The sequence below is a fragment of the Toxorhynchites rutilus genome, chromosome 3, assembly GCF_029784135.1.
Source record: "Toxorhynchites rutilus septentrionalis strain SRP chromosome 3, ASM2978413v1, whole genome shotgun sequence".
NCBI lineage: Eukaryota > Metazoa > Arthropoda > Insecta > Diptera > Culicidae > Toxorhynchites > Toxorhynchites rutilus.
In genome coordinates this window covers 10085881-10230059 of record NC_073746.1, presented here as the reverse complement: position 1 = coordinate 10230059, position 144179 = coordinate 10085881, and the positions used below count along the sequence as shown (strand labels likewise).

General features: G+C 39.8%; 5 protein-coding genes and 1 pseudogene across 5 annotated transcripts; 2 read left to right on the top strand and 4 right to left on the bottom strand.

Moving 5' to 3' along the window:
• The first annotated feature begins 12015 nt into the window (after positions 1–12015).
• LOC129772866 (uncharacterized) lies at positions 12016–13302 on the top strand. Its single transcript, XM_055776384.1, has one exon. It carries the CDS (start codon positions 12016–12018, stop codon positions 13300–13302), a length of 1287 nt encoding a protein of 428 aa, XP_055632359.1.
• Positions 13303–50197: 36895 nt separating this feature from the next.
• Positions 50198–50716, bottom strand: LOC129777027 (uncharacterized). Its single transcript, XM_055783074.1, has 2 exons — positions 50670–50716; positions 50198–50613 (listed from the first exon to the last, which is right to left on the bottom strand). Exons 1-2 carry the CDS (start codon positions 50699–50701, stop codon positions 50301–50303), a joined length of 345 nt encoding a protein of 114 aa, XP_055639049.1. The 5' UTR covers positions 50702–50716; the 3' UTR covers positions 50198–50300.
• Positions 50717–50781: 65 nt separating this feature from the next.
• LOC129772865 (uncharacterized) lies at positions 50782–52535 on the top strand. The gene is made up of 4 exons (XM_055776383.1): positions 50782–50839; positions 50946–51219; positions 51273–51807; positions 52126–52535. Exons 1-4 carry the CDS (start codon positions 50817–50819, stop codon positions 52533–52535), a joined length of 1242 nt encoding a protein of 413 aa, XP_055632358.1. The 5' UTR covers positions 50782–50816.
• On the bottom strand, positions 50790–54271 carry LOC129777026 (uncharacterized). Its single transcript, XM_055783073.1, has 2 exons — positions 53904–54271; positions 50790–53846 (listed from the first exon to the last, which is right to left on the bottom strand). The coding sequence occupies exon 2, from the start codon at positions 53818–53820 to the stop codon at positions 52651–52653; it is 1170 nt and encodes a 389-aa protein (XP_055639048.1). The 5' UTR covers positions 53821–53846; positions 53904–54271; the 3' UTR covers positions 50790–52650.
• An 18118-nt stretch (positions 54272–72389) lies between these two features.
• LOC129776012 (leucine-rich repeats and immunoglobulin-like domains protein 3) lies at positions 72390–125963 on the bottom strand. Its single transcript, XM_055781378.1, has 6 exons — positions 124666–125963; positions 93863–93937; positions 93483–93764; positions 92767–93418; positions 92541–92709; positions 72390–85963 (listed from the first exon to the last, which is right to left on the bottom strand). The coding sequence occupies exons 1-6, from the start codon at positions 124896–124898 to the stop codon at positions 83955–83957; spliced, it is 3420 nt and encodes a 1139-aa protein (XP_055637353.1). The 5' UTR covers positions 124899–125963; the 3' UTR covers positions 72390–83954.
• LOC129780747 (U4 spliceosomal RNA) lies at positions 83014–83172 on the bottom strand (annotated as a pseudogene).
• Positions 125964–144179: the final 18216 nt, after the last annotated feature.

Genomic DNA, 144179 nt, shown 5'->3' with positions numbered 1-144179 from the left:
TTGCTAAATAACTGAACATAGAATTTTAGGATACTACTATATATAATCTCGCTGTGCCCTGATTCTAGTCCTATCGCTAAATACTGCATTATGGCAAATAATGGAAATGTTTGTTTATTTGGATCTTGGGTCGTGAGATTGTTTATGATGTGATGTGGCTGAGTGGTCCGATGTCTGGAGTTTGTTGATAATGAATTATCGCTTCGCGGGTGGTCCGTTGCTGGCCAGATGGTTGGTGACTTAACTTATGTTATTCAAACTAAATTGTAACAATCACGCAGGAACTGTTCAAACACAAAGAAATGTTCGAATTGTTTCACAGGAACATTTTCAGTTGATTTCAATATTCCGGACATATTCTTCAGGTTTGATTTAGCGTTCGAAGAAGTAATTTCGACACAATCATCTGAACCTTCCTGAATATTCAGCGTTTTTCTCAGCTTTTTCAACACTTTCCAGTATATAGGTATTCGGCATCTGATCACAGCAAATCAAGTTTTGGTCCTTTTTGTACTAATCATTAAAAGACGTTGAGCAATCGAACGGCATTGTACTGTCGAGCAAGCTCACGACGCATGAATTATGCCAGCGGAATATCACCATCATCATTGAAGGAAAATTCGGCTTCCTGAAACAATTTTAATTAGTCTCAGATTTAACCTTATTGATTTTAGAGAATGAAAGTATTTCAATCGCATCCAATATCGGTATATCTGAAGTTTCCTAGAGTGCATTAAAATACAGTAAGAATACTGAATAACATGAAAGTTAAAACTGACAAATATCCTCCATTTCTTGCAATTTTCGTTTAACTAATCGAACTAATTAATCGAAGATGGCGAAAGTACTGATTCAGGTCCTTGATTATGTTGAAGTCTAGCTGCTGAGCTACCGAAGTAAAGATTTGTGGAAAAATTGTAAACTTATCGATTTGTGCTTTGGTCGAAGAGATTTATAGTTATCAACGAACATGACCACCTTTGAGAAGAAACAGATATAAGTATGATACATTATCATAACACATAATTCCGAAAATAACACCTTTCTATTTTCATTCAAAAATTTTCCGTCAAATTGCATGATCCATTCCTCAAACAGCATTAAGGCTATCCAAACTTTGGAGTATGGCTTTCCATTGATCAGCAACGGTAGTTTATCGCTCCCGTCCATGTTGGTTATGCTTTAAAGTTGGGAATTCCCAGTTTCTGGACAAATTCGCCAGTCATATCCCGAAGAAGAGAGTGGTTCCTATGGCGTAGCGGTAAGCGTTGCGCTTGCCAAGATGGGGGCTTCGGGTTCGATTCCCGTACGGGTCAGAAATTCTATCGCCATATATCGTTTTTCTGGCCTGCACTGGTAAAGGGGAACTCTCTAGGGTGTGGTGGGATGAGCATTGGGCATTGCCAGTCCCCAAGAGAAGCCACAAAAAACTCCTCTAAGCGAATTGACGCCGCTATAAGCGTATTTGCCCAGTCCTGGTGGTACTCGGGACGTAAAGCAGCAGTATCACTATGGTCCTCCTGCGAGATAGTGGGGTTGGTCGAAGACCTTGCAAGCCACACCACTAAAACACCAAGCAACGAACGATACACAAGAAGATTTGAAAATTGTGAATCAGGCCATGTTGTAAAGACATTAAGCCAAAATAAATAAATAAATAAATAAAAATCCCGAAGAATAGAACCTGAGAGAGGTAAATTATTCTTTCTGGCTTGATAAGATAAAAATCCATTGACCGCTCCAGCTTTTCGATTCCGACCCACCTTATATGCTTTTGGTCTAGATTCAATTTTCCATTCCGATTACATTCTTACTTTAGTAGAATAGTGAATTACGGCATTAGTTTTTGATAAAATAGTTCAAAAATTGAGAGAAGTTTCTAAACATCCAAGGTGGGCTTTTTAGTAGTACCACTACATAACGTATTGCCGATAAAACCCGATTTGTCAAGAGGATCCAGGCTGAGCATCGGTTTGCTGGAAATATTTCAGTTTCGTGCAAATATTTTTCCATTCCCGGCGTACAATTCTACGTTCATTCGTGTTCGTGCTGTTAGAAAAGTACATGTGTAGCGGTGTAAGGGCAGAAAAAAATTCGGCCCGTCTTGGGCATATACATCAAGCCGTTTCAGTGTTTTAATTGAGCAGTGATATTATCACTTTGATTGTGGACACCGCAACTCGGATAACAACAGGACGATTAAGCAAAGTTATTGCATGCAAAATTCATTTTCTATCTTTCTTTTCTCTCCCTCCCTCTACTCCTCTCCCGAAGTGTGTAGTGTAGTGTGCAGTTTGACTCGCCATATTACTCTGCCACAGCGGTTGGTTCCATGACATGGTGGTGGTTGCATGGCTGTGTAAATGTGTGCGAATCGTGCGTGGCTATGTGTGTATGGCATGGGGTACATTACAGTTTTTCCCTCGTGGAGGCTTCGAATAGTGAACACGAAATTTTCAATGTTATCAGATGTTCTAAATTTCAATTTTTATGTGCTTCGTGAAGACATTTTTATGATACGTACTCTGTATCAAATGTCCTATTTCGCTGTTACGTATACGATCTTTCGGTGCATTGTATACAGGAATTCCAGAGGGTTCGTTTATTTGTGTATGTGGATTTCGAGAAATACTCAAATCGCTGTGTACGAAAGGCATCAAAATGGTTTAATCGTTTGTTTGTTGCTATAGTTTTTGTTCGCGATGTATTTCAAATACAGGTCGGGCTCGATTATATATAGGCTCGATTATTTATGATTCGATTATATCCAATTCTGGACTCAATTATATACAGTTCGAATTTTGACGTAGGACTACGTCTTTCATTTCTATACCGGGGTGTAAAATCAATGTTTCGAAAACGAAAGCGTTACACCGGAGACCGAGATTTTGAGCGTTAATAGCTCCTAAACAACTGAACGAAATGGTATGATAAACACTTCATTCGAAAGATAAAATGTCTACGCGTTATATACTTGTTACTTTTTCATCCAAAAACTTGTTTCAATAGCCTTAAAATTGCTTCCAAAACAGGCTATTGAAATCACCAATCGGTATATAAACGAGCGCCGCTCGTAAACCCACTCAGCCAACTTAAAGATGTAGAACCCTAGGTTGATCACTTGATATGTAGTACTTTATTATAATGTAAACCAAATTAAGAAATAAAAAGAATTTAAGTAAAAAAAAAAAGTAAACCCACTCAGTTATAATTAAACAGCGATTGGTGCATGCTGTCGCTGTTGTGGTGAAGCTAACTTCGATTATCTTGAAAACGCTGATGAACGGTGTCACCAAGAGTCTGCTCGTGCACCTTATGCCAGAAGAGAATCCATCAGGAGGAGAGTGATGCCACGGTTCCGCTTGAAACATCGGAGCAGCCGCCACACACACATACACGCGCGGAACCCTCGTTGCTGAAAAATAATCTACCAGTTCCCCTGGGAATTAAAAAATACATTCATGCGAAAGAGTTTATTTTGATGTTTTCTATCCATACAACACTGCAACCAAATACATTTGGTTTTGTGATGTTTCAATCAATCGCAATTGACAGGAAAGCTTCTGAACATTATTTTTCCCCATCAGTAGATAATTTTCGTATCCAATATTGGATGCATAACATGAAAAACGGAAATTTTTTTACATCGCGAAAATCATGTAATTTTCGAGTGATTATTTGCTTCCTACTCATATAATGCTGCGACCAAATACATTTCGTTTTGGATTTTTCAATCAAGTGCGATCAACCTAAGACCACTGAATCTTAAGGAATTCCCGCTCTACGCGCACTGGCAAACGATGTTTACTAAACAATTTCTCAAACGAGAAATGGGTGTTGTGAGAAAGGATTAGCCAACACAATAACGACAAACGGGAGAAAGATACGTTTGGAGGTTGAAGGAAATTGGTAGAAAACATCTTCATTTTATCTTTCAAATAATGTGATTCATACCACTTCGTTTTGTCAGAAAGAGATTCTTAATGCTCAAAGAAGGAATCCGAGGAAATTACCCAGCGCAAATTAGAATCGACTATCGATTGCGGCATTCGTACACAAATAATTTTATAATGCAGTTTCATCAAAGTGATTCCTTCGATATGGGGAAATATTCACTACACCATGTAATGTATTTCATATTCTTCACTATCAAATCCATATCCATATAGCCCTTATCGGTATCGAATTATCATTTTTCGCTAAATGCTCATTTCAGTTCGGCCTGCAAAAAACTTTTCTGAACTCTAATCCATCAAATGAGAAGCCCTGAAAAGGGCCATTGGTTATATGCTAAGCTAATATAGCACGCTCTCCTTGGATTCGACGGGCCAGCTGAATGTCCTTGGGCATGATGTGACGCGTTTTGCGTGGATAGCACACAAATTGGTATCTTCGAATAGGCCTCCTGCAGCGTCATAACCGCGGAACTTTGGATGCGCAAGTCGGGGTTAACATTTTATACTTTTATGGTTTATAATATCACGCTTCCTTTGCTTTCGTTCATTTCTTACTCTACTCTCGCACCGTGAGGACTTGTTTGTTGAGGGACCAAGCAAACAACTCGTTAGTCTTTCGGTGGTAAGGGACCACGAAAGCAGCTCGGATAAGCGCACCAGTCGCAGGAAGTGTGTTAAAAAGCCACATCGCTATCGACCGGGAACTTTGCGTGAAATTCGTCGCTATCAGAAGTCGTCCGAATTGCTGATCCGCAAGCTACCTTTGCAGCATTTGGTTCGTGGAATTGCTCAGGACTTCAAAACCGACTTGCGCATCCAAAGTTCCGCGGTTATGACGCTGCAGGAGGCCTATTCGAAGATACCAATTTGTGTGCTATCCACGCAAAACGCGTCACATCATGCCCAAGGACATTCAGCTGGCCCGTCGAATCCAAGGAGAGCGTGCTATATTAGCTTAGTATATAATCAACGGCCCTTTTCAGGGCTCCAAATTTGATGGATTAGAGTTCAGAAAAGTTTTTTACAGGCCACACTGAAAGGAGTATATTCGTTTGGATGCCATTCAGCATCGAGAAAATTCCGGTAAGATCTAATCGTTGCTGAAAAATAATCCTCCAGTTCCCTGGGAATTGAAAAATACATTCATGCGAAAGAGTTTATTTTGATGTTTTCTAACCATATAACACGGTGACCAAATATTTTTCAATCAAGTGCTATTAACAGGTGGTTATCGAGTTAGCATTAACCACTGGTGGGCTTCGAGTATAGAGGAAAATCGGGAAAGAACTAATCGTTGCTGAAAAATAATCTGTCAGTTTCCTGGGAATTGAAAAATACATTGATGCGAAAGATTTTTTTCTAATGTTTTCTATCCATATAACACTGCAACCAAATACTTTTGGTTTTGTGATTTTTCAATCAATCTGAATTAACAGGAAAGCTTCTGAAAATTATTCTTCCCCATCAGTAGAAAATTTTCATATCCAATATTGTATGCGCGCGCAACGGAAAATGTTTCGTATCGCGAAAATTATATAATTTTCAATCGATTTCTCAGTCGCTGAAAGTTTCAAACTCAGAGAGTTCATTCCCCTCTAGTTTGCCTTCCAAATTTCCATCGTAAACCACACCTTCTCTCGATTCAATCACGTACAAAAAGCATACTTAAGCGATATTCTGGTGATGAAACGCATTCATTTTTCGTGAGGACATCGACAAGACAACATCGTTACTGAACGAGCTGAACGGCGAGGGATCGAGTGATTCATTACCTGGCCTGACTTGACCTGAAACGCATTAATTGAAAATTACATTCAAGCGAAAAAGTTTATTATGTTTTCTATCCATATAATACTGCGACCAAATACATTTGGTTTTGTGATCTATCAATCAAGTGCGATCAACGTAAGACCACGACGCGCACTGGCAAACGATGTTTGCTCTACAATTTCTCAAACGAGAAATGGGTGTTGTGAGCGAACGCAAAAAATATGTAGACTGATTTGATGCAACAGTTATTTTGTCTATTGGAAATGGAATACAAGTTATATCACAATACAAGCAATGTATTATGTATTATACAACTTTCGTGTGATTGCTTTTTTTTGCTGAATATTGTGCCTTCAACGTAACGCTCTCGTTTTCAAAGTCCCCCAGATATTCATTTATTCATTCATCCAGAATTGATTCAGAAGCAACTAAAAGCAAATGATCACTAAATCAAAGATAGTCCTACGTCACTCCGGTTATGTCCCCGACATTACCCACCCGTCTTTTTTTTTAATTTTTAATTGGCTATTATGAGTACAGTGGAGTAAAAAACGGGATTTTTGAAGATTTTGATTTAATTTTCACCAGTAATTATTTATAACGATATTGCAGCGAAATTTAGAAAAGATAGAAGTTGGGTGTTAAAGATCAAATTGCGCATTTTTAATTTGGAGCCAGTTTGAGGTAAATAAAGTCCGAAATATACAAAAAGTTCTATAACTCTGTCATAGTTGAAATTTGACCATATGAGTAGAAGTATTTTCCTCATAAAATATGGTCGCCTAGCACCTCCTGAAAGAATCTGGATAAATTTATTTATTTCATGTCTGAAGGGTGTTTTCCGGTTTCGAGGAATGAATCATGATGAATCAAAAATAAAATTCTTCTTTTGTATACTAGAAACGAAAATATATGTGTGTGAAAAACAAATAATAATTGTTTTTTGACTCGATTATATACAAAGAAAATAAATCAGAGACTGTATATTATCGAATCCGACCTGTACTCTGAATATAGTAACAGTATCTATATGTGTGTTTGCAATTATAATCGCTCTGATGGTAAGATAAGCATTTTTTTTAGCATTCATTTCATGCATGAAAATATTTCAATAAATAGATAAATACTTTTTGATTGAATATATGATACACGCATATAGTTTTGATTGGTTAGTATTGTGTTCTGTTTTCGTTTGTTTTTATAAATATATATTTATATGAATACATTTGTGGTTTTGTTATTAAGTTTTTTTTTAGTTATGTATGTTTTAAGTGCACCAAAAAGCAAATTTCATGTATAATATTTCCGAATTTTAGACTTTTAAATAAGGTGTTATTGAGTGAGTTGTGAATGAGAGATATCATACAGCGTGGAACGATTTCAAACTAGTGGCAGAGGTTCGATGAAATGATCGTTCGCGTCGGTTTTCCTACCGTTTGGTGGAGTTTGTTTGTGTATTTTTGCATCACCCGTAAGTATTGTTGTTGTTTGTAGACATTGCCAAGCGTAGATTGGATTGATTACTGTAGAGTGGTGTTGAAATATTCCAAGAGTTCAGAAAGTCGGGTGTTAGAATATTCCAAAAGCTACAAAGCATGCGATGTGATAGTCCACGAAATATATAATTCCAAGTGATCTTAGGTTTCTCATGCATAACCTCCGTCGTTGGATGTCAAAATATGTGGAAAATAGAAAGTTCTCGAACTAATAAGGCACGATATGTATTGTAGATATTTCTTATTGTAAAGGAGTTTCTTGGTGACCTTCTCAGGTTTCTCATAGATAACCTCTGTTTGCATATAAGATGCAAATAGACCACAATGCCACTCATCGGTCAAAACAACTCGTCATCGACGTCTCGACGTCTATGAATGTGACATCCCACACACATAAGAAGGCCTGCGCTCATCCCGAATGCGAGTGGTCAACGGCTGCGCTGGTATACCGACTCGATCGAGAGAGGGAGATAAATTTCACGAACGTGAGGCTACGAGCATGATCGAGGTCGATCGTACTGGATGCTGGACTGGACATCGCTCGGACTTTGATCCACCGACAGTACATTCTCTACACGTCGCCGGGATCGGTCCGTCGTCGAGACGGTTTCATTTATTAAGCTCTTTATTAACAATTAATTCCGTTATAAATTAAACAATTATTTGCTATAATTAAATAGTGTTTTAAAATAACAGTTTTATTTTGCAATAAACATCTGGTCCTTCGAACCGGATGGTCGTCGACCCAATTCCGACCACCCGGTGAAGCCGCTGCAAATGGCACCGACGCCATTCCTGCATACTTGTGAATAGGATATCGTGAATTCAACGTGATATCGCCATTGCAATTTTGTCACCGACGCCATCCAACATTGGTCATTATTCGAACAAAGCTGATTAAACTTATTTGGCATTGCTAAATGCAATAGAAGGTGAGTGGCATTCCAATCGCCCTATGTTTTTATCGCTCGTCTACCGGATCCTTTATCGCTTGCATGTTTTCGTTGGCTCATCGGCAACTCTGTATTGCCCATCCTGATCCTGCCTCGTGGTCTCGGTTCGCACACCCGGAGCGCTACGATTGATCAATCAATCAATGCACAGCGAGTAGCCATTCTACTGAACATTGAAGGGAGAAAGTGCATAGAATATTTGAGAATTTTGAGAGCCTTGCCGTTCTGGTAATCTGCAAGGACGCACACGAGGACTATTTTCAACGGTCGATTTCTCCACGGTTGATTTTGATCGATAGGCATCTCTAATTCTTCCAAGCACGTAGCATAGTTCAACAGAAGGAGTATTTTGATATTCAAGGCAAAGAATTGCCTCAAGGAGGTAATTACCGCTCCAATCCACTATCTTCTCCTTTTCCGGGCTACCTGGTCTTATTTCACAGATCACATTCGCCATTCATCATCATGTCTGGAGCTGAACGGAAGCTGCGCCACCTGAAAACGAGACGTCGTGGTTCACTCTCATCAATAACTTCGTCTCTTCGTACCAGGAGGAAAGAGACAGAGCAGAAGTTCCCGTGCGCCTGGAAGCGGTCGTGTCGCAATGGACGGAGTTCAACAAGATACAAGTGGAATTAGAAACTTGTGATGAAGCTCCTGAAGCGATAGACCAGTATTTTAAAGAAAAAGCCGAGTTTGAGACGCAGTATTATAAAGTGAAGGGTTTTCTTCTGCAACACTGCCAAATCCCTGCTACGAATGCGCCTTCTTCCGCCCCCCACACGCGAAGTCATAATTCGAGCAACGTTAAACTGCCTGACGTTAAGCTACCGGTGTTTGCCGGCAACTATGAGAGTTGGCTCAACTTTCACGACTTGTTCGTATCGCTTGTTCACTCGTCGTCGGAGCTTTCAAGTATCCAAACATTTTATTATCTCCGGTCGTCTTTAGCTGGGGAAGCACTGAAGCTAATCCAGACGATACCGATTAGTGGCATTAATTATCCAGTGGCTTGGAATTTGTTGGTCGAGCACTTCCAAGACCAGAAGGTTCTTAAGCGCAATTATGTTCAGGCATTGTTTGACTTTCCGGTCCTTCGTCGAGAGTCTTCTACTGAACTGCATTCGTTGGTTGAAAAGTTCGAAGCAAATGTTAGGGTGCTCAAGCAACTTGGAGAAAGCACCGAACATTGGGACATATTGCTGATCCATTTCCTCACGAGTCATCTCGATCCTGTAACTCGCCGTGATTGGGAGGAATTTTCTGCTACTCTTGACAACGCTGTTTTCAATGACCTCATCGATTTCATCCAGCGGAGAGTCAACGTATTGCAGCACGTGTCTTCCAAGCAAAGCGATATTCAACAACTTTCGCAATTTCGCAAAACGACGAATAATCGTGTTAGTAGCCACGGAGCATTTCAGGAGAATCGTCGAAAGTGTCTCGTCTGTCCGGAAGAACATCCCATTTACCAGTGTAGCATCTTTAGTCGTATGCCTGTAGAGGAGAAGGCGAAGCTCGTCAAGCGCACCAGCTGTGCCTGAACTGTCTTCGAAAAGGCCACATGGCACGTGATTGTCCGTCAGAGAACTGCTGCTGGAAGTGCAGATCTCGCCATCACACTCAACTGTGCACAAATACATCGAATGCTAGAAGACCATCAAACGCTGTAGCAGGTTCAAAAAATAACAACCGAAATTCGAACCATTCCACCACCAGTACAACCCTTCAAGATCAACAACCCCCATCCTCATCGATGCAAGCGCCAGCACCTGTTTTGAATGCTGCACACTCCGGTTTGAGTAGCTGTAACTCACAACTGTCCGCGAGATCCAAGGTTCTTCTAGCCACTGCTGTGGTAATTGTAGTAGACGACGCTGGAAGAGAACATATCGCCCGAGCACTTTTGGATTCGGGGAGCGAATGCTGTTTCGCCACCACACAGTTGTCTCAGACGATGGCTGTTACTCGAACGAGAATCGATCTGCCGATAGCCGGAATCGGAAAATCTTCGACCAATGTGAAGCACCAATTTCGTGCCGTCATCAAATCCCGAACTCGCAACTATTCCTCTTGTGTCGATTTGCTTATTCTGCCGAAGCTCACTATCGATTTGCCATCGATCATTGGAACATTCCCACCAACATTGATCTAGCCGATCCAGCGTTCTTCAAATCGAGCAGTATCGACATTATATTGGGCGCAGAGATATTTTTTGACCTGTTCTCCATCCCAGGTCGCATTTCCCTTGGAGATTTTCTTCCTTCACTCACCAATTCCGTCTTAGGATGGGTAATGTCAGGCCGAACTGCCCAAAGTCAACGCCAATCTTCTGTTCGCTGCAACGTTGCAACCATAGCCGATCTTCACAATGATATGGACGAAACTGCCTGCGAAGAGTTCTTTCAGCGCACTGTCGCACGCGATTCATCGGGTCGATACATGGTTCGACTACCATTCAAGGAATCTCTAATGCAGCGATTGGGAGACAACAAGAAATCGGCTCTGCATCGCTTTCGCCTGCTGGAAAATCGACTGTCACGTGATTCTACGATCGCTCAGAAGTATCGAGACTTCATGGCCGAGTATCTACGGCTGGGTCATATGACGCCACTCAGCGACTTCGGAGATGGGATTCATCCGAAGTATTACCTTCCACATCACCCGGTTATACGAGAGAGCAGCAGAACAACTAAGCTGCGCGTAGTTTTCGATGCGTCCAGCAAAACGAGTTCGGGAATCTCACTGAACGATGCCCTGCTCGTCGGTCCGACTGTGCAGGACGATCTGCGCTCTATCATCATGCGTTCCCGCACACATGAAATCGTTCTCATAGCGGATGCCGAAAAAATGTATCGCCAAGTTCTACACTTCCCCGAAGACTATGCGTACCTGTGCATATTCTGGCGATTTTCTCGGGACGAACCACTTCAAACATACGTTCTCCGAACCGTCACGTATGGGACAGCATCGGCTCCTTATCTGGCTACTCGGGTCTTGAAGCAGTTAGCAAGCGACGAAGCGAGAAATTTCCCAGTAGCAGCGAAGGTAGTTGAAAGGGATTTTTACGTGGAAGATTTATTTTCGGGAGCTGCTACCGTGACAGAGACAATCAAGCTACGGGAACAAATCGAAGGCATGCTTTCCAGTGGAGACTTCCAGCTGAGAAAGTGGGCATCTAATTTTGAGGCCGTTCTTGAGGGTATTCCGCCTGAGAACCGCGCTCTTCAACACTCAATCGATCTCGATCGTGACCAAATAATCAAAACGCTCGGTTTGCACTGGGAACCAGCATTCGATCGTTTTAAGTATAAAATTGAGCTTCTTCTGTCATCAAACGTCGTGCTCACGAAGCGTCTAGACTAGACTAGTAAAGCGTCACACCTGTGTGGCGCTCTACTCTCTGCTGAGTTGTACCAGCGAATCGCCGCTTCTCTTCAGATTACGTTTTCTACTGTTTTCTGGACTGACTCCACGACAGTCATCAATTGGCTCAAAGCAACCCCGTCTACTTGGACAACGTTTGTCGCAAACAGGGTGTCTAAGATTCAGCACGCGACGCAGCACTGTTCTTGGAACCATATAGCCGGACTGGAGAACCCAGCTGACGTCATCTCTCGTGGTTGCATGGCTTCAGATCTCATCTTCAACAAACTCTGGTGGAAGGCTCCAGGATGGCTGCAGCAGGAAAAAGAGCACTGGCCTGTTAACGGACAACACTGCGGACCTACCGATCAAAGCAATGCGGAACGACGGAAGACTGCTGCAATCTCCACTACTGCCACTACCACACTCTCGTTCATCGACGAATATACAGCAAAATTCTCTAGCTACTCAAAGATGATACGAATCACTGCCTATTGGCGTCGCTTTTTTTCGTTTCTGCGAATACCAACGAAAATTCGCAAATTTACCTTCCTTACGACCGATGAACTCAAGACTGCCGAACATGCGCTCATCCGATTACTACAGCAACAATGCTTCTCCGACGAATGGAAACGGTTGGAAAATGGACAGCCAGTTCTGAAAAGCTCTCGACTAAAATGGTTTCACCCAATGCTCTCACCCAACGACAGAATCATCCGGATCGGCGGTCGCTTGGGACAGTCGACACGACATGAAGACTTCAAGCACCCAATCCTGCTGCCAGGCTCTCATTATCTGTCAACACTGCTACTATTGTCATATCACCAGAAACTTCTGCATGCTGCCGCGCAGCTGATGATCAACACAATTCGTATTCGTTACTGGCTCTTGGGCGGAAGAGGGGCGGCTAAGCAGATCGTACACAAATGCGTCATCTGCGTACGCGCTCGACCGAAGCTCATCGAGCAGTTTATGTCCGAGCTCCCGGCTGCTCGTGTAACTGCGTCTCGACCTTTCTCAAAGGTTGGCATAGACTTTTGGGGACCAATCTACATTCAACCACGGCATAGACGCGATGCACCCATCAAAACATACGTTGCCGTATTCGTCTGTTTTACGACGAAGGCGGTACACCTCGAAATCGTTGCAAACTTGACTACCGCAAAATTTCTACAAGCCTTCCGACGATTTGTATCCCGGCGTGGTCTATGCTCTGACGTCTACACAGACAACGGGAAGAATTTTGTGGGCGCAGCCGGCGAGCTAAAAAACCTTTTGCAAAGCGCAGAGCACAAAGGTCAGGTAGCTCGAGAGTGCACGGAAAACGGCATCCGTTGGCACTTTAATCCTCCCAAAGGTTCTCATTTTGGCGGACTGTGGGAGGCGGCAATAAAATCGGCGCAGAAGCATTTCACTCGGGTACTAGGCCCTCGAGTACTGGCGTACGACGACATGGAGACTCTCCTAGCGCAGATCGAATGCTGCTTAAACTCTCGTCCGCTTACACCTCTAAGCGACGACCCATCCGATCTTGCTCCACTTAACCCGGGGCATTTCCTTGTGGGTTCGGAATTAAAGGCAGTTCCAGATGTCAATCTCGACTCAGTTCAGTACAATCGGTTGGCTCAATGGCAGCAGACACAGAAAATGTTCCAGGAAATATGGTGTGGTGGATACGGCCCTTCCGAAAGAAGCAATAAGCATCATATTTATGCAAACATAATGATCAGCAATAACGCGATCACGCCACCCAGGCGATGAACGCGTGTGTGCTGAGTAAGCGTAAAGGGTCACGTAGCCACCACACGAGTTAGCCGTACGAAGAGAGAAGCGAAACAATATAGGGGAGAATAACTCCAACTGCGGAGACGTGCAGTCGAGTCTTTTAAATACAAAATATCACGTCCGTTACTCGGGACACCACATGGCGATCCTGCCAATTTTGTGATAAGTTAAAGTGATAGAAAAATGGGTTTTTTTAGTGCCGATGAGGTTGTAGCGGCAACCTCGTCGAGTAGTAGCGAGGCCCACCAAACAGCACAAACGGTGGCGCTATGTGTGTTGGCTCTATTCTTCGCCGGATATATTGTGCTAAGAGCAGTGATTAAAATGAATCGGCAACACACGGAAAGAGTAGCTGAACGAGCCGCTCGCCAACTATCAGCGCAGATATGAAAGTAGTGGGTGCCGGAAAAACGCGGAAAATTGTGGACTAAACGATGATATGAATTTAGAGCCAATAGTAAATCAGAAGATTTATGGACTAAGTGAAGTTATGGACAAAGCATGGATACAGAAATTGTGATTATGCAGTTATGGACAAAGCAAGGATACAGAAATTGTGATTTCCGTTTAGAAATTGTGCATGCAGTGAGCGATTGATTGGAGATAGAAATAGTACGATTAAACGAGGGTAATTCAACAATAGTCAACAGACTCGTCACTTCAAGGAATTCCAAAAGATACTTCAACTGGAAGGAGAGGATGCAGCTATGAAAGTTTTTCACATCGGACTGGCATCGGAGGCTGGAATTGAAAATTTATGGAACATAAATTTTTGATACGTAGAGAGGTTGGTGAGTGGAATAGAACAATTTTTTATACTGTATGAAGAAGTTGTCAGATTGCACAGCAACTTGAAGAAATTCAACAAACACAAAAAAGAGACTAAAATTTTAAAGAGAAATCGACTAATTAAAATACGTGAAGATATTAATAAATTGATTTATAAGAACAAAGATCTAAGCAAAGACAAATTATTTATAAAGAAAATAAGATTTTTGGGTCATATTATAAAAGAGAGTTTTCAGTTATTAAAATTAGATAAAGACATTGACAACCAGATAGATGTAAATATTTCCGTTTTATTTGAAGATAATAATAAGATGGCGAATAAACTTGATTTAGTGCTAGCCCTTAAAGTAGTTAAACCTTTCGATGAATCGGCAAACACTTTAGCAAGCTACATAGAGAGTGTTCAACTCTTAAAAGACTATTCCTCCGAAGTACCAGAGGCAGATATAATAAAATTCATGAAAATTACTTTATCTGGTGCTGCTCACGGTACCATAGACAATACAAAAACGGTAGATGAAGCTTTTTTAACATTGAAAAATAAATTTGCAGTAAAAATTACACCAAGAGCCGTGGAAAGTGAAATGCTTTCAAAAAAGCAACAGAATAAAAATATTACGGATTTCGGGACAGAGATAGAGAATTTGGCAACGAAATTAGCTTCGGCACATGTGTCGCAAGGCACATTTGTATCAGAAGCGGCTGCTACGAATATTGTTCAACCGATAGCAGTCAGAGCTTTTGTGGAAGGACTTAACGATCCGACTACGCAATTTCTGCTGAGGGCTAGAAACCCCACTAACCTAAACAAAGCTATCTCTGACGCCTTAGAGTGCAACCCAGGTACATCGAAACCAAGAAATGAAATGGCTTTATGGTGCAATTTTCAGCAATACACTAGAGGAGAACATAACAATAATTGGAGAGGAAACTACAATAATTGGAGAGGTCGCGCGTCTGGATTCAGGCGAGGCCGCGGATTTTTCAGGGGACGTGGAAATTTCCGCAGAGGAAATTTTCAGAATTATAATAACAATGGGAACAGAGGCAACAATTACAACAACAATAACAATAATAGTAACACTAACAACCGCAACAGACAAAATAATGCTCACGTGAATGTAGCAGAACAGAACAATACTAGGCAACAGCGGAATGAAGAAGAAGAAGTCAATGTGGTTGGCGAACTTTTTCGTGACTAACTCATGTAATGGATTACTACGAATACCGTTGAACTTACTAGATGATCCAATTAATTTTATTATTGATACTGGAGCAAGTTGTTCAATAATATCAAAAAGACTTGTGCCAGATAATATACCAATTTGTAAGGATAATTCATTGAAAGTTAATGGCATAAATGGTACATCTTGTTCCATTGGAACAATTGATGTGAATTTAGGACACAAGAAATTTAAATTTCCTATTACGTTACATGTTATAGAGAAACTACCAGAAAGCGTTCCAGCTTTACTCGGTACAGATTTTCTACGACAAAATGACGCAATCATCAATTTCAACTCTTTAACTTTAGAATTGAGAAACAATCCCACAACAATAGTAATTCCCTTCATATCTAATAATCGTGCTTTTGTAACTATACCTCCTCGTTCAGAAATAATCACATATGTAATGACTAAATATAAAGAAGACTGTTTGGTTTTAAATAAACAGATCACAACTTCAGTTTTTATAGCTAACTCACTAGCTACACCTAAACATGGTAAGATACCAGTAAGGTTAGTGAATATAGCGGACAAACCAACATGTATCAAATCATTAGACATTGAGGTCAAACCTTTGAAGAATTATAATCAAATCGAAAATATAAATTTTCCTAAGTATGACACAAATAGGGCAAGCGAATTGCTCAAGGAACTTAATATGACACATCTGCAAACTAAGGAGAAGCAGATGATAAGAAAAATTTGTATGAAGTACGCGGACATCTTTTGTTTAAAGGATGATAAGCTAACAAAAACAGATATATTTACGCCAACAATGGAATCGATGGCACCTGGAATATTTGGCTACGTTGCAGCCCAGAGCCAAGTGGTGCAACCCACCGGTACACATCGAAAAGAACCGACTTGTCATCATAAAAGAGGAGAATATTTCACCGATGCGATGGCCAACCGGCCGAATTCATGAATTGCACCCCGGCAAGGACGGCGTTGTCCGGGTTGTGACGCTACAAACAGCTCGCGGGTTCATCATTCGTCCAATTGCGAAGCTGTGTCTTCTTCTCATTCAACGAAGAAAACGTCAACGACGGCGAAACTGTCAACAACGATAAGCTGACAAAGTTACCACAGAAATTGAAATTACAAGGCCCAATATCTTTGGGTCCAAGGTAAGGACCTGTCCAATGCGTTACCAGTTTCCTCCGGATCTACCGGGTCTTAATTTTTTTACATGTACTCTTCAATCATCTAACCGAGGCGGACATCGACGGCGGAATCTACGAGCATCCCATGGGCAACAGCGACAGAACCAAGCCCTGTAAAGCAGCGTCGTACTTCAGCAGCAACGTCCAGAAATGGCTATTTCTGGGGGAGGCAGGATGTTTGCATATAAAACGCAAATAGACCACAATGCCACTCATCGGTCGAAACAACTCGTCATCGACGTCGCGACGTCTATGAATGTGACATCCCACACACATAAGAAGGTCTGCGTTCATCCCGAATGCGAGTGGTCAACGGCTGCGCTGGTATACCGACTTGATCGAGAGAGGGAGATAAAATTCACGAACGTGAGGCTACGAGCATGATCGAGGTCGATCGTACTGGATGCTGGACTGGACATCGCTTGGACTTTGATCCACCGACAGTACATTCTCTACACGTCGCCGGGATCGGTCCGTTGTCGAGACGGTTTGTTTTATTAAGCTCTTTATTAACAATTAATTCCGTTATAAATTAAACAATTATTTGCTATAATTAAATAGTGTTTTAAAATAACAGTTTTTATTTTGCACTAAACAACCTCTGTTGTTGGGTGTCGAAATCATATATAATCATATATATAATCGCATCATATTCTTTGTTATAATATTCTAGAAAATATAGAATCGTACGTCCGGCATTACCTTAAATACCTTCGATTTTTGAGATGTCGTTTCGTCGAGCAGTTTAGAGTCAGCGTTTACAGAATCACATCACTTACCACGGTGAATCCTGAGTTTTAACCTATCCCACTAACAAATATTCCTTCCATGATAAACGCTAGGGAACCACGCTATAGAGGCGACCCTTCTGGCTTTCGGGCGGCGAATATCATACTAACATTCCTTCCCTTTCCCCGGTGACTGTAAGGACGTGGCCGGCGTCGTTATTGACCATTTAAAGCTCGAATCACCGAAAATTGCACAACGAGAATGATTTGCTAGTCCCGAGCGTCATTCTGTGTGTGAACTTTGTGCAATTTGGTTGGTTCAGGTCAATCACGGAGAGCAACTACGAATTGTACAGTCTACCCAAGCTCAAGTACCACTACATAACGTATTGCCGTGTTGAACAGTGGAGTAATGGATATTTCTGTCACCTGTCAATTTCATTTGGATTGTTAATCACTTTGAAAATAAATTGAGTTCAAGTTGGACTTGGGTAAATTTCAGATATCAGTTTATTCAGCGTCAGAAAGAAGCGTTATTTGCAAAATAGGATTTAATCTCGCTGCTGCTAATATTATGGCCTCGGAGAAATTAAATCCGATTCCGTCAGTATTTAGCTTTACGCGCAATTAATATTCCACACAAACGCGTGGTTAAAATTAGAGCCCTGCGAGAAGCCCTTTATGCACGGTCTGGAACAATAAAACCGTAAATCTTGCTCGCAGTTACCGCTCGGCCGGTGTTGGTTTAGAATTTCATTGGGCTCGTACCGCCCCGACCAACGGCAATATATCCGTGCGTACTTGTAAGCGCTCGCTGAATGCATAATGGAGCTGAAAACATTTTTACCAGCCGTAGTAATTGATTTATGGTTGCCCATTTGAATTATTCATGGCTAACATACAGCTGAGGCACATTCCCAACCATGGTAGTGCCATAAGAGATTGGTCAAGAAGATGCACTCGAGGCGAGAGTCAATTCCAATTCATCTGTTTTCTACTAAACACCAGCCGTCTCCACTCCGGCGGAACAATCAGCATCAGCGTGGTGATTTATTGTGTGGACATTCGAATCAAACCTTCATTATTACAAACGATTAGTTTTGAAGGATGGCATTTCGGTGCGACGGGAAGAATGCCTCTGATTGATGATAATCACATTATCAGCACAAACCAATTATCAGCAATCAGATAAGGAGAGAGAGAGAGAGAGAGAGAGAGAGAGAGCGTGAGTGCCTTCCAGTCCGACAGTTTGCTGTTCCGTGATTAATAATGATGTTTAATTATGCGTTAGCACTGTCGTAAATTTGCTGGGTGCTTGATTCAAGTATTCAACAAATTTCGAATGTTTAATAAATTCAAATTTACGCAATACAATCATCTGGTGATCAATCGAACAAAACGGAGAAACATCATTTCACTGCCATTTACATTACACGCAACGAAAATCGAGTCTGTTCCTCATAACATATGTAAACACCATTCCGCTATTACTCATACCATTACAATAATAGCTTCAAATCAAATCCAAATCCTGCCTCCACAACAAAAAAAAGTTCTACTTTACTGCCAGGACATATTTTGTTCATCACATGCTTATCCCGCCGCTCTCCCCAAAACAAAACGAGACGCTCATCCGCACGCATCATCATATCCCCGCCGCGGCCATAAAATTTAGCGACCGTTGATATAAAATAGCACGCGGATGAGAAATACGTCCTGCCCCTCCCCCAATTCCCTAGAACAGCTACCAATATCCCGTTCCATTACCCCAAATGGTCGTGTATGAATATGGGCTCATGTATCATTCCCATTTCGGTTAGGCTTCCTTCGTGTCTCTATCTGCGGAGGCATTGAAGGCAAGCGTTATTTCAAATTTGCAAAACTCACGCGCATTAGGTGTTGAGAACGTCGTAAAATGGGAAACTCGTTGCTACTTTTGATCCATTCCGCTGATGGTCCGCAGCGCGTGGGGTTGCGTTGATGATTGGGTTTTTGGAATTGTTTGAATTGCTACTTTGACGGCGACGCCACAAACGGTTGGGGTGGGCGATGGAGACGCGAAGGAGGCGCCCATTCGTATGTTCGCGACGTCGCGGAGGGTGCTTATTTACAGCGCGCAAATCCTTCCGATAATGGATTGAGCCATAAAGGGGAACTAATGATGCTGCTGGTGATTTAGATGGCTCGGACTGGTGGCAGTTTTGTTCGGACAACAAATCCCCAAGAACTGTTGCACGTTTGCACACAAACGTTACTCGAAAAGATGTCGGATTAATATTTATTCGACGGGTCTGGATTCCGAAGTTGACACATTACTGCAATGCGGAGTGAAGGTAGCAATTTATTGTTCGAAAGAATACCAGATATTTATTGTTCTGCATTCCGATGAAGCTGTGTTATGGTGTGTTTTTTGAAAATACGAAAATCGATACGATCTTAATGTAACCTGTTCTAGTGGAAACTTACAGGATTGCAGGATTTACCCGAATAAATCCGCTTTAGCTCAAACCTTGCCCTTCTTAAATCCGTATTTCTTTCGTTCCGACTTTAAAATGCATAAGCTTGAATTTGGGTGATTTTAAAAATCGGCCTCAGCGAACATGTGTTTCACCAATTGGGTTGTCGAAGTTAATATTAACACATATTTTTATTCTAGCACATATTATTTCAGCCACATAAGGTTACATAAAGTTACATAAAAAACATCAATTAAACGTACAAAAACTATATGGACATGCTGATGGATTCAGTCCGACTGACTATTTTTTTATTGTTAGTACTGGCCTTTTACAGCTAAACAGCTGTTCGTTGCTTCAGGTTAACCTTCTAAGAAAAATACTAAGCTGAAGGCTTATACTTTTTCACATAATACATCAAAGATTTAATTTGGTATCTTCATCTTCTTCTTAAAAGGGCTCTAACATTCCTAGAGTACCTTGTAAAAGGTGTATGAACATGACAACGGACATCACATGTTTATTGTTATTTTATGCAATTCCAAATGAAATCGTCCAAAAAATGCAGATTTTAAAAACATGTATTTTTGATTCAAATGAAAGTTTGTATTCCGTTTGGGTTGGAGGAAATATGTGTTTTTCACAGCAATTGGGAATTTTTTGACTCAAGCGTAACTTTTGAAAAGGGCGTATCGATTTTAGTTGGAGAAATCTTTGATAATTTATATCTCAAAAACTATGAGTCGTAGTCTTAGAAAGAGTTATAGAATATTGATGGTTGAATATGAAAAAATGTACACTGAGAAAAAAAATTAGTACTCTTTTTTTATTTACAAAATAAAAATTCAATTTGCAATATCCAAAATACATATTTTTTAATTTTTTTTATTTTTTTCATACAAAATAGAAGTCATGCAGAAAATTTAAAAAGTGGGCCCAAGATGGTAAAACTATTTTTGACGAACTTTGTGGAACATCGAATTTTTAGGAATTTTCGAAACTTCGAAATTTTGTATGTTAACATTAATTTTTAGCCACAAATTATGAATCCTGATGTGATTTAAAACAAAAAAGGTTATTATCAATCTCCTTCTAAATGTAGCCATTCTTGAAATATTTAAAAAAATATTTCCAAGTTATTGTCTTTTTTATAGTAAATAATCCATTTTAATATGTTTGTCGTGCTTTACCGTCATGTTCATGAAATTTTATGAATTTGCTTATAATTTCCAACAACTTTTCCAAATACATCATAATGGTTCATTTTTTGACTCAAGCGTAACTTTTGAAAAGGGCGTATCGATTTGAGTAAGAGAAATCTTTGATAATTTATATCTCAAAAAATATGAATCGTACCGAAATAGTGTGTTAGAACGAGTTATAGAGTATTGTTGGCTTAATTTGAAAAAAATATACACTGAGAAGAAAAATTAGTACTCTTTTTTTATTTACAAAATAAAATTTTTATTTACGAAAAATATGTATTTTTTTATATTTTTTCCAATTTTTTCATATAAAATAGAAGTCATGTAGAAAATTTAAAAATGGGCCCAAGATGGTAAAACTATTTTTGACGAACATCGAATTTTTAGGAATTTTTGAAACTTCGAATTTTTGTATGTTAGCAATCATTTTTAGCCACAAATTATGAATTCTGATGTGATTTAAAACAAAAAAAGTTATTATCAATCTCCTTCTGAATGCAACCATTCTCGAGATATTTAAAAAGATATTTCTAATTTATAATCTTTTTTATAGCAAATAATCTCTTTTAATATGTTTGTCGTGTTATACCGTCATGTTCATGAAATTATATGAATTTTCTTATAATTTCCAACAGTTTTTCTGATTGATTGAAGTTTGTATTAAGATAAAAAAGATTTTTCAGTTTCGCTACGTTTTGTATTAACCCACATGTCTTCGAATGTTTCGTGACGTAACTACTAAACATATTTCTTTACCATAACGATGTATTTGGAAAAGTTGTTGGCAAACATATTAAAAGGGCATATTTACTATTAAAAAGACAATAAATTACAATAAATTTTACAAATATATTTCGAGAATGGCTACATTTAGAAGGAGATTAATAATAACCTTTTTTGTTTTGAATAACATCATAATTTGTGATTAAAAATGACTGCTAACATACAAAAATTCGAAGTTTCGAAAATTCCTAAAAATTCGATGTTCCACAAAGTTCGTCAAAAATAGTTTTACCATCTTCGGCCAATTTTTAAAATTTTCTGCATGACTTCTATTTTGGATGAAAAAATAAAAAAAAAATTAAAAATATGTATTTTGGACATTGCAAATTGAATTTTTATTTTGTAAATAAAAAAAGAGTACTATTTTTTTTCTCAGTGTAAATTTTTTTCATATTCAACCATCAATACTCTATAACTCTTTCTAAAACACTATTTCGGTACGACTCATAGTTTTGGAGATATTAATTATCAAAGATTTCGCCCTTTTCAAAAGTTACACTTGAGTCAAAAAATTCCCAATTGCTGTGAAAAACTCATATTTCCTCCAACCCAAACGGAATACACACTTTCATTGGAATCAAAAATACAAGTTTTTAAAATCTGCATTTTTAGGACGATTTCATTTGGAATTGCTGTATGGGAGTACCTGGTGATTCTAATTGTAGCGAAACGATTCAAATTAATCGTTTGAAAGCTGAAGAAATTCTTTAATTGATGGAGCCCACCGATCCACAGTGGGGCCGTTCTGAAGAAAGACGGTCAAAAATCTTTTCTCGTCTTACCTTACATTTTAGAGCTTGGGTCTCTTCAGAAAAGTTGTTGAGAATGTTGATTCGAATAATTTGACGGTTTCATTGAAACTCTTACTAAGTTACAGTAAAAATTAAAAAAGCTAACTTTTTATACTTACGAGATAGTTGAGTTATGTCTTCAGCAAACTTTTTAGAACTATAAATTTTATGAAACTTTGCTGAAGATACATAATATCTATCTATCAGTCCTTCAGAGGTATAACTATTTTTGTGGGGAGACTATCTCAAAACTAGTTTTTCAACTTAAGTTATGCCTAAATCACATTATATCAACTCAACATGTTCCACAAAGTTTTAGATAACATGAAAATACATAACTTCGCTGAAGACACTATTAGTGTTAAATGATACCATTGCGATGTTCATTAATTTTTTCAAAAATGTGCACGTTTGTGCATCAATACTCAACGTCATTTTGTTCGTCATGGTTTTAAGTATTCGGCAAACTTCGAGCTCGGGAACTCTCGGGAACATTACTTTCTATACCAATTTTTACAGCGCGTTTTACTCAATTTTACTATGTTTCCTTCATACTTTATCTACTATTGATGTTTATTTGCATTATATTAATATATAAATTAATTTCTGATTCTGTCTCATTGTCAGACCTCAAATTTGAGTTATTTTGCGGTAGTTTTATTGCAGTTTATTTTATTTATTTTTTTATTGTCCAGTAGTATAAAGAATACCTTTTTAAATCACTACTTCCGATGGCAATACTGTGATGAAACATGAACAAGACTTATACAATACTTTAACTCGGATGGTAACATATTCCAGTTGATGAACAAAGAGTTAGCATAAACAGATGTATTGTTTGCAGGGATAACCATGTTTTGCACACGACGACCTCGGAACGGAATCAGTCTCTGATGCAGAGTAATTGGCGTACAGTTTGTCAAAATCTTCCTGATGAACATGCAAGAGCGATATGCATACAATCGTTCAAACGGGCAACCCACAAGGTTTTGTTGCAAATGACTCACTCTAGAGTAACGGTTTAAACCATAAACGAATCGTACACAACAGTTTAGTGCAACGCGCAGCCTATCCAATGATCCTACACTCGGGTTTACATGAAACACATCACCAAACAAAAAATGCGGAAGAATCAGGCTCTTAAAAAGTTTCAGGCGCGTTGTGATGGGAGCACATGATGCACTGCTGTACAACGTTCGCAAACTACTATAAATTTTACCGCATTGCTGGCGTATGAGTCCATCCCATTCTGGAATACGAAGCCGAGGTTGCTTGCTTTATCGGTCCACTGAATCACTTGTCCATCCATAATTATATTCGGCAACAAACTGAGCTGTGATATGCTTCGTGATCTTGTCCTGATCAACAGAACCTTACATTTAGCATGGTTGACATATAATCCATTACGCTGGGTCCACTGCGATATTCTACCAAGGACTTCATTTATCATTCTAATCATCTCACGGGTACTCGGGCCTAAGCGGCTAATGTAAAGCTGAACATCATCTGCGTATAGTTGTATGGAACAGTGTTGGAGAACGTTCGGGAGGTCGTTGATGTAGCAACAAAATAACAGTGGTCCTAGCACGGAACCTTCAGGTACACCTGAAGTAACATCAGCACTACTAGAGCGTCGGTCACCGCAGAAAACAGTTTGCTTCCTCTCAGCAAGGTACGAGCAAATAAGTCTTGCTGCGCCAGAAGAGAAGTTGAACTGCGTTTCCAGCTTACTGCACAATCTGTGGTGTGGAATTGTATCAAACGCTTTTGAGAAATCAAGAAGCAGCAAAATAGATCCACCTTTTCTATCAAATGCTACCGCCAGGTCGTCATATACACGTATGACTGCTGTTTTAATACTATGGCCCTTCCGGAAACCAGCTTGATACTCCGATAGCAAGTTGTTTTCTGTTATGTAGTTTGACATTTGCTTCTCGATGAGTTTTTCGAAAACTTTTGATAATGAACAGAGAACACTAATCGGCCTCAGGTTGGTAAGCGCATTCAGATGTGGCTGTTTTCGAATTGGCAGTATTTTTGCATGTTTCCAGCATCGAGGAAAAACACTGTTCCTTATCAAGAAAAAACTTAAAAAAAGAAAAAACATATATGTGATTTCATCAGCAACTAATGGTAAAACTGTTTGAATAAATTTGATCGTCAAACCATCCAATTCAACTCCATTAGATTATTACATCGTGAATGGCATTTACAACTTCCCAATACTCTAAAGGTCGGAATGAGAAACAGATCGATGAATACAACTGCGTGTGTCCAGTTCTCCAGACATTATCCATTTGAGCAAAGTTTGACACAAACATTCGATTCACTTCATCAGGATCAAAACCACAACCAGCAGACGTCTTCTCTTTACCAACGCCTAAATGTTTGATACGTTTCCATAGGACTTTGGGAGGAATACGACTGTCCAGAAAACGACTCATATACTCCTCTTTAGCACTCGATATCAACGTGTTAGTTCGATTTCTTAGCCTCTTGTACTGTTGCCATGTCTGATTCTTGCGTTCTGAAGGAGCTCTATGCCAGTCTCGATAGGCCATGTCCCTTTCTATTATAGACCTGCGTACGTCGAAATTAAACCATGCGTTCGATGCTCTTCTCCTCTCCACCGTACGAAGTGGGTAATATTCGTTGTGGATATTTGTCATATGACTATTGAAAAACTCCGCAAGCTCATTGGGATGACCAAAAGTGTAAAACTGATGCCAAGGAATAGAGTTGATTGCACTAGCAACAGCTTGTGCGTTGAAGTTAACGTAGTCCCGATATGTGTGAAGTATCTCCTCAGATGTAACGTCGAAATCCAATGTGCCAAAAATCAAATCATGCTGAGAAAGTCCAGGGAAACTGACTTGGTTGAAGCATAACACTTTTTCACGGTCGCTAGTAACAAGTAAGTCCAGCTGAGAGCAACCATCCCGATAGAAAAATGTAGGTTCCACTCCAATAGACGTGAGTGACAAGCCATCAAGCATAGTTTGAAACTGGGATCGTTTTCTGCTCGGTCGAGATAAGTCGGTGTTGAAGTCTCCTATGAGAAATATGCTTTCGTATCGAAAAGCGAAATTTGCAAGCTTCTCGTACAAAAAGTTTGAGCAATCATTTTCTGGAGGATTGTAAACACACATGAACAAGACTCGTTCACTACCTAATCGAAGTTCAACAGCCAGGCACTCAGTTAGATCATCGGACGCTGATGACAGTTCGGTACTAAACACCTTTGAGCAGTGCAAACCTTCCTTGATATATGTGACTATTCCTCCTCCACGTCTATAGACTCGATCATTGCGAAACGCGGTGTACCCGGGAATAGCAAAAGCTCGACTACTAGTTTTAGATGTCAACCACGATTCAGTCAAACACGCCAGACTAACTTTAGAATCTTTCAAGACCACCTTTACTTCATCCAACTTGCTGAACCTCCTTGCACAGACACTTTGAGCATTTCCGTGACAAACATTCAACTTCCCTGAAATCAACGCTGCGTTCAAAACTGCACCTGGGATGTTCATCGAGGTGTTACTGGCCAAGGAAGCCATCAAATAAAAAAAGGAAAGCAATTTTTGGAGAGCTGTTTCGACAGAGAGAGATGACAACTATTGATCCTTATCATTATATTATAATTTCAATCACGGCGTGTACTATTTTTATAAAAATTACAATCACAATCAAACATAGGACAAACAATCTTCAAAAAATGGAGTTTTACAAATATTAATATTTACGGAACTATGTGAGATCATTCAGTAGATGTTCGGTGTGGACTGCAACGATCGGCCCTCCAGTTGTTGTTTTCACGTAGACAGTTCCTAGTTTGGTAAATACCGATGACAACCTGCCCTCTTTCTTCTTACGCAGCGCTGCTGCTTTAGCTTTGCGCGCTGAAGACGTCAAATTTTCGTTAACATAAACTCTGCGCGTTGAATTTATTCCGATGTGGTTCAATATTAGATTCCGATCACGTAGGTAGGCACTGTAGAACCGATCTCGGACATTCTTCAAGCCAAACTGCATCACGACCAAACTTTCATCGCCATCCTTTAGTGTTCCAGATTTCATACGCCTTATGTCGACCAGTGGAGTTTCGGAATCGCCGAAGCCTAATTGGCTGCAAATCGCCCTGAAGTACGCGCCCAAATCTTCACCATTCATAAACGGAATTCCGCTGATTATCAACTCATTACGGTTCTCAAGATTGTCGACAGCCGAAGAGATCCTGTCAACCCGCTCATTCAGCACGTTCAGAGCCACATCGTTGTCATTGAATTTCGAAGCATACTCCGTCCTGAGCGTATGAATTTCCTGTGATACAGCATCCAGCCTACCGTTCATCTCGCACTTCACGGAATCAATTTTGTTATGCAAGTCATTACGCAGCACATCAAACATGACTTTGATTTCGGTGAACTGATTCATAAGAAGTTGCACAGCAGAATCCAACGACAGAGCACTTCCACTCACTTCATCATCCACTCGTGATCGTTTGGATACGGTTGTTTGGGTTGTTTTGATAGGCCCAGACCTAGGGGGGGTTCTCGCTAAACTTGACATTACGATAAGAAACAACAGAGTGCAAGTTATCCGTGTATAGGTGTTGAGAGCGAAAACAATCGTTTTATAGCGTTGAAACGTGTTACAATAAACCGACGATATAATGGATGGTCCAGACTAAAACTTTCGATCTCAAAATCTACCGATCAACGACAAGATCACTTCGGATAACACGTACAGCGTAGCGGTGGATGGTCAAATTCACGATATCGATAGTTCCATCGATGAAGATGAGGGATAAACTCCAATTACGAAGCTTGTGTTTACGCTCCACAAACGACGCACTCCAGTCTCATCATCACTTTATATCTTGGTGATAGCAATTGTTCCTTTTTCGATTTTCGTTTTCGCAAGCTGCTTATCAAAGGGTCGGATGTCATAAGCAATTATACAAAAACATCCTGATTACTAATCTCTCTGCAAGTTGAATTTTGAAGGTTTAGAATGTGTTTATATGCCTTTTCTTGATATGTGTGATTTTATTTTCAGTGTTTCAGCAGTGTTCGCGGTACAAAAATCTATATATTTATAAAATTTTGATATTTTTTTAGAATTCTGAGACTTTTCGCAACGGCCCCAGACACACAGACACAGAACTGGTGATGAAAGCGATTTTGATTCGCTTCGCGAAAAGATACTTGTAGAGGTTTTCAAGCTACTTGAACCTTTCAGTTCTTCGTTCGATCGAAATGGTCCGCCCATTTCGATACCCAGCCCTGCTGTTTTGACCTCTCGTCGGAGACTCGAGTACCACAAGGCAATTCTTAAGGAGAAGAAGAGGGAGGCAGAGGAAAAACAACGGAAGGCTGAGGAAAAGCAAAAGAAGGCTGAGGCAATACAGGTGAAGAAGAAGAAGGAAGCAGAGAAAAAGCAAAGGAAGGCTGAGGAAAAGCAAAAGATGGCTGAGGAGAAGCAAAATAAGGCTGAGGAAAGGAAGATGAAACAAACGAGCAAACAAGCACACAAATTGAAGAATAAAAGAACCGATAAACCCAAACAGGAGAGAGGAAAGAAGAAGAAGGAAGGTTGCTATAGGTAACTAAAGATTAACGAAATAAGACACTGGAGTTAAATCACAAAAAAAATACGGTTTCATATGATTGATTTAATGAATTCAAATTTTTATATTCTTACGATTGATTTCATGAATTAAAAAGCGATTGTTTTTTGGTTATGATTGATTTTTTTCTATTAAAAAGATAATTTTAGAGCGTTTGGCGATATATATTTTGATATTAAATGTAGTTTATTTTCAAATAATTGATATAATATCACACTAAGCAAAAATTTCGGCAGACTAGCATTTATTCATTTTTCCCTACATTTACCTACATTTATTCCTTACACGGCAATCGTTAATAATTTTGCTCTGCCTAGAATTTGCCTAAATCATTACTAAATCATCACAGGAAAAATTGGGTAAAATTTGGGCAAAATCGAAAAAAGTGGACTCAGGCCCATTTGCCAGAGTCCACTTTTTCTCTATGTTGCCTACATTTTGCCTGGGCTTCCAGGCATAATCTAATGATTAAATTCAGTAACGATTGCCGTATAAGATTACCGGTGGTCTAAAATATGTTTGATGCCTGGTCCAAAATATATTCCCACACGCAGCTCAAAATAAAAAGGTGGGCCAAAATATAATCGATGTGGTCCAAAATATGTTTTATTAGTGTTTAGAAGATGTGATATTTCTGGGTGATTTTCCATTGAAATGGGTTTTGAAACGAAGCATTTGAACAAATACATTCAGCTCTTCGCAATGGTATGTTTAGTCTTTTATCATTTTTATCATACTTTTTCCAATAAATTGTAAAATCACGCCTAAAGTAGTCCAAAATACCTCCGTTACCCTAATATGGCGTTCAAATTATCCAAATTTTTATGTTTTCCAACTGCAAAGCGAAATAATGATCATGGTTTGTCCACCTATGATGATGGTTTGTCCGAAAAATGATCATAGTTTGTCCGGTTTTAGAAATCACTTTTTTGAATGAAGAAGTTCGAATTTTCAAGTAGATGTTGCATTTCTCATTGGTTGAATTCACTGTCATCATTTTGATTCATTCATAATTTAGGCTTTCTTCGGAATATTGCCTTTTCATGGGCATTTTAAAGGTGAACATCACTAAACACAGAGGAGCTTTATCTCTGCTTCGCGCGAAGGACAACAAAACAAACTAGAGCGCGCTGAGCGTTTGCCATGGTAATCAGCAATTCGGTTTTAGTGGATCGAAAGCTTAGCTGAATTTAGTATTACATAATAATTGAACTTCAAAAAGAGAAACTTTTTGATATTTTCAATACAAAAAAAAATTTACAGTTGTCCAAATTATGATCGTAATATCTTTTGTTACCTTTATCTTAAGAAGATTAAAAAAAAATAGTGACAAATTTTAGGTTCACGTGATTTTGTCACTCGGACGACTTCAGAAGCCAATATAGAAAACAAAGATGTAGAAGTGTGTGGAGTGATGCTAGTTTGTATTGCGAAAGATTTTCGGGGTCATAATACTCTTCATATTGCGAAATGTTAATAATTCCACAAATGTTGTGTACCTCATTGGTCCTTGCTAACCGTTGCACGTGAATTCACATTAACTCGAGTCCCACCGCAAGTCAGGTGTGTTCATTCTGTTCAAACATCGGAATACTTTGCATAAATTTCAAAGCCTTATTGTTTCTTTAAAAACACATACACCTATAGTCTCCTGCACGCTTGGTGGCTTATGTGCTCACAGTCAGGACCACCAGGGGGACCACCTTACATACCCAAATCCGTCGAAAGAACAGAATCAACTTTTACGACACAATTAAAATGCTAAACTAAGCACCGTCACGCCCAGGCCAGGAGCGTATTTCACCCAATGGATGTAGGGAATTAAACCCAAATAATTGCGGCTATCAAGATTCACTTGTGGCCATTCATTAAAATTTAATCGTATTTAAGCTTTGATCGTCTTCGGTAGCGTCCACAAAATTGGTGCAGAATTGAAATCCAAATCCGGCCGATTTCTGCTAATGTTGTGCAAAGAGCTGCCTCCCGACTGCAATTTCGCTTCTCGGGCGGAAAGGAAACTTTTATTGGCTACCCATCGGACTGACCTTTTTCCCCGCACTCACACTCACGAATGGGTCCGCAGAATCCGTGTGGTCAGGTGGAGGAAGTAGGAAGAAATCTGGTTTTACAGTTTGTCGTTTTGATCCTTCCACTGCTTGTCGTTTACGATTATTGGAGTTTTATGGTGGTTGGGGTCACAAAACTAATGCTCCAAGTGGAGATTATGAATTGTTTGTTTCAAACGAAAGTTTGCGCACAGCCAACAATTATGCCCAGCTCCGTTGGAAACGGCAGTGTTCTCCAATTTGCAGGGAATTGGTTTCGCAGCGTAGCACCATTATTACTAGGGGTAGTGGGGGAAAATTGGTCATGGGGGGCAAAGTGGTCACCTGCTTGTTTGGTAGTATAACTATTGACTATAGATTCCGTATTGATAGTCACCTTATGTTTGAAGAATTTAATGACTTTTGAGTCACTCTGTACTTCAGTAGAGCTGTTGCATGTCAAAATATAAATGAAAACAGAAATTGCTCTCTCGATAGCCATTCGGTCGTAGTTCTGTGCGCATGGTATCTAAGGAATTCCTCGTGAAATTTAGTTTATTCATTATGATAATTGGACAAATCATTCGTTTGGACGACTGTTCACATATGCTAGGGGAGGTGAACAGATATTTTGTTTAATCTCAGCGAAATTATTTTGATGTTTGGGGGCAATGTGGTCATAGGTGAATAACAATTTACAATGTTCTGTTTACTAAAGCTGATATACCTCATCACATTCTGCTCTTGAAGAAGATCTTTTTGTGGCTTTAACCCTGGATAGATATGCTACTCCAGCTGAACCAAGCCTCACTATGCAGAACGTTATATGTTTCTTACTACGTTTTTGTATGCAAGAGAAAATGTAAAATTGAGACTCTAGGTGAACAGGCCAAGCTTATTTCATACATGTACCTACTATATAAAATATGATTTGAACAAATTTGGACGAAAAAACGCATAAATCTATCCCATTTAGCTTGATATGTGCGGGTGACCACTTTACCTCCAAGCAAAAAAAAAGTTCGTTTTTTCACTTTTTTTTTCTAATGATGAAAGTGTACTATTTTCAATTTTTATAGTAAAAGCCGTTTGCTATCTCGAAGAACAATGAGTTGAACTATATATAATATTATTCGAGAAACGGGAATTGAATCGGTATGTGGACGCAGAAAATGGGCATATTCCTTAGGGTGACCACTATACCCCCACTTCCCCTACATTTTTGGTAATGAACGAAAAAGGTTCGGCATCATAAAAACTAAAAACGATGCAGAGGCAATAGTGATGAATGGCCAACCATTCCATTTTATTGGCGTTGAAACAGTTAACTTTATCGGGAACAATGGTGTAAACGAGAGATATGCGAATTGGTAAGTGGAAAACGAATAAATATGATCCTTCTAGTTGAATATGCATGCGTTTGGAAACTGTGTAAGTTGAGGATAGGGAGTGGAATAATTTACAAGCAGCGATGCTTAATCCTGTATGCACTGTATGCAGGTACCAGAGGGCGTCTCATCATTAATTTCGTTTTTTTTTCATTTGTGTTCCACATATTGCCTGTTGAACCTGGAAACGGTGAAAATTCTCGCCAATGCAATACCAGTAGCCAGAGCTTTGTAAATTGGATACTAATCTAAAATGTAAATTTCTCTTGCTTGTTGTTCGGTGAAGTTTTAATTACTTCGCTGAAGCCATGGATTGCAAATTATTGTTCGGGGAACATTGAGGTACAACAAATAGGAAACGATACAACAAGTAGTTTGAATATACTTTCATTGAAATAATTTGCCAAAAGTCTGAAGGATACAATATCCAAATGCTTCTGTACCTATCAGTAGCCTACGCATCTATTACCAGAACGTCCGTGGATTACGTACCAAAATCGATGCTTTTTTCCTGGCTATCAGCGATGCTGATTACGACATGGTTGTGCTCACTGAGACCTGGTTAGATGATTGCATCTATTCGTCGCAACTCTTCGGGAACGGCTACTCTGTTTACAGAACGGATCGCAATGCTCAAAACAGCCGCAAATCAACGGGTGGTGGAGTATTGATTGCTGTTTCGTCTAGATACAGCTCCTATATAGATCCAACACCGGTCGACGTTACGCTTGAACAGCTCTGGATCAGGATTGAATCCATGGATAGAATCGTTAGTATTGGAGTTCTCTATTTTCCACCAAGTAGAAAGAATGACATCTCTGCTATTTTTTTTTTTTTATTAAATAAAATATAACGTTTATTTCAAAAATATAAAAGAGTATTTACATCAAAAAAATTAATTTTCGCATCTTAAGTAGAATGCAAGTGCGCCAACATCAATTCTTCCATTAATTTCATTAACATAATTGATGAACAGAATTAAAATTTTCAATATTTGACTTCGTTTGGTAGTTGCTATGTTCAGTAGTGCTGGTCGCATTAGTTCTTCGAAAGAAAGACGTTGCCATCCCTCGAGTATTCCTGTTATTCTCTGTTGTACGTAAGCCCAAGCAGGTGCTACCCGGAAACAGTCACTAAATTTGTGTTGCAACGTTTCAATCGCAGTATTACAGTGCAGACAGTGTTCATCATTCGCTCTTTGAATCCTTTTCATTAATTGCCTATGTTCTGTCTTCTCATTTACGAACAGATACAAACTGCTTCGCTGGCTCGACGATAGTTGTTTCGTTAGAATATTCTTCCAAACTCTTTTCCAATTTGTTCCCGGATTTCTCCGTTCAACACGAGGTGTTTCTGTTCGCTCCAGAAAGATTCGGTGGATTTGTTCACTAGATGGATTCGCTCTAACAAGTGGGGGGAGAAGGGGGATTTGTTGGGAAATTATCTTGAAGCAGGGAAGGTCTGCGGGGGGAGGAATAGCCTGGTTCAGAAGGGATTGGTAATAGGGGAGGGAGCCACTTGCCTGTATGTGACGATTCAAGAGCAACGCTTTGCATTTGAAGACTGGTAGCTGCAGTTTCAGTCCACCATATTCGGTATCACGCGCTAGTTGCTCCATCGGAACTCGCGCCGGAAGTCCACGCCACAGGAATGACCCCATAAGCGACGTTATTTTCGCCGTGTGAACGCAATACGGCGCAAGAATTGAGGCCACGTACCAAATCTTCGCCGTGATGAATGTGTTTAGTACTATTATTTTCTGATAGAGGTTGAGATTTCTCAAAGAGTGCAGCCACAACTGCTGCGCAAATTTTGTTATGAGAGCGTCCCAGTTAATTTTGCTCATTTCTCGGATCGAGTTGGTGAAAAACACCCCCAAAATCTTCACTTTATCTGTTGTATGTAGCCACGGCACGCTTATTGGATTCCCATCAATGAGCCCGACGTCGATTGAAATCGTTTTGGATCTGTTTTGTTTTGCTCCAGCGGCACGTTCAAAATCATTGAAAAGCTCATTGATGCGCTCTATAGTATCAGTGTTGGTAACTATCGCAGATATGTCATCTGCGTATGCCACCACGAGGTCGGAACCGAGTTGTCGCTCCAGCTTTGTCAGAAAAGGGTGGAGGTAGATGACGAAGAGCAGCATCGACATCGGATCTCCCTGCCGTACGGAGCGTTCGATCGGGAAGCGCTGCGAAAGGTGCCCGTTTATTAGCAAACGAGAGAAGGATTGTTCTGCGATTCGTGCTAGTAAGTCAACGAAGCTCGGATTTATTCCCAGCTGTCTCATTGTTTGATGAAGGAAGGAAAGAGATACCCGATCGAAAGCATGATCTAGATCGTAGCTTATCAGCTTCCCTTTTATCTTACTCGCCTTCAGCTGAGCAATTCTGTCTTTCAGAGACAGAGTGGCTTCGAAAATTGAGTGCCCTTCGTTGGAACACTTTTGCGCATCACTCAGTACCCGATGGTTACGTATGATCCGTTCAAGACGAAACTTCATAATTCTACTGAGAATTTTAAAATCCGAATTTAGAAGACTGATTGGACGATATCCTCGTGCAGTATTTTCTGTTCCCCTTTTTCGCACTAGCACGATTACACCATTGGCGAACTCAGGAGGTATCTCGGATACAAGTGCTTCGTTTAAAACGAGATTCAGCTCACGATGAATGACGTCGAAAGTGTGTTCATAAAATTCGATGGGTAACCCATCGCTCCCAGCAGCCTTCTTTTTTGCTGATGACCGAATTGATGCTAATATTTCTGCTGTTGTTATTTCAGCCATGCAGGCTTCGTTCAACTCATCATTTACAGGTATCACTCTCTCGCATTCGAAAGGATACCGCGCTGGCTCATCCACTTCTGACGCTGTGTATAACTCGGCAAAGTACCGAAGAAGATGATTTTCAATCGCTTCGGAAGTATTTAGATTTTCGTCGTTTACGCCACGCAGCTCTGTGATTATATTTTTTTTACGTCTTCTCTCACCCAGCTGGAAGGTACTAATGTTTTCCCCCGCAATGTAAGTGTCGTTGATGCGCATAAAATGTTGGGAGAATGTGCGTTGATGTGCAAGCATTTGTGCTTTCACACGATTTATTGTGACTAGCATCGCTGGGTTTTGAAAATATCCATCATACGCTTGCCTCAGCTGGTTGTACAGCCGTTGATGCTCCGCATAGAATACGCTGTACGCCTCACGCGATTTCCGTCGAAAGAAAGGCTGGATTCTTGGCTTTGCGTATGTTAACCACCACGTGAGCCAGTTTGGATAATATCGTCGTTGTCGAGTCACATATTGCCATGAAATCTGGAATTCATTATCTGGAATTATCTGTTGTCAGAATATGGGGACGTAAAGACCAGTAAGCGCGACCGGGTTCGCGACCCAGGTTAGGGAGGCATATTCGAGCAGTTAGTGCTTTGTGGTTCGTGAATGAACAGACATGTGTGGCCGCGTTTCGCAGATGCGTACTGAGTCCATGGCTGACATAAATTCGATCGAGCCTGGAGACAGAATTATGCGTTATGTATGTGGGTGCGGAAGTGGTGGGGTATAACTTCACCCAAATGTCGCTCAGTTGCAGTTGCCGAACGGTGGCTTGTAGAGCTGGGCTGTTGTTGTGTCCCGTCGAGTCACATGGTCGCAGCACACAGTTGAAGTCGCCAGCAAGAATCAAATTTTCTGTATTGTGCCGCAAATAAAAAGCGATGGTGTCAGTGAAAAAATTTTCTCGTTCGGCGCGCATTGCGGTGCCTGACGGTGCGTATATATTCGCTATGGTCGTGTTTTCGACCCGTAGGGCAATAAGTCTTCCGTTTAAACTTTTTTTCAGTATGAGAGAAGCGTATATACTCCTTCAGCGCTATTGCCGTCCCTCTCCTCGACTGATCAACGTTTGTGACGACGTTGTAGCCAGGGATGAGGAGCTGCTCGTTCTGGACTTCTTGCAGAAAAACGATGTCCAGGTCCATCGTTCTGCAGAAAGTTCGGAGGGCATTCATCTTCGTTTCATTGGTGATCGTGTTGATGTTTATAGTGGCAACGTTGTAACTGGTCAGATGACTCATTGCTTGTTGTTTTGCTCCCTTTCGTCGTCGCTGTCCTCTCGTCGCCTCCTGCATTGGCGCCGTGCTCTTAAGCGTGTAGATGACATCGCCGATTCGTCTGTCTCGTTGCCATCGGATTTTCCACTAGCAGGTCTGTCGATCACTTCGCCACTAGCAGGAGGTTGTTGACCAGATGTACTGGGCAACGACCTGCTATCCGATGGTCGATTCGAACCCGATATAGGTATGATAGGGATACTGAGCGGTGGGAATTGTGTTTCCGATTGTGTATCGATCGGTTCTATTGTAGGTACGGGAATCGGCAGCTGTTTTTGCTGCTGCTTCTGCTTCTTCGGCGGCGGATGCCGCAATACAGACGTTGGATGACTCGGTGTCGTTGTTTGTTGGACATGCGGTTTCGCAGTTGGTTTAGCATTCAAAGCTGCTGGCTGCTTCGTAGCATCAGCGTATGATTTTTGTACGAGCAGCTTCTTGTTCGGAACGCAGGACGCTCCGACGTGGATGAATTCACGACAATGTCGGCATGTTTGACGCTGACCAAAATAGGATAGCAGCGTCAATTCGCCTTCGATGACAACCCATGATTCTATGTTGTGTTTTACGATCATTTTCACAACTCGGACACCAGTGCAGATACCCGGAAAAAAGTACTGCTGATCATTTCCGCATATCTGCTCTCGCACTAAGATGACGTCACCGTATGCGGAGAGGAATTTAGTGATGGCATCATCCGACACGTCTTCAGACAAATCGAATAATTTGAATTCCACTGCACCATCCTCCATCGTTATTCGTAGGGGAATCTTCACCCCTCCTTCCACTGTCACCTCGTGTTTTCCGTCGTGTTCTTCGCACACTTTTTGTGCCAGCGCCAGATCGACTACCTTCACGAAGGCACATCCGAGGCTTCGGCTACATTGGATTCTCGTCACTTCACCTGGTTTCAAGCCCAGAATAGTTCCTATGAAATTCTGCACTTTCGTGTAGTCCGGCTTGCGCGGCAACATCGCATAATCTATGCGGAATGTATTTTCGCGCCGTACCATCACTGAGCCGTAGTATGCGGAAACACACAACTGCTCGGCGATGAAAATAACGCGGCGAAACAATTTAGCTTGTATAAACTTCCTGGTTTAGCTTAAGAGAAAACACGTCTGCTTGGCTCGGAAGATGAGCGCTAACTAATCAACGGGTGGTGGAGTATTGATTGCTGTTTCGTCTAGGTACAGCTCCTATATAGATCCAACACCGGTCGTCGTTACGCTTGAACAGCTCTGGATCAGGATTGAATCCATGGATAGAATCGTTAGTATTGGAGTTCTTTATTTTCCACCAAGTAGAAAGAATGACATCTCTGCTATTCGTAAACACATCGATTCAATTGGCGCAATCCATTCGAATCTCTCTCCTAACGACATTGCACTACAGTTTGGTGATTATAATCTCTGTGATGTGCACTGGGCTGTGAACGAGGATGGCTACGCGTCAGTTGATCTGGATCGCTCTCGACCGTGTGCTGCCAGCTGCTCATTTCTGGATGGTTCTGCTTCCACGGCTTGTCCCAAGTTAACAGCTTGGAGAATGCAGAGAACAGGACTCTTGATCTTGTCCTCGTAAACGACATCGTGCTACCTGGTTACCAGATTAGCGAATCCGTTGAATCGCTCTCTAGGATTGATCCTCGTCATCCTCCACTCGAGCTAATCGTTGCATATCCAACGGCTGTAACATACGAAACAGAACGTAACGATCCTGGTTTCGATTTCAAACGGGCCAATTTTGAGCATTTATGTGCAGCATTACTCGTGGTCGACTGGAATACTCTGGACACGATTCAAGATACCGATAGAGCAGTTGGATTCTTCTCCAACGCTGTACTTCAGGCGATTACAGCACACGTTCCTTTGAAGTCTCCTCCGTGTAAACCGCCATGGTCAAACAACCGTTTACGCTTGCCGAAACGTCGTCGATCTGCTGCTCTACGTTCCTACTGCAGTCAACGTTCTCAACACTCGAAGCTGCAGTTCAATCGGACCAGTAATGAGTACAGGAGATACAATGGATTTTTGTATGCCAGATACAAGATTCGTATTGAGGAGAGCCTACGTGTGAATCCAAAACGGTTCTGGTCGTTCGTCAACTCAAAGCGAAATGAAAACGGTCTCCCGACATCAATGTATCTTGACGAACTTTCTGCTGACTCGATCAGGGGAAAATGCGAACTATTTGCACGACAGTTCAAACGCGCCTTCAACAGTTATACAGCTCAACCTGAACAGGTAAGGTTATCTGTCCAGGATGCTCCCCGGGATGTATATAGCGTTGAAATGTTCGAAATATCTGAACATCTGAAAGGCTTAAATTCTCGTATGCTCCAGGCCCGGATGGAATTTCACCTGCAGTGTTGTAAAAATGCAGTTCTGCACTGGCCTCTCCGCTGACGAAACTTTTTAATCGATCACTGCAGCAACGTGTGTTTCCCTCGAGCTGGAAAAAATCGTACCTATTCCCCATCCACAAGAAAGGAGATAAACGAGATGCTAAAAATTATCGCGGCATTACTTCTCTTTGCGCCTGCTCGAAGCTGTTTGAGATCATTATGAATGAATCGCTTTTTGCTAGTTGCAAGCAGTACATCTAAACGAATCAGCATGGTTTCTACCCACAAAGATCCGTGAACACCAATCTAGTTGAGTTCTCATCGCGTTGTATTCGCGCCATGGATGCTGGTAACCAAGTGGATGCCGTCTACTTGGACTTGAAGGCAGCTTTTGACCGGGTTGATCATCAAATCCTTCTCGAAAAACTAGCGAAATGTGGCGTAGCCCTTGGTTTTGTCGAGTGGTTCGAGTCCTACCTGAAGAATCGAGCTTTGTGTGTGAGAATAGGGTCACATGAGTCCGAGTCGTTCACAAACATATCTGGAGTGCCTCAGGGGAGCAATTTAGGCCCCTTACTTTTCGCATTATTTATAAACGACGTGTCCTTCATCCTGCCACGTGGAACGAGACTCTTCTATGCTGATGATTCTAAGGTCTACGTTATTGTCGAAGACATAAATGATTGTCATCATCTTCAAAGCTTGCTGAACATTTTGAGACGTGGTGTGTACGAAATTGTATGACGTTAAGCGTCGAGAAATGCCAAGTTATATCGTTCACCAGAAAGCGGAATCCCATCAATTTCTCCTACATGTTATCCGGCAAAGCCATCAAGCGGGTTCAACAAGTGCGCGACTTGGGTGTAATGCTTGACAAGGAGTTCACTTTCATCTACCACTATAACGACATCATCTCCAGGGCAAACAAGCAGCTCGGTTTTGTTCTGAAGGTAACCAATGGATTTAAGGATCCACTTAGCTTGAAATCTCTATACTGTGCGCTGGTTCGTTCTATCCTGGAATTTGCTTCTGTTGTATGGTGCCCTTTCCCCAGCATTTGGAAAGCGCGCATTGAATCTGTACAAAGAAAGTTCGTACGTCGTGCTTTGAGGAATCTTCCATGGCGGAATCCAAGGGAATTGCCTCCTTACGAGGAACGCTGTAATCTGCTGCGAATTGATACTCTGGAAAACAGGCGATCTGCAGCACAAGCCATGTTTGTTGCGAAGCTGCTGAGGAACGAGATTGACTCCCCTTTCTTGCTAGCTAATCTAAACATGTATGCTCCAGAACGCACCCTACGTCATCGTGATTTCCTTAGGCTCGATTTCCGGAATAGTTTGTATGGCCAGCATGATCCGATGGAGTTTATGTCTGCTACATTCAATAGGATTTTTCACATCTTCGACTTTAATCTCGCTAGCAATGCGCTTCGGATTAGATTAAATGATTATTTCAGAATAAGTTGACACTCGCAATGCGTGTATTTGATACTGACTTGGTTAGGTCCATTAAGACAATTTGATGTCAGATGGATTAAATAAAATAAAATAAAGAAATAAAGAAAGAAACACTATGTAAAAATAAAGAAATAATAAAAATTACAATAATTGCATACACATACTTCTACCGAGTTCAATCATTGTCCATTAGCAAGATTAAAGGAAATGCATTGAATTGTTGTTGTGTTTTGTGCGCTCCACCCATTAACGATGACAGATTTCGTCACATGAAATAAATAAGTTTTTCTTCCGAAAGTGCAACACAACGAATTGCGACAGAATGAACCATGATGCTTCAAGTGAAGCGGTGGTTTTCGTGCAGCAAAAAAAAGAGAACAGCTTTGAAGACTTTATGTTCCCGCCGGATTACGCTGTTAAGCTCGTAGGTTTATATCTTTATGCCGTACACCATCCGTGTAGTGGGGTTATGGACGGGGGAAGAATGAGTTTTTATTGCAATTTTCACACCTCGATGTCAGCGAAGAATTTAACTGCAAAAAAAAGTTTGTAATATTCTTAGAATACCTCCAGGCATCCCGAGTGTAGCGCCCCTCTGTGCCATCATATTTCTCCATCCAACGAAGGCTTCCGCAACGCGATGCCATGCGGAGGTTCATTAGCACAAGCGTACAGAATCTATGCTTTCAGCGCGCGGTAGATAAAAAAGCACACCCCCTCTCTCTCTGCTTCGTATAGACAGCAAGTGTGAAAGGATAGTGATAAAATAGACTTTTCACTTTCTTTCTTTCCAAACACATACTGCACACATACAGACACACATACGTACACAGTTCCACGATTCAGTTCGCGCGAAATTCAGTCACGCTTTTTCACACGGACGTTTTTAATGCAATTAACACCCCATTAACGGAGCGTGAAAATCTTTCTCTTTCTACTGTTAGTCTTTGACTTTAATTCTGTTGACTTTTGTAATGAAGTGAGCTACGGAAAAGGGAATTATGGCTTTGTGAAAAGTGTATACCCGTGCAGTTGGGTATGTTGCATCATTATCATCAACAACTCGTGGTTTCTTTCATGATTTGTTAAATCTTGTTATTTAACATATGCAATACAGAACTAATGATCACATACGTCAGCGAGAATATCACTCGCGATTGTCATTATCATAACAAGCTCAGTAATAGTCGCAATAGCCACTTCAACTGAAATTGACTTCAATACGAATCAACATCAAATCACTCTATACCAGGGATTCTCAAACTATTTTGGACAAGAGGTTGCTTTTCAAGATGAAGTGATACCATCGACCCCAATATCGGATTTTTTTTAAAACTCTCTTTATCTTATTCATACAAAATACTTACCAATTCAAAAATCTTGCGGTTGGTTAAGTGAGTAGACTTGACATCATTTTCTCATCATTTCCCATTCACATAAAATTCAGTAAACATCAAGGGTAATTAATCATTCTTCGCCGATTGCCCGAAATAACCAGACGAAGGAAAGTCGCGTCCAAGTTCCGTTATCGGTTACCGCGTGATTGTTGTTTTTTTTTTTGCCGCTGAAGAGTTCATTTCGCTATCTGGATAGTGAGTGAAGTGCCCTGCCTGCAAGTGGATAGAGGCTTTCATCCTCGGAAAGCCAAGCATTGGTTTTTGTTTTGTCGCTGCTTCGCCGACATTGGAGATTTCGCCGAGTCATCGTGCCAACAGTGACAGTGCGGGTAAGCTTTCACCGACGACTGTGTGTAGTGGTGTCGTATGCACATTCCCACCACCCACAAGTTTTCAGCACGCTCCCGTTCATCTGCACTGGAGTGCGTTCATAGTTTTAAAAAATACTTAGAATATAAGTGAAAATTTAAAATGGCAGAGAGTGGGGGACCTTCGGATATGGAGGTCTCTGACTCTAGTTCCCTCCTAACGGATAAAAAAAAGTCACTCAAACGTATTCCAAATACGGAAGATACTTCTTCTGGGGACGAGTCAGCTAACCCTACCAAGCCTCCCTCCAAAAAACTAGCAAATCTCCCATCTGCCCTTAACGATCCCACTCTACCTTCAACCTCGTCTTCTCCCTCTGTTCTTCCCGCTCCTTCTCAACCTTCGCCTTCCCACTCTCAATCCCCGTCCTCGCCTTCCCCCCTGTTATTCCCACTTCCCGTGTAAAGGTCTATCCAGAAGATGCGTCCGGAACTGGTCCCTGGGTTGTTTTCTTCAGGCCTAAGCCAAATGGAAAGGCGTTGAGAGTCATGCAGATCGCGGAAGATCTGGCAAGGTATACCTCCGTTTCGAAAATTTCGAAGGTTGGACCAAACAAATTGCGAGTTGTCGTGAATGATCGAAAAGACGCAAACAAGATTGTTGTCGATCAGCATTTTACAATTGAGTATCGGGTCTACATTCCCTCTCACATAGTCGAAATTGAGGGTGTGATAACCGAAACGGGCTTGACGTGCGAATACATTACGAGTGAAGGTACCGGCCGTTTTAAAAAACTGCCCTCGACGACTGTTAAGATCTTGGGTTGCCGCCAGCTCGGAACAGTCTCCCATGAAGGAGAAGAAAAGAAATTTACGCCGTCCTACTCGTTTCGAGTCACCTTCGCTGGTTCAGCTCTCCCTGACTACGTGATGGTAGATAAATTGAGGTTAGCCGTGCGACTTTTTATTCCAAAGCCAATGACTTGTCTAAAGTGCAAGTCAGTTGGTCACACGGCTGCTTATTGTGCCAATAAAGAACGATGTGCCACTTGCGGAGAACAACATGAGGGGAAATCCTGCAGTGCGACTGAGCATAAGTGTCCATATTGCGGGGGATCCCCACACGTGCTCTCAGCTTGTGAAACATACAAGGCTCGCTGGGAAAAACAGAAGCGCTCTTTGAGGGAACGCTCTAAACGCACTTTCGCAGAAATTTTGAAGGGCGCTTCTCCACTGGCTCAAGACCAACAACCAATCAATACACACAATGTCGTCGCTACGTTGCCAGTTGACGAAATGGAAGCGGATACAGCTAACGGGGGCACGCCGTTTATTTCTCAAGGGAATCCCCGGCGCAAAAATGTGACCACTCCCAAAGTTCAAGGACAAGTCCCTCCGGTGATACCCCCTGTTAGCTTGCCCAAAAAATCGAGTGCAGCGGATAAGCAAAATCAGGACCCTCCTGGCCTCCGTGGTAATAGTTCACCTTCGAACGACCCAGCACTCGAGGGGACATCAAAAACCCCAACTGTCCCTGTTTTTCCGTCAAGTTCAACTTCCCAATCGGGATTTATAAAGTTGTCTGACTTTGTGGATCAAATCTTCACGTGTTTTAATGTTTCCGACTCCATCAGAACCATTGTCACCGCAATGCTTCCAGTACTAAAGACAATTTTGCAGCAATTGATGCAAACATGGCCCCTCCTTGCAATGATTATCTCTCTTGATGTCTAATTTAAATAGAGAGGTCGGAGATATCACTGTTTTACAGTGGAATTGTCGTAGTCTTATGCCTAAATTGGATACATTCAAATTTCTAATTCATAAACTCAATTGTGATGTTTTTGCTCTATCCGAAACCTGGCTCTCTTCTCAAAATGATCTCTCTTTCCACGATTTTAATATAATACGCTTGGACCGCGATGACAGATACGGAGGGGTGCTATTGGGGATCAATAAGTGTCACTCATTTTTTAGAATTGACCTTCCACCTATTGGAGGGATCGAAGCTGTTGCTTGTCATGCAAACATCAGAGGCAAAGACCTCTGTATAGTCAGCTTGTATTGGCCTCCGAGAGCTGCGGTTAGCCGCAAGCAACTTGTTGACATGTGCTCACTCCTTCCTGAGCCACGATTGATCTTGGGAGACTTCAACTCTCACGGAACTGCCTGGGGGAACAGTACGACGACAATCGTTCATCGTTGATATATGACCTTTGTAACAGCTTCAATATGACCGTTTTGAACACTGGGGAAACAACACGTGTACCTAAACCTCCTGCTAACCCAAGTGCTCTTGACCTCTCGCTTTGCTCGAATTCACTATCGTTAGATTGCAAGTGGAATGTAATCCAGAACCCCAACGGTAGTGATCACTTGCCAATCAAAATTTCCATCACCATTGGGTCGAATTCTTCTGAATCTATAAACATGGCATATGACCTCACAAGACACATTGACTGGAAAAAATATGCGGACGCGATTGCTCTAGCCATCAATTCCAGAGATGGTTTGCCTCCATTGGAGGAGTATAACTTCATTTCTCGTTTGATCTATGACAGCGCGGTTCGCGCTCAAACGAAACCCATCCCAGGTTCCACTATTCGTCGAAGGCCTCCCAATCTATGGTGGGATAGCCAATGTTCCAAGCTTCATATGAAAAAATCGAATGCATTTAAAGCTTTTCGGAAACGTGAAACTCTTGAAAATTTTCAAACGTATTTAGCCCTTGAGAATCAGTTCAAAAATTTGATCAAAGGGAAAAAACGTGCTTATTGGCAAAATTTCGTGGGAGGTTTGTCACGAGAAACGCTCTCCTTTCATGTAACAATTCTGCTCCGGGATCGGATCGAATTAAGTTCAACTTGTTGAAAAACCTCCCTGATGTGGCGAAACATCGCTTGTTCAATTTATTCAATTGGTTTCTGGAGAATAATATTGTTCCAGATGATTGGAGACAAGTACGAGTTATAGCTATTCAAAAACCCGGAAAACCCGCGATCGACTTCAATTCGTACCGCCCAATAGCAATGCTGTCTTGTATACGGAAATTGTTGGAGAAAATGATCTTGTTTCGCCTTGATCGATGGGTTGAAACGAATGGCCTACTCTCAGATACACAATATGGGTTCCGCAGGGGCAAGGGGACGAATGATTGTCTTGCGTTGCTTTCTTCAGAAATTCAAATGGCTTACGCCGAAAAAAAAACAAATGGCTTCAATATTCTTGGACATAAAGGGGACCTTTTATTCTGTTTCAATAGAGGTTTTGTCAGATAAATTACACTCTCGGGGTCTACCGCCTCTATTGAATAATATGTTATATAATTTGCTTTGTGAGAAACATTTGAACTTTTCTCACGGAGATTCGGCAGTAAGTCGGGTCTCTTACATGGGCCTCCCCCAGGGCTCATGTTTAAGCCCCCTTTTGTACAACTTCTATGTAAGCGACATCGACAATTGCCTTACACAAAATTGCAGCCTAAGACAACTTGCAGATGATGGAGTGGTGTCTGTCGTAGGATCAACAGAATCCGACCTACAAGAACCCTTACAAGATACTTTGAACAATTTTTCAACCTGGGCCATTGGGCTAGGGATCAAATTCTCCACGGAGAAAACAGAGATGGTGGTTTTTTCTAGGAAGCATAGACCAGCAAAACCAAAGCTTCAACTTTTGGGTAAACCGATCACTCATGCTGTCATTCAAGTATCTTGGGGTCTGGTTCGACTCCAAATGTACTTGGGGGGCCCACATTAGGTATCTGAGTAAAAAATGCCAACAAAGAATAAACTTTCTCCGTAAAATTACCGGCACATGGTGGGGAGCCCATCCCGAAGATCTTATAATGTTGTATCGAACAACTATTCTCTCAGTGATGGAGTATGACAGTTTATGTTTTCAATCAGCTGCCAAAACACACCTCATTAAACTCGAGCGAATTCAGTATCTTTGTCTCCGTATTGCGTTGGGATGTATGCCCTCAACGCATACCATGAGTCTCGAGGTTTTGGCAGGCCTAATCCCACTAAAAGATCGCTTCAATTTATTATCTCTTCGTTTCCTCATCCGGTGTAAGGTTATGAACCCATTGGTGATCGGAAATTTTGAGCAGCTGATCGAGCTAAATTTTCATTCTGGATTCATGAGCTCATATCATGAATTCGTCTCCATGCAGGTTAATCCTAATAACCGTATATTCCCAACCGTATTTGTTTTCCTGACTACATCAATTCCTCTGTGCATTTTGATCTGTCCATGAAGCAGGATATCCATGGAACATCAGATTATCTTCGATCGAGGATCGATCCAACGATCTTCGATGCAAAGTATGGGGATATCAATTGTGATAATATGTACTTTACTGATGGGTCCTCTATGAATGATTCCACAGGATTTGGAGTGTTCAACGAATTTTTTAGCACCTCACACAGTCTTCAGAATCCTTGCTCAGTGTATATTGCTGAATTGGCAGCGATACACTGGGCGCTGGACAGCGTCGCCTCACGACCTGTTGAACACTATTACATTGTAACGGATAGTCTTAGCTCTGTCGAAGCTATCCGTTCAGTGAGGCCGGAAAAGCACTCGCCGTACTTCCTTGAGAGAAATTTTGAGTGCTTTATCCAGACGCTGTTATGTCATTACCTTTGTCTGGGTCCCTTCACATTGCTCAATTCCGGGTAATGAGAGGGCTGACTCATTAGCAAAGGTAGGTGCAATTGAAGGCGATATTTATCAGCGTCAAATCGCCTTCAATGAATTTTATTCTTTAGTCCGCAAAAATACCATAGTTAACTGGCAACGCAAATGGAACGAAGATGAATTGGGCCGGTGGCTCCACTCGATTATCCCTAAGGTTAGCCTCAAACCATGGTTCAAAAGTGTGGACTTGAGTCGCGACTTTATTCGCACCTTCTCCCGACTCATGTCCAATCACTGTTCGTTAGATGCGCTACTCTTTCGTATTAATCTTGCCGACAACAATCTTTGTGTTTGTGGCCAAGGTTACCACGACATCGAGCACGTTGTTTGGTCGTGCGAGCTGTATCTTGTCGCCGGATCGAATTTAGTAGTCACCCTTCGGGCCCGAGGAAGGCAGCCCATGGTGCCGGTGAGAGACGTGTTGGCTCGATTAGACCTTGATTACATGTCCCAAATATATGTATTCCTTAAAGCTATCGATCTTCGTGTGTGATTGTCCTTATACCCTTAGTTTTTCCTTTTCCTTTTCCTTTGTGAGAGATCGGATCCCTTCTTAAGAATAAGATGAAATGTAAATACATATTAGATATAAGATAGGTTTAAGAATTGAGTGTGATTGAGAGTGTGAGTGTGATCATTGTCAACATATCCTCATATCCCCTCCTTTTCCTGAAGAAAATATGTCACCCTTCTTAACTCGAGTTGACCGCGAGTAATCGGTTTCCTATATTATTAACATTAGAATTAAGGAAAAATGTATATATACTAGTAACAATACAGTAAGGAGTTCGGCTCCTTTAAACCTATGTAACTGAGCCTGTAAAAATAAACGATTTAAATAAAAAAAGGGTAATTAATAATTATTAATACAAATTACAACATCAATATTTCTACTAAAATCTTATAACAAGTTGGTTCACATGAAAATCCCACTTTGAGAATCCCTGCTCTATACGATCTACATGGTGTTCTATAAGCTCGAATACAACTATTCGTCGTGTTCTGTGTATTGGTATTGGTGTCAGCTTTAACCTCATAAGACGGTCACTATGTGAGTCCATCTGACGGTTCCATCGTAAAGTTTGACATTTTTGACGATATACGTACTCAGAACATTTTGTCATACGGACGCTATTTGTTTATTTTATATTTAGTTGAAAGTTTGGTCTCGGCAAAAAAAATGGAACTGAATCGTGAACATTTTCGTGCGATGATTTTTTACGACTTTCGACGTGGATTATCACAACAAGAGTGCGTCAATCAACTTAATTTGACTTTTGGCGATGAAGCTCCATCAAAAACCACTGTGTATCCCTGGTATAGTGAATTCAATCGTGGTCGTAGTTCGCTGTCCGACGAGTTTCGTGAAGGTCGTCCAAAATCGACTGAAGTGCCAGAAAACATCGATGCTGTGCACGAAATGATTAAGCAAGATCGTCATGTAACCTATTGTGAGATTGAGGCATCCCTAAGCATTAGTTCCACCAGCATATATGCGATTTTACATGAACACTTAGTTGTGCGAAAATTATGTTCACGTTGGATCCCACATATTTAATTTGACAATCGCTCAAAAAAAAGGCTCGTGTCGATTGGAATAAATGCTTTGAAAATTGGTTTAAGCGCATGCAAAAGTGTATCGATCATCGTGGCGAGTACTTTGAAAAACAATAAAAATATATTCGCAGCTTAACTATTTGTTTTTGTTCCTATTCTCGAAATATAAATAGTGACCCTCGTATATAGCACGGCAGTGGAACTCCATACAAATCACTCGTCGAAAAGTGTCACCTTTTTCACCGCTTGTTTACATCGACGAATATATTTTTTTCCACTATGTTTCGTAGGAGAGTGGTTAATGAAGGTTAAATGTGGGAATGTTTATGTTAATATATGAATTATCGTACGATTTAATTGAATGCATAGAAGTTGTCAACAAAACTGGAGTTAAGCACATCTTTGAATTTGAACAAATATTGATAAGAGATTTCCAGTAATTATTGATGTTTATTGCGTGATATGGCTATTGTATAAGTTGTTTGAAACGAAGGTTTAGTGTAATGATTTTATTTTGAGGTTTATATTCATAAACATACAAGTATGACTAATATAAATTTTATAAACATCGCCACCACTCATATCAAACTTTTATATCCCTTAAAGGCAATTGATTAATTCCTATTTGTACAAACATAAATAGACCACCCGTGGCCGAGTGGTTAGCATCTCACATTATCATGCCGGGTGTGCGGGTTCGATTCCCATTCTGGCCGGGGGGATTTTTCGTCGAAGAAATTTCCATCGACACGAAACGTTTCTATGGTGAATCGACACTTCTCCTCCCTCTCTAATACAAATGAAGCATACATCTCTGCATAACTCAAGAACTAATCAAGCAAACGGAACCAAATTTGGCATGTAGAGGTTTTAGGGGACAAGAAAAATTTCTAATGTTATTCAACACACCTTCCATTTCTTCTAGGGAGGGGGGGGGGAAGTGGGCTGCCATAGAAATGAAACATAAATTTCTGCATAACTAGAGAACTAATCGAGCAAATGGAACCAAATTTGGCACATGGAGGTTTTAGGGAGCAATAAATGTTTTTATAGTGGTTTAACACTCCTTTCTCCTCTCTAAAGAGGAGGAGGGGAGGGTGCTGAACAACTCGAGAACTTATCAAACAAATGGAATTAAACTTAGCATATAGAGGTTTTAGGGATCGATAAACGTTTCTATGGTGGTTCGACACTCCTCTCTCCTCTCTAAGGGGAGACTACCATACAAATGAAACACAAATTTCTGCATAACTCGAAAACTAATCAATCAAATGGAGCCAAATTTAGCATGTCAAGGTTTTGATGGTATGACACCCCTCCCTCCTCTGAAATGGAGAGGGGGCCCCGTAAAAATAATACACACGTTTCAACCAAACATGACAATTGATTTTTTTTTATGGGATAAAACGCACTCCTTTATCTTCTTCTATCTGTTTAAATAAATATGGATCCCGAATGTGTTGATAAGAGCAAAACTCGAGAGAGGAATTGTCCGATTTAGGGTTGTATTTATTCTATCATATTCTCTGTATCAAACATTTATTCTATGAAAATAATTTGATATTATAATGACGAGTTTTGGTAGAAGTACCAGAAATTCTATAGTAAAAGGTAATTTTAAAGGATAGATTAGAAAATCAATCAATGTTCGACGATTGAATCTATGAACGTGCGCTTAGTAAAAAACGTGAATACGATAACGAAAAATAACTTTTGGGCGGGACGAAGTTTGCCGGGTCAGCTAGTAACACATATTTGATACGGGAGAACTATATTTTTATTTTTTGTTTTAAGCGTATTTATTACACCCGTAAATCCATGACCATTTTCGCTTCACAGGAATGGAAAACGAATACCGTGTAATGTTGTAATGAAGCTCATTAGAGACTTAATTTTTTGATTGAACACACGTGCTGTAATGTCATGGCAATGCATTGCGTTTTGGTCTGGCAATAGCAAAGTCTGTATCGGCGTTGCTCATGACAGCGTCTCGCAAGTGAATGTATTTTCCCTGTACGCCGCTCCTTATCATTATTGTGTCGTAGGAATCATAGTCGTTCGTTCTCTACCTTCCCGTAAACATCGAGCATGAATTGCTGACAAAGCCCACGACGTTGTAGAATGACATTGTTAAAATAAAAAGAACACACATCATATTTTCAACACTTTATTTTCCACACAAAAAAACTGACACAAAAAACAACACTTAAAATTCCGCAGCGAAATTCTGGATTCGCACCTGGGAAAAGTGAAGAATAATTCTAGATCAATATGTCAAAAGGGGCTATCTCCTTTGATCGATTCTCTTCATTTACATTCTCTTTCATTAATAACTCAGCAGTAACAGCATTTCCAGATGTGTTCGATGATTAGAAGTGTTAAAGGGTACCTCGTTTATAAAACTACATGGCAAAACTGGAGCTAAATCTGTATGAAAGGCCGTGGTTATCGAAAGAGAAAGTCGATGAAGAGAGTCGATCAAAGAAGATAGGCCCTTTTGATATGTTGATCTTGAATTGATTCTTTATGTTAAACACAACAATGAGTACCCACATTCCGTTTTGCCTGCCAAGATCGGGTCGATGAAATGTCAACAATCGACCTCAAATGCTGCCACCTTGCAATCGAGTTATCGACCTTTCATATGCATTCATCGAACAACTTGACGCCACTTTTTCGCCAACATGTGCAAGGCGTCGACCTGCTTGCAGCGCTGCTTCCAGCACTGCTTGCTGCTTGTTTGTATTGGTTTGTTATTGAAAATGAAAAGGAAATACATTGATCGATTTTAATCATTTTATTGAAAAAAAATAATAAAAATCCATGTATAATAAAAATAAGGTATATAATGGAATCGGTGCATCCGGGTTGTCTGGATTGACGATTCAAATCCGACTGAGTACATTGATGAATACCTCCTTGCCCTTGATGACACAGATATGTGGCTGAGGAGGATTCTTCAATGTGCGTGAAGCACGGGATCTCCGATGGGGAAAATTGCTCGAAATACTATCGATGGCCAGGTCCTGCTGCTGTTGCTGTTGATGCTGTTCCCCGGAATAGCACCCTGGACTTAAAGGATACTGCTGCGGGAAAGCTGATGCTGTTGGCTGGTGACAGAAGTGGAAATAAGCAATGTGGTGATGAGGGAAATCATCTTTCTCATTCGCCGATTGATTGAGTCGGATGTATTCATAGCTGAAACAAAATAAAATGATTAGTAAGTGAAAAGCAGAAATGAATTCCCTACTCACCAGTTGTATGATCCGGATAAATATGCGAACATTAAAATATCATGCGATTACGTTCACTTACCTCGCCTATTTTCATTCTACTATAGGGCGCTTGCAGCGTGCATATGTATTAGTAGTCTGTTGGGCAGGCAAAAGTGACAGCTGCATATGATTAACATGGATCGACAAGAGTAAGTTTTGTTTAAATAATTATTTTAGCGTAACAGAAACAAAAATTACGCATCACTCTATATTTACATCATGCTAAGATATGTGTATTCAAATATTTAATTTTAGCGTAAAAGCCAGATACGCAGAAAAAATTAAAAAATTCTGTTTTGGTTACGACCCGTATCAATGGATGCAGCATGAATATTCAAAAAGTGCCTTACCAAAAAATGTGACTTATTACGACCTAGTGGAATATCTTGTAAATCGCGAAAGTCCGTATACCCGGAAATGCTTTAAGGCCTTCAAGAGCTTGGACGCATACAAAAATTTCAAGGCGGGATGGGTACAATTTTTAGGTTCCAGATACGTCGATTCTGGTTTTTGTATTGTGTTTGCTCAGGTAAGTTTTGTATATTCTCAGTAAAGAAAATTACTCACTATACGATGTTGCAGGTGAAGCATTCCCAAAAATTTAACCTAAAGCCTACATCTACCTGGGTGTCGGTAGATCCCACAGGAACAGTTCAAACTGCACATTGCAATTGTATGGCAGGATTAGGTGAAGTGTGTTCTCATGTAGGCTCTGTGCTTTTTGCTCTCGAGTGCTGGTCCCGTAAAGAAGTAAATGAAAATGAACCTTCGTGTACAGATATACTTAATCGGTGGTTGGTTCCACCGAAAAAAGCGGTTAATTGTGGCGAAATTAAAGACATATTCAGCCAGAAAGATCAACCAGTTTCCAGATATGATTTCCAGATACCCGAATGCCCTGCGAAAGAGTTGAATGTATTTATACGTAAATTGATCGATAACGGAGAAAATCCATCAGTTGGCCAATTTATGGAAAATACAAGAAAGCATTCGAATGTGAACTCGAGCCTTTGTGACATTGATCTTTATCCGAATATGTTAAAAATCCTTTTCTGCCAATTTTTTGATCCAAATTTAAGAGGAAAGTCGCTCAACGAGCTTCGCGAAATAGGGAATAGTAAATTGAGGAATATGCGTTATACAAGACCCCTTGTTCGTAAAATAGCACGAGTTTCACAAAGTTCAAGTTGGTTCTGGGAAAAATTTCGCGTTGGAAAAATAACTGCATCTACATTTAAAGCAACCACAAGAACGCCGATTGATAATCCTTCAATGCACCTAATTAGAAAAATTTGCTATCCCGAAGATTATCGTTTTTCAACACCTGCGACGAGATATGGATGTACCCATGAGAAGGATGCGTTAAAGACATATGGTTCAAAAATGGCAGCTGAACATTTAAATTTCCATTATTCTTCTTCTGGTCTACACTTAGTTGAGAAAAAACCATTTTTCGGAGCATCACCGGATGCAATCGCCGTTTGTGATTGTTGTGGAGAGGTTTCTGTGGAAATCAAGTGCCCTCATTGCCTGCGAGACGGTAAAACAATAAAAGAATATGTGACTAGGCCAGATAGTCCTATTCAAATTACGGAAACAGGATATAAAATGAACCACAATCATCAGTACTTCTATCAAGTGCAAATGCAGATGTATATACTTAATGTTAAGTTTTGCGACTTTGTTGTTTGGACAAACAAGGAATTGGTCATACTGCGAGTGGACCGAGACGACACATTTTTGAAGAAAGAGTTGATAAAAGCCGAAAGTTTCTTCAGATTGGTTATTATGCCTGAACTTTTAGGCCAATACTATACAGGAGGGTATTTTAAAGATAGATTGTGAAAAAAGGGAAATTACGAAATAATATTTTGACTGCCAATGTATTATGTATGTATTAAACTCAAATAAATGTATATAAAAATTCAATAAAATGTAGTAATTTATTTCGGTACAATGATTAATCTTCAGGGACTACAGAGGGGCAAAGGTTAACTAGACAACAACAATTTGTCACAATTTGATCCACTAGTGAAGTTTCACAAAAGTTTGAAGTATTCTTCAGAGTGCTTATTGGAAACTTGTTCTTGTATAGTATCTTATACTTATTCCGAACCTGCGCAATCACTCGCTCTACATGAATCCTAACATTTGCTAATTTCCGTGTGTTTTCAATATCAAGAGGGTGCAACTGATCTTGACCAACAGTAAAAGCAGGTAACAGTAATTCAACTCCAGCACTTTCAACGTGATTTCTTATTAGGAATCCCCTATCTGCCATGATATAATCTCCTTTTTGCATTCTACTTAACATACCGGATTTTTCAGTGATAAATTTATCACTTGCTCGGCCACCAAATCCATTTGATATGAATATAATGGATCCATTAGGAGCGATTCCGATTAGGTATTTAACAGTATGTGAATGTTTATAATTAGACCACATTTGAGCAGCTTGTAAAACGTCACTGGGCTTCTCAGTGAGCACCTCGAAGCAATCTATAACGACTGAGACCTTATTACCGAAATGTCGCTTGAAACACTCTGGCATCGAATTTTGTACCGATTCACGAGACGGCCAACTGACAAGCCCTTTCATTCGTTGAAACATGACGTATATACATTTACGAAAATATCTAGAGACAGTACTAACGTGAACTCCACTCATGTACGCAATTAATGTCAGATCTAAATCTAGCCTAAGCTTAGCTAAAGTAAAAATAAAAATTTGAAATTTCGTTATCTTACACGAACCAGTCGGTTGTGGGAAATAAGGTTCTAAAAACCCAAATAAAAACTTAAAAACATTGTAGTTTAGTCCTGTAAAATATTTACATTTGTCATCATTCTGACTAAAATCTTCGAAACTAGTGCATAGAAATGGGTGGTGCTTTTCTCTCATAATTTCTATTTCACATTGCAATTTTTTTATTTCTTCTTCGAGCACTGTTTCTCTGTCCACCGGACCTGGAGCCGTCAGCAAATCTTCCTCCGGAATCGTTTCCAACGTCTTTCGGATAGCCTCCTTTACTTCACTCCGCCTAGTCAAACACTCAAATCTGTCCTTAGCAGCAGATGTCATCCGATTTTTGTAACCTAATTTCTGGTTCGGTACCCAATCAGGATTCATTTCATCTAAAAGATCAGCACTTTGACCTGAATGAAGAAAAAAACGTTATGACAAGTTTAATGAGAACAAATTTTCATTTTTACCTGAAAGGAAATGCTGCGAGCAAACCACCGTTGATGGCCATTTTTCTGGCACCAAATCAATCCGCTTCAATGCATTTGTCCATGCAATTTGGCGCTTTTCGGACAACTCTTTTCTCTTGGCGCTACGCTTATCCACCGCGGGGAAGCGGAACCATTTTTCCCCGTCACGATCGCCGCGTTTGTTGCACCCAAAAACTGCACACGTCCTAGGCACTAATTAATGCAATGAAATCATATTATTTCAAATGTCTGTCGTTGGCAGATATTTCAGAATGTACTTACTGGTTATTATTTATCAAATGTAGGGATATGTTTTACAAAAAAAATATTTTTAGCTCTCCAATTTAATTTTTCAAATCTCACTCCACTGCTGCTGCATAGAAACTACGAATGTCAACAAACGTTTGTGTGCCCAACACATGCTCTGCATGTATGTGTAGCAAGAGCCCTATACAACGGAATCAGTGCATTCGGGTTCCTCCGGGAGGTAATTCAGCTGAGCAAGTTGATAAATACCTCCTTGTCGTTGAGTTTTCGTGTCTGAAGAGGATTTTTGAATGTGCGCGAAGCACGGAACCTCTAATGGGGAAAGTTCTTCGCAATACCATACCATGGTCAAATTCTGCTGCTGCTGCTGTTAATGCTGTCCCCCGGCATTGCCAACAGGGGTTGGAGGTTACTGCTGCAGGAAAACGGATGTTGTTGGCTGCTGTGATAGAAGTGGAAATGTGGTGATGGGAGAAATCATCTTTCTCACTTACCGATTGATGGAAGCAAACGAGTCGAATGTATTCATAGCTGATAAGACAAGATAAAATAATTAATAATTAAAAAGCCGAAATATATTTCATACTCACCAGTTGAATGATCCATTTGTTTTGACGTGGGACTACGTCTAACCGGAGTATATGGGGGGTAAAATGAAAACCTAAACGCAGAACATGCAGGAAAAAATGAAAGATTCCAAATGCTTATAACTCGAACATTTCTCACTGTATCGGGTAGATGTTTGCATCAATTGGCAGGGAATATTTCTACGCATCTATCGCAATTAATAAAATGTTATTTATCATTAGATAAACAATTGAATAACTGTAAAATGTTAAGCGTTATCTAAACGCCCTAACTACTTTGTTTTGATTGGCCCGATTTACAGTTTCCCCAACACAGCCATCATAACCAAGCAGCCTTGGGGAAATCGGCATTGCAAATACATGAAAGTGTGGGGATTTTTGTTCTCACCGAAATGTGTTCCCGAACACAGACTTCAAAACCAAGCAGTCTTGGAGAAATCGACATTGCAAATACATGAAAGTTGGGGGTATTTTTGTTCCGACTGATATATGTTTCCCTAACACAGACTTTAAATCCAAGGAGCATGGGGAAATTGGCATTGCAAATGCATGTAAGTCGAGGGTATTTTTGTTCCGACTGAAATGTGTTTCCCCAACACAGACTTTAAATCCATGGAGCGTAGGAAAATCGGCATTGCAAATTCATGCAGGTCGGGAGCATTTTTGTTTCGACTAAAATGTGTTTCCCCAACACAGACTTCAGAACCAAGATGTCTGGGGGAATCGGCATTGCAAATTCATGCAGGTCGGGGGAATTTTTGATCCGACTGAGTGTGTTTGCCTAACACAGACTTCAAAACCAAGGTGTTTGGGGAAATCGGTTTTGTAAATAAATGCAAACTGCGAGTACTTTTGTACTCGCTTGCCTATGTGCAGGCTAGAATATGTTTCCTGAACACGGTATAAGTTGAAGTTGTTGATACATGCAAGCCAGGGGTACTGCCGCATCCGCATGTTTTTTGCACTCCGAAAAGTGTTTTCCTAACACGGATTACAAAAACGGGTACGAACACAACGCTTTGGCTCGGTTATTCAAGATTGCATTGAAGGATATACCTTCATATCTTCTACTCACTGAATTTCTGGCACTGAGTACCTAAAGTTCATCAAATCAAACCAATTCGCGGCTCGAGAAGTACGTACACTTGAGAGATGCAAACTTCAGAGGGAAATGTAAAATAAAATAATCGTTTGATAATTCTTCCGTTCACATATTTTGTCCTAGGCATCATACCAAACACAAAAGGACTGTCATTAGATTTACTTGGAACATAATCTATCACAATGCATGAATTGACCTTACATGGCATTTATTCAATTTGTTTACTCACAAATCAAATATATTGAATTCGATTTAACTCGGAAATTGTTTCTTCCAATCAAAAATTTAATCTATACAAACAAATGATTGCTAAGCTAACCTAGTCCCACGTCAATTTTGCGGTTATATCATAGATACTGAACCCACCCATTTTTTTGTTTGAGATGACAGTTTAGCGGAGTGGAAAAAAGAACCACCAGTGATGCCATTTGGTTTGTTTAATTATTCAGTATTTTTGTCTAACGAACTATCCGCGTTGGCGATATTGGGGAATAGGCATGACAGTATGGATTTGCAGAAGGAATGAATACACTTTTAAAATGAAAATTATGAATGAACATGATTTTTCCTTAATCAAATTAGTACTCTATGTAAGTGAAAATCACCATTGCCTGCAAGTGGTGAAAAAACGTCATAAAAAAATATGTTTTGAGATAATTTTATATTATAATGACAAGTTTTTTTGAGAATATCTGAACGTCTATAGAAAATAATTCAAATAAGGGTCATGACAACGTACTTTAAGTAGAAAAAATTATGCCAAGAAAAAAATTTCATACAAATTTTAGCAAATATAAACTGATTCGGGCCGACTAATATGATAGAGAATAGTTTGCCTCATACAAACTAATGCCGTATCCAGATGTCGATACCTAATCGTCGTCATCGTGAATAGGTAACAGCGTTATACCAGGTACAGACATACAGCTGTACTTGCGTTGTACGTGTACAGCGTTGTACAGGTACCATCGTACCATGACAGACATACTTTGGTTGTACATTGTACCGTATGTCAAACTGACAATCAGATATTTTTCCAATTTCCACCACATATTTCAATGAAAAAGGTTTTTATTTAGTGTCTAAACTATCAAACACAACAAACAAGTTTCCAATCTGAGTTATTAACTTAAGAGAAAGTCAATGAAAAGAACGTTTATCAAGTGATTTGATTCTGCTTGTTCATGCTACCCACCACTAACCGTCTATGGCGCTGTGCACAGTACAACTGTAGCCATGTACAGCGGTAAAACAGGTCGGTACAGGTACAGCGATTGTACCGAGTTGCTTGCATGGTTCTAGCGCTGTACATGGTGACAGACATACAATTTTCGAAGTACAACGCAAGTACAGCTGTATGTCTGTCATAAGTATTACGGTCGTTGTTAGGTCGATGTTTTTTTCGTCGATTGGATTGTGGGTACTTACATGTTTAGTCTGGAATATTCAGGATTCTTCAGTAAAACATTCCTCATAATACTCACTTGAACAGCAAACACTCATCACAACATAAACAATAACATACTGAAACAAAACAATAACAATCGAATTGTCATAGAATAGGAACGAATGGAAACGGACCCGTTATAAAACAAAACTCTATTGTTTATAGCGAATGTTCCAGAATACCCGAGCAAAGATGTAACAATAGAATTCACCGTAGCGTGTACCGTACAAATAGAGCAATAAATTCAGTCGCAAATAAACTATCGTAGTGAAATAGTGAAACTGTCAGCAAATTTAATCAGTAAGTCGACGATGCCCTGTTTGTAAAGCACGGAAATTTTGGAATTTTGGAACCAGGATTCAAGGAACTTCTTCGATAAAACATACCAAATACTAGAATTCACCTCTTGCATTGGAAAAGCTACATCTCCACTCTACTTCCCAGGTGAAAACAATTGGACTTACGCTGTGAGTTCTTCGGCTCAAAATTTGTTCAAACTGCTCGATTGTTTATCGTGGAAGTACTTCTTTTTCTAAAATTGCAGAAACGTTTCATGAGGAATATGAAGAAATTGGGTCCCTTTCTCTCTTTTATATTATCGTCGAATAGGAAGAATACACAATGAGTTATATCGGGTAAATTAAATTACTGTTACATGATATCTGGTTTGATCATAGATGAAATATTTCACATACACAAAGTATCCTGAACTAAAATTCTTCGATGGAAAAGATTCGGAATCAGACTGTTATTTCTGAGATTTATTTATTTATTTTTTGGACTATGTCTAACCGGAGTATATGGGGGTGAAATGGAAACCTAAACACAGAACATGCAGAAAAAAAGAAGAATTTCGAAAACTCATAACTCGAACATTTCTTAATAGATCGGAAAGATGTTTGCATCAATTGATAGGAAATATTTCTACGCGTCTATCACAATTAAAATGTCATTGTCAATGTCATTTTTTATGAGACGAACAATTGAATAACTGTAAAATGTCAAGTGTTATCTAAACGCCCTAACTGCCTCTTTTTGATTGGTTCGATTTACGGTTTCCCCAACACAGCCATCAAAATCAATGTGCCTGGAGGAATCCGCTTGGAAATATACATGCAAGTAGGGGGTATTTTTGTTACCACCGAACTGTGTTTCCCTAACACGGACTTCAAAATATGCAAGCTACGAGTAGTGATCCCCGAAAATCGTTCGATTAATCGATCAATCGAATACTTCCTACAAAAATCGGTTATTAATCGAACGAACACTGCGCAACCTATAATCGAAGCGAACGAATAATTTAAGTCGATTAATCGATCCAAACCCAGAGAAAAAACAGGAAGTGGGTTATATCTATGGTATAACCGCAAGGGTGACGTAGGACTATCTTTGATTTAGAGATCATTTGTATGAAGTTGAATCTGAATTCACTCTGAATGAATGAATAATTGGAGAACTTCGAAAACGAGAGCGTTACGTTGGAGGCACAAGGTTTTATGCATCCAATATTGGATACGGAAATATCCTACTGATGGGGAAGAATAATCTTCAGAAGCTATCCTGTTGATTGCGATTGATTGAAAAATCACAAAACCTAATGTATTTGGTCACAGTGTTACATGGATAGAAAACATTAAAATAAACTCTTTCATATGAATGTAATTTTAAATTCCCAGAGGAACTGGCAGATTATTTTCAGTAACGATTAGATATTTCCACATTTTCCTCGATACTGGAAGCCCACCAGTGGTTAATGCTCACTCGATAACCATCTGTTAATAGCACTTGATTGAAACATATTTGGTCACAGTGTTACATGGATAGAAAACATTCAAATAAACTCTTTCACATGAATGTATTTTTAACTTCCTAGAGGAACTGGCAGATTATTTTCCGGATCTTTCTCGATCCAAACGGAAAGAATTCCGTGCGTGTATGTGTGTGTGTGTAGCGGCTGCTTCGAGATCTTCCCGGGGAACCGTTTGTAGCATCACTCTCCTCCTGATGGATTCCCTTCTGGCCTAAGGTGCACAAACAGGCTCTTGGTGACACCGTTCATCCGCGCTTTCATGATAAATGAAGAGCTTCACCACAACAGCGACAACATGCTCCAATCGCTGTTCAATTAGAACTGAGTGGATTTCCGAGCGGTGCTCGCTTATATACCGATTGGTGATTTCAATAGCCTATTTTGAAAGCAAATTTAAGACTATTGAAACAAGTTTTTGGATCAGAAAGTAACAAGTATAGAACGCGTAGACATTTTATCTTTCGAATGAAGTGTTTATCATACCATTTCGTTCAGTTGTTTAGGAGCTATTAACACTCAAAATCTCGGTCTCCGGCGTAACGCTTTCGTTTTCGAAACTTTGATTTTACACCCCGGTATAGAAATGAAAGACGTAGTCCTACGTCAAAAACGTACGGCCGCTGCAGTTTCATCCTGACATTCAGTGGAGACGATCTGGTGTAGTGGTAAAATCCATACCTCTCACGCTAAAGCTCAGGAGTTCAATTCTTACTCCCGACATTCTTCCAAAATGGAAGGTAGAAGTGACGAACCAGCCAAAAGTGTTGAAATTCACTATGATACAGGAGAAAAAAAAACCTGAAATTCAATAATTATCTTTGACGCTCTCCGAAACTCATGAAAGAAACTCAATGCCGTCAACGGGAATTGAGCTTCGTTGACGAGTTTAGGGGAGCGTAAAAAATAATACGTGATTTTCAGGCGGAATGAAAATTTCTTTGATTCCAGATGGCTTTCTAGCAAATGAGAAATATAAGTCTAACTAGTTATTTCTCTCAGTGTGATGATTAATTGATTAATCGATTATTTGGGGCGATTAATTGTATCGAATAACAAACTGCTGAAAAGTATTCGATTAGCTGATGAACGATTAATTTAAAAAATCGGGGATCATTAGCTATGAGTACTTTTGTATTCGCTTGTCTTTTCGCAAATCGTAATATGTTGCCCTAAAACGTACTTCTAAACTGAGAAGCCTGGGAAAATCGTTATTTCAGATACTAGAGGTGAATGAACTTTCGCGGTTCGAGAACTACGTAAACATGAGTGATTCAATAGTTTCAGAGGAAAATGTTAAATAAAAATTTTCCGTTCACATATCTTGGTAGTCCTAGACGTCATATCAAAAGTGAAAGGATGGTCATCAAATTTACTTGTAACGAAGAACCTAATCTATTACAATGCATGAATTGATCTTACATGGTAACTGTTCACTTACAAAGCAAATATGTTGATATAATTTGAATTCGAAAATTGTTTCATTCAATCGATAATTTAATCAATACAATACAAATGCTCACTAAGACAACGGTAGTCCCACGTCATCCTTGCGGTTGTATCATAGATACAACCCACTCATTTTCCTAGATATGGTTCAATATGCGACGTGGTTTCTCTTTTGCATAAAAATTTGATAAAATGATTTTAAGGACATGTTTCCCGCAGAAAGAAACTACTGCTAGGTTTCCGGTCATGGAACATCCGGCCTTGTTCCATATCTGAGCACCACTTACATCGTTCACTTTACCGTGATTGTGGCTTCGAAACACGCGAAATCGCCCCACAATAGATTAAACACAAAAAAAGTAATTTACCAAAAGCCAGGAGAAGAAAAGAAGAAATATGAGGAAATTAAAACGTCACGGGCAGGATCTGCCGTTACATCGTCGTTTGGTTCATCAGTCACACATTGTTTCTCTACTCGCATTGTTATTACAATGAGGATTCGCTAAAGGTGCTAACCCACAATAAGTACAAATGGTATTAATAATAAATCCACACCGGGAGGTGTGCTTATTCGTTATCAGATTGATGTTGGTATGTAAATCTCCGATCTGCTAGTCGAACGACAGTGATTTATATTAATAGTTATTTTTTGTTGAAAAGCAGTATGAGGCATTATGTCTCCTATTTGAATAAATTTAGAATTAATTCAAAATAATCGTTAACATCCAGGAAGTGTTTTTAGCGGGAAAGCATAATGTATCAAATTCACTTCTAATTCAGTTGGGGGGTTAGCTACAAAACAACTACATATTAACCGTGCCCCGAACAACATATTGAGGGTTATTCTGAGAGTCAAGTCGGTGTAAATGACGTTTTTCCCTTCGAAGTTACGTCGTAGTTCTCATCCAATTCTAAAAATTGAGCGACCCGGAAGTACAATAACAAATGAACAGAGTTCATTGCACCTGAAATTTTTTACTTACATCGATTCCCAGAATACCGACACGTGCGCAAATATGACTGTCACGTCGAGAAGCGACTCTCGGATTAACCCTCATTATATACCAGTTATTTTATGATTTTTGGTTGCAAATTAATACCCCAGATGAACTTCTTAGCCCCCCATTAGTAGAAGCTCATATCTTCTCATGCCTTTAGCCATCTTGATATGAAATAATTGATGATTGAAAGATGGAACATCAAAGTGAGACCGAAATATGTATCAACCTTCCAAGAAAATCCGTTGACACTTTCATGTCTGAAGGGGTACAATCCTCAAGCTCCCCCTTCGGTATTTTCGACAAACCAAATGGCTCTTGAGGAACGTGAAAGTAACAGAGTTTCGTTATTTGATACTGATACTGTGCTGTGATAAACATTTTCAGAGAAGAGTCATTAGTTCATTAGTTTACGGCAAGGCCAAATGTGAAAATAGCAGAATTTTCGCTTGTAGTATAAATCAGAGAGATTAGAATAAAGCTGGGTGCAATGTTGACGACTTGTAATCTATTCGTATGGCAGGAACCCTAGCGCTAAATGCGGATACTCTCATTCTGCTATAAACCAAACCATTGTCATTCTTTGAGATATAAATATTGGGTTGGGGAAAAAGAAATCTCGCGTATCTTTTGAAAAGGTCCTAAGTAACAAATGTAAACAAATCGAGTTAATGGATGCACACTATTAGTTATCAATCAATTAATGCATTGAGAAAACAATCGTTCAAGTATCTATCCTTTTCACCTTTTTATTGCCGATACAAAAAATGACCACATTGGTCTCGTTTGTGTTGTTGGAGACAGGGCAGAGAAACGGGAACGCGAGTTGTAGGTGTCAGGAGGAGTCAACTATTAGTGAGTTTCGGGATCGATTCAAGAACCCGCCCTGAGGTCGGAATTCTTGCCGGGCAGACAGCGAGTGAGTGGCCCTCTTACGAGGTGGCGCTTAAGCCACTCACTTTGAATCCCGTGTGACGGAACCAGTAGCTGCGCTTCCAGCGCGCTACATAGCACGAACTTCTCGCATAACTTAGTATATTTTCTTAACATATGTCCTTTTTCTTTTTTTGTTGCATTTAAATGTTATTTAATACTATATATAACAGAACATGTATCTTCTTCATTATGCTCTACATAATTCTTAGTGGCTACTATTCATTGAATAATTTCCGGTTGTAATGTACTTCTTATAAATGTTTTAATAAAACAGAATTTAGAGAAAAGTCGTTCTACCGATGCTCAGGAACGTTAAAGAATTAATAAGCATGGTATAAGAGGAAATCCAGTGCCTTGTCGGATCCTTTGATCGTTCAAATATCCTCCCAAAAACTTACAGCACTTTAGTCAATTGTAGAGAAATCAATATTCACAATTCCCTGAACTCATCGTCATGCTTGGGAGTAAATCTTTATTTACCAGATGAGGAAAGCATATGAGTAGTGGATGACCTATTGAATATTTTCTAATTTTGATGTTATTTGATTCGATTACAGATATATTTGCTATAGTCATAGTAATCTGATGAGCAATGAGAATATACGATCTTATTAAATTGATTTGAATTTGAAAAGTTTCTCTTGAGTAATTTACGCTCTGAAACGTATTCCTCCATCAATAAGTCAGCGTCTACTCGTTTGTTTCTCAAATTTAATCTTATACGTGACAGTTCAGTTATGGCCAGGAAAACTGTCGCTGTAACGGAGAATTTTTATCGAATAAACTAAAAAGTACAAAATCAGGAAAAATCAGGATCAATTGTGGAAAATCAGGCAAAATTTAATGTTAGTTAGGTTATTAGGGAACGTGACGAAAAGTCTGGGATATCCTGAATAATAGGAAGGTTGGCATCTCTGGGTACAACTCGTGATGCGCCTGCGCCTTTCTTCTTCTTCCAATTTACCGCCAAATAATTCTAGTGGAAATGAAGGTTTTTGTACGTTTTGGAACTGGGATTGGGCGATCTTGGATCGATATTTAAAAAATTAATCTTTTCCTTTCCAATTTCTGTTTTTTTTTTTTTGATTGATTCTTTGTACTCCGAAAAATCGCGAAAATCGATCTTTTCATTTCGATCTTAGATTTTTTTTTGTAAATTTGTTGTTCAATGAACAATGATTTTAGTCCCACCATAACCACCTGGCAAATGGTTGTCACTGTTGTCAAATTAGTGGTCGTAAATTAAGGAGAAGCAGTTTTGTAAGTTAAGTCATTACAAAACAAGTGGTCACAAGCTATATTTATGGTGACATCCGGTCCAGCGGAAGCATTATTTTTTAGAACTGGGACTACTACCAAGGTTTCGACTGACAGCTGACTAATGGGATTATTTTCAGCGGAGTTCTGGATGAATATCAGTTGTTTAATTTCTAATAATAATTTTCAATTGATTTATTTAATTAGATAATTGCATGTCCTGTAAAATATGAGAGTTTTTAATGTTTGAGAGCCTTTAATTTTTTTTAAGAATGAGCTGAGAAAAGAAAACAAAATTTAAATAATAGAGAGCCTTCAATGTTTAATGGAAATGTGAAACACTTGTATAGAACAAGTAAAAAATTGGAAAAAAAAGCATTCAATTTTTCAAAGACCGATTGAGCAGCGATCGATTCTTTGGTACCAGTTTATTGAGTGAGTCGATTCCTACGCCATTTAAAAAATCGATCTGTAAAGATCGATCTTTTCCTAAAGATCGCCCAACCCTTTTTGGAACGCATGGCGGTATCATAAACCTCTCAACTTACAGTCCTATGTTTACTCCCAATTGTGAGCACGTTTTCGGTGTGCATTAGGGCAGGATTAAACTTTTATTAAATAATGTATCTCGTAGCCAGACACAATTTTACGGCTTAGATTCCGTCGGATACACAAAATTTCTAAGAACTTTGTTCGTATTCTGCGTCTGAGGATTTCGATTATTATCTCCTTTTGTTTACTCCGTTGATTAAAAACAAGATACACAAATGCAGAAGGCGATTCCTGCCGGCGAGCGACTTACATTGACGTTGAGGTTTTTGTCAACTGGACACAGTTTCGTGTCGCTACAGTACCTTCTTAGAATCCCGGAAACAACTATATCTCGTGTTATTCTCAATGTACTAGATGCTTTTTCACACCATTAAAGAATGAATTTGTGAAAAATATGTTTAGGAGTAGTGGGGGCAAAGTGGTTACCTGCTTGTTTGATAGTATAACTATTGATAATAGCTGCCGTATTGATGGTCACCTTATGTTCGATGAGTTTCATCAGTTTTAAGCCACCCTGTACTTCAGTAGGGCTGTCGCATGACAAAATATAAACAAAAACAGAAATCGCGCTCTTGATAGCCATTCGGCCGTAGTTTTCGTATCTAAGGAATTTTTCGTGAAATTTAGTTCATTCAATCTGATATCTTGGACAAATCATTAGTTTAAACGACTATTCACATATTCTAGGAGAGGTGAACAGGCATTTTGTTCAATCTTAGCTATTAACTCATATAGAAATTACTTTGATGTTTGAGGGTAAAGTGGTCAGTAGTGGATGTTCTGTTTACTGAAGCTGATATACCTTACCACATTCTGCTCTTAAAGAGGTCCCTTTTGTGGCTTTGACCCAGGAAAAATATGCCACCCCAACTAAACCTAGCCCCATTAAGCGAAACGGTATGTGTTTCTTACAAGGTTTTTTTATGTATGAGAAAATTTAAATTACAACTCTAGGTGAATAGGCCAAGCTTATTTTATAGATGCTCATACTATTTCAATAATGATTTAAACAAATTTGAACGAAAAAAACGCATAAATCTATCCTTTTAGCATGATGTATGCGAGTGACCCCTCTACCTCCCGGTAAAAAAAGTTCGATTTTTCAACATCATTCGATTTTTCAGCATCATTCTTAGGGTGACCACTATGCTCCCACTTCCCCTATTTATTTCTGCGAACTTTGTGCTAAACGTATATTCAGATTCGAATTTTAAGCACTCGACTGTTACTTCGGACGTCACTTTCCTCTGACGCTCGATACGTCCGAAGTAACAAAGCAACCAATACAACACGAAATCGCACTTCGGTCATTTTGAGTTTTTGTTATTTTCGGGTGTTGATATCGTTTTTAGATCAATTCAACGAGTTATAACAATAATGATCTGCTTTTCGCACGAAGTGCAAGTATTTGGATCGTTGTTCAGTAGTTATTTTCAAATTCTCATCGTGCAACGTTATTTGTCCAATGTACAAAGCGGTCAGTCAAAACGTCCAATGTAACATTTTTCGCTCGAAGGCTTCAATTTCAAACTAAAATCACATGACAACAGTTACGATTGGTTTTTCAGAGTTATTATTGACTGCTAGTGGTAAAAGTAGTGATAAAGATTGATTTCTTTTGAAACAATTCGCGGAACAATATTCCGATCTTCAACTCCGTTTTTCTCGAGTTGATGTGAATGATACGTAGGACCTTTTCAAAAGTTACGCGAGAAATGTCGTATATTATCAATATATGGCAACACTTAAACATATCTTGTGTTGTACTTATCGCATCGGGTCATACTATACGGCTATTTAAAGACGACAATCTGTGCTACAAGTGTCGTTTTGACAGTGTTGTGATTGTCCTTTTCAGTCTCAAGTTATAACGCATCAAAGATGGAGTCCACCAAGCAATAAATTCGCCATATTTTACGTTTTTACTACCGACGAGGTAAAACTGCAACGAAGGCGACCGAAAAAAATCGTGTAGTTTATGGACCCGATACTGTAACGATTCGCACAGCACAGCGTCGGTTTGATCGATTTCGTTCTGGTGTAGTGGCTGTCGAAGATACACCCCGTACTGGAAGGCCAATCGTCGTGGAAACCGATAAAATCGTTGAAATCATCCATGTATACCGGCATGTGAGCACTCGCTCGATTGGCCAGGAACTGGGTATAGACCATAAAACCATTTGGAACCATTTGCAGAAGATTGGATTCCAAAAAAAGCTGGATGTATGGGTGCCACACGAGTTGACGCAAAAAAAATCTTTTAGACCGAATCAACGCCTGCGATGCACTGCCAAACGGAAGGAACTCGACCCATTTTTGAAGAAGATGGTGACTGGTGATGAAAAGTGTATCACGTACGACAACCTAAAGCGAAAAAAGTTGTGGTCGAAGCGCGGTGAGCCGGCCCAAACCATCGCCAAGCCCGGATTGACGGCCAGGAAGGTTTTGCTGTGTGTTTGGTGGGATTGGAAGGGAATCATCCACTATGAGTTGCTCAACTATGGCCAGACCCTCAACTCGGTTCTCTACTGTGAGCAGCTTGACCGTTTGAAGCAGGCGATTGACCAGAAGCGGCCAGAAAGGATCAATAGAAATGGTGTTGTTCCATCAGAACAACGCTCGGCCTCACACATCTTTGATGACCAGAATCTACGGGAGCTCGGGTGGAATGTCCTATTGCACCCACCGTATAGTCCGGACCTGGCTCCAAGTGATTACCATCTCTTCCGATCCATGTAAAACGCTCTTGGTGATACTAAGTTGGCCTCAAAAGAGGCTTGGGAAAACAGGCTGTCTAAGTTTTTTGCAAATAAGGAGGGGGGGTTTTATAAGGGGGGAATAATGAAGTTGCCTTCAAAATGGCAACAAGTTTGCGTACAAAACGGCGCATATTTGACTTAAATTGGATAATTTTGAGTATGTTAAATAAAGCGTCAAATTTCGATCAGAAATACGACACTTCTATTTCCCCAACGCTATATTTAGATCTTGTTAGTATTGAGAATGCACTCAGAGCAGTCATTCCATGCCAAACCGATATAGTGGTTCTCAGATTTTCGATAGAATTCATAGTTATGATTCTTATCGCAAAATATTAAAACCATATGTTTTTTAAAATTTTTTTTATTAGAGTGCCCATTTGCATTTTAGGGTGGTCCGAAAAATTAATGTTTCCCCTTTTTTCCAAAAATGCCTTCATTACTTTTAAACTACTAAACCAATTCATATGATCAACATATCAAATTGAAGCAATGAGTATTCTCTGGAAAAGTATTACACTTACAAAACGTTGAATTTTGTGTTCGTAACTATTGACTGTGGTTTTTTTTTATAGTTTACATGGTTTAGTGACCAAGAGCGCTATATTCTTTCTTGAAAGCTGAGTTTTTGTACATTCTTATTCTTCTTCAATGGCACTAACGTTCCTAGACGAACTTCGCCGTCTCGACATAGTATTACTTGCGTCATTTTTTATTAGTACTTAGTTGAGATTTCTATGCCAAATAACACGCCTTGAATACATTCTGAGTGGCAAGCTCTAGAATACGCGTGATCACAGTGCAAGTCGGAGGAAATTTCTTTGACGAAAAATTCCCCCGACCAGAACGGGAATCGAACCCGAACACCCGGCATGTTAGTTATGACGCTAACCACTCGGCCACGGGAGCACACGAGTTTTTGTACATAACATATCCAAAAATCAGGGTGGTGTTTTTTCGTTTTTGTGTTCTTATTTTCAACAGTTACTCAATGGTCCGAAAAATCTTTTTTTTTTTCCAAAAATAACATTCTTAAAATAATCATAACTTTTGAATTACTGGACCGATACAGATGATCGACATATCAAATTGAAGCTAATTGAACTAATCTACTTTAAAAAAAATGTTGCGCTTGGGAAAAAAACAATTTTGTTGATGATTACTATCATTGATTGTATTTGTGTTTTATAGTTTACATGGTTCAGAGACAAAGGACGCTATATTTTCGATATTGTTTCTTGAAGGCAAATATCTACATTACATATCCAAGAATCTGAGAGGCGAAAAGAAGATTACCTCATTGGTTTCAATTTGATATGTCAATGATCTGAATCGGTCCAGTAGTATCAGTAGTTCTAATGATTTTTTGAAAAAGGTGATTTTTGGAAAAAGAGGAAAGAATTGATTTTACAAAACCATTGGTTAATTTTGAAAAACAATAACTAGAAAACGAAAAGAAAAAACCTCTTTGATTTTGGATATGTTATGCAAAAAAATCTCAGCTTTCAAGATAAAAAAATGTTGAAAAATATAGCGCCCTTGGCCCCAAGACCATGTAATCTATAAAAAATTAAGTACAATTAATACGAAAACAAAATCCATTTTTTAGCAATTTGGCATGGAATGGTTATTAGTCCATGCTGATGGCGAAGAAGTCTTCTCTGGTTTAGATAACTTACTTATTGTTGCTACACTCTACGCTAGAAGCATAGAGTCTTCGTCTCCACCCAGCTACTGCTACTGTACATCTGGAAGGCGTGACCGTGTTGACATCCAAAGCTTTCGTCTTCTTCTTCTTCTTGAATGGCGTTAACGTTCCCTGTGGAACTTTTGCCGTCTCAACGTATTCATTAACTAGCGTCGTTCATTAATACTTGGTTGAGATTTCTATGCCGAATAACACGCCTTGAATGTACTCTGGAGTGGCAAGCTCTAGAATACGCGTGACCACAGTGCAAGCCGGAAGAATTTTCTTTGACGAAAAATCCCCCAACCAGAACGGGAATCGAACCCGAACACCCGGCATGATAGTGTGGGACGCTAACCACTCGGCCACGGGTGCACCAAGCTTTCGTCTTACTAACATTGATTCTCTGGCAAGCCGCGGAAGAGAAGGCAGCCAAGTCGTCAAGCTTACTCTACATATCAGAACGTCTTGCGTCTCAGGGGGAACTACCAACATATATCTTCTGCTTGACCCGGATCAGGATTACCTTGCACAGGACTTTAAAAACTAAAGGGTGTGTCACATCAAATTGCATCACGGAAAAAACGCTGTAGAAATTCGCTCAGTAGACCGATCCTTTTGAAAATTTTAGACAGTAAAATAAAAACTATTAAACAACTTTTGGCATTTTCTTTTTATTCATACTTCGAGCCCAAGCCCGTATGCTCGCACCTTCCTCTTTACCCCGTCCATAAGGTTCTGTACAACGTCAGGTTGTAGTTTTTTTTTAACAGAAATCCATTTTCTCTTGAAGTCCGCCTCCGATTTGACAACTTTTGGGTTCTTCCGGAGGGCCTGCTTCATAATCGCCCAATATTTCTCTATTGGGCGAAGCTCCGGCGCGTTGGGCGGGTTCATTTTCGTTGGCACGAAGGTGACCCCGTTGGCTTCGTACCACTCCAACACGTCCTTTGAATAGTGGCACGAAGCGAGATCCGGCCAGAAGATGGTCGGGCCCTCGTGCTGCTTCAATAGTGGTAGTAAGCGCTTCTGTAGGCACTCCTTAAGGTAAACCTGCCCGTTTACCGTGCCGGTCATCACGAAGGGGGCGCTCCGCTTTCCGCAAGAGCAGATCGCTTGCCACACCATGTACTTTTTGGCAAACTTGGATAGTTTCTGCTTGCGAATCTCCTCCGGAACGCTGAATTTGTCCTCTGCGGAGAAGAACAACAGTCCCGGCAGCTGACGAAAGTCCGCTTTGACGTAGGTTTCGTCGTCCATTACCAGGCAATGCAGCTTCGTCAGCATTTCGGTGTACAGCTTCCGAGCTCGCGTCTTCCCCACCATGTTTTGCCTTTCGTCGCGGTTAGGAGCCTTCTGAACCTTGTATGTACGCAGGCCCTTCCGCTGCTTGGTCCGCTGGACGAATGAACTTGACAAATTCAGCTTATTGGCGACATCCCGGACCGAACTTCTCGGATCACGTCTAAACTGCTTAACTACGCGCTTGTGATCTTTTTCACTGACGGAGCATCCATTTTTGCCGTTCTTCACCTTCCGGTCGATGGTTAGGTTCTCGAAGTATCGTTTTAGTACTCTGCTGACCGTGGATTGGACGATTCCCAGCATCTTACCGATGTCCCGATGTTACAACTCCGGATTCTCGAAATGAGTGCACAGGATTATTTCACGACGCTCTTTTTCGTTCGACGACATTTTTCCAAATTTACGAAAAATTGACAGTGAAGCATGGCCAACGTGATCTATACACTCTTATCTGATTATAAGCGACAGCTGAAGATATAATTCCTAAAAATTAAATTTCTACAGCGTTTTTTCCGTGATGCAATTTGATGTGACACACCCTTTACGCACAGCAGCATGATGCCTCACCAGTTGCGATTTCCCAGATATTTACGGATAAATGATGCAATATTTCTGCGGATAGTGCGGGGTCAGCTTTGAGCATCTCGGCTAATATACGATCGATATACCGTCTTTCGGGTCGAGCAGCTGTTCGAAGTATTTCACAGGCGTCTTGATATTCATCCTTGCTTCGTTCAGGCGTCGTGATACAACGCCGGTTGCAGCGGCTCTCTTCCCTTCGTCAACCCTCGTTTATCCCATCGACACGAGCGCTTTACTTCCAGGTCGAGGGTAAGATACCGACGACTATATATTTTCCCTTCCTGTTTTTTTTTTTTTGTCGCTCTATCGCGACTTTGACGTCTTTTCGATCATCTATCTTATTTCAGGTGTCCTCCGACATCCATTCTTTCCTCCGGGTGCGTAGTTCAACTAGGTTATTCTCACTGGTAGCAATGAATGCGAACTTGAAGGCGGTTCACTGGTCCTCGATGCTACCACCAGCAGGAACATCCTCGGCTCAAGTCCGAGTTCATCAACAAATATACTTTTCACATAAGGATCTCCCAGTCGACATGTGCTGAATCGACGACCGAGCTTTTTCTCCCTCTGTCGAACCCGCGCTACGCTAAGGCGGAATTCTCCGATGAGAAGATGGTGCTCGGAAGCGATGTCAACACTGCGTTTATTCCGCACGTCAAGCAGACTACGTCTAACGTTTTACTGGGGCAAATTGTGGTCGATTTGGTTATCAGTGTAGCCGTCAACTGAGAACCACTACTAGTTTTGTTTTACCTTCCATCGATTCGGAAAGTAGCATTGTTCTGTACACTTCTGAATTGCTGTTCTGATCATATCAGGGAATGTCGGGACTGTCGCTTTTAGAGCATTATTAAGGGATTCAGGGGCTTCTTCCGGTTCAAATAACTGTTGATGTACGAGTGTATAATTTGTGATGTTCTTTCGATAATTGCTCGTTCTTTTCATCAAGTGTATCAATTGTCGCTTGTTGGTATTTCAAATTTAGATCGAAATCTGTAACTTAATCTTACCAATTGTGACAATTTGCTGGAGAAATGTATTGCCTTCACCGACGAATCTGTGCTCTTAGAATGTGGCGTACAAAATGGTTTTATTTCCGATTTCAAACATTTTTTCCAAATTTTTGACGGGGGACTACGCCTAACTTTTCAATATAGAGGGTACATTTCAATGTTTCGGGTGGAAAAAGTGAAAGATTTTGAACGTTAATATCTCTTCAATCAATGGGTGGATTTCGATTTCAATTACATAAATTAAGGGAAAACACTTCCACCTATGTTTTTGTCCGAGACATATATAGTGGAAATAGTGAAACAAGTGAACAATGTAACGAATAAAAACGGTCGATTTTTCTCGCAAATATTTTACATTGTTGCATTGCAGCATTCTTCCATTTCATTCAGTTCGAGAGTTAGCTTTCATGGTTCCTTTCTCTATGTCACGTTGCATCGGCAGAACGAACCAATTCTCGTTCAGTTTTTGTGGTTTTTGTGGGGTAAACATCGTTTATCAAGGGTATTTCTCAAGGCTAGTGACGAATAAACTGAAAAAGTTTAAAGTCTGTATAATTCAACAACTAACTGACTGACTACAAAATTCAAGAACGTTTGATGATTGTGAAAGCGGACACGGTTTGCTGAGCAGCACCGAATGACAATGAGGTCTTTTGTCAAGGCATACCCTTCCGTTACAGCTAATTTTCGGCCTTCCACCAAATAAAGGAACGTTCGGATCAAGATGTATACAATTCCTTATCTTGGTTATCTTGTATTTATTGTTATAATTCTTCATTCAACTATTAATATTCTTAGGACCAAAACGGTATAAAGTAGTTCATATTTTTGTTTGTTCATAATTCATTTGTACAAATATAGTAAAACTTTCACAAGTTCGTCCGTCACTCCGCTTATCTAGATTAGAGCTTACGTGCTAAGTAGAGCAAGTGTATTATTTACTGTGTGTTTGCAATAATGTAAACTGTTTAATAAATTAATGTGTATCTGTACTGTGTATTTATCATTAATTGTCAATTTTGGTTTTTTTTTATGCAGCAGTAATCAGTAGTGTATGTGCAAACTAAAACTGGTTAGTAGTTAAACTATTTCCGCTATTAGTTGGTTTTGTGAAATAAATTACTTATGAGATAAAACTTTACTGAACAAGGAAAACTTTGGGAACATAAAACTGCACTTGTACATTTGTCGTCGAGATGAGAATTCAATCTCTGCTATTTTTGTTTGTTTGTTTGTTTTTTAACTTTATGTCAAAACGGTGAATACTGATCTGTTCAATAAATGTGTGATGCTGATGCTCCACAAGGCATTGCGTTTTTAACTACGTGAATGAAGGCAACTTTTTTGTTTGTTTGTTCAACTCTTAGATTTGATTTTCAGTCAGCCAATTCTTAACATATATTACAACAGATTACGGCACTTTTTTTTTCGCTGGATTTTCCATAAACAGTGGACTATAGTTCTTTTGTTTATCCGCGTGAAGAAAGGAACCATTTGCATAAAACTTAAACTAGTTGCGTGAGAACGATATAACAAAACATCCATGCCTGGAAACGTGCTAAAGCAAAAGCCTCTTGTTTGTCTATGCTAAAATATGACTTGCTGTCTCTGCATTTGTCGATTGAAAAAAAACGCAAGTAGTGAAATCTCTTTGGTTTGAGCCAAGCCTCTCGGAAAATGCGAGTACACATCAATCTTCTCTCTGGTCGTATTATTGCAAGTGTTGTGTTGCTGCTGTAGAACATTTCCTTTTGTTATGGTTTCACGCGTGAAAATACAAAACTTCCACTTTGAGCTGTTGAATGTGCTGCCGCGTTAAGGGGGAACAAAGCAGGACCGAATAACCGAAACAATAAATAGGAATTTTCAACGTTCAACAGTAATGAAGGGTTCAAGTTGTCTCTGTGCATTCAAGTGGAAGATGTATAATAAGTGTTTTCAAGGCAGCACATCTCAGCTATCTTCATCGCGTCTCTCGTTGTCACGCTTGAGTAAACTTAATGCTAGTGAATTTATAATTTGGGTGCTTTCCTCCCATCTGTTTTGGCAAATAAAAATAACAATAGCTCTTCAGGAGTCTAGCGAAAGAAGCGGAGAAATAAAAACAAGCTTAAAACTACAATTAAAACAAGAAAACAAAATCACAGTACCAATTCGCTTACCTAATTTTAGAGAAGAGCAAAAATTTCTATAATAGGTGAAGAAGCTAATCTTTTCGAACGGATCAAATTTCGTCCTCTGTTTATATGCAAAGTGTATATGAAAAATGGAGAGGAACGAGCGAAACAATGTCAGTCCTTTTCCGTAAGGCTATCCGCTTTAGTGTTTATGTATATTTAAATTTTCTCTTATGGTATCAGAATGAATGACTATAAAATGTCCTTTTTTCCAATCCGAAAAAGATTTAAGACACGACTTATTTCACTTGACAATCGATTATCGATTAATTTTTCTGGTCAATTTTCCCCACAAAATAATATCGCTATCGCTTCCTTATCGATTAGCTGGAAAATGTTTACGGAGTAAACTATGTCATTTTTCTGTGTGGCTTGAGAGATCGCACATTTAATCCCACTCTAGAGTAGCTATACGTAGATCCTATTTGCTAAAACAATACTATTCTGTGTATCGAACCGCACACGGGTTACTGTCGACTGAATTTCATATACCTTTCATTTATATTTATTTATTTTTCTGTCAAACTCCAACCACAATACGAACAATTACAATCTCTAACATGCCACACACGGGTATCTGGAATACTAAACTAGCCACAACAAAACGACGCACACTCGAATTGCAATCTTTGCAGTCTTGCAGTAGCGAACTTCCCGGCTTCCCGGCGTTTTCAGAGCTATTCTTTTACGGTGACCTATGTGGGGATTTGGAACGAGCATTTCCCGGCCAATCCTACGCACACACACTCTATTTACTACTAAGAAGGAACTTTTTTCTGTTGTCCAAAATTGTCTACATCTTGTCTCAAAACACACGACGAAAAATAAAGTGCTGCCGCGACTGATTATAAATATTACAACTATATAGAGATACTATGTCTGGTTCCATATTTCTATTATTATTTTTTTATTTGGTTATCTCAAGTGACTCAACCCTGGTCAGCTTTCCCAGTCGGGAAACTGCACACAAGTGAGGAGGGATGAAGGTTTGTCTTTGACTGACTGGATGAGCGTTTTCTGGATACATCTCGCAGAACGCGTGAAGCGCTTGTTGTTTCGTTGTTGATGGATGTCGATTTGGAAGAAGAAGGTTTTCTGGGTTTAGTGTAATGAGCTAACGGTTGTGACTTCGAATGCGATCGAATGTTGCTCGAACAGCAACGGTAATACATAATTTGGGAACGTTTAGGCCGATTGTCTCCAGTCTCCAGTCCCGCTACAATAGATTTGATACTCAAGTTTGTCTGTGATTTTTTCAACGATCAAAATGCAACTTTTCAACTCTACTAGGCAGAAAGGTCTTGCTCTACACCAAGAAAACTGTGACTGGTATTGGGCTGGTTTATGAAATTGCATACACTTCAACTATCCGCATACCAGTCAATCCACTTTACACTATGACCTACTTTTTTTTCAGGATCAGCATAGACTACAGATTGTCACAACTGGTGCAACTAAGGGGGAACACTATATCGGATTTTCGCGAGTTTTTTTTTATGTTCGAATTAAAGTTGAGTTTTGGGATATTTTGGCGTTTTGCAGTGGGCAGCTGGGCGCGTAAATACTCTCTTTGAAACTGATGGTATGTTTTTCTCACAATCTACTGAACCGATCTGACTCAAATTGGCATGTAAAAATGTAAAAATTAACTAACTAAATTGTTACGTAGCCGTATTTTGATATTCCAACTTTTCAATTCTTTATTGAAAGGTGACTTTAGTTGAAAAAAAACAGACAATTTTTCATTCAAATGCCATGTCCAATTTTTTTTTCAAAAACCGCTACGCAACAATTTAGATGATTCATTTTTAAATTTTTACATGCCAATTTGAGCCAAATCAATCCGCTAGATTCTAAGAAAAACATACCACCAGTTTTAGAGTGAGCATCCACGCGCCCAGCTGCCAACTGCATAACAATCACTATATTGGCATCCAAAAAATAAAAAATACATCTTCGAATATACATAAAGAAATCACCAAAATCACCAACCAGTCACACAACACTCAGCTTTAATTTCAACATCCGAAGAAAAACTCACGAGAATTCGATGTTTTTCGACCTTCCAGAGCCCTTCTCCAAACCATTGGATTACCCTATGAGGAAGTCGTTCATTAAATCCATTCAAGTTTAAAGGGTTTAATTCTGCCCTCTTCGCAAAGATCCATACAGTGCAATATCAGTTGTCATTCATCAATATACAACAGTCTGAAACAAGATACTGCAACAGTATGTAGTTTAACGGGATATTGGCAAACCACATGGAAAATAAGCATTGCAAAATCTCAAGTACAACTTGGAAACGAAGGGGGGTGTTCGTAGCCTATTCGGTTGCGTGTCCGCTACTAAGCGAACGATCATAAGCTCATAACTCAGGGCCCTCAATTGACCATCTTTGTGTGTTACTCTAGCTACTACATCCACGCAACAATCACCATGTGACGGTAATTCCAGTGCCCTACCGCTCACATTACGGTCTGTACAAATTGATGCTGTTTACACAACAATGGAAGCCTCATATCAAAAGTCCCGCTGTGTATGGTCCAACTGGTGAGCCATTGAACAATAGGAATATTCTTACGCCGAAAAATAAGGACATGTGTATCGATAAGATAGGAATATTCTTACACTTGAAATGGCTACTGTGTAATATACAACAAAATTATCGTTAGATAAACATGTACACGAATAAATTCGACACTGTTACAGCTGAATTGCTAAATAAGCCTAATAAAATAAACAGATGGGATAAAGATCTTGAAAACGAATGAATCTATTCGATTGTGGAGTCAGCATCAACTGATCAAATATACGTGCCCATGAATCCACTAAACTTTCTAGGCACCCTTACCGATACATAGTTAACCTGTAGTCATCACCGATGTACAATTTTCATGGATATTTCAACCCTTAAAACACGGTTCCACAAAATTAACTCTCAATAAATGGAGTAAACCAATATTTCGTCCTAAGCGCCCAGTGAAATATGCCGCATTGACTACGGTTGATGATGAGCTTCAACGTTTAGAACAGTGGAAGATAAGTAAAGCTTTTGACTAGCCAGAGTGAGCTGCCCCGATTGTAGTAGGGCGTAAAACGAGCGGCCGTGTTCGAATTTGTAGTGACTCCTCGACTGCGCTTGATCATTGCCTAGAACAAGGATAGCAATAAGTCATCTTGAAAATGTTTTTTTTTTCAAAATTTTCGAATTGTGAGATCTACAATCAAATTGATTTGACGGTGGAAGTCCTCGGAAATTATTAACAATAAACACTCATAAAGAACTTCATCAATATAATAGATTTCATGGGTCAAAGCAATATCTGGACTAGGATTGGGCGATCTTTAGGAACAGATCGATCTTCTCGGATCGATTTTTTAAACGGCCTAGGGATCGATTCACTGATTTAATCGGCGCCAAGGAATCAATCTCTGCTGAATCGATCATTAAAATGTCAAAATTTATGTAGTTATTCGTATGAGTGTCGTTTTTCCTTTAAATATAAAATTGGATAAATATTATCTCCATTCAAACATCAAAAGTAATTTATTCCTCAAGACCCTAAAAACATTAAAATTCAGAAAAAAAGCAATTTCCATAACATTTGTGTTGAACCGTCACGCAGAACTCAGCTGACAACGATCCCATGAAAGCCAAGCGTGCCATAAGTCTAGTATTTAGTGGAAACCGATACATGGTTGCAGTGCCAGTTCTCGAAAACAATCTTTCGGCTGGATCTGATGTCACCATTCGGTTGAGATATTCTCCAGTTTTTGATCGTATCCCAAATAGTCAAAGGATTTGAGTTTAGTGTTGCAATATTCTGAAGTAGGATATACCGAAGTTCTCCGTTAATAACTCCAAAGGGATTAGATTCTTAATTATCCAACGATTCGCGTATTTATAAGTACAGAAATTTTGAATTCAATAATTGAACTAATCCTTGAATAATCAAAAGGAATACGTACCATTTCATTATGGTTCTTCCACAAATTACTAGATCCATGCTCACACACTAATGATGTTGAAGTTGCCTGTGGAGCAGTTGATGGTTTAAGGTCTTCAATCACCACTTTATCGAAAACATATTTCAATGCCTTAACGTGAGCTAAATAGACCGTCTAAAAAAGAGGATCTAGCAAAGTAACTATGACAAATGTATCCACCGATCGAATATCTTTGAATTCTCGTTCTTTTTGCACCAGGAACATCACTTGTTTCAATTGTTTGACTGGTTCTGTGGTGGGACACATTGAATCAGTTTTCTGATATCATACATATTGAGCAATATTTAAAAAAAAAAAAACTCCCCCATACTTTTCTTAAATTTTTTAACATTGAGATTATCTTCCCTGAGGGATAATATGTTTCTCCTTCCAGTTCAGTGATCGTATGAGCCACTGATATTTGTCAGGTAGTGAGATTAAAATAGATGTAGACTGAAAAAAAATTCTAAGATCGTAAAAATCGAAGAAAAAAGATCGATCTTCACAATTTTTTGTGTACAAAGAATCGATCCCAAAAAAAATCGGAATGGAAAAGAGCGATTCTCTAAACATCGATTCAAGATCGCCCAGCCCTAATCTGGACCTTTTCAGTACAGGCAAACCTGTTTTGGTTCGTTTCGTTTTGTACGATTTCTAATTTGTGCGATTTTATTCTCGTATCGGAACATGAATCACACAAACCAATTACACATATTAAAAATTTACACAAAAGGCTCGCACTAATAAGGAATCGTACAAAAACAGGTTTGCCTGTAGTTCATTGATACCACAGTCGATTGATGTCATTGCCGTAATTTATCTGCGGATTAACAACTTAGCAGCGGTGTCACACATATGACGAGGATTTTTCTTCAGAGAATTTGTTCCGACTTGCACTGGTATACAGGTATTTTCGAACTTGCCACTCAAACTACACTCAAGGCGTAATATTGGACCCAAAAAAAACGCAAGAAATATTGAAGTACTATTTAATGTAATATTGAGGTGGCCAAGTTCATCACGAAATCTATAATCACTTACAAAGACTGAAAAGAGGTACTGTCAATCGGATGAAGGACGTGCGCAGTTACAGGCAAATCTTTTTTTTTTTTTTGTGCGGGAGATAGAGACCGCACAAAAAAGTCGCATAAAAAATAGTGCAAAACTTCACCAGTAGCTTTAAAAAATCGTGTTCGGTACACATTTTTGAAAAAAAAACTTGTTTTGTGCGGTAGATAGGGACCGCATAAAAAAAAGTTTCCCCCAAGAAAATAACTCAAATCCACGCCATTCACCGTTCAATTTCCTTTTGTTTCCCTGCTTTGCGATGGGACAATTTGCCTTTTCGGTTGCGCGTGGCTGTTTTGTGCTTTTAGTTGCATGTCGAAACGTGTTGCTGTTAGAAATCATGTCATGCAAAAACTTTGAAAAACTTAGAGCATTTGATGAGAGGAGGGGAATGATTTCAGAAGTGGATAATTGAGACGCAAATATGCTTTTCTCGCACTGAAATGCATATAAACCATCGAAAAATGGACGATAACATCGTCCATTGCTTCTTCATACACCGCACAAAAAAAATCGCACAAGAACAGAAAATCACACAAAAAAGAACCGCATAAAAACAGGTTTTACTGTACTATATTCCATAAGAGTCGATCCCATCTTAAAGGTTTGACAATGCGAGACTTATGTCAGTAGCTCTTGGCAGCATAATGTTCATCGATAGATTAGTTATCCTCTGAACCTTCCGGAAGCCAATCATAGATTAAGACATATCGAGACATGAAGTAGCAGCATAATCGCCATATAAAGAAATGTCACAAGTATAATCGAAAACTGGACTACCATACCATAGAGTTCATAGTGACTTCGCTGGTCCACTCGAAGACACATCCTATCGGATTATGGTGGACGCATTTAGTAGGTGGCACTAAATGTTTCCCACTTGAATGATCACAAATGAAACGATCCGTTTGCTACGCGCATCGTTCCGAGAAATTACAAAAATAAAGCTCCATAAAGGCATTCCAGAAACTCTCGTATCAGACAATGGAACACAGTTTAGTTGCGCACTTTTTGAACAGTTTTGCACTGAGAACAGATTCAATCATCTGAGAACAGCCCCACATTGGTTGCGCGTTCGCTTACCGAGCGATCGATCGTAGAGTTCAAAACTCAAGGCCCTCAATTGACCATCTTTGTGTTGTAATGGAATAACTACGTCCACGCAACAATCAACAGTGATGGAGATCGATTCACGGTCGGAGTACTGGCCTCTCTTCGTCCATACAAGCGCTGCTCTGCTCTGCAAGAAACATCTGGCTGTTGTACTATAAATAACACAACGATGATCATATTTGCTGTCTTCGCTGTCCGGTCTACTGAATAATCGAAGAACAGAATGAATACTCTTACGGCTAAATGGCTATTGTGTAACTTACAATTTATAGATATAATAAACATGTAACATGTACACGATTAAATGCGGCTCTGCTACATCTAAAATGCTAATGAGCCTAAATAAATAAAAAAATGGGATAAAAAAGAAGATGCTATAAATATTTTCCTTCTCACATATCGCAAATCCTTCTCACATATCCAACTCTAGCAGGAAAATTCCCCGCGGAAGGGATGCATACGAGGCCAATCAGAATTTCCCTCGACCATCTTATGTCGGACCAGCAGAAATGCAAGAGCAAGACTCCGGTATAACAAGAATGATTAAACCGAAGAATGATTAAACCGAAACATCTGCACGGGCGGATGAAAGAAAAATGATTCGTTCATACATCAATCACCTCAGCATAGTGCTCGAATTGCATACGAACCGGAAGCACACACAAAATAGAAAAGTCGCAGCGCGACAAGTGCTAAAAGAGCTGTTTTTTTCACATTTAATCGCAAACAAAAGACTGAAAACATGCTTGAACGATCAAATCCTGATCCAACGTTCATCTCATTACTGACGACGAAACATGAGTGTGACTTTTTCCTATTTCCGAAACTCAAACTACCGCTTCGTAGGATCCGTTTTGACAACATTGAACATATAGAAACGAATTTGCTGCGTGAACTGAAGCACTGAACAGTCTCGCATTGGAATCGGTTCCTATTCCGACGAAACAGTTCGAAGCATTTACCATTAATCCTAGCGATTTGTTCAAATCGGGAATGTGAAGGAGCGCTGCGTCAGCTATAGATGTCTTGCATTTGTTGAAACTGGAAACTATTTTTTTCGGACAAATCAGCTTGCGTTCATCGTTCTTAGGGTTATCAGGAATCATTATTACAAGTGCATCTTCTGTATCAGTCACATGTAGAATACATCGTTTGTAGCCATTCAGCTAGGCTAGATATCCTCCCAACTCACTAACAGTCGATTCAAATGCGTACCGAAAAATTGGCGTATAGTGCACCCTTAACAGGGACAAGTGCACTATAATACCGTTGACCGAAATTCCTATAAGTGGAACATATGACCGTAAACTACGAGCAAAGATCATCAGGGCAGTCCGAAATAATCCTGGGATCTCCGGACGTGATTTAGCGAAAAATTTCACTGCGATGCACCATACAAGGAAACTGTTCCGGGGAATGAGAAAGCGGACTCGCTAGCTAAGGTGGGCGCTTTAGAAGGCACACTTTTTGAAAGGCAAATTGCTTATAATGAATTTTACCACATTCCTCGTCAGTACACGCTCGTAAGTTGGCAGCGCATGTGGAGTGGAGATGAGTTCGGTCGTTGGTTACACACGATTATCCCTAAGGTCTCGACGAGTGCATGGTTCAAGGGATTGAATGTAGGTCGTGATTTCATTCGCGTGATATCTCGGCTTATGTCCAATCACTACAACCTAAACGCGCATCTCTATCGCATTGGGCTCGCAGCAAACAATCTTTGTGATTGTGGCGATGGCTACCACGACATCGAGCATGTTGTCTGGTCGTGTATCCGGTTCCATGCTGCTCGCTCTCAGCTCTCTAGAGCACTGAGAGCACAAGGCAGACAATCGGAGATCCCCGTCCGGGATATCTTAGGTAGCCGTGATCCTGATCTTCTGCTTCATCTATACCTGTTCCTCAGGAACGCCGATGTCAACGTTTAATGATGTTTCCTTCGTTGTGTCCCCGTTTTATATCCCTCCTATCCGATCGATAAACTTTTACTTAGTCGCGGCAATACATACACACACTCTTTACAGATACACGGGCCAAAGGTTGTGCAGTCCACTGATGATTCAACAAGAGCCAAAGGTTGTACCGCTCATGACAACTCTACATGAACTGATGATTGCGCCGGTTAGTGACCATTCTATCCTGGATTCCTGGAGTCGAGAAAGACGCACCACGCTAGATATGAGGTACATACTAGGGGGGCGTTGCTGATCAAGGGTCAGCTGCATCCCAATAGGAAGTATCCCGAGTCGGGCACACGTACAGAGCATTGGAGACAGCAACATCCGAATTACGAAAACACTTGTAATACTAACCTCGAGCCAACCGCGAGTAATCGGTTACATATTACTAACATAGGTAATAAGAAAAATTGTCAAAGTATTGAACTCCCGGCCCCGTGAGGCTAACGCCATATGAGCCTTGATAAAAATATATATTTTGGAAAAAAAAAAAAAAAAAAAAAGGAAACTGTGCGACCAAGTTCGGACCAAGTACAACGGATTTTGGACAAATCCCGGGTCAAAAATAATATCTTGCTAATCGTAAGGTGGAATATCCGGGTAAGTTTAAATATTTCTGCAAGTTGATGATTTGGCAAGGCATCTGTAGTTGAGGGAAGAAACTGAAGGTTTTTATCACTGGAGCAACTATGAATGGATAGCTTTACAAGGAGAAGTGTCTTCAGAAGGTCCCATGAAGTTCTGGCACGACTTAGTCAGCCGTTATTACAGCCGGGATGTCGTAGAATGGTATAAGCAGAATAATGTTGATGTTGTATGAATCCACCAAATTATCAAGATTTTTGTCCCTTCGAAAATATTGGGTAATTGTCAAACGTAAATTGAAGAAGTCTGGCTGATGTGGAAAAATGGTAGAAAATGTTGACAATGTCACTGTGCAGAAAATGATGCGAGGTATTCAGCGAACAGTTCGAAAGTTTATCAAAATTGCGGAAGAATAACTTTCTTGTTTTTTTCCTACAAAAATATATTTTTAACGATTATTTTTTTAATTTATTCTCTCCTTGAGCATTCCGTAATTTTGTGCGGTCAAATTCTAAATACAAACCTCACTGTTCTGAGTTTGAGACACTACAAAGGAATCATTTAGTTTTCCACTAGCAATAATCGCACCTCGGATGTACCTCATTGTTTACGATATCGCCACTGCACAAAGTTTACAAAGAAATCATTACAGCCAACATTCGAAATATCCTGCCAAACGACCTCATTAACGGGGGCATTAATATCAATAGAATACAACCTTATCTCCAAAATGCAGTGGTATGCTTTGCACATCTAAGTTATGATACGAATCGTCACTCCCGCTATTTTCAGAGATGAAATAGTCTTTAGACAACAAACAATAATGTATTGACTGATTCAGAGTTTCAGTTCCAGTGAAACAAGAACATCTCCCAGACATTTATCATTGTTTATCGTTATTTTATCTTTCTTATGGGTCGTTAGATAACAATATCGTCTGTAACTCCTGAAAAATGTGGCGAAACACTCAACTTTTCAATGAACAAAAACATAACTACGAACAAAAACATAACTGTTGTAGAACGCAAGCGATAATATGAACGAAATACTCGTGCAAGAGCAAACAAACAAAGCATCAATATTAGAGACGAATGAACTCTCAAAGTTTAAAGTCTCTCTAATTCAATACCGATTACCGATCAATATTGTCAGTCAATTTCAGTCAATTTTAGGTAGAAGCCACTTTCTTCATGATCTACGAATTATTCGTAAAAATCCCCTTAATACCTTTATCAATCAAAATTGGGTTGGAAGCTTCGTCTTCTGAATTAAATCTTGAGCAAACTTTCTTCCCCAAGTAACCGCCACATACCAAAGTCACACGTTAGCTATTCCACCGAACCAGAAAACCGTTTTCTCCCGCGTATCTCCATCAACACCATATACACGCGATCATCACCATTATGCCCTCCCCCTTAGCTTACCACCTCCCTCAAGTTCGTCGACTCGTGCTGACTAAGGTTCCCCCTGCTGTCACCACCACTGGGCAGCTCTCGATTAGATGTGCAACTACTGCTCGTACCAAACCCGCTGCTACTAACCGGTTCCAAGTATTCTCTCATCTGTGGCAGCGTTTCACCACCACCACCACCTTCCACCGATTTGCTTCGGTACTTGATCGGATTCTCCAGCAGACTCGGATTCTCGATCAACAGCTGATACAGCTTGTTGACCTGCACTTGACTAGGTTGCGTTTGGAGCGGTTGCTGCTGTTGGTGCGCACCACCCACCGTTGCTTCCATCGAGGACGACACCAGTGGTGAGGACGGATTCGTGGAAGGATGCACGAACGTGGGAAACGTCTGTGAGGTTGCCATCCGCGATATGATCGGCGGTGGCATATCGTCGCTGAAAACAATCTTGTTTGGATCGGTGTTCACTAGGATAGCGGTCGTTGCGTTCACTGGGGGAATCGGAGGTGGAGGCTCTATCCGAGGATCCGAATCCGGATCGTGCTCGTCGTACGGATAGGGACCGTTCAGTTCAGCCGCTTTGCGGCTTAACGATTGAAACAGGCCCTTGAGATCGTCGTGACTACTTCGGTGAACATTAGTGGAATCAGTGGCCGAGCCACAGTCTCCTCCCGTTCCGGAGTCCTTCGAGGAAAGGTCGTCATCCATGTCGTCTGACTCTGCACCATTGCGACGAACCTTTGGCAAAACCTTGGGTACAACAGAGTAGTAGAAGCGATCGGTCAGATGAGCCTGGTCGTCATCATCTACGTTCGTGGTCGCTTCGTTGGGCACCATCGGTATAAGGAATTCCAAATAATTTCCGACTCCACTGCGTACGATCAGATTCTGTTGATTGACCTCCATGTTTGCGTTCATGTCCATGTCTTCCCCCTCCACTTCGCTTCGATCCGCCATATGGTTCAGATTTTGTTTTCTCACTCGGTGCATCACCACGAGCCAAATCAGAGACGTCAAAATCGCACAACATATGATGGTTATAATGATAATAACCACGATGTCCCTGTCATTCAAAAGATGACCCGTGACCACCGTTTCTGTGGGACTGTTAGCGAACACTTCCTGTATCATTTCTGGTCCTTCAAGAACAGTTAATCGCATCGATCCCTTCTCGCTTCCGAAATCGTTTTCCAGCCTACATTCGTATTCCCCACCATCGCTAAAATCCGTCTCAACGATGATCAGCAACTGTCCTTCTGCTGTGAAGAAATGCCGTTCCGTGATCAGAATAGGTTCACCATCCTTGAACCAATGGATCGATGGTTTCGGATATCCGGATGCCAAACACTCCAACACGCTGGATTTTCCAACCTCCGAACTCCTCGACTCCAAAGGCTTCAGAAGTGTGGGTGATTCAAATACCACCACGAGAGCATTCGCTTTGATGACACCAGCCGGGTTCTCAGCAGTACACGTGTACAGCCCCATATCCGCCAACTGGGCATTGAAGATGAAAAACGCATCCTCATCCGGTTTGACGTGAATTCGTCGTTCTTTCGCCGCCGGAAAATCACTCCCACCATCCTTGTCCCAGGATATCTGCGGCTTTGGATCCCCCACCGCCGAGCAATCCAAGCGGGCTGTTTTCCCCGAGTGTACACTGATGTCGCTTGGGCTTCTCCTAAAGCTCGGATATGTCGCCACCGTTACCTTCACCTTCTGCGAGTACACTACACCGTAGTTGTTGGTCACAATGCACTGATACTTGCCAGCTCCGTCGGCCTGAATGTAGGGGATCGTGAGCTCCGTCGTACCGACGGTGCTTCCATTGGCACTGTTCAACTGATTGACCGTGTAAAAACTATCTGGCAACTCCTGATTGTCTTGCTTCCACTTGAACACCATTGGGTCCGAAGCGGTAGAGGTTACCGTGCATCCGAGAGTCACATTGGTGCCGCGGATGCCAAGCTGCGACTTGGGTTCCTCTACCAGCTGAGGCTTTGGGGAGTCATCTGCAGAAAAATGGAATAAAAATCAAAATATGCAAAACAATTTACGTAAAAACACATTAAGGTTTGACTCAGTTAGAATCCGGAATCACTGTTTATTATACTATAGCAACGGTCGAAGTGGTTTATCTGTAATCTGTGTAAAATTTTGCAGGATGGAAACCGAGAAAAGAAATGTTTTTGGACACCCGCATTAAAAAGCAGGAAGTTATATCTGTGGTATAACCGCAAGGTTGACGTAGTACTATCTTTGATTTAGTGATCATTTGTTTGAAGTTGAATCTGAATCCATTCTGAATGAATGAATAAATGAATATTTGGGGGACTTCGAAAACTAGAGCGTTACGTTGGAGGCACAAGGTTTTATGCATCCAATATTGGATACGAAAATATTGTACTGATGGGAAAGAATGATTTTATTTATTAATTTATTTATCACCGTCTCGAATTGTTTATAATTCCTCAGACTGAATCCTTATATTAAATTCTTAATCCTATTTTTAAAGATAGTTTTGGACACGTTAAAATCGAACACAGCACAAGCCCTATTGAATTCACGGAAACAATTCTCTAAGGGGTGATGGAATCCGTAGGAAGTACTATGGCGATTGATAAACAATAGATCTCGCTCACGTAGTTGTCGAAATGATACATAGAATGATACATTATATAATAAGGATGGACAATCAAAGTTTCCATTTAACAGATCAAACACAAATATTTTTTGAATGTTGGCACGTCTAGAAGCTAACGATTCCAACGCGATCAGTCTGCAGCGGCTCAAGTAGTCGGGGAGATGGTCTGGATCTGTCCAAGGCAGTTGTCGGAGAGCATATCTAATGAAACTACGCTGTACTCTCTCCATTCGTGTGATTTGGGTGATGTGAAACGGAGACCACACGCAGACAGCATACTCCAAAATGCTACGTACTAATGAGCAGTATAGCGATTTGATTGCGTAGACATCTCTGAAGTTATTGGTGCACCGACGAACAAATCCAAGGGCAGCAAACGCTTTAGCGGTAGTGACGCAGATATGCTCATTGAACCTTAGTTTGTTATCTAGGACGACTCCAAGGTCGCGAATGGAATCAACACACTCTAGTGTTTCAGGCCCGACTGAATAACGAAATTCAATTCGAGACTGCCGGCGGGTGAACGACACTGTTTTGCATTTTTTGATATTCAATTCCATTCCGTTATCCTCACACCACCGCCGTAGCTCCTCTACGTCAGCCTGAAGCGCGCAACAGTCCAGATGGGATGTTATTGATCTATAAATTTTCAGATCGTCGGCATAGAGCAGTTTTCCAGCATTCAGTCGAAAGCTCAGGTCGTTTATGAACAAAACGAAGATAAGCGGCCCAAGAACACTTCCCTGTGGTACTCCTGATGTGATGGGAAAATATCGAGAGTGAGAGCCATTGATGTTTACATACGCCCACCGTCCAGATAGGTAGGAACGCAACCACTCACACATCCAATACGGAAAACCTAGGTGACAAAGCTTCGCTACTGCAAGTTCGTGGGGACCCTTGTCGAACGCTTTCGAAAAATCGAAGTAAATTGCATCAACCTGGTGTCTGAGCTCGATTTCCGTTGATAAAAAGTTAGTGAACGTCATCAGATTAGTTGTTGTCGATCGTTTACTGACAAAGCCATGTTGATATTCAGATATCATCGGTTGACATGCGGTATATAAAATGTTATGAACTAGTCTTTCGAATACTTTTGCCACGCAACATAAAATGGAAATGCCTCGGTAATTTTCAACGGCGTGATTGGAGTCTGATTTGAAGATCGGACAAGTTGAAGCTGTTTTCCATTGATGCGGAAAAGTGCTGTGACGTAGAGACTTATTGAAAATTATTGTCAGTGGTATCTGCAGAGACGTGGCGTATTCTTTCAGGAACAGTGGCGGAAGTTTATCAGTTCCAGAACCTTTAGACACGTCCAATTTACTCAAGGCAGATGAGACATCGTGTTGTGATATTTCAAACAGCGGCAAATTCAAATCGAAGACGGGACAATTCTTGAGACTGTCAGGCGAGAATGCTGGTGAGATGGTGCTGTGTACCTTTTCGAAATGATCTGCGAACATATTTGCTATTCCTACCGGGGAATCAGCACTATTACCGTTGAAAGTCATCTCGGCTGGGAATCGATTTGAGTGCTTCCGATTGCGAATAAACGTCCAAAAATAGGAGGGGTTTCGCTTCGCAGTCGTCTCCAGGTGGGCGATGTAATTTTGAAATGATGCGGTTTGAAGTTCGTGATACTGAGTCTCAATTATGCGAAGATTGTGACGATTTGCATCCGTTCGTTCTTTAAAATAACGTTTACGGGATTTGCGGACAGCGTTACGAAGGTGCTGCAGCTCGGATGACCACCAAGCGTGCTTGTAGGAGTGTCTCGTGGATCGTCTACGTGGAACATGCTCATTCAAAACTGCATTCAGAGAGTCATAGAATATACGTACCGTCTCATCGGTATCCTTACCGAGAAACAACGAAGCCCAGTCGATAGTAGATACATGATCTTCAGAAGCTTTTCTGTTAATTGCACTTGATTGAAAAACCACAAAATGAAATGCATTTGATCGCAGTATTATATGAATAGAAAACATTAAAATCAACTCTTTCGCTTGAATGTAATTCTCAATTCCAACGGGAAATGGCAGTTTATTTTTCAGCAACGATGACATCTTTGCGGATTCTTCTCGATGCTCGATGCTCGCCTGTTAATGCTAACTATATAACCACCAGACGAAAAGAGTTGCGCGCGTGTGTGTGGCGGTGCTCTAATGCCTCAAGCGGAACCAATTTTCGATGCTGTTACTTTCATGGTCGCCTTTTCAGTGACATCACTCTCCTCTCGATGGATTCCCTTCTGACCTAAGGTGCACGAACAGGCTTTTGGTGATACCGTTCATCAGCGCTTTCATGACGAACGAAGTTAGCTTCTCCACAACAGCGACAACATGCTCCAATCGCTGTTCAATTATAACTGAGTGGATTTCCGAGCGGCGCTCGCTTATATACCGAGTGGTGATTTCAATAGCCTGTTTTGAAAGCAATTCTAAGGCTACTGAAACAAGTTGTTGCATCAAAAAGTAACATGTTTATAACGCGTAGACATTTTATCTTTCGAATGAAGTGTTTATCATACCATTTCGTTCAGTTGTTTAGGAGCTATTAACGCTCAAAATCTTGTTCTCCGGCGTAACGCTTTCGTTTTCGAAACTTTGAATTTACATTACAAAAATCCGTCAGGTACTAAAATCGCGAAATCACAGAAAATAGCTAAATCGACCGTATATGATGTACAGGATGTACGTTTCCGTGAACGTACAACTGTTGTTCCGATGCATCAGAGGACGCGTCGTAGTGGAGCTTACGATCGGAAGCTGAGGTTGGAGATATTGAGATCAACTAAAGCAAACTCTCGGACTACGACATCGGCAAAAACACAACTCTAACCAAAGTACCATACGGAGAATCACTATGCGAGAAGGTTATCGTAATTTCCGTGCCTGTAAGCAAACAAACAAGACTCTGAACCAAAATCTGGTGGCCAAAAAACGCGCTCGAAAGTTGTACAACAAGGTTTTGACGAAGTACGAAGAATGCATGCTGATTGATGAAACGTACATGAAGATGAATTTCGGATAGCTCCCACGCCGGAAATTCTATAAGGTCACTGTCAGAGAACACCATTTTTTGTACAGCCATTCCATGCCAAACCGATATTGTTGTTCTCAGATTTTCGTGAAAGTGGTAGTTTTGTTTTTAATCGCAAAATATTAGACCCGTATTTTTTTCTATTTCAAGAAAAAATATAAAAAAAATATAGCGTTCTCTATCTTTAACCGAGTAAACCATAAATAACGGGCGTAAAAATAAAAGGTATAAAACGCGTAATTAATAATTACGAAAACAAAATTCTTTTTTTTTCGCATGTTTATTTTTTTTAAAGAAGACTATCTCTTTGGCTTTAATTTGATATGTCAAACAGCAGTTCCAGCAGTTCAAAAGTTATGAATTTTTGTGGAGGAAAAAAGGGAAAAAAACTTTTCGGACCATCGGTTAACTTATCAAAATCATAACTCAAAAACAAAAGTAACGCCACATTGGTTTTTGGATAAGTTATGTAGAAAAATCTCAGTTTTCACGAAAAAATATTAAAAAATATAGCGTCCTCTAGTCCAAAGCCATGTAAACAGCAAAAAACAAATACAATCAATAATTACAGAAACAAAACCCATTTTTTGCAAGAAAGAAAGACAAGCTAATTGGCTTTAATTTTATATGTCGATCGTCTGAATCGATCGAGTAGTTTAAAGGTTATGAATTTTTGATAAAATCATTTTTGGAAAAAAGGGGAAAAGGTGGGGGGAGGGTGGTTGCTACCATACAAATGAAGCGTCAATTTCTGCATAACTCAAGAACTAATCAAGCAAACTGAGCCAAATTTTACATGTGGAGGTTTTAGGGGGCACTAAACATTTCTATGGTGAATAGACACATGATACAAAACGAGCGGAATAAGCGATGTTCACTGTGTTGGGTATAGAAAGAGACTGAACATTTTCCTCAGAGAAGATACAATATTTATACGCTAGCAACAACGTACTTACTGTGCAAGGGTGTCGTTATTCCCCTTCGTTGTTTCTATTTCCACGGCTGCATATGTTGCCCGTTATTGACAGCACGATTAGGTAAGCACACAAATGCACAGAACAAATGTATGGGCATACTTTAAATTTTCATCAATTGAAAACATTTAGCTATACTCAAGCTGCGGCCCTTGGGACACCCATCTCGTGTTACTTTATTTTAAACTATTTTGTATATGTAACAATAACGAAAACTTCGGAAATCCTTACATTTTTTTCCTACGTAGCATGTCACTAGACGACTTCAGCAATGACGCCTAATCAGAAAACATAACACGTTTTTATGGAATAGAAATAGTAAATCCAGCGTTCGTTCTACGAACATTATGGATAGAGAAAATATTACCATTTAAGCTCCACCCCTTTTTTAATTTATTTGGTATAAACAAGCTATTCACAAGCATTCACCAGACGACAGCGAGATTTTCCAAATGGCCTTTCTCAAGGTCGAGAGTGTAGTTTAGTTTTCCAAATTGACATTTTTCAAGGCTAGAGCTCTATAATTTGAACCATGCTGAACCATACAAAAAAAAACATCATTATTCAAGTCACAGTCTCGCTCCAACTAGCAGACAGCATTGTTTCTCAATACTGATGTCAGTTTTGTTCGATACAAAGAAAGGATGGAAAATAGATGTTGCACATAGTTGGTTAATTTCGTTTCGGTGGAGGCATTTCGTCAATTTTCAAGCCATCTGGTGCTTCTCTATTTTTGCACCACATCATTTTTGCATCTGTTCCGGGGTGAGTTTAGAATTTTGGGAAAGAGAACATTACGTTTGGAGTGTATGAAATTGTGCGTTAATGCCTCTTTATTTCTCGCCACAGATTACATTCTCAGAATATGCGCGAAGTAAGCATAGTGCAGAGCTGGTCGCTAGCAGGATGATTGATGAATGACTTATCAGTGATTTTTTCCGATCGATCTATGAATTTTCATGATTTCGATTATGTTTCCGGGATGAGAATGGCGTCAAAGTGCAGCGCATTTCAAGCCGAATGTGATTTCAGCGGTGATAGCTATTCTTCGGGGTTAAACTCAAGCAGATTTTCTTTCCGCAGAGGTTGCAATGGACGCCGCTTCCCCATCACACACCTTATTTGGATCAGATTTTCTGTTGCCATTCTGAGTGTTCTTTGCAGCATTGTTTTAGGGAGCGTTGGAAATATTATTTTGCTACTCGAAAACTACTTGGACATTCAGGGTTTCAGTGTCACCCTAGACACCGAGCAATGAACAGAATAATTTTGTAAATCTGCTCAAATCCAAACACCAATGCTTGTCTTGGACACTGCTCCTTCTTTATTTCATTTATTTATTGCGGCCATGTAAAGCATCATGTAAAGCATATCAAACTAATCTTAGAGAATTTTCGATTCGATTGGTATACAAACCATCAAAATTCGTTCACAGCAAAAATAGTTATCAACGTTAACTTTTTTTCAAAAAAACCTGTGACTTGTTTTCTGATTTGGCACCCTTAATGAAAAACGTAGTTCTGCGTCTAAATTTTAGGAAATTGTCAAACGGAAATTGAGAAAAAAGGTGCCAAAGTGACTCGAGATATTGCAGACATGAAGAGATCGTGAAATAAAATGGCCGCTGAAGTTGACCAACAGAGAGTCCAAGCTTTGTTGGAGAGTATCCGAAGAAAAGGACGAAAATTCATCAAAACTGTAACGGAATAAATGTCTCAATATTTTTTTCTGAAATGATCAATGAAATATCTACATTTTAATATAAAAGCGTTTTCAGTACCTTCAACCTACTGGTTTTGTGATTCCCGATTCTAAATGAATCAAGCTTCAAACATACAACAAGTATACTCGTGATAGAAATCGGCAACAGCCTGCCAACCACGAGTATACTCACAACACAAGTTACGATGTGATATATCTACTTACAGCAGGAGAAATTGGTAGCATTCAAGTCCCGTATCAATTGTCCTCGGAGCCAAATCGGGTAGCTACATTCCGCGTCGAGCTGGAAGACATCTTTTCGCTCCTTGATCCAGTGGTAGAACCAAACAAGATTGCAATCGCACAGTAAGTTGGTAGAATTCATAATTAATTTCTACAAAAAAAACTGTTATTAAAACTGTACATATGAAATCGAAGCATTTAAACCTACATTTAACCTCACTGAATCTTTTAACGCGTTATTCTGTATGTAAGAGATATTGTTCTGACTCAAATCGAGCAGCGTCAGCGACTTCAGCCCAATGAAAGCATTTCGGCTGACCGACTTGATCTCGTTCGAGTTCAGATACAACTTTTCCAGCTTGGACAGCCCGAAAAACGGTCCCCTCATATCCTCGATCGTCCAGGATATTCGATTCGATCCAAGATTTAACACCTCCAGGCTCCTGCTACTGTTGAATGTACCCTCTCCGATTGAGGAAATCTGATTTCCCTCCAGGTTGAGCGTTCTCAACTGAGACAGTTCTTCAAAGGTGTACTTATCAACCGCTTCCAGCCTATTGAAGGAAAGATCCAGTGTGTTCAAGCGCGGGGCAAATTCCCACCCATCCTGTTCAATTTCGGTGATTGCATTCTTGGACAGTGTCAAACTCGTGAGGCTCGTAAGATTAAACAGACCCCCTTTCCTGATTGTGGTAATACTGTTGTTGTTCAGCTCCAGTACGGATATTGTGGTCAGCCCATGGAACACGCCATCCATCAGATTGGTTATCCTATTGTTGTTCATCTTGAGACTTTTCAGCTGGTTTAAATTTTTGAACGTTAAACTTTGCACCTCTTCGAGGGCGTTGCTGTTGATTTCTCTGGAAAATGGGAATATTATAAATTAGAAGTTCTTCATGTACGACAAAATAAATGAAAACATACAATCTTTTCAGTAAAGCCAACCGCTGGAACGTCCCTTTACTCAACGAAGACAACTTGTTGAAGTTCAAGTTCAAATACTGGAGGCTATTTTTCACCGGAAACGACCCGAACTGCACGCTCTTTATGCTGTTCCTCGACAGATCCAAATATCGCAGACTAGCCAAAGCCTCCAGAGCGTCCACCGCGATCGCATCGATTCCATTGTTGGCCAGAAATAATCGAACCAAGTTGTTCAACCCACGGAATGTCGGTATTCGACCGAGGCTGTTGTTGTTGAGTTTGCTGTAATGGCGAGGGAAAAAAACATCAGTTAAATTAATCATCGGCTGCCAATTAGACGAGGTGCGACGATAAACGCTAATCGGGGTGCGATTACTTACAGTTCCTGTAATTTGTTAAGGTCGGACACCTGCGACTGGACCGCATCGTGACTAAGCCTGTTCGATGATAACTCACTGCAAATGAAGATTAATGATGATAGAAAATGAAACATCGTATGTGATTCGTTTTAATCGTAAGTGTTGCGGGAGAAATTGATTATTGCGATTAGGTCACTGTTTCAGCGGAAGCTGCCAACCAGCAGAACTCACATTCCAACAACCATGCCCCGAGCCCGGGCTGATTCTGGATGACATTCATGCACACAGCTCGAACGTCAAGTGCCATCATCATCATCATCGTTGTCGTGCATTATAATTGCAGCGCGGGAAATTCCAGCGGAGCTGAGAATGGTTGTTGGTAAGGCACGACGACAATATGCAAGAATTGTGCGCAACAATAATGTTCATTAGAGGCATAACACAAACGCTCACGTAAGCCCCTTATTTACCAGGCGGAAAAATTCAACAATGATTAATGGTTTTGGCATTGCTGATAATTTTTATAACTTTTTCTACGTTTGCTTGTTATCCGGAACATTTTTGATTTGCCTTGACTGGTCTGTTCCTAATTTCCATTCAACTCTAGAATTTATATGGAAGAGTTTTAGAGAACATTCCACGAACAGAAGCGTGGTATTTCTAAAACTTCGGTTTTCAAGTCTAGAGTTGCTATCACAACCATCCCCAGCGATTCAAACGTTTTCTCAGATATTGCCCAAATTTACTCTTGAACCAATCCCATGTAAGCGACACTGCATTTTCTGGAAAAACTATAGAGATTTATTCAAATATATGCTAAAACTAGGATTGTGTGATCGTCATAAATACATCGATCTTGAATTATCAATTTCTAAACGACGTAGGCATTATATCGGTATGAACAAGTCGATCTATGTCGAAATGATCTTTGAAAAATCGCGTCGTCTTTACTTTGAGGTCCAGAAAAAAATCAAATATTTTTTGTAGCTCATAAAGTCGTTATTAACGGAATTTCTTAAAAATATTCAACACGCAACAAATACCCTAACATCACCCTACGTCGTCAATTTCGTAACCTTCAAAAATATGGCCGTACGTAATACCTTCTTTCAACACAAATTTGTCCACCGGTAAACCTGGAGGTCCCCAAATCAAACAGCATCCCAATTTTGATCATGTTCTGGTAGATGGTCGACACACTCGGACAGAACTGACGTCAGAACGTCCAGCGTCAGTATGTGGAACGATATAACAGAAGTGTAGACAGTGGCATCGACTGGGGGGGAGTGCGGAGGGGGCGTGTATTTGAACTTATTGAACACCCTGTAGAACAACTGCTCTCATGAGACACGAAAGTTCTACCGGAAACTCAATGCATCCCAAAAAGGCTTCGTGCAACGAACGACCGAGAGCTTCGATGAACACCTAAATGGCGTACAGAGGCCGAGAACCAAGATAACGATGGAAGGCTGGTTGGTGCAGTAAATAATGAAAATGTACCCCAAATAATAATAATAGCTCTGAGAAGGAAGAATCGGATCGGAAGTGCCGGATTCGAGATCCAAGATTAGCTTTCAATAGAGATGGTTAACCCTAGGTTTAGGGAACGCGTCATTTTGACGCATTCCGAATTTAATAACGAAAATTACAAAAATTGGTTGCATTTTTATTTTATTTCCTGTAATGACTTTTATCCATTGATCGAGATATACTGAAGTCTATTTTCTTCATAAGTGTTGAAATATCGAAATTCTTTGTGTGGTATACCTATCTCTACGGATATGCGTCAATTTGACGCAATCCTAGTGTAGATAAAATTTTGTGTAGATATACAACCACCAATAATATATGAATAATATATACGACAGTTCAATCCACTATCTCCTTCATCTGATATAGTTATCTCAAATGAGCCTTAATTTTACATACTTTCATTTTTTACATATAGTATATAATGAAATTGCTCTCCAAGTGTTGTTATACAACCATTCCAGGCCAAACCGATATAGTGATTCTTATAATTTCGTGAAAAGTGGTCGTTTTGTTTTTTATTCCAAAATATTAAAACCATATTTTTTTCATTTTTCCGTTAGGGCGACCATTTCGAGAAAATCATTTTCCCATTTTTCCCTTTTCCCAAACGTCGAGATCTAGTGTCATCTCGAAAAAACAGGAAGTGGGTTATATCTATGGTATAACCGCAAGGGTGACGTAGGACTATCGTTGATTTAGAGATCATTTGTTCGAAGTTGAATCTAAATCCATTCTGAATGAATGAATAAATGAATATTTGGGGGACTTCGAAAACAAGAGCGTTACGTTGGAGGCACAAGGTTTTATGCATCCAATATAGGATACGAAAAACCTTGTTCTGAAGAATAATCTTCAGAAGCTAACCTGCTAACTGTACTTGATTGACAAATCACAAACCCAAATGTATTATATGGATATTTTATGGATAGAAAACATTAAAATAAACTCTTTCGCTTGAATGTAATTTTCAATTCCAAGGGGAACTGGCAGATTATTTTCCAGCAACGATTAGATATTTCCACATTTTCCTCGATACTGGAAGCCCACCAGTGGTTAATACTAACTCGATAACCACCTGTTAATAGTACTTGATTGAAAAATATTTGGTCACAGTGTTACACGGATAGAAAACATTCAAATAAACTCTTTCACATGAATGTATTTTTGAATTCCCAGAGGAACTGGCAGATTATTTTCCAGTAATGATTAGATCTTTCCGGAACTTTCTCGATGCTGAATGGCATCCAAACGGAAAGAATTCTGCGCGTGTATGTGTCGATCCTTCGCCGTCCACCTCCTCCAGCACGTTAGGCAACGATGTTGTCTTGTCGATGTCCTCACGAAAAATGAATGTGTCTTACCACCAGAATATCGCTCAAGTATGCTTTTTGTGTGTGATTGAATCGAGAGAAGGAGTGGTTTACGATGGCAATTTGGAAGGCAAACTAGAGGGGAATGAACTCTCTGAGCTCGGAACTTTCGGCGACTGAGCAATAATCGATTGCGGCCGCATACAATATTGGATACGGAAATATCCTACTGATGGGGAAGAATAATCTTCTGAAGCTATCCTGTTAATTGCGATTGATTGAAAAACCACAAAACCAAATGTATTTGGTCACAGTGTTACATGGATAGAAAACATTCAAATAAACTCTTTCACATGAATGTATTTTTAAATTCCCAGAGGAACTGGCAGATTATTTTCCAGAAAAGATTAGATCTTTCCGGTACTTTCTCAATGCTGAATGGCATCCAAACGGAAAGAATTCCGCGCGTGTATGTGTGTGTAGCGATGTCTTCCCGGGGAACCGTTTGTGGCATCACTCTCCTCCTGATGGATTCCCTTCTGGCCTAGGGTGCACAAACAGGCTCTTGGTGACACCGTTCATCCGCGCTTTCATGATAAACGAAGAGCTTCACCACAACAGCGACAACATGCTCCAATCGCTGTTCAATTAGAACTGAGTGGATTTCCGAGCGGCGCTCGCTTATATACCGATTGGTGATTTCAATAGCCTGTTTTGAAAGCAATTTTAAGACTATGGAAACAAGTTTTTGGATCAAAAAGTAACAAGTATAGAACGCGTAGACATTTTATCTTTCGAATGAAGTGTTTATCATACCATTTCGTTCAGTTGTTTAGGAGCTATTAACGCTCAAAATCTCGGTCTCCGGCGTAACGCTTTCGTTTTCGAAACTTTGATTTTACACCCCGGTATAGAAATGAAAGACGTAGTCCTACGTCAAAAATTTTTTTGTCAAAAATCGGCATTCTGAGACTGTAAATCTCGGCGTGTCATGCAATTTTAAGACATTTGGCATAATTTTTTTTTTGAAAACCTCGATTTCTGGTGATTTTTCGGCTTTTAAAAAACTCAAATTTTAAAGTCTGCGACACCAGTAAATGACGTCCGAATGAGCTAATATTTTGCATAGGGTATATTATCGTGCAAATCAACATTTCGTAGCATATCGTAGCAAGTTCCGAATGAAAATTCGAGATAACTATTTTTATTGGCACCCAAAACCATAGTTTTCGTTTCGTACTCCGAAAAAAAAACCGAAAAAGTCCCAGAGTGCCGATTTTTGACAAAATTTTTTTTTCGAGATGACACTAGATCTAGACGTTTCATGCAATTTTAAGACATTTGACATAAAAAAAAAATTTATGTCAAATGTTTTTTCGAGGTGGTGAAAAAATTCTAAAATTTCAAAAAGTTACCCTATACAAAAGGTAACTTTTTGAAATTTTAGGGTCGATTTTTTCCCATACAATCATTGGCACCCTAGTGACCCCCCTATATAGAAATCAAAGACATAGTCCTATGTCTATCTTATTTTTGAAACTATTAATCACCCAAAAATCGGTCGGTACATCTCCCCACATAAAAAATTTAATAACGAATTCCGAATCTTTTTTGACGTAGGACTACGTCTTTCATTTCTATACTGGGGTATAAGTTCAAAGTTTCAAAAACGAGAGCGTTACGCCGGACCAGCAAGATTTTGAGCGTTAATACCTTCTAACCATCTGAACGAAGTGACATGACAATCACTTCATTCGAGAGATAAAATGTTTACGCGTTATTGGCTTGTCAAGTATTGATCCAAAAACTTGTTTCAATAGCTTTAAAATTGGTTTGAAAACAGGCTGTTGAACTCACACAAAACTGTACCAGCTTATGCTCGGAAATCCACTCAGTTATAAATGTACGGCTAGTATTTTTTATTCGAATGAAAGTTTGTATTCCGTTAGGGTTGGAGAAAATATGGGTTTTCCACAGCAATTGGGATTTTTTGACACAAGTGTAACTTTTGAAAAGGGCGTATCGATTTTAGTAAGAGAAATCTTTGATAATTTATATCTCAAAAACAATTAAAGGGTGTGTCACATCAAATTGCATCAAGGAAAAAACGCTGTAGAAATTCGCCCAGTAGACCGATCCTTTTGAAAATTTTAGACAGTAAAATAAAAACTATTAAACAACTTTTGGCATTTTCTTTTTATTCATACTTCGAGCCCAAGCCCGTATGCTCGCACCTTCCTCTTCACCCCGTCCATATGGTTCTGTACAACGTCAGGTTGTAGTTTTTTTTTAACAGAAATCCATTTTCTCTTGAAGTCCGCCTCCGATTTGACAACTTTTGGGTTCTTCCGGAGGGCCTGCTTCATAATCGCCCAATATTTCTCTATTGGGCGAAGCTCCGGCGCGTTGGGCGGGTTCATTTCCTTTGGCACGAAGGTGACCCCGTTGGCTTCGTACCACCTCAACACGTCCTTTGAATAGTGGCACGAAGCGAGATCCGGCCAGAAGATGGTCGGGCCCTAGTGCTGCTTCAATAGTGTTAGTAAGCGCTTCTGTAGGCACTCCTAAAGGTAAACCTGCCCGTTTACCGTGCCGGTCATCACGAAGGGGGCGCTCCGCTTTCCGCAAGAGCAGATCGCTTGCCACACCATGTACTTTTTGGCAAACTTGGATAGTTTCTGCTTGCGAATCTCCTCCGGAACGCTGAATTTGTCCTCTGCGGAGAAGAACAACGGGCCCGGCAGCTGACGAAAGTCCGCTTTGACGTAGGTTTCGTCGTCCATTACCAGGCAATGCGGCTTCGTCAGCATTTCGGTGTACAGCTTCCGGGCTGGCGTCTTCCCCACCATGTTTTGCCTTTCGTCGCGGTCAGGAGCCTTCTGAACCTTGTATGTACGCAGGCCCTCCCGCTGCTTGGTCCGCTAGACGAATGAACTTGACAAATTCAGCTTATTGGCGACATCCCGGACCGAACTTCTCGGATTACGTCTAAACTGCTTAACTACGCGCTTGTGATCTTTTTCACTGACGGAGCATCCATTTTTGTCGTTCTTCACCTTCCGGTCGATGCTTAGGTTCTCGAAGTATCGTTTTAGTACTCTGCTGACCGTGGATTGGACGATTCCCAGCATCTTACCGATGTCCCGATGTGACAACTCCGGATTCTCGGAATGAGTGCGCAGGATTAATTCACGACGCTCTTTTTCGTTCGACGACATTTTTCCAAATTTACGAAAAATTGACAGTGAAGCATGGCCAACGTGATCTATACACTCTTATCTGATTATAAGCGAAAGCTGAAGATATAATTCCTAAAAATTAAATTTCTACAGCGTTTTTTCCGTGATGCAATTTGATGTGACACACCCTTTAGTCGTACCGGAATAGTGTCTTGGAAAGGTTATAGAGTATTGATGTTAAAACGTGAAAAAAATATACACAGAGAAAAAAATAGTACTCTTTTTTATATCTAAAATATATATTTTTATTTTTTTGTTTTAATTTTTTCATATAAAATAGAAGTCATGTACAAAATATGAAAAATGAGTCCAAGATGGTGAAACTATTTTTGACGAACTTTGTGAAACAGAATTTTTATGAATATTTAAAGCTTCGAATTTTTGTGTCTTAACAATCATATTTAGCCGCAAATTATGAATCCTTATGTGATTTAAAATAAAAAAGCTCTTTATCAATCTCCTTCTAAATGCAGCCATTCTCGAGAAGTCAAAAATTGGATCGATTCGTGGTTAGCTGACAAACCGGCCGATTATTTCCGCTAAGGGATCCGTCAATTGTCAGAAAGATGGGAAAAAGTTGTAACTAGCGATGGGCAATGCTTTGAATATTCAATTTGTAACCATTTTTTGCAGAATCTTTATCTTTATATATATAAAAATGGATTTCTGTCTGTCGGTCTGATTCTTATGGGCTCGGAAACTACTGAACCGATCAACATGAAAATTGGTATGTGGGTTTTTGGGACCGGGGAAGGTTTTCGTGATAGTTTGAGACTCTAAGGGGGGGGAGGGGCTGCCATACAAATTAAACACAAATTTTTACATTACTCGGGAATTAATCAAGCAAATGGAACGAAGTTTAGCATATGGAGGTTTTAGGGTGCAATAAATGATTCTATGGTGGTTAGGCTCTCCACCCCATCTCTAAGGCGGGGCTGCCATAGAAATGAAACACAAATTTTTGCATTACTCGAGAATTAATCAAGCAACTGAAACCAAATTTGGCATATGGAGGTTTTAGGGTGCAATAAGTGTTTTTGCGGTGGTAAGATACTCCTCTCTTAGGGGGGGCTGCCATACAAATGAAACACAATTTTCTGCATTACACGAGAATTAATCAAGCAAATCAAAGCAAATTGTTGAATTAGTCAAGCAAATGAAACCAAATTTGGCATGTGGAGGTTTTAGGGTGCAATAAATGTTTGTATGGTAGTTAGACTCACCACCCCCTTCTCTAAGGGGGGTTGCCATACAAATGGAACTCAAATTTCTGCATTACTCGAGAATTAATCAAGCAAATGGAACCAAATTTTGCATGTCGAGGTTTTAGGGTGCAATAAATGATTCTATGGTAGTTAGATACTCCTCCAGTTCTCTTAGGTGGGGCTGCCATAAAAATAAAACACAAATTTCTGCCTAACTCGAGAACTAACCAAGCAAATGAAACCAAATTTGGCATGTGGAGGTTTTAGGGTGCAATAAATGTTTTTACGGTGGTAAGACACTCCACCCCCTCTCTAAGGGAGAGCTGCCATACAAATGAAAGACAAATTTCTGCATAATTCGAAAACTTGTCATGCAAATGGACCCAAATTTGTCATGCGAATGTTTTAGGGGACACGAAACGTTTCCATTGTGAATAGACACTCCTCCTTTCTCTCTAAGGGGGGAGGGGACTGTCATACAAATGAAGCATACAATTCTGCATAATTCAAGAACTAATCAAGCAAACCAAATTTGGCATCCGGAGGTTTTAGGGGGCAAGAAACATTTCTAAGGTGGTTCAACACTCCTTCCACCTTTCTGACCCATGAACTGGCTCATAGTAAGAAAACGTGAATGTTTGAAGGTATTGATAACAAAACACAAATTTTGGGCGGATCGAAGTTTGCCGGGTCAGCTAGTAAAGCATAAATTTTTGAAAAAAAAACCAAGAAACTTATCGATACTCATATTGATTGACGCCCACATACCACGTTTCAATGGACCTGAACCATTACAATAATATGTATTTCAAAACGTAATATGGAGTTCTTTAGCAACTGACAGTGTTAAAAGAACAAGTTTGCAACTCAATTTTCCACTCCCATAGTTCCATCAAAGAAGACTCAAATTCTTGAACCATTGGATCAAAGATAAAATGGCAATCTAAAGCATTAGAAAATATTATCGTGCCTATTTGAACTGAATTGGCTCATTGAAACTAAGCTAAATAACATTTTCAAGTCTACAAACAAAAATATGAATTTCATTTTCACCTAACTGATATGAAAATCAAAGTTCATGAATGCGGTTCAGAGCTAAATTAAAATCATGCAAAAAAAAAGGATTTTAGCATACCAATAAAAATATTGCGCGCATGATGTCACACGCTTGCGCTCCGTGCCGAAAAAAAACCGTAATGTCCCACTAATTTGTCCACCATGAGTCAGAGTGTTGACCAAAACAAAATTTCAAAAATCTTGTCGCGATGAATAATTGGCAAACGCGCAACCGAACCGTCTGGCTTTCATTCTGTATATCATTCAGAAAGTTGAGTAGCCCCCGAAGCGAGTCTGTGCGACATCAAACCCAGGTACACGTCCCAAATACCGGATCTTGCCATTTAAAACCATCAAGTGGTATTTTTAGCGAATTTCCCGCCATTTCTTCCCGCGCAACAAAACAACCCAACCCCATCCTCCCCGCTGCACTGTTCGCCTCACCGCGATCGCGAAAGGTGCGCGCGTGTACGAGTTGTTGAAGGGAAAAAAATCTCACGTAGAAGATTAAATCGCTTCGACTGCAGCTAGCTAGGCCAGCATGTCTGTCAGGGTCTATAGCTGCCGTTGTGACTCAAATCCGCAAACACATTTTTCCGAGGCACCAAACTGGCTAGCTAGAGCGAAACCGTCCGCGCTTTGCATATGTGTATTGTCATTAGCTACGCGTCCGCAAAAGTGCAAGTTTTGTTTATTGTAAATACCTGCCCGCCCCTGTGTGTGCCACGACTGCTGCTGCTACTAGACTGCAACTCGATGACGAAGATACACCTCTGCGCGCGCTTTTTCCGCACGAGCGCCCGCACCCAGGGCTTTAAGCCTAGCACTGGGATTACAATAATTACATATATTTATATTCAAAGAGAGATACATGCATACGCACACGCGCTTGCTCACACCTTCGGTGCGCGATTAATCCGCGGTAGACATGAAGGTGTCACACGCTCTATGCAAATACGGGAGGGGGAGGTAAAGCATGGTGTGCAGCTTCACCATGCTTTATTCGCATCATTACCATCGAAGGAGAGATCGACGACGACGACGGGTATGTAAAGTAAGCAGGGAAACACGAACCAGAAGATTTCCCCCACGCGGACAGGAAGATCGTACTTTTTTTTTTGTTTGTTTTGCTGTCATTAATTAATAATCTATACAGTGAGGCAGGCAAATGAGGCAAAATTTGCTATGCAAACGCGGAAAGTGAGAACAGCGCAGCAGCAGCAGTGATGGTGGAACGCTGCGTCATGCGTGGACCGACGGTCAATGGTATTTAATGGTAGAGCAGAGATGGAAACAAATTTAGAACTAGGAGTTGGCGAAATATATTACCACTTCCGCTCTAATTTGCACAGGTTTTTGGGGTGTTGCCGCTGTTGACGTAAATCGAGAAATAATTAGTTGCTCTTGCGAACCCGGATGACTTGGGTCATGATAATTAACATGCATGAGCAATCCGTCGTACTTAGGGCGAGATTTATTGCAATCGCAGTGTTTCAACATCGTTTCTCAGTTAGTGGAAACGTGTTTCCATACGGGCTTCTTAATTGATAATTACTGTTTGCTGTTCTCGCGTTCTATTATTAATACTGTTTAGCTATCTATGGTCACACAACTTGTGAAAGATACGATATGATTTACACTTCACAGAGTCTTAACGACATTTACGAGTGTTTACCTAGCGAGCACTTCAAAAACGGTGATAAGCGCTTTATTGCCCTGAGCGTGTTTTGTTGACATCCTGCCCGGGGACAAAACAGAGGTGCGGTATAGGGTTGTCCACAATCTTATCTCGAAAGGAATAAAAAAAACCTTCAAACTATCTTCGTATCTATCTCGATCGAACAACGGAACCATTAACTGACAACAGCTCCGTGCGCAGTATATTCCCTGAAACAGTTTCTCAATTTAAAAGCAAACACATATCGAGTGCCATCTTAAAACACAGAACAACCCACTTCTCCCCAGGCGGACCAGCAATCTTATCGGTTTTCGCTCGGGATACCTCTTCTTTTTTGAAGCGAGCTCGTATATACCTGGGGCTATCCCCAAAGGTTTGTTGCTTGTTTACCTCGCTCATCGATGAGTGCTTGATAAGAATGCCGTTTTCAATATTTGTGCTATTATCATCTGTCGAACCCGACTTTTTACCCAACAAATTTGGCGAAAAGGATTGTTACCATAAAAACATGACATACACAACTCGATAACAACAAAACAAGCTCTATGGAGTGTGTGTAACTTTGAGATATTCCAATAAATTGCTAGAAATGAAATTGTTCGAATGATTTCGAATTTTTCGCAAAATTCATGAAAAAATCGAACAGGAATTTCGGAATTTTGGCACTTTGTTGAATATTTCCTTTAATTAGAATCCAGCAATCAGCAGAGAAGGTATCCATTATTAGTACTCAATATACCTCCACAGCATTCTTGGTTCAATATTTCTGCACTTCGATATATATTCGAAGTTTGGTGGTTGTGAATCACGGAAAGACATACCGTTCTGAATCATATTTCGGACGCTTAAGGCATATGATGCAGAAAACAGAACTCAACTTTATGCATAGGTATTATTTGATATTTTTAATAAATTAGTTCAATATGCTTTTAAGCTTTCTGCTTTGGTACCTATTTGATTGAAAACATAAAAAAATCATCGAATAAAATGCTTTTCAAATTTTACGTGCTCACGCTAGGCAAACGTCACACACAAATGATGCGTGGATTTTGGATTTTGGATGGACTTTTTCCTACTATTCCTACTATTCAAATGTAATTCTCAAATGAAGTGATAGTGAAACCAAGGGATTACTCTAAAGGAGCAATTGTGATATTAATTTTATAGTTATACCATCAGTGCATTAAGTATTTCAAGATTTTAGAACAAAGTGTCCGAAATATGATGTTGTCCGAAATATGATTCAGAACGGTATCTGTTCTCAATATTCAAAACACAAATCAACCGCCCACTTATCTAACCCGCTACGATTTTTTTGACGTAGGACTACATCTAACCGGAAGATATAGGGGGTGAAATGGAAATCTAGGCACTGAACAAGTAGGAAAAAATGCAAGATTTGGAACGCTTATAACTCGAGCATTTCTCAATAGATCGCAAAGGTTTTTGCATCAATTGATAGGAAATATATCTACGCATCTATCATAACGAATAACATTTCATTTTTCTTGAGATAAATAATTGAATAATTGTGAAATATCAAGTATTGTCAAAATGCTCTATGTGCCAATTTTTGATTGGTCCTTTTTGTGCTCCTCAAATCGTACCGATCAAAACGGGCAACCAGAGCAGCAGCGAAATAGAATGAAGCACGATTGGAAAGGAAAAAGAAAAAAATGAACGAAATATTGGTCGCAGTCTCACACATGCGTAGTTCTCGAGCCAACCAGTCAGCTTAAAAATCCCCGCTCCGCTGCCGTAACGATCATTCTCATTCAAACCGTACACCACATCGGTTCGCATCACAACACATCAACAAACCAACCCAAGCAGCCATGTCTGGACATGGTAAAGGAGGAAAAGTGAAGGGAAAGGCAAAATCCCGCTCGAACCGTGTTGATCTGGAGTTTCCCGCAAGGGTAGCTAGGCCGAGCGCGTTAGTACCAGTGCATCAGTCCACCTAGCCGGCGTTATATAGTTTCGGCCGCCGAAGTGATCGAGTTGGCTGGTAAAGCTGCTCGCGACGATAAGAAAACCCACATTCAGAACAGAACACATTCGGTTCGGTGGACATCAAGTTGCAGCGAGTGGCGAGTGGCAAACGCAATCGCAAAACGGCATCAGGTAGCAGAAGAAAAAAGTTTTTTTTTATACAAACTGCTTTGGTGGAAAATCCAGAACAAGGCGGCATCGAGGGCGTTCGAAATGGTTTTTTTCAAAACCACGAGTACTAAGTTTCCTAAATTGGAACCATTCCATAAAACAAGGCGCTTTTCAGGGCCATTAAACCTTCCAAAAAAGAGTTTAGGAAATACAGTTCTTTCTAAAACAATATCCAAAATAATAATAAAACACAAATTGATTTTTTCATAATTTGTTTGACAGGATCTGATGATTATGTGAATTTTGCAGTTGTTCTGAACTTATTGATAGTTGGGAACTTTCCTGATTATTCAATTTTCACCAATTCTTAAATTGTTTCCAGATTGAAAGTACAGTAATTTACAATTAGTTCGACATTTAGCTAATTGAACGGACATGTAATGCGACTTATTTAGTTGGACATTTTTGTAAACATAGAGATCCAAATTATCACCCCACAAACTCTTTAGATTGAAGATAATTTTGTGATCCTGAAAAGGACCCTTTTTAGCCTGCATGTGAATCCAACGAGCGAACAAATCGTAATGAATGTATTTTTTTGCCATCGCTCCCTTCTAACGCTCATTCGTTCGTCTCGTTGGACTCGCCCCTCTGGCTGAGTTTGCCGATTTGTCTCTATCCTGTGAGTGTGTACCGCTAGAGTATAAAACACGCGGACCCCAAAAAAATATCTTATTATCTTTCAAACCGTAAACCCGTGTGGTTGTACGGCATCGGCATCGTGGACGTAACAAAGGAGGACAAGTTAAGGGAAAGGCAAAGTCCCACTCGAATCGTGCAGGTGTGCAGTTCCCTGTTGGTCGCATTCACTGATTGCTCCGCAAGGGTAACTAGGCCGAACGGATTGATGCCGGAGCACCAGTATACCTAACAGCGATTATAGAGTTTCGGCCGTCGGAGTGCTCGAGTTGGCTTGCAAAGCTGCTCACGACAATCAGAAAACCCGCATCAAGAACAGAGCAGCTTCGGTTCGGCGCTCATCAAGGCAACAATTAGTTTCAGTGAGTGGCAAAGTGTTTCTCCGGCACGTGGCATTAAATGTAATTTACTGAACAACATGTCACAAGCTGGATGGGAAGAATTTTTCCAACTGTGAAAGCTGTGGCGAGTGGCAAACGCAATAGCTAAACAGGAAGGTTTAACCGAACAAGATGGGAATATCGAGTGATAAAAAAACACAACACCAAAGGTTCTTTTCAGAACCATCAACATATTCATAAAGAGTAAACAGTAAACTAATCTATTTTTCAGGTAGATAGGTATTTACGTAGGAGAAGAAAATAAAACAATATATTTAAAATATATATTTAACAAAAGCTGTCCCCTTTGTATAGTCCTACGTCACTCCGGTTATGTCCCCGACATTACCCACCCGTCTTTTAGAACATTGTTAATTATCAACCAACCAACCTATCTAATTACTTTTTTTTTAAAGATTTTCTTTATTTTCTCCCGAAATTCCAGAATTTACTTCATTACTTTGTTCAACCAAATGAACCCTCTATATCAGAGGTACTCAACCTTTTTTCCAAAGGGGCCACAAACCCTTTCTAGTCATGGCATCGCGGGCCGCAAAAAAAGAAGAGTGGTGTCCGTGGCACGTTCGCATTGTTAATGTAAAACTACGAAATTATAACCGGCGAGAAACAAACATTATAGAAATTCCAGAATGAAACTTTTTAGTACAAACATTTGCTACCACTGAAAAAAGACGATGAATGATTGCTTTCACTGAGTGAGGAGTGCAAACGATTCGCGAAGCAATAAAACACAAGTTTGAGCAGGTTTTCAAAATAACTCTTAAAATTAACATGTACTGTTGCTTGCTCGCTGTCTCGAGCGACAATAAACACTGACTGAACTTACTGGATTATCTAGTAGTTTATCAGTATATTTTAGCAAATGGCCTCTTCCAAATTGGCTTGCTTGCTTTTTTTTTGTAAGAGGCTTTACAGTTCACTCACCTCTATTCAAATTGAGCTTATTTAAGTTTGGACGCGAATGGACTGAGAAAGTGTAAAGGTCTGAGAAAGCTTATATAATTCAAATCATCATCATCATCATTACACATTACACTTCTAGCAAAAAAATAATTAAAATAATTAGCTTTTGATTCATTCGAAAATTATCATTAGAATGCATCGATTTAGTCGAAAGAGTCAACAGTCAATTTGTAGAAGCAGTTGAAGATGGATGATTCATGATTCATTCTTGTTCTCGCGAGAACATTACACGAGATTTGTGTCGTTATTTTCCCCCACCACTGGTATCTATTTGATAACGCATAAATTCAACAATTCGTACATGTGATTCAGCATACACAATCCATCTCCAGGGTCCTTGGCCCTTGGCTGAATGGTTAGCGTCCCACATTATCATGCCGGGGATTTCCATTTGATTCCCGTTCAGGCCGGGGTATTTTCTGTCGAAGAATTTTTTTCCGACTTGCACTGAGGTCACGAGTATTCTAGAACTTGCCAGTCCAGAACACAACATTCAAGGCTCAACTAAGTACATAGAAATCTCAACTAAGTACTACTTATAAAAATGACGCAAGTAGTACCTACCCAATCTCCAATAAGTAGCAAACATCACATATACACCTTTTTATCTTTCGAAGGATACTGTTATACCACTTCGTCACCTGGCAAAGAGGTATTGACACTCAAATCCTTGCACCCCAAAAGTAACGCACTCGTTCTCGTAATTTTTAACTAACGCTGCCTCCACCGAACGAAATCCTACACACAGTGGTGTGATATTTATCTTCCATTCTTCCAGCAAAACAGCTGTGTCTAACATCAGCATTGAGAAAGACTGCTGTCTGCTAGCTGAGAAACATGTTATTTGCAAGTGAAGAATCTTGAGCGAACATCGTGTCTGAAAATGAATTTATTTTATAATGACGAGTTTTGGTAGAAGTACTAGAAAGTTTATAGTAAAAGGAAATTGTAAAGAGGGAATTAGAATTACATAGAGGGAATTAGAATCAAACAATCGATGTAGAGTTCGGCGATTGAACACACGAACGTTCGCTTAGGAAGAGAAAACGTAAATGTTCGAAAGAATTCATATCAAAAAATCAATTTTGGACGGGTTGATGTTGGCCAGGTCAGCTAGTACTCAAAAAATTGAAAACGAGCGGAGCTTAAGTTACAACATTTGCAATATTTTGTGTGCCATGGTGTACTCGATTCCAGCCCTTCTGGTTATCGGAAACAAAAAATCGGACAGCATCTGAATAAGTAAAAATGTCGCTATGGTATGAACCTCGAACAAGTCAAAAAAAATTGTTTTTGACGGAATGGCGGCCGTTTGAGAAGAAAAATTCTTTTTAGCACGTTTTTTACTAACATAATTTTTTTTAATTAGTTCATGCGATAGAGAGATGTATAAATATTGTATTCATGTGAATTTGAAATACATCGGTTCAATAGAACATGAGGTATCGTGTACGTCAGCGTTTAATCTTTTTTGTCAATGCCTTACTATATTAGATAGCGCATCACTAAAACGGCTATAACTCGAAAAAAAATGGGATTTTCGAAAAGTTCATTCTATGGTATATTCTTGAATGTCCAAACTTCAGAAATTTGAAGGAAAAAAAATTGTAACGGGTTGTATCTAGGACACGACCGCAGTTTTCGACGTAGAACTACGGAATTATATTATTCAATTCACTTGTTTATCACTTTGGATATTATTTTAGAATGCATCGAAATTTTTGAAATACCTTTTTGGCTATTTAATGTTGTATTACTTCAGTAGACTCGAAAGAGTCGAGTAAAGTCGAAAGCTATCAGCAACGATGTTGTCCAGTCGGTGTCCACACAAAGAATGATGACTCCACATCACGAATGGCTTATTTAAACCAAATATGTGGAAGACGGACAGAAACGAATGTATCGGTTGCTCGTTATTGACACCTCTGTTTGGGAATGCACACAAATGGGCAGAAAGAATGTATGGAAAAATGAGAATGCTTCCAGTTTTCATTAATTTAAACTGTTTAGGAATTAGTGGATTGTACTGTATAGTATATTAAACAAATCTTAAAGAATTTCCGATTCCAAAGGTGTGCAAATCATAAGAATTTGTTCGCTGTGAAAATAGTTATTAACGTTAACTTTATTTCACAAAAACGTGACCTGTTTTCTGATTTGGCACCCTTCCCGAAAGACGTAGTTCTACGTCAAAAACATTTTTTTGAAATATCTAGACTAGAACACCCCCTTAAATTCTCTACAAAAGAAGCATATTTTTGTAAATGAAATGTGTGCGTCTTCATATAAGTGAGAAATACTTTGATAATTTACCAAATTGGCAGAACCAGAGAATAATCACTTTCAACAATCAACAAAATATGGACAAAAGTGTAGAAAAACGGAACTATGATATAATTACGGAGCGTCCCATTATTACCATCTAATCTTTCCAGCAACTACGCCTGTATGATATGAGTTTATATCCTGATACCACCTTATCAAACATCGGTTTCGGCTATTTGATTGTTAATACTTCTCCACACCCATTATCTGTTTTAACTGTTTTTGCTATTGTTGCTATTCTAAGCGACATGGTTTGAACGATATTCAACGTTCGACTTTCAATCGCCGATTTACCGTTTTACAAGTTATTTTGTTTGGATAACGTTCTACAAATTTCGTTGTTAACAAAACAGAAATAGATAACGTTGAGTTTCCCGAGAAATGATAAATTTGCGAAGGCTGGGTTTTGTGGATATTTGCGTCATAAATTAATCAATGAAAGAAAGGCCGATAAGTTTTGTTTTGAAACAGTTAACCCGTCATATCTTTGCTATACCAATTCTCATTATACTCTGATGTTAGTGAAAAATTGGGAAAGGTAGCTTCAGTTTTGAAAAAAAAGTCGAAAGTTAATCCACATGTCCGCATGTCACACTGGATACTCCAAGTCTGATCGCCTGTTGAAATGCGTTTTATAAATGTGGAGTCGAAATTGACACATTCTAGTATGCCTTCATTTTGAAGACTTTCGAAGTAAAATGGATTTTTTGTTTGGAACAAATCAAGCGGAAATTAGTTTCATCAAGCACAAGCAGTCGTTTAACACAGAAAGTTTTGTTGATACCGGCAACCCTGAAACTGGCTTTGCAATATAGTCGTGTTATGGTGACATGTTGGCGAAATGTCAAACACCATGAAAGAATTCCAAAACCATTTTGATTGTTCGAGGAGTCAAGTTATACATAATATAATTGAAATATAATAATTGTATAATCGGTACACAGAATTTGTAAGTTATAAATAATGAATTGAATTGGTAAAATTACTGAATGAATCTTGTTTTTAGTTACGCTGGAAAAACGGAGCTCTTTTTTTTTCATTCCCGAACAATATCTTCAAAAAATTCGATAACAAAGGCGGAGGATAACCATACCCGGATAACATCAAAAATTTCAGCTGCGTTGCCTGCGAAAGACCAGATTCTACCGACGATTTCGATGAGGTTGTTGGTGACACCCAGGGTTGCCAACTATAAGTTTAGAAAATCAGGTAGAATGAAAATAAGAATCAGGATAAATCAGGATAGCTCACAATGGGTTGTCCGAAAAGTTAATGTCAATTTTTGAGAAAACAAAAACATAATTTTCAATCAAAGCATTAGAAATTAATTTTATATCCATAGTTCCGTTTCCGATTTTCCGTTTGCTTCCTCCTCGAAAACTTCTGCGAGCCATACATATGAGAAACAGGTTGCTTGGTAGTAGCTCATAATACAGAATCCATTCCAAATCCCACAAGGAACAGAGTATATCTTTCTTCGGGCGAAGACCGGATATGTAAAAGAATTAATAAGCATGATATAAATCCTCGCATAAGCGGAAATGCTAGTGTTTCGCCTAACCTTTGGATCGGTTATATTTTTTCCGAAAAACCTACAGCATCACTACAGTCAATTGCATAGAAATAAATATTCAAATTTTCACTGAATTCATCGTCCATGCTTTGGAGTGAATCTTTACACTCAACAAATGAGGATACATACCAGCAGTGGAAGACTTATTGAATTTTTCCTAATTTTTACGATATTTAGTACGGTTATAGAGATATTTACCAAAGTCTCATCATTAAAGTTGAGTCTACTTTGAATCAGACGAACAAATAAAATCTTTTTATATTGACTGGATTGGATTTAATGGATTTAAAAATTATTCCTTGAGTAATTTTACACTCTGAAACGTATTCCTACATTAATAACTCTGGGGATACATCACATTATCCTCAATAAAGCAATGTTGTTTCTCAAACAACTCAAACAAAATGAAATTACAACTAGATTATGTAATTTCATACATTCGTCAGACATTCTGGCAATAAGCTGACAATAGATACAGCTTTGCGTCTAGAGAATTAACCTTAATGTAAGATATATACAAGTGCGAACCGGAGATCTATTATGACAGAAAACTTTGGAAAACATGGAAAACCGTACATTTATTCCGAATAATGTAAAGAGTACAAAAATCAGGAAAAATCAGGATAAATTGAGTGTTCGTCAGGATATCAGGCAGCGTCTAACAAGTCTGGGAAATCCTGAAAAATCAGGAAGGCTGGCATCTCTGGTGACATCTATCCTGTGCCGGCGTCACGGATTCAATCGAGAACAGAGAGTGGATATGTACAACATATTTATCTGTACAGGTCCAGTATGTCTCGATTAGGTCTTCGTCGTCAGCTCAGGAAGCTCGTCTAGAATTTGAGCGGAAACGTCTGGAGGAACAACGAGAGATTGACAGAAAACAACTAGCTCTACACTTGGAAAAGAAATTGTTGAGAAAAAATGCCAGCTGTTAGAAGATTCTATAATGGAATCTGAAGAGCAAAATGTTCGAAATGACCAGATCGAATCTCGTCGTCGTGCCTTTGTCAAACAGTGGGTGACGGAGCAAGCTATCGTTAAAAGCAAAAATAGTAAATTGATAAGTCGTCCACTGAAGCGGTTGAACCGTACTCACAGTGATTCAGCAGTCCTCCCGGGGAATAAACTTTCCAAACGTGCAAAGATCGATTCGTGCGCGGCTAAAAAGTTATCGCGTCAATTAGACGTGGCAACTAATGCACACGCAACGAATTGTAAAAAGGAATCAGTTCAAAAGAATAATTTGAATAAGAAATATATAAACTTCAGGAGAGAATGAATCGTTTCCAGTTTCAGTTGCTACACCAGGTAACAGGAGCGGTTTCGAATCAACGCCCGTATGAATCCCAGCTAATAACGACTACTATTTGTTTCTGCAAGACTGCCGTAGCAAATCCAACTGGTAAAGTAAGTGAGCAGCAGCGACAATTACCCGCGCACTCAATGCCGCCCAACGAAGATAACTTCCAGCGGAATTCGGCACAGCCCAACTCGGAACAAGTAAATTTCGAAGTGAATCAGCATCAAGTCAATAAACGTATCCCGGAACGAGCATTTACCACGCAGTGTGATCCGCAACACATTCATTCTATTTATCCATCATGTTCCAACGCCAACTTCATACGACGTCCATTTGTACCATCATCGAGTGTGAACCAGGTTACAAACCCCGTCGTGATTCCGAATCAAAGACCATCACCGGAACAACTCGTTGCGAGTCAAGTGATGCTATGTAGCTTCAACAACACACTACATCCACCTGTGGATATAACCACGCAGAGAACCTCGCCCGTCTGCAACGTTGCCTAAAAGGTAAGACACTTAACTCGGTTCGTTAGCTGGTCCAGAAAACCATCTTTCCAATCCCATCTTGTTGCAAGGACTGGTGGAAAAGCTCCCAGTTAACATGCAGCTACAGTGGGTTCATTATCTTCACAAGTCTGTATATAAACTGACGCCCGCTCGGAATTCCATATGGAAGATGAGAATGCTTACACGTTCACACGCCTATGCATTATGCTGTTCTCTCCCAATTCCATTTCCTTTCTGCAGCTGGACTAAACGGAGCATTAAGCGAAAATATTATAATTCTATATACATGGGTACCATTGCCTAAAGATTTGATAGTGGAGAATACAAAATGTTTGATATGGCAGCAGTTATAAAATCATTTGTTTACGAATCGTAGATGGTCGCTCACCGAAATAGTATGATAATCATTTTATAGAAAAGATAAAATGTCCAAGAGTTATACGCTTCAAACAAATGATTACAACTCCAGCGGTAGTCCTACGTCCACCTTGCGGTTATATTACAGATATAAACCACTCATTGGTTTTTATTTTTTCATCAGCTAAAATTTTTTTTGTGGGGTCAAAAAATCAATTTTTTCCCTATTTTCCAAAAATGACATTCAAAAAATCATCACTACTAGATGATCAGATTAACGACATATGAAGTTAAAGGATGTGTCACTTCAAATTGCATCACGGAAAAAACGCTGTAGAAATTCGCCCAGTAGACCGATCCTTTTGAAAATTTTAGACAGTAAAATAAAAACTATTAAACAACTTTTGGCATTTTCTTTTTATTCATACTTCGAGCCCAAGTCCGTATGCTCGCACCTTTCTCTTTACCCCGTCCATAAGGTTCTGTACAACGTCAGGTTGTAGTTTTTTTGAACAGAAATCCATTTTCTCTTGAAGTCCGCCTCCGATTTGTCAACTTTTGGGTTCTTCCGGAGGGCCTGCTTCATAATTGCCCAATATTTCTCTATTGGGCGAAGCTCCGGCGCGTTGGGCGGGTTCATTTCCTTTGGCACGAAGGTGACCCCGTTGGCTTCGTACCACTCCAACACGTCCTTTGAATAGTGGCACGAAGCGAGATCCGGCCAGAAGATGGTCGGGCCCTCGTGCTGCTTCAATAGTGGTAGTAAGCGCTTCTGTAGGCACTCCTAAAGGTAAACCTGCCCGTTTACCGTGCCGGTCATCACGAAGGGGGCGCTCCGCTTTCCGCAAGAGCAGATCGCTTGCCACACCATGTACTTTTTGGCAAACTTGGATAGTTTCTGCTTGCGAATCTCCTCCGGAACGCTGAGTTTGTCCTCTGCGGAGAAGAACAACAGGCCCGGCAGCTGACGAAAGTCCGCTTTGACGTAGGTTTCGTCGTCCATTACCAGGCAATGCGGCTTCGTCAGCATTTCGGTGTACAGCTTCCGGGCTGGCGTCTTCCCCACCATGTTTTGCCTTTCGTCGCGGTCAGGAGCCTTCTGAACCTTGCAGGCCCTCCCGCTGCTTGGTCCGCTGGACGAATGAACTTGACAAATTCAGCTTATTGGCGACATCCCGGACCGAACTTCTCGGATCACGTCTAAACTGCTTAACTACGCGCTTGTGATCTTTTTCACTGACGGTGCATCCATTTTTGCCGTTCTTCACCTTCCGGTCGATGGTTAGGTTCTCGAAGTATCGTTTTAGTACTCTGCTGACCGTGGATTGGACGATTCCCAGCATCTTACCGATGTCCCGATGTGACAACTCCGGATTCTCGAAATGAGTGCGCAGGATTAATTCACGACGCTCTTTTTCGTTCGACGACATTTTTCCAAATTTACGAAAAATTGACAGTGAAGCATGGCCAACGTGGTCTATACACTCTTATCTGATTATAAGCGAAAGCTGAAGATATAATTCCTAAAAATTTAATTTCTACAGCGTTTTTTCCGTGATGCAATTTGATGTGACACACCCTTTAAAGCCAATGAGCTAGTCTTTTTTACAAAAATATTACCCTTGCAAAAAATTTGGATTTTTAAAAAATGCATTTTTGAATGAAGAGGAAAACACTGATTTTTGATTATCCAGTAACATCTTTCACAATCATGCTCATTAGACAGAGAATCTAATCATTCATCTTTCATCATCTGAGAACAGTTATTGGCCAAGCTGTATGGGACAAATTAATTATTTTAAAGAAAATTGAAAAAAAGTTATTTGAAAGGACCCAAAACACATTCTCGAGATAGTACTTATTCGATATAGAATATTTTTAACTATTCTATACATTTTTTAACTATACAATATTTTCCATTGGTCGGAAAAGGGTCTAAGAAAAGCTATAGCCCAAAACCTATACAACTTGTATGGGGGAAATTAATAAATTTAAAGAAAATTTTAAAAAGTTATTTGAAAGGACCCAAAACACATTTTTGAGATAATACTCATTGGGTAGAAAATATGTTTACCCATCTTCAGCCAACTTTTCGTTGGCCGGAAAAGGGTCTGAGAAATGTTATGGGCCAAAATGTATACAAGTTATAGGAGTGAAATGCATAAATTTAACGGAAACGGAAATAGAACTTTTTCACACCCGAAAAAAAAATTAAAGGAACAAAGTGCGAGGTAGAAATATTTTTGGGCGATTTCTGAAATGCTATTGAATCGTGAAATATCAACGCATGAAGATGGGATATAAATCACTTTAAAGCATAATTTACATGGAATATTTTACAGAAAAGTTTGTATCTCGATGTATGTAGAAGTAGTGGACAAAAATATCGGGAAGAGATGAGAAATCGATTTCTTTCTGTTTTTTTCAAAGATAGCAAATCCAATTAAGGTTATCAACTATCTTTCATTTGACTTCTATAACGTTGTTGTAGGACCATTCAGTACATAAATATAATGTGTTATGCGTACTCTCGGAACGGTTCGTAACTTTACATTTCACCTTGAAATCATTCAACATTATTGGATTTGGATTTTTTTTCTCAATATTGAATTCAAATAATTGGTTGGGATGCACTTGCATATTGAAATTATGTGGCACAAAATCGGTCTGGAAGGGTATGGATATTGTATGAGAAAGTCAATTAAGAAAATCGATCAAAGCAAAAGCATCAATTTCCGAATAATGTATAATAAATAATGCGTCTTGTACAGAATTTATTGGAATTTTGAAAACTGCCTTCTAATTTGGGAATAATCGCAGTATTGAAAAATGATTCATTAGAAAAAGGAAATGTTTCATTCTATCAAAACTTTTTCCTGTAGTAAAATGATCAACAGGAGCGTTCTTGGAACCAAATGAATGCTGATTGATAAGGTTAGTTGGATTTACTATTGACTTGGTTAATAAAACACTGTGTAATCTATTACATCTCAAAACTTGAAGTTTTAAATGAAGCTTTAAAATGATGTAAATCCCATATTCATGCGTTGGTTTTTTACAAAGTTACAGCGTTTCGGAAATCACTTAAAAACTTCGATTTCGTGTTCCGTTCCCATGATTTTTGCCGAGTGTAGAATCAACGACATAGTATTGTATACTAGAAACAAGATTTAGAGGCATAGTTTTTGTTTAAAAAATATTATTTAAGTATTATTTGAATCCTATTAACACGTTTTCCATGTGACACCGTCTATTACCATAACGGTACACTTATTACAAAACTCCAGGAACACTATTACCATAATGGGTACATGGAAAAGGCATTTTCAAACATGTTGTTTATACAATTTAGTCAGTTAATCATCAGTAATCAAAATATCAGTAGGGTAAGAGATCCAATTTTCGACCCTGTGCTAGTTTTCGCACCATTACTGAAACATTAATTGAATAAACACCATAAATGATTATTGAGAAAAGTTTTGATTGCAGCAATATGATTCCACATTTTTCCACTTCGACTAGAAATTGAAATTCTTCGATTTAAAAAGATAATGTTTAGTTTCCTTGTTTTTTAAAATTTATTGCTGTATGCAGGTGTTGCATTTTTATTGCAGTAAAAAAAGACTCAGTAATTAATCACACGAATTTTGGCCATATCGATAATAACATCATGTAGTGAAATATTGTATTACAAAAAGACAGTATTTTTTTCGAAAAATCTTCTGTTGGATGTTTTATTTATTGTAATAATCTATAAAACTAACATTTTTAAAACGATCGAAAATTGGAACCTAAAACAACACATGTGTTATATTTCGACCGGTCGAAAAAGCATGCCATGTCTTTTCAAACTGACGTGTTTTGATTTTCGACCTGTTCACCGCGGTATCGGTTTTCTAGAGAACTGTTCTCAAATTCCGGAACTACTCAGACAATATGGTGAGTTATAACTACAAATTTTGCATTCAATCTATACAGTACTTATCATGTTTTTAATCGAAGCGACCTGGAAAATACAGACAAGTGTACACGGAAGATGCTCTCCAGGAAGCAGTTTGCAAAATCCGAAACAAAGAACTTACCATCTATGCGGCAGTTAAGCAGTACCAAATTCCAAAATCAACTATAAAGTCGAGATTGCTCAAGAAATCTCAAACCATTTTCCGATCTGGACCGTCTACCATACTTTCCCAGAAAGAAGAAAATGATGTAGAAAATTGGATATTCGATATGCAGAGGAGAGGCTTTCCAGTAACTCGGGAAATGCTTACAGCAACTGTAAGGCAATTCCTGGAAGCATCCGCCAGACCCAATAACTTCAAGAACAACCGCCCAGGTAAATGAAGTCTGTGTTTCCCCGGAGATTGATTAACATAGTATATAATTTGTTTACAATAAGGACGCACGTGGATGCGATTATTCCTTAAAAGACACCCGCAGATCACGCTTCGCACTCCGGAATTCGTTACGAACGCCAGCGCAAAAGTGTCCATGCCGGATATAGAATCATGGTTTCAAAAAATTCAAGACTTTTTGACAACGGAAGGACATTTGGACATTTTGAACGATCCTGAAAGAATTTGCAACGGAGATGAAACTTCGTTCTATTGACGTAGGACTACGTCTAACCGGAAGATATAGGGGGTGAAATGGAAATCTAGGCACTGAACAAGTAGGAAAAAAATGCAAGATTTGAAACGCTTATAACTTGAGCATTTCTCAATAGATCGCAAAGGTTTTTGCATCAATTGATAGGAAATATATCTACGCATCTATCATAACGAATAACATTTCATTTTTCTTGAGATAAATAATTCAATAATTGTGAAATATCAAGCATTGTCAAAATGCACTATGTGCCCATTTTTGATTGGTCCATTTTGTGCTACTCAAATCGTACCGACCAAAACGGGCAACTAGAGCAGCAGCGAAATAGAATGAAACACGATTGGAAAGGAAAAAGGAAAAAAAGAAAGAAACATTGGTCGCAGTCTCACACATGCGTAATTCTCGAGCCAGCCAGTCAGCTTAAAAATCCCCGCTCCGCTGCCGTAACGATCATTCTCATTCGAACCGTACACCACATCGGTTCGCATCACAACACATCAACAAACCAACCCAAGCAGCCATGTCTGGTCATGGTAAAGGAAGAAAAGTGAAGGGAAAGGCAAAATCCCGCTCGAACCGTGTTGATCTGGAGTTCCCCGCAAGGGTAGCTAGGCCGAGCGCGTTAGTATCAGTGCATCAGTCCACCTAGCCGGCGTTATATAGTTTCGGCCGCCGAAGTGGAAAAGCTGCTCGCGACGATAAGAAAACTCGCATTCAGAACAGAACACATTCGGTTCGGTGGACATCAAGACAACAGGCAGTTGCAGCGAGTGGCGAGTGGCAAACGCAATCGCAAAACGACAGCAGGTAGCGGAAGAAAAAAGTTTGTTCTTTATACAATCTGCTTTGGTGGCAAAACCAGAACAAGGCGGCATCGAGGGCGTTCGAAATGGTTTTTCTTAAAACCACGAGTACTAAGTTTTCTAAATTGGAACCATTCCATAAAACAAGGCACTTTTCAGGGCCATTAAACCTTCCAAAAAAGAGTTTAGGAAATACAGTTCAATGCTTTCTAAAACATTATCCAAAATAATAATAAAACACAAATTGATTTTTTCATAATTTGTTTGCCAGGATCTGATGAGTATGTAAATTTGGCAGTTGTTCTGAGCTTATTGATTTTCACCAATTCTTAAATTGTTTCTAGATTGAAAGTACAGTAATTTACACTTATCTCGACATTTAGCTAATTGGACGGACCTGTAATGCGACATATTTAGTTGGACATTTTTGTAAACATAGAGTTCGGGGTCCATATTATGACCCCACGTTGAAAGTCGACACTGTATCACTGTCATCGCAAATGATCAATTACAGGTTAAAATTACCTCCAATCCGATACTGAGTGGTGGTAATGCGACGTGCCATTGAATGTAATTTACTGTACAATATGTCACAAGCTGGATGGGAAGAAATTTTCCAACTGTGAAAGCTGTGGCGAGTGGCAAATGCAATCGCTAAACAGAAAGGTTTAGCCGAACAAGATGGGGATATCGAGTAATAACAAAACAATAAACTCTTTAGATTGAAGATAATTTTGTGATCCTGAAAAGGACCCTTTTTAGCCTGCATGTGAATCCAACGAGCGAACAAATCGCAATGAATGTATTTTTTTGCCATCGCTCCCTTTTAACGCTCATTCGTTCGTCTCGTTGGACTCGCCCCTCTGGCTGAGTCTGCCGATTTGTCTCTATCCTGTGAGTGTGTACCGCTAGAGTATAAAACACGCGGACCCCAACAAAATATCTTATTTTCTTTCAAACCGTATACCCGTGTGGTTGTACGGCATCGGCATCGTGGACGTAACAAAGGAGGACAAGTTAAGGGAAAGGCAAAGTCTCACTCGAACCGTGCAGGTCTCCAGTTCCCTGTTGGTCGCATTCACTGATTGCTCCGCAAGGGTAACTAGGCCGAACGGATTGGTGCCGGAGCACCAGTATACCTAACAGCGATTATAGAGTTTCGGCTGTCGGAGTGCTCGAGTTAGCTTGCAAAGCTGCTCACGACAATCAGAAAACCCGCATCAAGAACAGAGCAGCTTCGGTTCGGCGCTCATCAAGGCAACAATTAGTTTCAGTGAGTGGCAAAGTGTTTCTCCGGCACGTCGCATTAAATGTAATTTACTAAACAACATGTCACAATCTGGATGGGAAGAAATTTTCCAACTGTGAAAGCTGTGGCGAGTGGCAAACGCAATAGCTAAACAGGAAGGTTTAGCCGAACAAGATGGGAATATCGAGTGATAACAAAAACACAACACCAAAGGTTCTTTTAAGAACCATCAACATATTCATAAAGAGTAAAAAGTAAACTAATCCATTTTTTCAGGTAGATAGGTATTTACGTAGGAGAAGAAAATAAAACAATATATTTAAAATATATATTTAACAAAAGCTGTCCCCTTTGTATAGTCCTACGTCACTCCGGTTATGTCCCCGACATTACCCACCCGTCTTTTTTAAATCCAAACACAAAATCTGTTTTCGCGCAGCGTGGAAGTCGTAACCTATATGACATCGAGAGAGGCTGTAGTAAAATCAACATTACAACGATGTTTAGTTTCTCCGCAGCTGGTAAAGTAGTTCCTCCTACAATTATTTATCCATATAAAACCATATCTAAAAAAGTAGCTGACTCGGTTCCCTCAAAATTGGGAATCGCGAAATCTGACAATGGTTGGATGACGTCGGACGTGTTCCGGGATTATATCCGCAATGTTTTTCGCCCATTCATTGAAAGCAATAACATTTCAAAGCCGGTTTTATTCATTATTGATGGCCACAATAGCCACATTAATTTAAACACATCACTGTTGTGCCGAGAACTGGGTATCATTTTAGTCGCGTTGTATCCGAACTTAACGCGAATCATGCAGCCAGCTGATGTCGCGGCCTTCAAACCTCTTAAAAATTGTTGGCCAAAAGCTGTTGCGAGATTCAGGAGTCAAAATCTGATGGCTTCTGTGACAACCATGAATTTTGCATTAGTGCTTCAAGACTGTCTTCGAAATTCTTTGACTATCCAAACCATTAAGAATGGTTTTAGGTCCTCTGGTTTATACCCATGGGATCAGACAGCAATTGATTATTCAAAGTATTTGGGGAAATATACTAACGAATCAGATTCCCTGGAAATAATTGAAAGAGATCAGTTGGAAACATCTGAGGAATCATTTCAACTCCAAGAAAGATTATTTACTGCCACGAACACGTTGCAGGAATGTGTTAAAACTATTGGCTCACGAAGAATTAAAAAGTTCAAGAGTGAACTCGTCTGCCTACAAAACGAAGACGAAAGAGCATTATTTAAAATGTTTACTATAATAGAGAATAATTTTCCTGATTTTATTGAGACAATTCAGGAAAATGATCTCAACGATAACTTGCTATGCGACATCGACTATGGTGAACCGCTTGTAGCACCAGTAGAAGGAGTTTCTGCTGCAATGCAAGTTATCAATGACGATTCTGTACATAATAAGCCTCTTGCATCTACTTCCTTGGAAGCAGCACCTTCAGACCACGTTACAGCTGATGCAGCTGATCTAGCAACGATGCCTTCAGAGCCAGCATTGGGAAATTATTTGACCACACCTCCTACTCCAACGAGAAAAAACACACGAGAATATAAATCGAAAAGGTATCATGTACTTACGTCAGATGAATTAATTCGAGAGTTCAAACAGAAGGAAGAGGACAAGCGTCGTTTGGAGCAAGAAAATAAGAACAGGAAGATTGCTAGAATGGAACGTAAACGGGTATCCGAATTGAAGAAACAGAAACAAGAGGAGGCAAAACGAATGCGGCAGAGTTTGAAGCACGATAAGTTGACCAGAGAAAATCATCGTTCGAAGAAAAGGAACTTAATCTAAAGTCTAACAACAGTACCTTTCGATCGTGAGTTCAAAACTCAGGGCCCTCATTGACCATCTTTGTGTTGTTACAGAATAGCTACGTCCACGCAACAATCATCAGCGATGGAGATCGATCCACGGTCGAAATAAGATCGATTCATCCATACAACTGCTCTGCTCTGCCAGACACATCGGGCTACTGTTCTATAAATAACTCAACAACGATCAATCAACTGTCTCCGCTGTCCGGTGGTCCAACTGGATAATGGAAGAACAGAAAGAATACCCTTACGCCTAAATGGCTACTGTGTGAATGTACCATATGTAATGGTATAGAAGGAATACTGGCGAATGGCAACTGTGTAATGTGCTAATTATAGATATGATAACCATGTGACATGTACACGTTTAAAATTCGGCTCTGTTACAGCTAAAATGCTAATGAGCCTTAAATAAATAAATGGGATAAAAAAAAATAACAGTACCTTATTAAAGCAAGATCAATATTGATCAATATTATAATTGATGGATATAAATGGATTGATAAGAAACATATAATATAGTTCAAACGGATTAGCATTCGATTGCCGTGATGTTTTAATAGTAATGATAGTACTATACCATAAAATAGTATATGTAGTTGTAGTTGTAATTAGATACCAATGAAATATATTGCTTTTTGTTTTGAAAACAGTATTTTTTCACTTGTGTCGAAAATTAGAACACTTAGAGGTCGAAAATTGAAACAAGTGGTCGAAAATTAGAACAATAGAACATTACAGGGGAAAATGGATATAAGAAAATATAGAGGTATTGTATGATTATTTTTCTTATAAAACCAGATTCAATGAATGTCTATCTCTAACATTGGGACATCTTCCATGAAAAACCATACTGTTTTTGTGATATACAAACGTTTCTTTTACCATGAGCTGGACTTATGGGTCGAATTATAGTGCCTTTACCCTATGAATCTTCAAAACCAGAGTTCAAACTGCTAGAAAATGTATACTTTTGTATACTTCTGAACTAAAATAGAGTATTTATTCGCCAATTTCTGCAAGTTGGAGACATATATCCTCCATAAATACACTTACCCTATTAATTTTTTTTTTAATTTATTTATTTAAAAACATCTATTACTATAATTATAATTAAAAATAAAACAAAACTTATTGCTGTTCATAGCTAAAGGCTCCCTAACATACACACATCAAGTGATCTCTTTTATCAGGATTGTTATTTCAGTTCGTTCACCCATCCATTGCTCTGAGAAATTGAAAGCGCATCCCCCTACGCACTGCTTTTTGCATAAAATATTATTTCCCTTAAAGTACTTTGGATAGATATCATTTCACGCTATTCATGGCGATGACAATTTGAATTTACCCAAATGAAAACGCAAAACGCGTCCGTAAATACGAAACATAATACAGATTTTGATGTTCCCGAATATTCATGAGGGGGGCAAGCAGCTCAAGATTTCCACAGAACCCGAACGGTGCCACATCAGCGCAAAACCAGAACGCGCGCGCGTCCCTGTGAATAGAGGTTACGCGTATTGAATATCACGCAGTGTCGTTACGATCGAAGCTATCCCCGGCGTCGTCTTTAGTTCATATCATTCGCTGAGTTCTGTTTTACAAAAAAAAATTGATCGTTCAGGAGAAAAAGCGGGCATTGGAATGAGTTTTCTCGGGATATACCAAATAATTGGAACCTAAAATCTCATCCGAATGGTGCAACCTCGAAGCCATATGTGGGCCAGTCTCGATAAGCGATAAAATGAATACAGCGAAAATGCTCACAATGCGTAGCTATTCTGTTCTGTTTTGTGTACATTATGGTAGCGCCTGTCCGTACCCCATTTGTGTATATCCTGGGGGGAACAACCCCTCTCGCTTCGCAAAACTAATTTGCGAGAGGAAGTTGGCAAAATACGCAATCGTAGCAACGCTCGGCAAAGTTGTTTGCGAAAACACTAATCAATAGATTAGCATTGCTTGGCCTCAACAACAGTGAATCATCGCAATAACTTTCCCCCGAAAGAAAAAACACCCCCTCAGCAATAAATCTTACAACTTATCAAGCGGATTGTATACTCACAGATTTTCCACCCAGCGGGGAATATGATCCACATACGCATATAGCGACGTCAGACCCTTCTCCGAGCAGTCGATGACATTTCCGAGGCACGAGCAAATCCGTGGACATTCGTCACTGGCGTCACTCTCCACATCCTGGCTCGAGTTCGTCAACTGTCCACCGATGGAACGCACAGAAGTCGTCACCAGCAGCAGCAGCATCCACATGCCGACGACGGCAATTAATCTGAGCATTTTATTTTTAATCTCCTCGCCGATATTTACACTTATTGCTTCTTGGTCCCCACAGTCCTTGCCTGTTTCAGACCTGCCTGTCTGCCCTGGCGGTTCTGTTTTTGTGCCAGTCCCCAAAAATTAATTGCTTGTTTAATTTTCCCCGCACGAGCGTCTCACTTTTGGCGACCGAATCGAAGGAATTTCTCGATCATAATTCATGTTGAAAATGTCTCCTCACTTTAGAATTATTTTCATTTTCATTGAATTTATTTTTATGTTTTGTACTTATATAAACACATCTCATTACTCCGAGCCGAGCGAAGATATATACTAATATGTCGCGCGAGTTCACACTGCTATATGTTGAGATATCTTCTAAGTGTTCCGTATGGACCATGTGCTTGTGTGAGCGCTTCTAGCGGCCAATGCTTCCAAACACAACCATCGGAGCGGGTGTCGTGTGGATACCCGACGTCATCGCAGCAGGCAGCAGCAAACGTACCAATTCTTTCACTGTGGTAGTGTTTTGTCTGCTGATTTGACGGATGCTCGCCACTATCCGTGTCAAAATAACAGTAAGAGGAATTACATTTTAGAGGCACTTCCGTTGGACTTTTCATCACATAACGACAGAAAGGGAAAATTTTCACCGCCAACACACTGCTGATCTAATCTGATCCCAGAGAATCATTGATTTTGCACCTCAAATCCCGCACTAAAATCACACTTTTTTCCAATATTTTCATTTGGTTTCTGCTCTTTTTATCTTTTATACTGCTTCTCTCTCCCTCTCTTCGCGCGACCGCTCTAGAGCTGCGCGCAGCGGCACTAAAAACACCAAAACAACACTTCTCGCCAGCGAAAACTCCGAGAACAAACTGCCCGATCGCATCGGCGCTGGCTGCCTTTGGACTCCAACGAAACGGCGGCGGTCTCTCCTGCTTTCGGATATCGTTCGGGTGTGTTCTATACACTCATCCCGAGCAAACGAACGAACTAACGAATCTCGGCTTCGGGAACCAGGCAACTGCAGACATCTTGGCACTGTCGGTCGTCATTCATATGTGGGATGATGCGAAGGAAGCGAAGGAAAAAAGCTACAACCCGAAAAGCAAAGAACAACAAAAAAAACACAACCCACACACCAACACACACGCACGCATTCGTCGGACTCTCAATTACCCGTCGATACCCCGTGCAATGAGTGGGAGTATTTTTTTTTGCTTCGCTTTTATTTATCATCATGCTTAATATGCCGTAGTAAACGGTTACCGAATATACTCTCGAGTGCTCTTGATACAGGTAAACGGTTGACGATCCATTACGGCAAACATTAATTTTTCATTTCCTGCGAGCGAGCGTTTGATTCAGGTTTTGAGCGTTATTCACAAACTCCCACGCTTTATGTGTCACCAGCTGCATCTGTGCCCCGGGGCAGCCAGTGTTGCCGTATCGAAAACTCTATTTGGATACGAAGTTGTACGGCAAGGGATTGGCGTGCTCTATTACTCAAAATACGATTAAAAGAACATGGATATGGGTTATTGTCAGAGCATAAGTTTTATATCATAAAACTTCAAGGTTATTCTACCCGTCTATCATTTGTGAACAAAATAAAAATTACGAAAATCCAGAGCAAAACAAAATCACAATCATCATAAAATACACCTGTAAGTGTCTCGGAAGCTAAGATTAAAAGTACCCTTATTAAGACTCAGCAAGGTACCTGGAACTGCATTATCTAAGCTACTGTCTACCTTAAACGGAATCACCAAACCATTTATGTTACATGACATAGAAATGCATCATATTAAATTCATGAAGAGATATGTTAGTCCAGAAATCGAGAATAATCAATATTTTTTCTCTATATTTCTGATTTCTGAATGTCTAATATTCAAGAATATACCCTAAAAAGGGCTTTCGAAAATCCAATTATTTACCGAATTATAGGCATTTTAGTGATGCGGAAATTAATCTCGCACGGCCTTGCCACACTACTTCGAACGGGTTTTTCTCGAAAGAATTTTGACGTAGGACTACGTCTAACCGGAAGATATAGGGGGTGAAATTGAAATCTAGGCACTGAACAAGTAGGATAAAATGCAAGATTTGGAACGCTTATAACTCGAGCATTTCTCAATAGATCGCAAAGGTGTTTGCATCAATTGATAGAAAATATATCTACGCATCTATCATAACGAATAACATTTCATTTTTCTTGAGATAAATAATTGAATAATTGTGAAATATCAAGCATTGTCAAAATGCACTATGTGCCCATTTTTGATTGGTCCATTTTGTGCTCCTCAAATCGTACCGACCAAAACGGGCAACCAGAGCAGCAGCGAAATAGAATGAAGCACGATTGGAAAGGAAAAAGAAAAAAATTAACGAAACATTGGTCGCAGTCTCACACATGCGTAATTCTCGAGCCAGCCAGTCAGCTTAAAAATCCCCGCTCCGCTGCCGTAACGATCATTCTCATCCAAATCATACACCACATCGTTTCGCATCACAACATATCAACAAACCAACACAAGCAGCCATGTCTGGACATGACAAAGGAGGAAAAGTGAAGGGAAAGGCAAAATCCCTATGCCGAGCGCGTTAGTACCAGTGCTCCAGTCCACCTAGTCGGCGTTATATAGTTTCGGCCGCCGAAGTGATCGAGTTAGCTGGCAAAGCTGCTCGCGACGATAAGAAAACCCGCATTCGGAACAGAACACATTCGGTTCGGTGGACATCAAGACAACAGGCAGTTGCAGCGAGTGGCGAGTGGCAAACGCAATCGCAAAACGGCATCAGGTAGCAGAAGAAAAAAGTTTGTTCTTTATACAAACTGCTTTGGTGGCAATCCAGAACAGGGCAGCATCGAGGGCGTTCGAAATGGTTTTTTTCAAAACCACGAGTACTAAGTTTTCTAAATTGGAACCATTCCATAAAACAAGGCGCTTTTCAGGGTCATTAAACCTTCCAAAAAAGAGTTTAGGAAATACAGTTCAATGCTTTCTAAAACATTATCCAAAATAATAATAAACACAAATTGATTTTTTCATAATTTGTTTGCCCGGATATGATGAGTATGTGAATTTGGCAGTTGTTCTGAGCTTATTGATTTTCACTAATTCTTAAAATTGCTTCTAGATTGAAAGTACAGTAATTTACACTTATCTCGACATTCAGCTAATTGGACGGACCTGCAATGCGACATATTTAGTCGGACATTTTTGTAAACATAGAGTTCGGGGTCCAAATTATTACCCCACATTGAAAGTCGACACTGTACCACTGTCATCGCAAATGTTCAATTACAGGTAAAAATCGCCTCCAATGCGATACTGAGTGGCGCTTCGGCACGTCGCATTGAATGTAATTTACTGTAGCTGGAATGGGAAGAAATTTTCCAACTGTGAAAGCTGTGGCGAGTGGCAAATGCAATCGCTAAACAGAAAGGTTTAGCCGAACAAGGGATATCGAGTGATAACAAAACAAAAAACTCTTTAGATTGAAGATAATTTTGTGATCCTGAAAAGGACCCTTTTTGGCCTGCATGTGAATCCAACGAGCGAACAAATCGTAATGAATGTATTTTTTTGTCATCACTCCCTTTTAACGCTCATTCGTTCGTCTCGTTGGACTCGCCCCTCTGGCTGAGTCTGCCGATTTGTCTCTATCCTGTGAGTGTGTACCGCTAGAGTATAAAACACGCGGACCCCAGAAAAATATCTTATTTTCTTTCAAACCGTAAACCCGTGTGGTTGTACGGCATCGGCATCGTGGACGTAACAGAGGAGGACAAATTAAGGGAAAGGCAAAGTCTCACTCGAACCGTGCAGGTCTCCAGTTCCCTGTTGGTTGCATTCACTGATTGCTCCGCAAGGGTAACTAGGCCGAACGAATTGGTGCCGGAGCACCAGTATACCTAACAGCGATTATAGATTTTCGGCCGTCGGAGTGCTCGAGTTGGCTTGCAGTGAGTGGTGCCGGAGTGTTTCTCCGGCACGTCGCATTAAATGTAATTTACTGAACAACATGTCACAAGCTGGATGGGAAGAAATTTTCCAACTGTAAAAGCTGTGGCGAGTGGCAAACGCAATAGCTAAACAGGAAGGTTTAACCGAACAAGATGGGAATATCGAGTGATAACAAAAACACAACACCAAAGGTTCTTTTCAGAACCATCAACATATTCATAAAGAGTAAACAGTAAACTAATCCATTTTTCAGGTAGATAGGTAGGTATTCACGTAGGAGAAGAAAATAAAACAATATATTTAAAATATATATTTAACAAAAGCTGTCCCCTTTGTATAGTCCTACGTCACTCCGGTTATGTCCCCGACATTACCCACCCGTCTTTTTTTTTCAAACTGGCGTACAAGATATCCCAAGTACCGTCATCCGGGGGCAAATTGACCACCGGGGGCACGTTTAATCGATACCGTTTAAGTTTTTAGAATGGATACATCGAGAATACAGTGTTGCTAGTTTCATTATAATTGTGACACTTGATAACTATTCAACGAGGGGTGATTCATTGCGCTCATCCCATACCAACACTTCTCCTGGATGAGTGCTGAATCCACCTAAGGCAGCAATCCAATTCGTTCCACGAACTTCCGCATCGCTGTTGGTCCGACGGGTTTAGTTAAAGCGTCGGCAACCATTTCGTTCGTTGGACAATAAACGAGCTTCACAACCTTCTTCTCGCAAAGTTCTCGAACAAAATGTCGCTTTGTATCAATATGTTTAACGCGACCACTTGATCGTTCCGCCTGGGCAAAACTAAGACATCCTTGATTGTCCTCATATACAATCGTCGGTTCCTTCTGCGGGTGTCCCAATTCGACCAGAAGACGTCTAAGCCAAACTATCTCCTGACAAGCCAAAGAAAGTGCGTTGTATTCGGCTTCCAAAGATGACAGTGCTACCGAACCCTGTGCCTTGCTTATCCAGCTGATTGGACCGTCACCGTAAAAGAATACACATCCTGTAGTAGAGCGTCTTGTCTGCCTATCACCACTCCAGTCTGAATCCGAGTAACCAGTTAGAGTCTAACTCTTCGTCGCACAGTACTTCAATTTCCAATCCCTTGTAGCGTTCAGGTACTGGAGTACACGTTTTGCTGCAGACCAATCCATGTTGTTTGGTTTGCTAACCTTCCTTCCTAGAAGTCCAACACTCAACGACACATCAGGCCAAGCGTTCACTGCCAGGTATAAAAGCGCTCCAATAAGGCTTCTGTATAAAAACAAGTCGTCGAACAATTTGCTACCAGGATTCTCCAAAGTATATCCTGCGTCCATAGGAGTCTTCACCGGTTTGGAATTTTCCATTTGAAACTTACGCACCAAGCTATCAATATACTGTGTTAGCTTCAGCGTGTAATATCCATCTTCAGTGGAACACACAGCGATTTCAGCAGTGGAAAAGGCGATTTCAGCAGTGAACAGCGAAAAGTATTCCATTCGTGGAGCTGCTAAGATGTTTCGCATACCATTCGAAACTCTGTTCAACAAGATAAATGGACTACACTGTCGTAAGAACGGAGGACAGACCATACTTAGTCATGCAGAAGAAAATGACTTATCTGCAATTATTCAATTTGTTGGTGAATGTGGATTCCCATTGAAAGCGTCGGAAGTCAAACAGCTGATTAAGAACTATCTGGAAGAAAAAATTAGTGGGTTATATCTATGATATAACCGCAAGGTTCACGTGGAACTACCTTAGCTCAGCAATCATTCGTTTGTATTGATTAAATTCTTGATTGAATGAAACAGTTTCCAAATTCAATTGAGTTCAATATATTTGCTCTGTGAGTGAAAAAAATGAACAAATGCCGTGTAAAGTCAATTCATTTATTGTGATTGATTGTTCTTCGTTACAAGTAAATTTAATGACGGACGTTTTACGTTTGGTATGATGACTAGAACAAAATATATGTACGGAAGAATTATCAAACGTTTGATGAACCAGCCTAAGGCTGAAAATCTTTCCAATAAAGACAAAAAAAAAATTATCAAACGATTATTTTATTTTACATTTCCCTCTGAAGTTTACATCCCAAAAGTGTACATACTTCTCGAATCTCGAATTTGCTTGAAACTGGGAAGTTCATTCGCTTCTAGTGGCTGCACGATTTTCCCAGGTTCCTAAGTTTAGAAGATCATGTTAGGACAGACATATTCCACTCTGCACAAAGGCAAGCGAGGACAAAAGTACTCGCAGTTTGCATTTATTTGCAGAGCCGATTTCCCCAGAAACCTCGGTTTTGAAGACTGTGTTAGGGAAACACATTTCAATCGGAACAAAAATACCCCCGATTTGTATGAATTCGCAATGCCGATTTCCCCACGCTTCATGGATTTGAAGTTTGTGTTAGGGAAACACATTTCAATCGGAACAAAAATACCCCCGATTTGTATGAATTCGCAATGCCGATTTCCCCACGCTTCATGGATTTGAAGTCTGTGTTAGGGAAACACATTCCAGTCGGAACAAAAATACCCCCGACTTGCATGAATTTGAAATACCGATTTCTCCAGGCACCTTGGTTTAGAAATCTCTATTAGGGAACACATTTCGGTGGGAACAAAAGCTCCCCCTACTTTCGTGTGTTCTTTTTCTTCTTTTTGGCTTTAAGAGGGTTTAAACTTTTCAGTTCACTCGCCTCTAGGCTCTTTCGTGTGCTTGCAATGCCGAATTCGCTGCTGGGTTTTAAAGTCTGTGTTAGGGAACATTTTTCGATGAGAACAAAAGTCCCCCTACTTTCATGTATTTGCAATGCCGATTTCCCCAAGGCTGCTTGGTTTTGATGGCTGTGTTAGGGAAACCGTAAATCGGGCCAATCAAAACGATGCAGTTAGGGCGTTTAGATAACGCCTAATATTTTACAGTTATTCAATTGTTTATCTAATGAAAAACAACATTTTGTTAGTTGCGATAGATGCGTAGAAATATTCCCTATCAAGTGATGCAAACATCTCTCCTATCCAGTACGAAATGTTCGAGCTATAAGCATTCGAAATCTTTCATTTTTTCCTGCATGTTCTGTGTTTAGGTTTTCATTTTACCCTCCATATATTCCGGTTGGACGTAGTCCCACGTCAAAAATAAATACAAGGTTTGTGAACAATCTTCCCGGTGATGATTGGATTTCCGGGTCATGAAACGCATGGAGACAACGCTCTCATCTCGAATAACACAAAACATCACGAGAAACCGCGCCAAGGTAAGCCCAGCTGACGTTAGCGCATATTTTGACAATCTGACAAAGACAGTCAGCAACATTCCGGCAGGAAATATCATTAATTATGATGAGACCAACTTTACCGATGACCCAGAATCGACAAAAGTGATTGTTAAGAAAGTCATAAGCATGTGGACTGCATCATGGATCATTCGAATAGCGCTTATTCTGTGATGTTTGCCGGAGCTGCAATCGCACAATCGCACCATATAAGGTAAGGTCCTATAATTTTCTACCTTAAATATACATACAAGATATCCTTTAATTTCAGGCTGGTTCGACAGGACATCATTTGAGTATTGGTTTGCCTCAGTACTGCAACGGTTTGCAGAATGACTATCCGAAGTTTATTATCGGTGATAACGTAAGCTCGCATCTGTCATCGAAAGTGATTCAAAGTTTGCCTGGAAAATAATATCAGACTGGTTTTCTTCCCTCCAAACCTGCCCAAGTAACCACAAGCATTAACGTTTAGCTCTATTGTAGCACTAATTCAGCATCTCTAATGCCAAATGGCAGTATATCTGCTTATATGCTTATATGCCTTATACCAACATTATCAATGCGTATTAATAGTAATGAAAATAAGCATTAATGAAAGCCCTATATGCACATTTAGTGCTACCATATAATGCTTACAAGCATTAGAATAATACATTGGGCATTGTGTATCTGGCTGCAAGTGATTGTCTGAAAATAAACATAACGTGGATGATCAACAGAGTTGGACGAAAACTTTGAAAAGCGGAAATCTTTGGCGAAATATATGCTTCCAAGCCCGTTACTACCTAAACAAAGTTTTTTTTTCCGGTGTTACATGATCTTCTTTAGCAGGTATCTGAGCGGTTGTTAACTATTTTCAACTCATTCATCCATATCAACAGTGGCCCAGATAGCAAAGGCACAACAGAGAAACATCCATGTGGCGGTTTGTACCCCGGTTCGAATCTCATATGTATTCTATATGTGGATACAGTGCTGATTTAAGATCATTTATTAGTGCTTACTAGTTACCTGGGTGACCCACCTATGTCAGCCTCTCGACGTTAGTTTCTTCAGACCATTAAAGATGGCGTGGAAGTGCACTCTCGAGGATTGGAAGAAGAGATAAAAAGGTGTTGTACCGAAGCATAAATACCCGGGCCTCTTGAAGAAAACGCTGGTCCACGTAGCACCACGGAGCTCCGCTAATATGAAGTCTGATTTCAAAGCCACAGGAATATTCCCGTTGAATTCATATGCTTTTCTGGAAAGAATGCCAACAAAAGGATTACGAACACCGAATGCTTAAGGAGGAACGATTTGGCAAGCCAATCGATCGTATTATTCCGAAAAGAAAGCGAGTGGTAGATATACAACCAGGAGAGAGTGTCACGGCAGAGCATGCAGCGCAAATTTTTATTAAACAGGAAAAACTGGATTCGAATGATCAAGAGAACTTGGAACCACAAAAGAAGCCTTAGGTTCCAGAACCCAAAAATAAACAGAACCCACCATTTGGAGGATCAAAATTGCTCATTCATGACCATTTAGAGGGTTTTCCACCAACCCGGATGGTCTCAGGATGACCTGCATATCAAAATTTAGATCTAAATATGAGAAAGGCACGACTATACTTTTAGGAAGACTAAATCACGTTTTTGTATCTCCAAATCCTTGAATTATCATTTAAATGAACGCAGGTAAAGACATAAGTGAATTTCTATATATTTGTGCATATTACACTAGAAAATAATGAGAAAAAAGCTTGATCAATTTCACCCCAAAGCTATGTTTTGAAAATTTCCGACAAAAAATTCCAAACTAAAGCTTAAGGGAATTTTACAACAAAAATTTTGAAAACGTTCTGTGACCTTAGCAACAGTACTGGTTTTAAAAAAAATTGGGTGTAAATTGAACAAAAAAAATCAGAAATATTCACATTTTTCTGAAAACTGTGATTAATTTGCCCTCGGTTTACGTTACTACTGAACCAATTCATTCCAAATTTGATTTTAATAAATTTATATATCTGTCTGTCGCATGAACCAATCAAAACTAACATTTTTGATGTAGGACTACGTCTTTCATTCTGTACTGGAGTGTAAGTTCAAAGTTTCGAAAGCGAGAGCGTTACGCCGGAACAACCTTTTTGTCGGCTGAACGAAATGGTATGAACATCAACAGGATTAGCCATTCGAAAGGTTAAATGTTTACGCGTGTTATTCTCTATTCGGTTGTGATTGCAAAGTGGCGGAAAGATAGTCTAGCTCGCTCGCTCGCTCGTCTAATCCCGCTATACTCAACCTGCGGCCCACCAGGCTCCTCCGGTTGGCCCGCCTGGCCCGTTACCATTTTGTATGTGTAACAAACAATCACTATAAATATATTACCATTTTGTATGTGTAATAATCACTGAAGAAATCATCTCGAAAACATGAGAACAATGGAGTTTGACACATTACATGTTATTACATATTAAACATTTACACATTAGTTAGTTGTCCAGTTAAGTAATTTACATTTAATGCGACATTTTGCTAATTGGATAGACCTGTAATGCGACACGTTTAATTGGACATTTTTACCTCTAATTAGACATTTTTGTAAACATCGAGTTCGGGGCCCAAATTATGGCCCTACATTGAAAGTCGCCACCAGACGTCCAATTACAGACCAAAAACACCTCCGATGCGACACTGAGTGATGCCTCGTCATGTCGCATTAAATGTAAATTACTGTAGTAGATTAAATATTTATTAAATATATTTAATCCGATCATTATGGCTAATCCTGTTGATGTTAGTGAATAAAAATGAAAATATGGATATGAAAACATGAATTACCTATTTTATGACATATGACTACGTCTTATGATACTAAATCAGAAAACAGGTCACATTTTTTATAAAATAGTTTTAACGTTAATAATTATTTTAGCTCTGAACGGATTTTGATGTTTCCAATCGAATCGGAAATTTCTCTAAAATTTTTCAGTACGTTATAATTACGGTTCCCTAACCCACAAATGATTTAAATTAAGGAAGATTGGAAGAATACACATTTTCTTATCGTGGTCCCGTGGCCGAATTTGTATCAGCGAAATACAATGTTTAAATATCACTGCTAATCAGACGAGCGTAAATCGCTCGCTTGAAATCCAAATGCAGCATTCGTTCTACGGACAATGTGCATAGAGGAAATATAACAATTTTAGCTCTGCCGTATTCTATTCATTGAGTATAAACAAGCCACTCGGGATTTCAAATTACAGTATTCACAATTCATCAGTCATCTAACTAGCGCCCAGACGGCAGCAAGACTTTCGAAAATGCCTTTCTCAAGGCCGAATGTGTTGTTTAGTTTTCCATCTTGGTCTTTTTGTGCCTAGAGGCGAATGAACTAATTAGTTTTAAAGCCTCAGACTGCAGACTTTTTCGATGCTGAGGTCACAAACACACTGTGGTTTTGCTCGATTCTGAAGAAGATTGAAAGATATACATCGCACGGTATTTTTTTCGTTGGGGGCACCACGTCAATTTACATATCGTCTGGTGAAGAGTGCCTTTGTATTTTTGCATCACATTAGATTTGAATCTGTACGGAGTGTGAGTTTAACATTTTTTGAACGGGAGCGTTATCGTTAGTTTGTCAGTGAAAGTTCTTTAAATATTGTGCCAACCTCAGTTTTCTTTTGCTACTGTGTTGATATATTTTTCGCTACAGAATGCGTCCTCAGATTATGAAGAAAACATAGTGTAGAACAGTAGAACAAAGTAGAGGAGAAATATTAAATAGGACGTACGTCGTCGTTTCGTACCGTGGAGATTGTACGTATTGTTGATTTCATGCGTTTTCAAACAGATAACGGTAGTGGGGGAACACATATCGCCTGGAGCCGCACTTTATGTAGTACGAGAAGAATGTTGTGATCTTCAGCCGCGTTTACAAAACAGCGCAAACCACCATTCCCAAACCTTTTTGACTGAAGAGTGCTTCTGGGATTTCAGCAGTGTGTTTGGATTTATTGATGTAATGATGTTGTTTTGAATTATAGAGGTTTTATGCTTTCTCAGTTCATTCACTTCTAGCCTTGAAAAAGATCAATTTGAATAATCAAACTGAACAACTCGGCCTTGAGAAATACCATTTGGAAAGCCGTGCTGCCATCCGGTCGCTAGCTGGATGACTGATAAATCTTGAATGGCTTATATGTGATTTTTTTTCAATAGATCATGCAATTTTCGTGATATCAATGATTGTTTCCGGGTTAAAAAAGACATAAGGTATTATTCAGCGTTGAGAGTTGTCTCCAGTGGAAAACTGAAGCTGAAAATTTGTTTCGATGAAAGCAATTACCTCCGCTGCCACCACACAACAGATTCGGTTCGGATTTTCTGACGCTGTTCTGTGTCTTCTGAGATGTTTCGTTCTGTGTTGGTGATGTAATTTTGCTAAGAAATACTGAAAATCTTTTTATATATTCGAGGAGATCAATATTTCAATTCCAGTGCTCAAGACAGCAAGCAATCCACAGTACATGTTGATGCTTAGAATTAATTTGACAATCTACTCAAATTGCTTCTCAAAGCTTTCGTGCTAATCACTCATTTATCGGCCCTTGTCATTGCTATCAAATATTTGTATCAAAGAGTTTTATTATTAAATTTGATATCGTAGTTCTATGTTGACAATGCGGTCGTGTCTAGGACATCACCCTTCTTTATTTATCTCTTTTGCGACCCGCGACACCATATCTAATCTTTGTTTGTGGCCCCTTTGGGAAAAAGGTTGAGTACCGCAGGCCTAAGCACTATGCTCTACTCCCTGAATCCCATTTATTTTCTGCAGCCAGACTAAACGGAGACTTTAGCGAAAACCAAAGTACCGATGACAATTCGTGGCACAACTTCATTTTGAACTCTTCACTTCACCAGCTTGTCACTATTATAATTTTGAATCTTTTTCCGCTTACCTCTTGTTGTATTGTTAAAATATAAATAATCAAATAATGAAATAATGGATACTCCTTTATTCAATATTCAAAATACCAAAATAAGTTCGAATGTGTCACCCTTTTCTGTAATAATTTTGCTATAGGCTAACCGACCAGATGTCATTTGTGGCAGAGGCGAATGAACTGCAAAGCTTAAAGCCTCTCAAAAACAATGAAAGAAATGTCATTTGTTGTTTGTTTACCGTGCACGATGAAGGAGTATCACGAAGTTGTAGGTGTAATGTGAAATGTGACACCCAGTGGTTGTTTACCAGAAGACCTGGCTGAAGTATGTGTTTTAAACGGGCAATTCGATTCGTACTCAAAATGACGTTTAGCTATCCGTATTTCGAATGCTTATAACAGATCGGAAAGATGTTCGCATCAATTGATATGAAATATCATCAATTGATATGAAATATCGCGTCTATCACAATTTATAAAATGTTATTTTTCATGCGATGAACTATTGAATAACTGTAAAATGTCAAGCGTTAGTTAACGCCCTAACTGCCAAGTTTTGAATGGTCCGATTTATGGTTTCCCCAACACAGACTTCAAAAGCGATATGCCTGGGGGAATCCGCTTTGCAAATATACATGCAAGGTGGGGATATTTTTGTTCCCACCGAGCTGTGTTTCCCTAACACGGACTTCAAAATGAATGTGCCTGGGGGAATCCACTTTGCAAATACATGCAAGACGGGGGTATTTTTTGGTGTTGAGTACTTTTGTACTCGCTTGTCGTTGTGCAGACCGGAATATGTTTCAGTAAAACGTACTTTTAAACTGAGAAGCCTGGGAAGATCGTCAATTCAGATACTAGAGTTGAATGAACTTTCGCGGTTCGAGAACTACGTAAACATGAGATGTGCGATAATTTCAGAAGGAAATGTAAAATACAAAGATCGTTTGGCAATTCTTCCGTTCACATATTTTGATAGTTCTAGGCATCACATCAAACGTAAAAGAATGTTCATCATATTTATGTGTAACGAAGAAAATAATCGATTACAACAATTTCGATGCATTCTAAAGTAATATTCGAAGAGGTAAACAAGTTGATTGCATAATATAATTGCGTAGTTCTACGTCGAAAATATGCGGTTGTGTCCTAGATACAACCCCTTACAATTTTTTTGCATGAGAACATATCTACAAATTTAAACCAGATGTCGTATTTTTCAGCAATAAAACACAAAGCACAATAGGCCTCTCATGGTAACCTTAAAATTAACATCAACCGCATCTTGGAGCTTTGAAACACGAACGGTTGCAATAGTTTTCGTACGTGATGAAGTGATTTTCCACAATAACAATGCTCGGCCTTCTGTTCACAAGGTCATCAAGACATTCCCGAAACTATTAAAATTGGAAATCCATCCTTACCCACCGTATTCTTCAGTAGCAGTTCCGTCTTTCTACCACAAGATATTTTTTCCTTGCTTGCTGGAGTATGCGATCATGATGCCTTTCACAAACATGTCTTGAACATACAAATCGAGAGTTTAAGCTAACGGCCTTTTGCAAGATAACGCATCAGTTCATAAAAGCCAGGCGGCTCGGTCCATTGAACAGGGAATTCACCTTGTTTACTTGATTAAGACCAAATCCAAACTTGTGGAGATTGATCGTGTATTGTATGCAGATGAAAGTATGAAAGTGTGAAAGATTTGGAGAACATAGACGAACAGTTCCACAGAGATACTAGTTGCTGTATGTAACTTAGTATCAGGTAGTACATGCTATTTGTATCGATTTAGGAAGAACCTACGCATCATTTACTTGCCAAAATTATTAAGTGTAATTTATAGTCGACACATATTATTGATGAAAATAAAACATCTGTTCAATAGTCAACACAGTGTTCAATCACACATGATTTCGAAATTTGCTTAGTATTTATCCATAAAGTGCTTCGATACTGCCTCGTTACTATTTGGTGTTGAGTTCGCTTCGTGCGTTTAATATTAAACACCATTTATCAGCATTTGAACCAGACAACCATTATCTTCTTAACAATCTGGCAACCCCAAGTATGCGGCTCGGGAACAACAAGTCATATAAAAGCTAACTCGGCTCGTCTCACAAGTACTTTTCCGATGCGGCAAACATCTCTTCATGTCGTCCGTCCCGATCCCTCTCATTTTATCTTATCGTGCTTGTGGCTTCCGGCAAGAGCGGGACGCAACATCACACCTTTTGGGGTGATCGCTTTTCTCGTTGATGTGCAAAGCAAAGCAGCCGCAACGGCCATCACAGACTCATCCTCTGCTCAGAGAGATGTGTGGGATTCTCCTACATCTTCGTCGTCGTTCTTGTTTCTCCTTTCCCGCTTCGTGTCGCTTTTGGGCTTCCTTTATTTATGAATCCAGCCGTGCATGCGCGTTCGAAGACTCTCTGACTCTCAAACACTACAAACTTCTTTCACACGAGCGGAAGATAAAGTTATGAAAAACGAAGCATTCGGCACAAATTATGCTCCACGCGGATGCTGCACAGTGTGTGCCAATCAAAAACATGAGCAGAGAAATTACATTAGTTTATATTCTTTCATTTGCGTTCGAGAACTAATTCATATTCTACAGCAATACTAGCAACTACAAACTTAACCAACACGTGAGCATAATAACTAAATCATTTGAATTGACGATGGAAGACCTCGTCTGTCGGCACGACCACGCATCAGAAGAAAAAAAAGAAGCTGGAGAAGGTGGAGTGAAAAGTGACAAAAAGACTAATCGCTCGTCGTTCAGGTGAAGTCAAAAAAGGAATCCCTCGCCTTCGAATCGTTTTTTCGGGTATTCTTCATTCGAGAAAAAATCCTCCTCTAAGAAGACAAACAAGACGAACGATTGCTTTATTCTTCAGATGTTTTGTTAACCCGAGAGAATGGAACGCAGATGGATGGCCGGCTTGTAAAGAGACCCTCAGGGGCAGAGCAATTCGTGTTTCGAACGATGCAAACACTTCTCGGCTGCACGTTTTTTTTTCTTTGACCATTTTTGCACCATCTGCAAAATTATATCACACCCCGAGAGAAGTCAAGGATTGAAACGGAAGGTTATTTCCATTTTAAATGAGATTTAGATTCTAGGAAATCGAAAAACGGACTCAGCGAAATATGGTTCAGATAAGGGGACAATTCGGAGAAGGTGTTTTATTTATGACATCCGTTGTATGTGGGATTGGGTTTTTGAATATTAGATCGTATGCATACTAATTCACGGCACTCGGTAGGTGTAATGCGACATGCGACGCCCAGTGGTTGTTGAACGGTAGACCTGGCTGAATTATATGTTTTAAATGGTCATTTCAAGTCGTGCTCAATATGATGTTTCACAGTATTTTAAGACTGTCGTTGGATTGTTTACTTGAACTCACAATCTTCTTGGGAACTTTTGTACTGTTTTGTATGAGAACTGGCGCAATAAAACATAAAGTGAATAAGCCCTCAATGGTATTTTTGGCCATCTTCAGCATAAATTTTTTAACGCACAATCACAAAAGCAATGCACGTTGCAGTAACCTTCGAATTACCCCAAGTTTTCAAATTATTTATTTATTTATTTGCAACGGTGTTTCACTGTGTCCAACATTTCTAATACCACCCTCAATATCTTCCATAATTTCGAATCAATGTTTTGAAACATTATTTAGTACTTCAAGCAGTAGTCATTTTCATACCAAAATTCAGTTCGAAAGAATCTTAGAGAGTCTTTTGAGACTTGAATACACCTAATTTTGCTGTTCAGCGGTTATAAGACTATTTTGACCATTTTTTCAAGAATGAATGATTCGTAACTTTCGTTTTCATGTGTTTGTATGTACTAGGATTGCAATGTGTGATGATACTCACACTACATAAATCCAAAAACTCATAAAGACTCAGAATTTACGAATCGTTCATTCTGAGAGTCGCGTAGGATTTTGTACTTCTGGTACGATTAAATACTTCTCTAATTTGGAAAAATCGGCTAAAAAAAACCGCTGAACGTATCAATATGAGACGTTCACAGATGTTTAGGGAATACACTAGGCTAAACATTTGCCTGCAAACATTAGAACTTACTGCGATATTTGCAGAATTACAGTAGATTTTGTAAAGCACTATAAAATTCCTGTTTTTGGCACTTTTTGAAATCGATGAAAAAATTAAAATAATTTTTTTTTTCGTCAAAGTAACAAATTATCCTTGTGCAGAATTGATTGGAGTTTTCAAAGCAGTCTTTCGATTTTCGGAGCGATTGTTGTTCATTGAATAATTCATCATCAAAGACGAAGGGGTAATTTTTCATTCAATCTGAAATATCTCCCCGATATTGTTGCCCACTACACATACACACATCAAGATAGAAATATGTACGTCTTCTTCTTGGATGGCACTAACGTTCCAGTGGAACTTTTGCCTTCTCAACGTAGCATTACTTGCGTCATTTTTTTATTAGTAATATAGGTTGAGATTTCTATGCCGAATAACATGCCTTGAATGTACTATGGAGTGGCAAGCTCTAGAATACGCGTGACCACAGTACAAGTCAGAATTTTTTTTTTTTGACGAAAAATCCCCTGGTCAGAACGAACATCGAACCCGAACCCCCGGCATGATAGTATGGGACGCTAACCACTCGGCCACGGGAGCACATAAAAAATTTTATTTTTACTTCTTCATTTACGTAAAATATTCTAACACCTGAGATTGTAGATTCAAAATGATGTACATCATTTGTGTATATGATCTTTGTCTGACTGTATTATTTTCTCTTATCAAATTTTCATAAATAGAATTCTCTTCTTAGCACCTTTACAGGCGCTTGTTAAAGTCTTTTACAATCAATAGAATTGTCGAGATTCAAACTCATGACTTTGCATCGACGATCCTACATCGAACCATTTGCTCCGTTAGACCACTTGAAAATGCAAGGCCGGATTACTCTCTTCTTTTAGTCTTTTCGATGTTAGGGCTTTTTGAAGCTGGTTGATCGTATTATTTCTAAGTGTAGATTGTTGGTAGCAATCCGACAACTCCGACAATGCCTTACTATTCCTCATTAATTGTCGGTCAGTTCACCATGAACTGCAGTATGGTAGTAGAATACTTAGCTTAGTAAAATAAAATATCCTAGCCATTCTTGCTGGAAGTATCGTGCTGAACAATAATAAATGTAGTAACGTAGTACAATAAATTTAAGTTGTTTGTGAATCTAAATGTGTGTTCAGAATTTATGTCTGTGAAATAGTATCCAGTGTACTTGTTCCGATATACCGTGGTAGCATTCAAATGCTGCGATTATGGTTCAGTAAACCCTGGTCCTGACTGCTACCATTCCTACACGCACGCAACGAAATCTGTAATCTAAAACACAACGTAGGGTGTGTGACAACAGAAGCAGCCTTGCATCTATTGAATCAGCTGCATCCTATCCCCCAAAAAATCGTCTTTTGTTAATCCTATCTACACGTACAGATTTATCTGGAAAGGTACAGATTTTTACGTTTTTTTAAGTACAGATTCTGTACAGCACAGATAACAGATTTTCATCAAAAAGTACGGATTGGTACAGTTTTTTTCCGCCTGTGAAATCTACGCGGTACGCAATCTAGATTTAGAAAAACTAAGCATGAGCATCATCAAACACACGAGTGATTCAAGGCTAGGAAATGTTAATGTACAGGGTTTTCCATTTCGGGCTTCCGAAAGTATACAGCCCTGCGCTGACAACCGTTTGACATAGCTGTCAACCAAAACGTCATATCGTTAGTTGAATGTCTGCCATTTTACAATATGGATCGTTTTAGCATCGCACAACGTGTTAATTTTGTTAAATTATACTATAAAAATGATGAAAAACCGGCAAATGTTTTTCGAGCATTACGGACGGATTTTGGTCGTCATGTACGGCCTACAGAGCACACAATCGCTAATGTAGTGCGTAAATTCGAACAAACTGGATCCGTAGCGGATATTGTGAATCCTGTGCAGCATCGTAATGTGCGTTCGGCCGAAAATATTGCTGCAGTTGCTGCCAGTGTGGAGGATGACCCGAATGTTTCGATTCCACGGCGTGCTCAGCAATTGGGCTTGTCAAACACATCATTGTGGCGAATTTTGCATTTGGACTTGCACCTACATCCATATAAAGTACAACTGGTACAAAAATTAGAGCGTGGTGACCATGGAAGGCGTCGGGCATACGTCGATTCTTCTTCTTCTTCTTCAATGGCACTAACGTTCCTAGAGGAACTTCGCCGTCTCAACGTAGTATTACTTGCGTCATTTTTATTAGTACTTAGTTGAGATTTCTATGCCAAATAACACGCCTTGAATGCATTCTGAGTGGCAAGCTCTAGAATACGCGTGATCACAGTGCAAGTCGGAGGAAATTTCTTTGACGAAAAATTCCCCCGACCAGAACGGGAATCGAACCCGAACACCCGGCATGTTAGTTGTGACGCCAACCACTCGGCCAAGCTCGGTGGCTATGTGAACACCCAAAATTTCCGTATATGGGGCTCAGAAAATCCACACGTGATTGTTGGGAGGCCATTGCATCCGCCAAAAGTCACTGTTTGGTGCGCATTATGGTCTGGTGGAGTCATCGGGCCGTATTTCTTTGAAAATAAGGACGGCGAGACGGTAGGTGTGAATGGTGAGCGCTATGGCCGCATGTTAACCGATTTTTTTTTGCCACAAATTGAAGATATGGATACGGATGACATGTGGTTTCAGCAGGACGGCGCCACGTGCCACACAACACGACCGAACATGGCCATATTGCGAACGAAATTTGAAGGACGCATAATTTCGCGTTTTGGTGATGCCAATTGGCCGTCCAGATCATGCGATTTGAACCCGCTAGACTTTTTTTTTGTGGGGTTATGCGAAAGACCGTGTCTATGCCAACTCTCCGCAAACTCTTGAACATTTGAAAGACAACATTCGTGAAGTTATGACCGAGATACCGCCCCATATGTGCCGAAAAGTCATCGAAAATTACCTGTTCCGGATCAAGGTGTGCGAGGAAGCCCTAGGTGGACATTTGAATGATGTTGTATTTCACACATAATGG

Coding starts and splice junctions, on each gene's coding strand:
- LOC129772865 (XM_055776383.1), top strand. CDS start 50,817: ATGATTAACATGGATCGACAAGA. Junction 50,840..50,945: donor ATTAACATGGATCGACAAGA/GTAAGTTTTGTT, acceptor ATTTAATTTTAG/CGTAAAAGCCAGATACGCAG. Junction 51,808..52,125: donor GCTTCGCGAAATAGGGAATA/GTAAATTGAGGA, acceptor GTCTACACTTAG/TTGAGAAAAAACCATTTTTC.
- LOC129777027 (XM_055783074.1), bottom strand. CDS start 50,701: ATGTTCGCATATTTATCCGGATCATACAACTG. Junction 50,614..50,669: donor TTATCCGGATCATACAACTG/GTGAGTAGGGAA, acceptor ATTTTGTTTCAG/CTATGAATACATCCGACTCA.
- LOC129776012 (XM_055781378.1), bottom strand. CDS start 124,898: ATGCTCAGATTAATTGCCGTCGTCGGCATGTGGATGCTGCTGCTGCTG. Junction 93,938..124,665: donor CCCCGCTGGGTGGAAAATCT/GTGAGTATACAA, acceptor CTTCATTTGCAG/TGAGTTATCATCGAACAGGC. Junction 92,710..92,766: donor AAGATTCAGTGAGGTTAAAT/GTAGGTTTAAAT, acceptor TTTTTTTTGTAG/AAATTAATTATGAATTCTAC.
- LOC129772866 (XM_055776384.1), top strand. CDS start 12,016: ATGATACGAATCACTGCCTATTGGCGTCGCTTTTTTTCGTTTCTGCGA.
- LOC129777026 (XM_055783073.1), bottom strand. CDS start 53,820: ATGAATCCTGATTGGGTACCGAACCAGAAATTAGGTTACAAAAATCGG.